This window comes from Pithys albifrons, chromosome 5, assembly GCF_047495875.1.
Source record: "Pithys albifrons albifrons isolate INPA30051 chromosome 5, PitAlb_v1, whole genome shotgun sequence".
In the NCBI taxonomy this organism is placed as follows: Eukaryota; Metazoa; Chordata; class Aves; order Passeriformes; family Thamnophilidae; genus Pithys; species Pithys albifrons.
This window is the reverse complement of record NC_092462.1, coordinates 50,207,197-50,351,375: the sequence shown is the minus strand read 5'-3', so window position 1 is coordinate 50,351,375 and position 144,179 is coordinate 50,207,197. Positions and strand designations below refer to the sequence as shown.

At 37.7% G+C, this 144,179-nt stretch overlaps 3 protein-coding genes across 6 annotated transcripts; 1 reads left to right on the top strand and 2 right to left on the bottom strand.

The window, feature by feature from the left end:
* Window positions 1-30,197: 30,197 nt before the first annotated feature.
* YIPF7 (Yip1 domain family member 7) lies at window positions 30,198-60,043 on the bottom strand. Its single transcript, XM_071555201.1, has 6 exons — window positions 59,993-60,043; window positions 41,994-42,110; window positions 41,127-41,293; window positions 39,281-39,426; window positions 34,654-34,835; window positions 30,198-30,607 (listed from the first exon to the last, which is right to left on the bottom strand). The coding sequence occupies exons 2-6, from the start codon at window positions 42,107-42,109 to the stop codon at window positions 30,445-30,447; spliced, it is 774 nt and encodes a 257-aa protein (XP_071411302.1). The 5' UTR covers window position 42,110; window positions 59,993-60,043; the 3' UTR covers window positions 30,198-30,444.
* A 1,924-nt stretch (window positions 60,044-61,967) lies between these two features.
* Window positions 61,968-86,462, top strand: GUF1 (GTP binding elongation factor GUF1). 4 transcript variants are annotated; one of them, XM_071556555.1, is made up of 18 exons: window positions 62,132-62,204; window positions 62,531-62,700; window positions 63,802-63,913; window positions 65,446-65,594; window positions 65,800-65,880; window positions 67,554-67,631; window positions 68,497-68,580; window positions 69,065-69,129; window positions 71,984-72,187; window positions 73,756-73,895; window positions 75,138-75,261; window positions 75,630-75,762; window positions 76,515-76,658; window positions 77,510-77,643; window positions 79,272-79,373; window positions 81,391-81,510; window positions 82,369-82,405; window positions 83,400-86,462. In XM_071556555.1, the coding sequence occupies exons 2-18, from the start codon at window positions 62,644-62,646 to the stop codon at window positions 83,535-83,537; spliced, it is 1,902 nt and encodes a 633-aa protein (XP_071412656.1). In that variant the 5' UTR covers window positions 62,132-62,204; window positions 62,531-62,643; the 3' UTR covers window positions 83,538-86,462. The 4 variants fall into 4 exon arrangements, with proteins under 4 accessions (XP_071412658.1, XP_071412656.1, XP_071412657.1 ...); XM_071556556.1 differs by having other exon boundaries at window positions 62,133-62,204; window positions 62,531-62,592; XM_071556557.1 differs by lacking the exon at window positions 62,531-62,700 and having other exon boundaries at window positions 61,968-62,204.
* GNPDA2 (glucosamine-6-phosphate deaminase 2) lies at window positions 84,789-92,472 on the bottom strand. Its single transcript, XM_071556559.1, has 7 exons — window positions 92,298-92,472; window positions 90,755-90,922; window positions 90,354-90,451; window positions 89,724-89,906; window positions 89,224-89,408; window positions 88,956-89,130; window positions 84,789-85,823 (listed from the first exon to the last, which is right to left on the bottom strand). Exons 2-7 carry the CDS (start codon window positions 90,880-90,882, stop codon window positions 85,765-85,767), a joined length of 828 nt encoding a protein of 275 aa, XP_071412660.1. The 5' UTR covers window positions 90,883-90,922; window positions 92,298-92,472; the 3' UTR covers window positions 84,789-85,764.
* Between the last annotated feature and the right edge of the window lie 51,707 nt (window positions 92,473-144,179).

Genomic DNA, 144,179 nt, shown 5'->3' with positions numbered 1-144,179 from the left:
AATCAGCTGCAGAATTCTCATTTACTCTGATACAATTTTGCCTGACAAACCTAGAGTTTATCTAAACTAGAACACTGATTAAAAAAACCCAAACACCTAAGTAGATGAATTTATTGTTATTATAATGTGGAACACTAATCTAAAGTCTTTAACCCTGACATAAAATAATTTGTTTTCCCATCATCAGCCTTTTCTAGACCAATGCTGGCTTGAGGGGATTTGTTACACTTGGATGAAATATGCGAGACAAAAACTCAATGAATCATGCAAAAAAGCAGTGAAAGTGCTAGGAAGTGCAGAGGGAAAGATTGCCTGTTAGAGAATTAAATAGAAGGGAGAGTGGAAAGGAATAATTTTTTGAACACATAAACATATCACCTGAACCATAAACCTACAGCTCTACAAAAATATACTCTAGAGACTTTAGGAAAAACTACTTTTAAATGCTGTTTTTTCATGTGTTGTAGTTTGGGATTATTATGTAAATTCTCTCCCCTGCCACTAACTGCCCATGCCAGCAGTTAACAAAAGAAGTAGTTAACTGCTGATCACTTGGATGGGGGCAGGTTTGTCTCTCTGTTTTTGGGGACATTTTCCCTTTCTTAGCTTGGCGAAACGTGGGAGCAGTGGCTGCCGAGGAGGGAAGCTGCTCTGCTGGCTACGGCTAGGGCTTCTAGCTGAGACGCTGTTTTTCTCCTTGCCGTGGCTGTTTCTCCTGGTTCCTGCATCTGGGATCCCGGCCTCGGTTCCAGTCTGACCACCGCCTGCACTGACCACCGCCTGCACCGTCATGGCCTGCCTGCCCCAGCTGGGGCAGTGACCCAGGAGAGAGAGGTGTGCAGCTGCTTTTGCAGGACACGTGGTGGTTCCCGACTTTCAGCTTTCTTTTTCCTTCATCTGGGAAAAGAGACACAGAGTTCATCTGAGAGCTAACCACTCATCTGTCTTGCTGGAGAGGGACTGGGAACTACTGGGAACTCACTCCGCAGCCAGCCGGACTGTGACATTTGACACTGCTTAAGTATAACTTTCCTCCCGGAGGAAAAACCTGCTGGGTTTTGTCGTTGTTTGGTTTTTGGGTTTTTTTTCTCTCTCTTGTGGTGTTGGGGAAGCGGTTTGCACTAGTCTGTTTACATATATATATATTTATATATATATCAGTTTAGAACAGTTATCCTTCTTATATTAAAATTCCTTTTTTCTTAAATTTGATAAAGAGTGGCGTGATTATTGTGGAGGAGGCCCCCTCCCCCGCTTGTGGGTAAACATTTTGGTTTTTTCCCTCAAACCAAGACATCATGATGTTTTTAATAGACGTTTATGTTTGATCTATACCTATTAATGATGAAATCCTGCCATGTTAAGAGCCAGTATTGGGCCCACGTACTCCTTGAATCTCACTTAAGTCTTCCATATTAGGTATGACACAATAAGCTGCTCTGCTTTTTTTGTGAATAATGCCATACAATATATTTCCAGGTTTTTTAATGAGATTGAAATAGAAGTATTTTTTTTCTTCCAATGAGTAGTAGAATGCTTTCTCTGTGGGTCAACAATGTCCCATTGTTTTGTTATCACCTAGATGCTTTAGGCAAATATTTCATTTAATATTCAGTTGCTACACTGCGTAGGCTCATTATACAGAGAGTTTTCTGAGTTAGGTTACATTTATATTCAAATGACAAGTCATGATTCATTTTTTAAAACATCCTTTGATAACACTAAATAGCCTGATTAGAAATATATCATTATGGTACATTATGTCACCCAAATCTTTATGAGGCAAGATTGAAACTGCATTTAATGTTTATCTTCAGTGATGTCCGGAAACAAAGACTGAAGCCAAGCACAGCCATGCCAAGAATGGAAATTTGAGTTGTTCTGATTTACAATAAACACCCCCAGCTGGGTGCACAGCTGCTAACTAAGGAGCCAAAGCTCTGTGTGTTACCTGGGAGGATCTAACCACAAACCTCAACTAGACTGTCTTACAAAACTACAAATATAGGGTCAGGATTAATTTAGGCATGGTCCAGAATACTATCAAGGTAAGGCATCAGAAACAACATCATATCACTAAGCAGTGGGGATATTTTGTATAGATCCAATGGGCTATTAAATGAAAATAAAATACTGTGCTTCTAGGGGTATCTACCTTCAAAATTCTAACTGACCCTGTTTGTCTGATCTCCTTTTACAACACTATTTTGGGGGAAAAAAAATGGAAAAAAAGCATACCAAGCCAATCCACGGGCTCTTCATAAAAGTGGAAGTTTAGACTGTGTTAAACAGAAAAAATTTTTCAGTCCAACTAATGTAACAGATCTCATTAAATGAAGAACTAGAAAATAAGGTAGAAAAATACCATATGTGTGTCTATCTTTCTTGTTATAAAAACTGATGTTATGATGAACTAGGAAGCAAAACTGTCTTCACTATATTTAGATGTAATTGCACCACAATTTCCTGCATTTTGACAATTTTAAGATAGCACAGGAAAAAGATTTAATAAAAACTTAATTTAATTAGTATCTAGTGAGTTGCCAACATTCATGAACCAGTCATTCCAACAGGAGGACCCTTACTACAAAAGTCTGTAAAAGGTTTCTTTTGCTTTGTGTAGATAATAGAATTTTGCCAAGGGGTGTAATATCTGGCTATTAAATCTCTATTTTAGATGAAATTTATCTTCCAAGATTGGTGATTAAATCACTTCATTTTATCTTTCCTTTTTCTGTACATTTCTTCCTAATTTTTTCACTTTTCCTAGTGTAAGATACTGTTTTCCATAAATACTTAAAAATTAAAAGTTTTATTGTTGAACATACATTGTACTGTACAAAAGAGGGGGGGTGAACCAATTAAAATCCAAACATGGCACTTGAAGATAATAACACAAACTGAATATGTTTTGTCCAAAGAGCAGATCTTGCATGCATTCTAAACATGTGTGTAAAGTAAATTTCAATTTATCAATCAAGTTCAAATCAAATTGATCAATCAAATGATTGAATAAATGGTATAATACAGTCAGAAACAGGAGGATGCATAAAATAATGCACAAGATCCTTTCTGCATTTTCTCTGGTTCCTGCCTTACCTATTCTTCCATTCTGCATCTTTGTCTACTGTCACTCCCGCCTCTGCCCTTACTATCTTCTCCGGTTCTTTAACTTTCAGAGACCTCCCACTTTTCTATGGAAGTGTCAGGAGACATTCTTTAGAAGCAACCGGTAAAAATGCCTTTTTTTTTTTCTTCTTTGCTTGATAAATGGGATTAAATTGATGTAAGAAGGCCAAATCCTTCCTTTGTCTTCCCACCTCCTTTTGCATCTGCTTTAGAGGGAGGAACCAAGAAAGGACAGTTGTCCCACAGGAAAATAGTAAATTTCTCTTTTCTTAGCACAAAATGATGCTTCATGACATATACACAGGAAGTCTGAGGAGACAAAAATCTTCACAGATACCTTTGATGTTCTTACTTGGGTATTTTTTTTGTCTGATATTTCACCAAACAGTGAAGCATGCAAAATTTCATGAAAGGAGTGGGGAGTTCTCCTTTCTTTATCCCTTGAGGTATTTTGATCTCTTCTAAGTTCTTTGACTTTAACGGTCAGATGGTTCACCAGTATAAGACAGAAGTCTTGCAAGAATTCATGAAGTGCCATTGCCCAAACTGTCAAACTTTCACATGACATGTTGTAATATGTTTTTTGTGCACTCTGCTCTTAAGCATCTGCGGAAGAACACCACATTCCGACAAACTAGGGCAATGTTTGCATGCCAGAGCTCTGTTTAAATGAGATTCATGTGCCTCTGATAACTCAAATCACATCCAAAGGATAGCTTGATCCACACTGATTTTTGCTATGGGTATTTATAGTCACTATGGTTTTGAAAAATGGACAGCACTAAGACAGTATGTCTAAAGTGCTTATGTCCTTTTCCTTCATGTTATATCATAAGATCATGGCAGACAGGTCAGGCATCTGTCTTTCAGACAATTTAAAACCTTCACTACAACTGTTACTCTTACACTCTCTAATCACAGTTTCATTTCCACTGCAAGTCAGAGTTGAAGTCCAGATAATTTTTTTAATTCATGCAACTACCATTAGAAGATAGAATTCTTTCTTGTAGTCTGATCCCCAGTGCATTTTTCCTTTATTACAGTTACTAAGAAAATAATTTCCTCAAACACTGTATTAACTTCAGTTTTGCCTCCCATTCTTGCAGACACCCCCAGCATGTTCTGGAGGGCGTTCATGCAGCTGCCTCCACTGCTTGTCATGGGACTCCTTGAGGCTGAACGTTGCTCTGAAGAATGTGTGGGAAAGCACCTGCAGACTTGAAAAGGTCTGATGAACAGCCCTGAAGTGGAAGGGAAACAATTAAAAGGACAACATTATTTGCCCTTTTTCCTAGTTTTCTGCACTTATGTTACAAGAGGATTCAGGACTCAGGAATAAATGCTGACCTATGAGAATGCAAGGCATAGACTGTATATGCATTTGTAAGTGTGTTGGGGAGGATCAGAAGATAAAAGCAAGTTTAATCTTTTTTATTAATTAACCAGCTGCAAATCTGCTTCTTGTAAGTGTGTAGGGGCTCTATTATCTGCTTTCTAGGGATCAGCTTCCTATTGATATTAATGAGAATTATGTGAGCTTAGATATGACAACGTTAACGTAGTTATAGAAAAATATTCTGTTCTAAGTAATCTAACAGTAGTTTTCTAGATCATGCACTGCTTTTTCAACTGTAGATGTGTCTGTGATTTGAAGGAACACTTGCTAAATACAGTATGGTATTCATTTCCACATCCAACATGGCCAATCCTTTCTTCTTTTAATATTTTTGTCACTTGGAACAGCTTAATTCTGGTTGTGTGATACACCTCTACCTCACTGAAATGTTCTCACATTGAAAATTTCCCCATGTGCAAAACAGAACTGCAGATGCAAAGTGAGTTTTTTTCAATGACTCATCTATTTCTATTGTTTTCTAAAAGAAATTGTTATTACCTAGAGTAAATCCATAACCACACCTTATACCTATGTTGTCCTAAAAGTTCTGCTAATGTGGAATCTTGATTTCTGGTGTAGGTGGATGGGGGGGATAACTGTGTTAATTGTTCAACAGGCTCAGATAAATTTCTACCTGTTATTACCAGTGTAGTAATGGTAAAGGAAAAAAGAAGACAGGATTGCACCAAAACCTAACCATCCAAGTGTTTCTTGCTTGTTTAACGTGTGAAATAATATGCCTATGAAATATGTTTTATACTTGAAGCTGGATGGTATCTCCCTGCTCCACAGAGGAAAGTATGGCTTTTACATTCCTTGCTTTATGCAGGCACATGTATGGCAATCTTCAATCTTGTTCTTACTCAGAGAAAAGTTCAGGCAAAAAAGATTTGCAAGACTAAAATCTATCTTAATCTACTGCAGTAATTAAAAGAAGTTATAGTTAATGGTACTTTGTTTTGAGGAAGGTTGTTACAGCAGCCAAAAGACACTCACACCTCTATATCAGAGAACTGCCACATCTAGCAAAAAAAGCTCAATGCTGCCAGCTTCCTGGTAAAAAATCCCTCTTAAATCACAATAAAAGACTAAATCCCTAGCATAATACTTTCTGAAAAGAAAAATACAGCCTGCCAGTATCCTGCCTTTGCTGGGAGATAGGGAAGATTTCATTCACTCTTTATCAGTGTTTATGTCCATGGCCTTTCTGTACAGAAGGAAAAGTAGTGAAGCAGAAGCTATTTGGGAAATAGAAGCAGGCTGGCAAAGACTTACAGCAAGATACGAACATATAAGGTTCAGTCTTATGTGTTAGAAATAGAAATGCAAACTAGCTCCAAATCTGGAATTAATCCTTCACTTTTTCAAGGGCTGTTAGTTTGTTGGTTGGTTATGAGGTTGTTTCCCCACCCAGTTTCTAATATTGAATACTTATTAATAAAAGTTCTTAATCAAATGGCTGTCTTATATTTCAATTACATAGGGATGGATAGCTGACCAGGGAGGAAGAAAACTAAGATGTCAAATTATTGTTTCTGAAGGTTTGTTGAACTTTTATAAGGCTGTTTAATGTGCCAGTGTTAGTGTTGACTTCTATCATGTATTCTTCTGGCTCCTGTAGTAGTTAATGAGCTTGATGGCTCCTGAGAGACACAGTAAGACCTTGGATAAGATAGGATATTTTGTTTTCCATTAAATATGGCATATCTCTGCAGTCTTTCAGAAGTGTGTATATAAAAATATTGGAAACAATAATTAAAATAGTTAGATACTCGTACCCAAACATACATAGGTATTTCTTCTTGACGGCTAAACAAACCATGGTTCCATGAAACAAAGGCAAGAAGAAAACTCTTAGACCCCTCTGCACAGGTCTCCAGTCCTAAGTCAGTACTTAGAAAATGCAGCTAAGCAGGAAAGCAAGAAAGGTAAGAAAATATGCAGACATGCTGTAGTCCCCAAGGTATTAACTTCTGTGAGCTCTACGTTAATCTTTGGCTCTGCCCTTCCTCCACCTTACATGTGCTGCCAGAAGGCTTACCTTGTACCCTGCACTGTAGTCCTGATCCAGGACTCACACTGCTCTTTTCCAGAGGAAAGCCTACTTAAGAGTGTCTGCCTCTGCCCTGGCACAGAAACTCTTCTCATCTACTTTGAAAAAGTGAGAGATTGAGTTGAAGTAGTTAAAGTCAGCATCTTATTATTATTTAATGCAAAACAAGGTGAAATGCAAAATGAACACCGAGAATAAAATGTGTGGTTTAGAACAGAGTATCCTCCATAGTCTCTTAAGCCTTTCACAATTAAAACATCATGACAGATTTTAGTATTTTGGAATCTCTCTCTTTCCTGTACAACTTCCAGAAAAACCTTGAATTTCAATATATGGAAAAGTTTATAGGTCATCTAGTCTGTCCCATGCCAGGATTATGTTCACTGGTATGATGCCAGTTTTCTAACCACCTCCAGAGCAGCAGCTTATTTTTTCTCTTTGTCAAGGATAGTATTTTACTGGCAAGAATAGTATGAAAAAAAATACTGCAGTACTTTCTATGGAGGCCAGCCAAAAAGGAAAAAAAATGGAGTAAGGGAAAGAAATGGAGAAGAGAGACAATGAAGAAAATATTGAAACAGAAAAAAAGAATAGGAATAAAAGAAATATGACAACAGCACAGGAGAAGAAATAAGACATTAAGAAGCAAAGAGAAAATTAGCAGGGAAAATAACAAACATCTAAAAGAAAAAATTCTTAACTGGAAATTATTGGTTAAAAAAAATTCTTTTTAAATCAAAAAATAATGTTATGTTGCACATAATTGCCAGAAAGACAAAAAGATAAAAAAATTTAGTAGTTATTTTTATTTTTTTCCATTTCTTGGTATTTTCTTGCCCTTCACCATTTAAATTCTTTGTCACATTTTTTTTCTTTTTTCTTTTTTTTTTCTTTTATTTCTCCCCCCCATGAATAACTCCTTTTTTAGCTTTTAGACAGGTATCTTAAGCAGTATTTTCCTAGATCACTGGGACATCCCCTCTCTATTACTTTCTTGCTGTGGTGCATCAACCTTCCTTATGCATCGCTGCAGTGCTTTATTCATAACATAATAGTCACAGTCTCTGGCTATCTGCTATGATCATGAGTTTTGATAGATCTCTTTTCAGTGATTTTTTTTCCTGTTCAACAAGACGGAAAATAATAACAGGGACTCAAAGGGTGCACAGGACAAAAATAGTAGCAATCTGTATTTCAAATGAAATGAGGATTGCTAGCAACTTGCTTGGATATCTGAAACAATACCACAGTTTTCATTAGTTATCTGGGAATATAAAGACAGAATGAGCAATAATTCCGAATCAAACCTTTTCTATTAAAGTATTAATTAGTACAGAATTGAATAGCTATAATTCAACTTTGTCAATATATACAAAGACATTTTTTTTAACAGTAAAACTGTGGAACTTTGAAAAGATATTCAACCTTAAATTTCCAAGTCTTATTTCTCTTAACTGTCCTTAAGTATTCTCTGCTTTGTAGAAATATATTTTTTGTAATCCTATGCACAAGGGTGACATCGTGGCCATGAAAATTTTGGTCATCCTTTTTCTTGCAGAAAATTTTGAAAAAGCTATGTTGTATACATTGAATTCAGAAGTTTATGTGTACATCTGTACTGCTCTGTCACCACAAAACTACAAAATAATTCACAGTACGTATAGACAAAGGAATTGTATCTTAAAGGCTAAAACAGAGTCCAAAGAATCCCCAGTGTCCTAGAGCCATATAGTGACTTGGAATTTATCAGGTGAAAATTCTCAGGATAACAATTATAATTGTTTGCTAATACAGACAAACACATCACATCAAGTCTTTTAGAACCCTCTCATAGATAAGTCTTCCATTTCTCCTACACAGCAATAATACATTGGGATCTTATGTAGTGGCATGCAATGAGTTATTTAACAGAAAAGCAAGTATTATTACTACTCTTTCATTTCCAAGAGAAGAGCCCACTGTTTGTAGAAGAAATTCTTGCTTTAAGCCCCTAAGTTCATGCCCTCACCTTTAATATTATAAAATTTCAGCTTTGCTTTAGCCTAGGGCTGGGTTTTAGATATGATATTCCAGGCCTTCTTTAAACTGAAAATATTTCACTTCTGATGTCCCCACATTTTGTTGCAAAAATTGTGGAAGCACTATCAAAGTCGCAACACAGTCAGTATGACTTTTCTAATACACATAAGACCTACAAATAGGGAATTTTTATTGCTCTTTGGTTAATTGTTGCAGGTTTTTTCTTTTCAAAAACAGTGGCAACTGAATTCAACAACAGAAAACTCAGCCACACACAACAGTACTGGTAGTTCTTTTCAAGATATTTTAAAAAAAAATTTCTTCTATTTTGTAGAACAATTGGTAAAAATTCAAGATGGGTGTTCCAAACAACTTTGTTGCTAAAAGTGCTCATTTTTCATACATTTTCATACATTTTTCACCTTCTAGGTGAGAGAACAAAATCTCCCATGGTACTGAGGACCACAACGTTTCAGGTTTTGGTGTGGAATGGACATGAGTGAAAAGAAATTCTGAGAAACCTTCCAAGAAACACACTGACCTACAGGTGAAAAATTACAGCAGGTCCTTGAAAGATATAAAATAATTCAAATAACATATCCTAAGCTCTCAAAACTTATTAGCCTGCTTTGAATATCTGAAAAGTAAATCCTGCTAAATCCCACATATGTCTGCAACCAGATGCAGAGACTGTAACAAAGTAAAGAATCGATTTTTCGATTTTTTTTTTCATGTTATTTTGCTTCCAGTATTATCTTTCTCCTAACATTTCTTTTAGGTTAGCACCTCTAGGGTAGTTTCTTTAGTGGTAACAACAATGAGAGTGCTCCCTCAAGCAGGAAGTAGTAACCATTTAAATAGCACACTGCTTACAGCTGCCTAGCATAAACCCAGGTAAGAGAGTGGTTAAACTCCCCACAGACATTACAACTTGCCTATATTCATGTTCCATTCTAAATGCTGAATAGAGTCCTCAGGACAAAGCTGAAATATTTGGTATGTTGCTTAGATACTACTTTCACAGGCTTCATATGAAAAATCTATGTATACAGGCAAATAAACAGATAAGTTAATAGGCTTAACCCACAATGGACAAACATAAATCATTTCTTTTGTACTATCTTTTGTACTGCATTTGGGGATGGGATAAACAAACGTGGAATACACAGAACACTAACACAATGCAAAATAATCTGGTTTTTTTTTGCTGGTATGCCTCCTCCATGCATAGATATTTGGGACCAGTCTACCTTAACGAAACAAGTTGACGTGAATCTGTATCCATTTGAGTCACTTGTTCAGCTGTGTATGTTCTTGCTATACAGGACACATAAATTAATATCCTGCTTATTTACTTACACAGGAGTCACTTGTAATTTGTAACTTTGCAACAACACATCAAAATCAAGATCTTTGCCTAAAGTTAGAAAATCACCTTAGTCAAGTACAGTGTGGGCTTTATTTCCTGACCTGGAGGAGTTAAATTTGCAATGGTTCACATATTCTATCCAGAATGCCCAAATTATATCTAGTACAAACTGCTTTACTAAAAACAGAGGCTGTTCTGCATAAGTACTAGATTAGTTCCTGCAATGCCATTTCCTCAGTAGTACAAAAATTTAAAAAAGGGGAAAAAAAGAAAAGAAAAAGCAATTTTTGTATGTGTCCTGCTCTGCTAATACCCTAAAATTAATTTGTTAATTTTTTAGCACCAGTAATTCATGACTTGGAGCAACATGCTCATCAGCTGGCAGCTACAACATCGCAATACCAAAACATTACTTCTTGTGTAGTTATGGTGACACATGCTCTTGTGATACACACCACAAATTATATAGGATTTTGAAGCAAGACCATTATGCTCTACTCAGCAAAAGAAAATGGCTACAGAAACTGCTGCTTTTCCCCTTTTGTTATCTTTTTTTTGTTAATCCCCTGCAAGACAAGTGTGTAATTTCATAGCCTTTGCATTAAGAAACAATTGTGAAAGCAACAAAACCAGAGCAGAATTCAATACTCAAATTCAATACCCAATGCTTCTTTGCTGAAGGAAAGAATAGATAGCAAAATAATTCTGAACTAAAAAACAGTTACGTTTTGTAAACAAATTTTCTCTCTGAACTAGCTTTTAATTGTTTATTTTGTCCTGCCTTAAGCATTATGTTTGTATCAGCTTGTCATACTTACTGCAAAGATTAAAAAAACCTGTGAAGATATTTAAAATGACAAATCAATCTAACTATCCACATTAAATGTACTTTTCATCAATTTCCACTACAAAAGACCATAAAATAGCTGCTCTGTAGCACTTAGGTAGCAACTTCAAGATGAATAGTTATGTATATATGCCACATTTTATATTTCTGAACCTGACATTTTTTATCTGGAAGGGACATAGTAACTAATGACAGAATTACTGGTCTTTAAATTTTTTCTATAAAGTGTTCTTGTAACAATAATGACATTTTTTACAATATATACTGTCTGCAAAATTATGCTACAGATTATAATTTTCCAGACATCGGTTTTGGTGAGAGAAGCTGAATTTTAATAATTTATTTCTCTATTTGCTTTTATGCAATGACCCATGCTCAAATATTATCAGTATAAATATGCCTATTTTTAAAAAAAATCTTCTTGGCAGGAATCACATATTAGCAGAGGTGATCAGTACTTTGGGTTTCTTTTTCTCTAAGAGCATATTAATAAATATTGTATTTTTATTAAATCTCATGTTTGATTTTTTCTCAACTTTCCACTACAATAATGAAGTGTTAACAAGTTTTTTTGTCTACAGAAATAGGTAGTTATTTAACATTTATATTCTACTAAAAAACAAGCGACAAATTGTTTAAATTAAGAAAAAGAGACCCAAGCATTTAATCAACTCTTTTGACAAATTATAATCAAACCAATCAAAATTATGTCATAAATTTCCTATAATGAACTCTTAGTTCCTCTACTCTGCATGGCACAATATCTTCCTTCCCTTTGAGTCCCAGCTGTGCCTTACATTGTGCCAGCTGACAAGGGGATGGGGGATATTTATACAGAAAACTAGTTCAGCTATTTGGTGCTTATAGGGTTTCCAGAGTAGAGAAAAGGCATTCATGTACCTAAATTCTTTGCTGGAAAGGAAAAGTTTATTCAGCCTTCAGGTCAGATGACTCTGATGTGCCATTAGATTCCTGATGGTTCGGGTCAGGTACCCAGCAGGGCATGTGGCAGCTCCCTCCTGGCCAGCCCCTGCAGAAATCAAGGTGTACAAAGGCAGGGTATATGTACTCAGGCCTCATCCTGGCATGGAGTCACAAATCCTGGGCATAGTCTCTCACAACAGAAAGGCTGGGGAATGTTCCCATACTCCACAATGCTGCTACAGCCTGAGATACCTACCCTTGAGTCTTCCTTCTTCTAAACTTCTCTTTTGAACAAAGGGCTGGACTCTTTTATACTATGAAAGTATATATCCCATTATAAAAAGTGATGAGACGTGAAAAAATTCCCATGGAAATTAATCTGAGAGGCTACAAGTGAGAGCTAACAAGTTCATTATCCCATGCCATCCCATTGCAGGAAGAACCAGCAAGGAAAAGAGGTCATTGCAGAGGCATGCATCATGATTTATGCTCCTTGATATTCTATTTTAGCAATGGTGTAGAGGTACAGTTGGATAGACCTTTTGAGTAGCTGAAAGAATTATATCATATATAACTGTGGTTCTATTTACTGTTAATTAAAGTAATTTGATATCTCAGGGTTAGATGGTTTCTTTCTGTTTTTAGTGAAGTGATGCAATATATAATACTGGAAGTATCATAAATGGAGGTGCTTCGATTCATAGTTTATAAACAGTAATACTATTATGCATACATTATTTACTGAATTGTATTTATATAGCTAATTAATGTTAAAATACACTGCATAACAATTTCAGATTCTTAGACTGGTATATGTTACATCCATTGTCCCTCTAGTCACTCAGTGGAATCCCTTCACTTCCCTTCCTTTTCCTATCAAACATTATGGTTCAGCAACTAAAGTAATGTCTGGATCAGTCCAGCTAATGTCCATAGTCATACAGGAAATGGCAGCAATTGCTCATTTAATTGACTATTTTAATTATAAATTTTCTAACTGACATGTTTATTAATTAACTACTGGTTTAAATGACAATTTTAATTATAAGATTTCTAACTGACATTTTTGCTAATAAATACTGAATACAGAATTTGAAAATCTGAGATTAAAAGATAATGTGGGGGTTTTAGTTAATTTTATTATAGGTCAGCAGGTCTCAGGCAAGTTGTCTGGTTTCAGTGACTGAGTTTCTCAAGATGATGTAGATCCTGAGGAATAAATGTAAATCTGCTAGACTGCTGGTTTTGGCTGGGGTTGATTTAATTTCCTCCACAGTAGCTGGTATGGGGCTTTGATTTGTATTTTTAATGAAAACAGGATTGATAAAATAGAGATGTTATTGTTATTGCTAAGCAGCACTTGTACAGCATTAAGGCCTTTTCTGCTCCTCATACAACCAGTGAAGGGGCTGGGGGTACACACGGAAACTGAGAGAGGACACAGCCAGGGCAGCTGACGCGCACTGACCAAAAGAATATTCCATACCATATGGCACAATGCTCAGCATATGGAGCTGGAGCAGGAAGGAGGGGACATTTGAAGTGATGGCATTTGTCTTCCCAAGTCATTGTCACATGTGGTGAACCCTGCTTTTCTGGGGATGGCTGAACACCCACCTACCAATTGGAAGGGGTGAATGAGTTCTTTGTTTTGCTTTCCTTGCATGTGCGACTTTTTCTTTAACTATTAAACTCATGAGTTTTCTCACTCGTAGCCTGTTGATTCTTTCCCCCATTCCACTGGTGGGGGAGTGAGCAAGAGTTTCATGGTGCTGGATTGCTGACTGGGGTTAAACCACTACACAAACCCACCTCAAAAAAAGTAGATATAGTTCATCAGGGCATTTAGGCTTCTTTTCTGCTACAGTAGATCTTTGGACATAAGTCCATCTTCAGAGGAAAGTTCATCTTCCTTTTGTTTCAGTCAAGAGATCTATCACACCTATCTATCTATTAAAAATCAGCAGATTTTTCTATTGGAGCCAGTCAGATACAATAAAGTGCATTCTCAGTTTTTACCCCTGACTGGTTTATTCTCTTTGGCTAAGTCTGTGCTTAAATTTTTATTCATAAAAGCAGCTGTCCTTCAAGAGCACATGAAATGGGCATATAGACATAATGAGAGGCACTGTAGATTTTTCATTTACGAATGATCCGTGTAATTTAGGTGGACTCCTCATTGCGGAGGTAGGCATCAAAACTGACTTCTGAAGGGTATTCTATCATTCAGGGAAGATGTTTTAGGGTGGCACAGTCTCAAGGGTTGAATGAATACAAGGAAACAAGGATGAGGAGCCAAAGCAAGCAGCAGCAATTTCCCAAGAAGAAAGAGTTCAATGAGGATAGAGACAGCTGCTAATCTTTTTCTATTATTATTAATTTATGTTTTTTAAGGAAACAAGAAACTGATTATTTGCAACCAAACACAGGTCTTGGTTAATTTTTATTTTTTCTTTGTACTTCCCAAATTAGCTTAAGAGCTTTCTTGTCAATCTGGGCAAATCTGGAAGAGTTTCAGAAATAATATCAATGAGTCTTTGAATATGATCATCTACATATGATTTAGTACTCTGCTTTCATGTGTAAAAATCAACTTAATTTCAATGTATCACAGAATCTTGGGATGATATATACTTGTGTTCATCAGAAACTTCCTGATGTGAGCAGCAACATCTCATGTCTGCAACTCGGTATGAAGGAGGCAATATACCTGGTGTGCTAACCAACAGTGAGAGATTATAACTGTTCATGTAATAGAGATTAATCTTCCACTGCAGTCAGGAACATATCTAAAATGTACGAGACTCACCACACAGACCAGTGTAGCACTTCTTGGGAGTATACACACAGGTGGCCAGCCCTGCCATGTAGCTACACTAACAAAACAGCAACAGAAGAAATAAGATACTACAAAGAGTTAAAAGGGGGGAACAAATCTAATTCTGACAAGGCTACATTAACAAGATAGCAACAGAAGAAGTTGTAGAAATGAGAACTGATTGATAACAAAAGGGGGGTCTCTAACTGAAGCGAATTGCTAATGGAGGTAGAAATTACCAGAGCAACCACATCACAAACACTAAAGAGGTATAAAATTAGAGATAACAGGAAAAAGTAACCAGGAATAGCCTCTTTGGGAGTGAATGGGGATGGTAAAAGGAAAAAAATGAGAAGTTAAAAAGGGAGAAAAAGGAAATATAAGCAGAAGTGAATCATTTAATTAGCTGTTTAGGTGTATCTGTTAGGCAATCTTCTACTGATCCCATTCAGAAAAGGAAAATAAATCCATTATTGATCTGATCATCTGTGTGTCTGATTTTTTCTGTGGTAAGTGAGGGTACTAGAGGTGTTTGTTCTAAAACTGGTGAAGGAATAAAAGGAGATAGACCAATCCTAATGGCTACGGTATTGAACTTTTAGCAGGATCCATATTCAGTTAGGCATCTAAGCTCACAATAAATAGGCTCACAAAGGCCAGCAAGATAAACAAGCCATTTCTAAATTCTGAGAAACACTCAGTCCCTTATGCTAAGCCAAATTCAGTATTCAGTATGGTTGTTAGCTGCCAAAACTGCTTGCTAGTTACCCATATTAGCATGGAAGTTGTGATGCCACATATTGACTTAACCCTGTAATGCTTACATGTGAGGGGGAAACCCAGGGGAGACTCACATTCAGTTCTGTTCCATTCCTGAATTAAACCCACATCTCCCTCAGCATAATAAGAAATTATATCATGTGGAAGTCTCCTGATCTCTTCCAGTATGTTTTGTGTAATATACTTCTATAATTACTGGATCAGAATTAATGTTTCAAGTCATCTATTTATGCTTAGGGTTGCTTAGATAGCCTCACCAGGATATGGTAATTTGTAGCACATACGATTTGAATGTGCAGGCTTCACAGTCAAAACTGAAACACCTATGCAATTTTTATATATGCTAAAGTTCTAGTTCTAATGTCAAAGACCCCAGACATCTTGTCCTCAGTACAGGTAATTTTTGGGTTGGGTTCATAATTTTATGCAGGAATTTTATGTCTTGCTGATTACAGCTGAATGTCTTACAGCCGTTTTCTGAAACAGAAGACAATATACAACACAGAATTTTCTTTACAATACAGAAGCTTCCCATATGCTGCTTACAGTTTACAGTTTTACATTACCTTCAGTATCATAAGGCCTCAGTGACTGGTGTGTGCTTTAGAAACTCTGAGAATTTCTACACTTCAGGGCTTTAAATGGTCTATGATTGTCCTGCTGTGAAATTACAGAAACAGCATACTTTGCAGAAAGCTTCATTTTAAGTTTTCCCCCTTCCCCTTGTAAAGGGAGCCAAATAACACTTCATTTATGGTCTCCTGAATTAAACATTTGTAGGATTACTATAATGTTCCTAGGGGCTTCCATGTTGTTATCTACAAGCTGATAAAAGTGAAATCTTCTCATAATATCCTGCTGGGACAGAGGCTTGGGTTTTGTGTTGATCTGAGAATTTTCTATATCTGCCATAGTTTCTCTCTTTTTGTTCAACCAACAGTCTTTCATGCTGCATGACCATTTCCCATAAGAAGAGCAGACAATCTAATGTTAAGTGTTCACTAAAATGTGGGAATGCTAGACTCATTAAAACAGACCTATTCAGATATTTCAGTGTACTGTACAGGCCACAATGCTAAACCCTTTTGTCTCATCTCAGACATTTACTTTAGTCAAGTTATTGGCAGTTTTGTCAATAAAATTTTTCGTAACAAAATGTTGAGAATTATCTTGACATTAGAAAACAGATGTGTTTGCCAGCCTACAGCACATGTCCCATGTTGAGACAGCGTAGTCTGACAAACAGAAGGTTAAGGAGCAACCTAATAGTAGCCTACAACTTTCTGAAGCACAGATACAAAGCTGCAGAGACAAACTCTGCTCAGCTGTGGTAAATGGCACAAGAGGCAATAGTCACGTTGGACATCAGAAGAAACTTCACCAGGAGTATGGTAAAAAAAATGGAACAGGTTGCCCAGAGATAATGTGGATAGACTAGGATGTTTTCAAGACCTGGCTAGACAAGCCCATGGCTGACATAACTCTCAGTGCTGGGGATAATAAGGCTTTGTTAGGGAGTCTGGACAACGTGTCCCTCTGATGTTCCTTCCAAACAACATTTCTCTAACCATGATGTGATTCTGTCCTACTCCCTTTGTAAGTCAGTGGAAATGCATGTGCAAAGGTTTTGAGACTTTTTTCTAAAAATGGATGATTACGCTAATTGTTAAAATAGTTTAGCAGAACTGTATATTTTTTCTACATAAAATAAGGGTGTAGATGAAGAGCAACAAGGACTCATTGTACAGTAAAGATTCAATCCATTTTTCCATTTTGTATGTGAAAAACATGGTGATGATGGAAAGGCAGAGACTGTAGATTACCTACATGGAGCCTTAAGTCCTAAAGAGGATATGGACTGAAACCCTAAAGGTCTGGACATTTGTCAAAGATGTTTTATTCTCTATATGAAAACCTCTTTTGCCTCCTAGCCTTCCATTATTCAAGAAGCATGACTGAATTATTAGCCACTGATTATAATTACTTTAACTAAAACTGAAATCTTTATGCTCTCTATTAAAAGGTGTAGAGAGACAATATCAGTAAAGCAGCATTCAATTAAATCCTTTCATCCACATTCACACCTAGTAAAAGCTACTGCAGCAGACAGACAGAACACTGCAATGAAAATGAGAACTCTCTCTCCTTTCTTGCATTCACTTCCCTCAACCATATAAAGTAATATTTTATTATTAGCATAGAGGAGCTACTTGCAACTATGCAGCCAGGGGTAGCCCAGTGCTAAATGGCCAGTCTCTGAGCCCACACTGCTGGGAGCACCCTGTGGGCTGCACAGAGAAGGTGTGCATATGGCACAGTGTTTTTACAATTCATTTGAAGAATGAAATAAAACTACAGGAATAAAAGAAGTCTGGAATTCACCAAGACAGCAAAAATCATCAGGTTAAATAATTTCTTTTTCCTTGGACTAACTGTAGCATTAATCCAATGTAGTTTGTGCATGAAACATCACTTGGGATAGTGATTTTACAGGCATGATTTATGGGATCAGTAAGCAAACACTACCTGCTATGCTTGTAAATCTTTGCATTGCACTGATAGTTTACAAAAATAGCTTTACAAGTAAATAAGGGCATACTTCATGACTCCCTTAAGGATATGTATGGACTTGCTGTAGACTAGATACCTCCAAAAGACCTTTCTGAGCTTTTGCAAGGAAAAGCTTTTGGATCCACATAGAGTTCTCTAGTACATAAATATATATCTGCTGCACTAAATATGCATCTCCTGAGGAGAAATTTGGGTGCTGAATAATGAATTCTGCCCAAGCCTCAAGCTTTGTTGGACTTTTCCCTAAATATTTCTGATGAACTGGTAATGCTGCAGTAAAGAAATAGATTAGAAACTGACTGATCCCCTTCACAATAGTGACCTCAATTTTGTAGATGCTAAGAATCACAAACCAATCAAACAGTCTCCTTCTTTTCATTAGAGATAAGCATTTATTTTACTTCTGATTTGTATTTATTTCTTCCCAAGGGTATTTTTAGATTCTAACACCAAATAAGACTATTTTCCCTAAGGTATATTGTGATTTCTTGGCTTCTGAAGTGAAAGGGGTGTAGAGGAGGCTGTGGCATGAGTTAATTTATTTACAAGAACCTGCTTCTACTGATTAATGTTTGTCTGAACCAGAAGGAGCCTGCTTTCAAGTTTTGTCATTAAAAATGTGAAAGCAATTTTGCTAACACAAACTTTTCTTTCTCAGGCATGTCACAGCTATTTAACACTGTGGGGGAAAAAAAAAGTAGAAAAGCAGAATTTAGAAAACTGTCTATTTTTCTATCCTTAAACGTAACCCCTGCTGTTGACCAGCTATGTGGCATTGGCCAGAAATCTCAAGTTTTGATATTCATACAATCCACCCACTGATATTTATTTGATCCAAGTTTACTGTAGTGCCACTCAGAGTAAAATCCAATTTTTTTTTTTGCACTAGTTTCCAATCCTGAGCATTAGAATGCTTTTTAGTATCATTCTTGTACTTTGAGGGAAGAGCAATTCCCCTTACTGCAGGAACTTGTACATGAAATTGTACATTCTGCACCAGCTTGGAGTACAGCTTACTTGATCAAGGCCCCCCACTACTTTAAAATTATGAGCTGGATTGACAGACAGTATAGACGGTATGCTTTGACCAGTTACCAGAATACAGTGATTTGTGTATAATAAGGATAGAGCTCGAAGAACGTATGATGAAGTTGGTATTGCTACCATACATTTCTGTGGTAAATGCATATTGAACAATAAAGTGTAAATGTATAATGAGCAATACCAAATGATCTGGTATCTAGGGTCCCAGCCTAGCCATGTTTGATATTGCCAAGACTCCCTAAACTGACACTGTTTCCACTCCTGTAAATACCATCCATTTGACAATAGCTGGGGTTGTGCTGCCTAAACGGCTTCCCAAAGCCACCCACTCAAGGTGTGGAGAAGAAGAGATGAGTGGTGTCCATAATGCTTCCTTGCTTCTTGCTCTACTATTGGCACATCACTCCCCAGTGTAATGCAGGACCCCATGAAGAGCTTTTTGGGTGAAATTGAGATCCAGGGAAGGGGATCAATGAACCTAGGAAGGACAGTGGTTGGGAGCAGAGTAGGGACAGAGTGTGGAGAAAAAGGTCTGCAGGAGAAGTGAGGGAATGGCAAAAAAAAAATTGTTCAATTTCTTTTGCATGCAGCAGCACTTGGTGTGCAAACACTTGGTGTACAGCCGCAACTCTAGTGTGCCCATGTCCATTGCTCAACCAGCCAAGGTACAAAACCTTGGCTTAGATGGTTGTGGAAATTCAATGTTGTGAGAAAGAGCTGTGAAGAAGCCTGTAGCAGAATGATAAGGAAAAACATAGAAACATATAACATTCTAAGGCCAAAACAAGAAGTTGGAGGACAGCAACTGGAGACTGAGAAAGACCATCCAGCAGAAATTCTTTGGGTGTCTCCATGGCATAGCCTAGTGGCTTACTGAGGCCCTTAGACATCCCTTACATCTATTATACAGTGAAGTGATTGCTTTATATATTGAACCAGACATACTTTAATCACAGCATCTCTTTTTGCATGCCTAATTGTGCCCAAAGGGTATGACAGGGTTAACAGAGCATCATGAGTCATCATTAGCATAAAAATCCTATGGACAGGTCTCAGCCAGACTGATTAGCAAGTGAGAGACAAAAAGAGAGACAAACCTCCCTTTGTTCCTTATGCATTTTCCCAAAAATATCAATAATATTGGGATATGTGCGGATATCTATTATACTGCTTTTGATATACAGTTTATGAACAGTTGAAATGGTATCCACCATCACTATCAGGAACTTGTGTGTTGTCAGTTTTAATAGCAAACAATAAAAGATCTATTCTAACACCAGTGAATCTAGTGAAAGGATTCCTGTTGACTTGGACGGAGGATGGAGCAGTATCCAAATGAGAAAGAAAATTGTTTTCTCTATTTATTGTTTATTAGAAATTAATCTGAAGAACAGCTGACTTTAAAAGAAAATAGTGAAAATAGTTCATTCAGTGTAGTTGTTCTAATGATATAGAAATATTTGTCTAGGATGAGACTAATTATTATGAAAGAAACATTTTGGACCAACTGCAAATCTTGTCTTTCCTTTTCCTTGCTATTTGATTTCCATTCAAATTCCTTAATAATGGAATGCAACTTTATAAAATGCCTGCTGCACAAGAAAAGGGATAAGTAAAATAATACAAACATTTCTGTGATTGAGGCATTGACCCAGATCTTTGCATTTGTATAAAGAATAGCACAATTTACTCTCCTCCATACTTCTAAGTGATACAAAGCTATAAAATGCTCTTTCAGGGATCCAAATTAACTGAATTCTGAGATGCAGCAGCTTAAGTTAGCTTTGTATTCCCAAAACTGGAAATAGTGCACCCTTGTCATATGATTCTTTCTGGACATCTCATCTACTTGTGCCCACACCTGCATCAAATTTGCTATCCACCAGTGATTTATTTGTAAATGTAGTCCACTTAAGCATATCCTAGGACATACTGAGGTAAAATAGCAAAAGATTTTCTATTTCATCAACAGTTTTATTACTGTTGAGACCTAATTCTACCATGCTCAGGTTGTGTTGCTGTTCATTCAGATGGACTGGGAATTTGTATTTCTGTTTTGAATAAATACCACCAGATCCATTAAAAAAAAATCACTTGTGCATCTATTTGCTAAAATGGAGTATACCCTATCAAGAACAAAGAATTTCTATAAAGAACTACTATAAATAGTCAGTAATAAACAGAATACCAAGAGCATGTGATGGATTAACCATTGTATAGAGTTACTGCTGACCATGCATATTGTCTTCTCACACTGGACGGCAGAATACATGCATTAGTGAGGTTTACTGGAAAATTATTTCTGGAACTCATTGGACTGATTATTACTTACAGGAACAGATTGACCAACAGAGTTACAGATATCTGATTACTTAAAACATTACAGACTATTTATAAAATAAAGCTCTTCATTGAGTTAGCTCACGACTACTGAACTAATACCTTATTGAGGTTACACGACCAATTTACCAAGCTCCATCTAAGAGGGAGCAGTGTGCTGGATCCAGTCCTGCCAGCCAGGCTGTTGCTGTATAGGTGGCACCCATAGTTGTGGACAGTGACTAAGAATCAGTAAGTCAGAAGATGTGCAGGGCATATCAAAGGTTTGCAAGAAAAGAGGACCCATCATACGTTGGAGATACCAAATGTCTGGGTAAGAGTCACTCAGTAGTCCCTACTTAGAGTCTGGATTTTAGCAGTATTGATTGTTGGTAGAGTCCATTTCCTAACAGTTGTGGGACAGAGGAGCTAAGTCATACTGCAGTTCATCCTACCTGACAGTACACTAGACAATATACACAGATGTGGGTGGTGGGTTTAGATTCTAGCAGAAATAGCTCTAGTGCTCTCAGCTGCCTCACATAGGAGGCATCTGTGTCAATAAACTGTGCAACTACTTCCCAATCCTGCTGTATTTTATGTCTCTCGTATTTTAAAACCAAGCAAGACTCCTAAGCAAGGAATGAGAGGTGTCACATTTGCTCATACTCTGGCCTTGGGACATCTGTGTTTTCCACTCTTCTAGTTGCTCCCTGGATGTTTAATGAGGATCATCAAAGGGAGAGAGACGGAAACTCTGGCTGACATCTTATTTTTTCCCCGCTCCACAGTAGGGAGATGTGCTCATTGGGAACAAGTGAGGTGTACAGTGAAAGAGAGAAAGCAGGGAAAAGGCGGAGGAGGAGGAGAACATGGCAAGCAGGACAGCATCTTGCTGGCTGGAGGCTGCCCACCTGACTCCACCAGATTTTGTCATTCGTGTATTCCATCATTTGTCATTAGGGCCATCCCATCTGATATGAAGTCCACTGGTTTAAAGACTGGGGACATGCATGTGGGGAGCTTGTGTCTCAGTGAAAAGAAAACTTGCTAATTTGGGGAAAGACCATTTTGTGAATTGATTTAGTCTCCATCATCTCAGTGCCTGGTAACTTCTAAGGAACTAAGCTCTCCTCACAGCATCTTTCTGAAGTGTGAAAGTATTATTATCTTTGCTGAGAAGTTTCATGGCCAGATGCTAAGACATGTCTGTATCTAAAGGAAATCACTGGGATATTTCACTAATCACCTCTATGATTCAAAGACCAAATTACTGCCCAGGGTGTCTGATAGGAAAACCAGAAAAATGCCCAAGTTGAACCTATGTGGACCAAGTCTCAATCCAGTGTATTAGCCATAATTCCTTTTTTTAGCAGACAAAACCTTATCTCCTTAACTCCTTGAGCTGCTTGAAAAATTTTGGTAAAACACATGTAAACAATTTATGTACCAACTGCTGCCTGTAACTTCACATTATCTGGTTCATTCATATCTGAATGCATGACATTGCATGCATAGGGATTTGTAGGCACAAAGGATACTATTATTGTTGCCATTCATTTTATTTGCATTGCAACTTTCCTTAAATGTGTAGCATTGTTTTTGTTAAGCAATCAGAATGCAAATACCACTGGCACAGCTAGAAGACATTCCAGCGCCCAAGTACACAAAGTATGCTGCAATAAAGCACACAAAGCCCAACAAGATCATTAGTACCCTACTGCAGTGATTACCGAGCAAAGTGCTTTCTGTGGTACGCTAGTCAGGCTATACAGAGGGAAGGCTTTGCAGTGTTTTAGTGCAATGATATTTTTAATGCAATTGTGTGAGCTACAGCAGTCATATTTCACCAGCATAAGCTGCTTTGGGAAAGAGGCACTATTCTCTGTTTGCATGTTGACTAGGTATCATACTTGATTAGCCATTAGGCACTGCATAACAATCATGAGGATGAGAATAATAATTATAATCGTAAGAACCACAGTCTTTTGTCAGACCAAAGCCCCATCTAGCTCTGTGTCCCTTTTCTGATAGACAGAAGTGTATTTTTAATCAAAAACCATGAGGAACCAGGCATGTATAGAGTGACTCTTTCTCTGCTATGGCCTTTGAGTTTCCAGCAACCATCACTAAGGATGTGAAATCTGAAACTAGACTCTGTGGGGATCCTCCAGCAGATATTTTTGCACCATGGTCTTTCTTGTAACTTAATGCCTCAAACCAGATAATCAGCAGTCTATTGTTAGTGTACTTACCTTCAGCATCTCTGTCAGTACATGCACACACTCATGCATATATACATATATTTTTACACTCACACACAGAGAAAGAACAACCATATGCTGTCCATATATGCCTCCTGCCATTAAAGGAAGGTGCAGATCTTCAGTATAGTTATTTGAAAGATCTACCGAGAGAAAGGTTAAAGTTTTAAAGGAAAGTCACTCTGCCATATCATGGTGTCAGAAGCTATGTCAAATCTTCTTTGAGACAGAGGATGGACCAAATGGTCTCCCAATATTCTTTCCTGCACTGTTTTCTTTATGAATCTATGATTATTCAGCTGTTAGAAAGTCTTAGTTAGTCTGAAATAAGAAAACGTCTTTCATTCTGTTTGATCATGTAACACAGTCCTGTTTAACATCTTTATTGATGATTTAGACGAGGCGATTGACCATAATCAGCAAATTTGCTGATGACACCAAGCTGGGAGGGAGTGTCAACCTGCTGGAAGGCAGGAGGGCTCTGCAGAGGGATCTGGATAGACTTGAGAGATGGCCTGATTCCAATGAGATGAAGTTCAATATGGCCAAGTGCCGGGTCCTGCACTTTGGCCACGACAACCCCATGCAGCGCTATAGGCTGGGGACAGAGTGTCTAGAGAGCAGCCAGGCAGAAAGGGACCTTGGAGTACTAATTGACAGGAAGCTCAACATGAGCCAACGGTGTGCCCAGGTGGCCAAGAAGACCAATGGGATCCTGTCCTGTATCAAAAATAGTGTGGCCAACAGGACCAGGGAAATGATCCTTCCCCTGTACTCTGCGTCGGTGAGGCCACATCTTGAGTATTGTGTTCAGTTCTGGGCCCCTTAGTTCAAGAAAGATATTGAGGTGTTGGAGCAGGTCTAGAGAAGAGCAGCAAGGCTGGTGAAGGGACTGGAGCATAAGTCCTATGGGGAGAGGCTGAGGGAGCTGGGGTTGTTTAGCCTGGAGAAGAGGAGGCTCAGGGGAGACTTCATCACTGTCTAGAACTACCTGAAGGGAAGTTCTAGCCAGGTGCGGGTTGGTCTCTTCTCTCAGGCAGTCAGCAAGAGGACAAGGGGACACGGGCTTAAGCTCTGCCAGGGGAAATTTAAGTTGGAGATTGGAAAAAATTTCTTTACAGAGAGAGTAATCAGGCATTGGAATGGCCTGCCCAGAAAGATGGTGGATTCACCATCCCTGGAGGTTTTTAAACTGAGATTGGCCGTGGCACTGAGTGCCATGATCTAGTAAATTGACTGGAGTTGGACCAAGGGTTGGACTTGATGATCTTGGAGATCTTTTCCAACCCAATCGATTCTGTGATTCTATGATACATGTAATATTTCATCTGGTGGACAGACAAAGGACCTGTAAGAACTCTGGTCATATGGGGACCATAGCTCTTCAGTAAGCCACAGCCACAGCCCTGGAGCTGAACATCCATACTTACATCTTCTGATCAAGAGCAGCAGAGAGAGAGAGACATGATTTATCTTAGCAAAAACATCTCTACGTTATTCACCCAATAAAGGTTGTGAGTATAGTGGACACTTATGTGGAGATTCTTGCTGCACTTCAGGGTGTTCTTAGCAACTGACCTTAGCAACTGAACTTCTTTGCAGCAGAACCCAAGCAATAATCAGACTGGTGTGCTGGAAAGACAGAATGTAAGTATATAGACAGGGACAACGGTGAAGCAAAGTGCTCCATTAAACATACCACCTCAATGTCTGCCCTCAGAAATTCGTGTCTCCAGGGTGAATTTCTCTTTTGAGAAGTGGCCCTTTTTATAAAGCAGGAAGCATTAGGTATGCATATATCTCAGTCAAAGGGTTTCTTACACAGTGCCAACAGTTATTCAGCAGTACTCATTATGCAGGTGAGATATATCGCAGTGCTGCTACTCTGCAACACTCTGCAGATCTCTATGCACCTTGTGCACTATGTCTGAAATATAAGCAAATTTATGCTGCACTCATCCTTTTTGTGGTTATTAGTGTCACTTAGCATCATCTTCCTCCAGCAAATTGACTCACCAAGCAAAATGCACAAGTGCACTTTAAAGTAGATCACATTATCACGCCTACTTCTTCTGAAGAGCCAAGTGTCACTACTACTTTTCACAAGGCATAACTGCCTAAACTGTTTCACATTCTGCAGTGCATCAACAGTGCTCTTCCTCCATTCAGTTTGCAATTCAGAAGAGTAATGGAACAGTAATGCATGACTCTCTCATTGTTCTACAGTGGAGAGATAAAATCTAGTGCTCCCTTTATGCCTCTTTAAATGTTAGCCTATTCGTTCCTGTAGTCTTTTCATCAAGATATGCAGTTGTATCACCTCTAAGGCCGTGATCATATTTCAGGTGTCAACAAGGTATTTACATTAAAACTACTACCTTTTACTCACAAAACATACTAGAAGTTTCTCTCTCAACACTACTGGTTAGATGACATAGAGTCCTAAGTGCACAGTCGGGCGTAGACTGTATGATTTTATTTCCAAAATATTTTCACCTTGTTGACTAACACAGTTCCTTCCTCTGTGTGCTGTGTTTTCTAGAAGGTAGGTGGAACATGAAAGGAATACATCAATTGTGCAGACTGTTAAATGGTAAGATTATGACTAAACTCAAAAACTTAGAACCCAAAACCAGGAAATCAAATAGAAGGAACAATAATAATTTTGGCTAAGAAGCAGAGTGAGAAGAGGTGCTAAGGGTCAGAACTGAAAGCAACCAATAATCTACTAAAGTGGAGAGCAAAGTGAGAGCCCAGTAAAACTCTGGATCATACATCTAGAGCTGAGATTAGAAGCTGTTAGTGCTTGAGCTAGACAAACTGTGGGCACTCAATGTCCAGGGATGAGGGTTAAACAAACTGGAAAAACACAAAGGAATAAAGTTGTACATTTTGAAAGAGTTTCTTATGCTGTGTCTACTCAGAATTATATGTGGGTCACTACGCTTCTGGGAGACTGTCTGTCGTAGCCTGGTGGCTTTTTGCACTTTGATTGCTCTGGAGTGCTTGTCAAAAGGCTGTCAGGAAATCCACCAAAGTACACACTTGAGCTCAGGTCTTAGTGACTTTTGATAGGACTGACCTTTGTGCTTTTGAAAATCTACCCATTGTTCTCTGCAAAGCAGTGGCTTCCCACATGGTCTCTTGTGTTTACAACTATGAGTGTCTGGTGTTTCTGTGACCTCTTTTCACTCATTATCACTTCACTTAATGGCCTGGCAAAAGAAGAGTAATGATTTTTTTTTCTTTTTTTGCAGTTGTAATTAAAATGCTACCATAGCAGAGGGTACATGTTGGCCAAGGTCTTTATTATGCAACTGTATGCAGATTGCTGTGAATTGCATCGTTCATCTAGTTCAGTGATGCAGCACCAAGGTCACTGGGCAGTTTTAAGCTAAAGAAGGGACCATAACTCTAATAAATGTGCTTGGTAATCATGGCAAACATATTGTCATTGTCACAGATGTTATTCTTTTGAAATTACTTGGCAAACAACTAAAACACAGCTGTTGTGCGTGCTTTGACCTCTCCTAAGAATGCACCATCAGGAATATTGAGGACTTAAGATTGTTTGAGTGGACAAGTCATGACCTACAGCTACTAAATCAGTACTTCTCATAGCACTATTGCAGTTTGCTTTGAATAAACAGGTAAGAGGCTAACTGAACTGGAATCAGTGAGAGGCAAATTTTGTCAGAGAGCAGGATTTAAGAAGGAACATATCCATTCATAATGCCATCACAGGTAGAGATCAAATTCTTATTACAATGATCTGGGCAGGTTGACACTAATTATGCAGGTTGACTTTTGTAGTCATTAAGCTGCAGTAACCCATTACTCGCTGATCCAGTAGCCTTTTGTTATCTGTCAGAAAATATATCAACCAGTAAATGCATCATGCCACTGTGAGCTATGTAATTATGCGCAGTGATTTTCCATAGTTCTTATCAGATGCCGCAATTACTAATTTCTTTGAAAGGTACACATCATCTCCCACATTGGGTCAACAGATTGCTGATAACACGCTGTTACGATGCCCTCAAGAAGTGGGATAAATTCTTGTAGCTCCAGTATCTTGCAACCTATCATATATATGCATACTTTTATTTTCATATATGTATATGTATATATGTATATACCAGGCATGAAAAAGCCCAAAACAGTATGACCAGTAAATATGCTCATGACAATAAGGGAGAAAAAAGATGTTTTAAATACATACAATTTCTTGAATTATTGGCTTCATTTATACTCATTATTGATAGAAATAAAGACGAGTAATTCAATATTACTGTAAAATTCCCTTAGGATCATTCAGTCAACAGAAAATGCCAACATGTGAAAATAGCTGTTTAGTAGGGAGCTGAAAAAAACATGGTGTCAAGAGAGATCTAAGGCAAGACACAGAGCTGTCATGTCTCAAATGACATAAACAATGCAGTCATGAAATGAGGTCATTGTTTTGTATATAAAATTTCTGTGGCTTCTAAGCTAAGAAAACCAGAAAAATATTACCCTGTGTTAATGGAGCTTTTTCACCAGGAAGCACAGCATGTGTCCAATTCAATGTGTCAGCAGCTTTCAGTCCTCAATTCAGCTTACCAACAGTCAAACCATTCAAAGTCTGTATTATAACCCATTAGAGATGACATGTAACAAGATGATTTTTGAAAAATAGTAGAACCTTGGTACTACAGAAGTGGCCCTGCGCTTGCCAAGGAGACCAGGCCTCCAAAAGTAATCTGACATTTTTGTCAGCTGCTGCTAGTCAGATATAACAATTTTATTGTCCTTGCATACTCAGCCACATGCTATATAGTCTCCCCTCGCTCAGAGTATGTTCACTTTCATACCCACCTGCATTTAATTGCAATATAATAGCAAAATGTTTATCTTATCATGACACTGCAAGCTTGTTTCTGAGGATGACCTTGAGTATGCCTGTCACACAAGAACTGCAGTGGAAGACAGGTGAACACTCTGTCTCCTACACCTCTGCTACACTGCCCCCATGCAACACTGGTATCACCATGAATCTCTTCCCATTCAGACATTAGAATGCTATCAGTTTATGGGAAATCTAATGATCTGATTTTTATATCCATACCCTGGAGTCAGTTGATATGTTTACCTGTGCCTCATTACTGACAAATTTACTCCTTGATATAGCAGGGCCAAATCTGTCATGCTCACAATTGGTGATCTTCCAAATTCATGCACTTCCCACTTACATGTAACTAGATCCTGCCTAGTTATAGCCACAATTTGTTCCAGCCAGGGTCATACCTCCAACTTTGCCTCTCTGGGCCTGTTTTTGTAGCTTTGCAGCAAAGAAAGGGATAAATGCAGCACTTTTTGCATAAAGTACTTGTGTTTTTATAAGGAATTGTTTGTACATTACCTTTTATTTGTTTCTCATGACCTCTAGTCTGAACTAGTTCCACCAGAGTTGGGTAAAATGACTTCCAGAATGGTTTACATAAGTTCTTAAAAAACCCAAATATGACAGCAATGAGAAATATTTTTACCAAAGGCTCTTTCAATTCAGAAAGTCACTAGCTTGAGGACAAACTGATCATTTAATTTACCTCTGACCTGAAAAGGATTAGGAACACAATTATTTTATGCATTGTTGAGCAGTTTTACCATACTAAGCTTCTGCATAAGTGCTTGCAGTACCAGAACCCTCTGTCCCAGACTCGCTGGCCCTCTGTCTAAAAAGAGAAATATTTTGCAAGTAATTCACCAAAGACTTCAAAATAATCAATACATTTGAGGATAATCAAGATCATAGAAATGTACATCAAGAAGAAAGTCACCCTAAAATACTGATTAAATAATCTGCTGCAGTTTATTTCCTTCACATTTTCCTTTGTTACATCTATTTTTTTCCTAGCTCTGTCTACACCTACCTTCATTTTCTCTACCACTGCACATTTGATTTAGTTCTCGTTGTGACTGTACATAGATCTCCAAGTCCTCTTGATGTCTTGATACTTCTAATATCATATTTTGAAGCATCATCTTGTTCATTCTGTGCTTCATTGCCATTATAAAAATGTTTGGTTTCTGTAAAACTAAAAGCAGCAAAGAGATTTTGCAGGGGGAGATAGAATTATAGAGGTTTGTATTTTTCTTCCTCAAATAAAATTCTGCCTTTCAGGAGACATTTTTAGGAGTGGTCTTTACTTTGTGTGGTGCTTTTCTGCAGTTACAGAAGGCAGTGGTATAGTGGTAATTTTAAAATATAACATTACAAACAGTCCAATGATGTTCTGTACAGCAACACCTCTTTAAAAAAAAAAACAAAAAGAAAGAAAAAAGACAACATTCCTAGTTTTCTCCCTCTGTTGTATCAACCTGTTCTTTGGTAATTTTTCAATATCACAAAGCAAGGCTAATCAGTCTTCTGTTATAACAAAATCCCCAAACCGCACATGTACATTCTGGATATTAATTAGCAATTATATAAGATGGCAAGCTGCTTTTTTTTTTAAACAAATAAATATGCATTTTGCTTGATTTACTATGACCATTAAATATTTACATAATTGCATTCCAGTTACTCTCTAGCATATATATTGTATAATAAACACTCAGAACAGAATTTCTCTTTTAATTATAATTTATTTAATATTATTTTCATTTTTATTACCTACCCCGTACATGTTTTTTAAGCTGTAAGACTATCAGACTATCAAAATGCTATTATTGGGGCCATCTACCTTTTAGCTTGATTTTTTTATTTCATTATCAGCCATTTGGAAAAAACAGTAAGTCATAGAATATAATTTTTTAATGGAACTTAATGCAACTCTAGGCAAACTAAAAATAATCTAAATCTAATAAATAACTCCTTGCTCCTCCAACAACCATGAACAGACTGTAATAAGACTAAGAGAAATTACATCTCAAAAAACTGTTAAAAGTGCAAAAAGTCCATAAAGTAAAGCACATGGGTACGCAATCAGGAGCTGCTGTCCTTCCATAGCCAGTGCAGAGGTAAAAATTTTGGAGGCTGAAAAACTGCACCATCCAATAATAAACAGAGCCAACAAAGTTCCTGGGATCCCCCTATGAGAAATAACACAAAAACAAAAAACACAAAAGAAATATGACAGAATCCACACATTATTAAATGTAGCATCAAATCTTACCAAACTCAAGTTCATGTCTGGCATCTTGTTGTTGGTAAGGTAACAGTCACTGGAAGAACCAAGGACTGACTATTGTAATGAAAGTCAAGTACAAGAACAAATTAAAATTGTAACCATAAACAAAAAACTAGTTTCTTCAGCAAATAAATCTTCTGGGACTCCAGAAGATAAAGTTTAATATTAAAGTTAGCAAAGATTGTTATTTCAGCCAAAATCATTCTGTAGAAGTTGTTAGGTTCTAAAACGACACTACAGACCTAATCTTCCATCAGGGATCCTGATGACCTGGAGGGTTTGCATTTTTGTAAAGTGCAGCACAGATTTAACGTGTGTCTTGAACCCTCAGAAGAGTCTCTTAAAGACTCATAGGTCAGCTGGATGGGCAAAAAGTTGGTTATTGTCTCCCAGGAAAAAGCTCGACTGGCCTTTTAAAAAAGGGAGCACACAGAGTATAAAGTAAGCAATGAAAATAGAACCACTGAGGAAAAATATTTTGCTCATCCTGGCATCCTTCTCTGCACACTGAATAATGGTGATTTTCCACCCTGCCCTGTGGTGACAGCTGGGCCCTGCTGCAGTTATGTTCTGTCCCCTCTCAGGACCAGGGTGGCCTGGAGAACTGATGATTAAGGGACTATGGTTGAAAGCTTGCTGAAATACTCCTGTAGATTACAAAAGGCTTGCTATTAAACACTGTAGGGACAAAATCTTGCCAATAAATAATGTTTCACATATGCTTTATTTGCACTCTATTTACAGCCTGCTTCTGTAAAATGCATGAGATCATGTGCGTAATATACTGCTGAAGTACATAATGAGATCAGCTGTGTTACACACTTTTGCTATGTCAGTATCAAGGACTTTGAGAAAGAATGAACCTCTGCCAGTTCCTAAAGGCCTTCCTGGTGCCCCACTCTTCCAAAGCATCACTGTTAACAGAACCAGAAGAGAGAAACAAACTGCATATACTTAGCTTGGTCTTTTTATCAGATATCATCTCCGCTAATATTATTGCAACTAAACCATGATGAGGAAAGCTCTCCTTATGCAATTGACTTACTTTACTTAATGCAAACACATCACACAAAATAGTTCATTTCTTAGCAATCTAGTCTCCAGGCCAATAAGGTACTCAGTGTTGTCAGCTGTTGGGACTTTGAGGGAGGAAGGAGAGAATTGATTTTATGGTGACTCAGCACCTCACTGCAACTTCAACACGTTAAAAATAAAACATTAAAGACCATGTGATTTAATATCCTCAGTTTAAGTGTTCTTTAAACCTGTACAGTGACATTCAGGGAAATTACACTGAGCTTTGTAAAGCAAGTTTCAGGCCTCTGCTCCAAGAGGAGATGCTAAGTTGCTCACCTAAACAGTGAGCCAGAAATTCAGAGCTAGTATGGATAGCTCTTTGAGCAGGTATCCATGCTGGCAGAGCGATGGGATGCAACAGCAACAGCAATGACAGTTTTCAACTAGTGTAATAACTCCTTAGGGGACTATCACGGGGTAGCACAATTTAGAGCTGTGTCTGCTCTGCCTTGAACTGAAGTCCAATGGACTGGCAGAGAACAGGATGGAAAGGTGACATAAAATCATTTTGGAACCAAGAGATACATCTGTGCACTTACAAATTCAGTCCTCAATCTAACAACCTGTTCTTGCCAAAAGGAACGGTTTGACAGAGAGTTTTTTTCTGGCCTATCCATGAGGGTCAAATCCTCTAGCATAGAGGAAGGGCAAAAGGCAGATGTCATGCTCACAGTGATCAAGAGGTTGTACTGGCATGAGATTGAGATGGGGGGACAGACATGAGTGGACCTTTTCCACTACTCTTTCTCTCATTATCCTGCAGATGCTGTCACTAAATAGGTACTTTGCCTTGGCTGGGTCTAAGAATTTCTTTCTCCACCCTTACATTCATCTCCTTCACTGTTTAGTTAAAGAAATAGCTAGGCCATTCTGTTTGGGGATTCTATAGTAAAGAATTAGGGGGGGTGTCCAGAAAAAAAGTCTGTTGATTAGGCCAGAAAGATGGCTTAATCAACTTGGGCTCAGAGATGATAACAGGATTGATGGGCACAAACATATCTAGTTCCATGCAAGTTTTCTCTTTGTTATTCAGCACCCAAAATGTACCATATATTGCTTTATTTAGTTCCAGTGAAATTAATCATGAAAATTGAGAATTATTTTATTATTTTACATATGTCATTTTATTATTTTATATATGTTTGCAATAGATGAGTGCATTATTATTATATCTAATTATTATTAGGTATATTTTCTGTGGAAAATAACATTGAGATTAGTTCTTTACCCTTTGAAATAGAAATAATACTTTTTATGAATATTACCACCACCACTCCCCCATAAATGTATTGCTGTCTTTCCTTTGCCATTTTAAAAAAGTTATTAGATTAAAAATAATAAAGCATATGTTGGATTTAGAAGTTGCCACTTAATTTTAATAGCATGTGTGCAGCAGTTAACCTGGTACTTGCTGTGCCCAGGCAGTTTCATATATAGCAAATGAGAATGGACTGCAGAATCCTGTCAAGAGGTACTTAACATTATCAATTCATTTTAGAAATAACAGTTTAATTTTTTAAAGGCTATCACAATATAATATTTATATATTTTCAAAATATGTACTTCCTGTAAATTCACAGCATTATAAAAATGTGTGGTGTGTGACTGGGGATTCCTTGTACAGACAAGAACACCCTGCACAGTCGTAACAGCTGGTTTGGAGTTCACCCCATCTGTCTTAGCATTATGTATCTGCACATTTTATTAGGCTGGATTATTAAACAGGTTAATCAAGAAAATATGGGAATTGTAGGAGAACAGAGAATAGATGGCTTCTTCAGTGTCACTACTATCCATCTAATCAAGGACAGCTCAGAAACACATTAATATATGGAATACGGTCAGGGTAAGCTATCATAGCTTCACAGAAACATGTGACAAGAATTGTGCCAAAATCTTCATTCCACTACATCATTTCCTTAAAATATATATATGTATATGAAAGAATACTGCTTTTCTAAAGGAAACAAACAGGGGCACTTTCTTACCCATCAGCTGCCAAGTTCCATATGTTGCAGATTAGAGAGTTAAAAATGTGAGAGAACAACAAAGACTAAGGAGAGAAACCACCACTAATAAGATGTTAACAACAGGTAAAAGTACTCAAGGCCATCAGGCAGGACCTGAAACTTTCTTGTACTTTGTTGTATGTGAACAAGGAGGTAAACACAGTCTGTATGTGAAAGGACTGACCAAAGTGGGAGGAAGGAGAAGCTTGCCAAAAGGTTTCCTATCCACAGACATATGACTGAACAATTCCCCACACAGGCACAGATACATACACCACTGCACATGGCATATTTCAATGTATTTGGTTGGTTTCAGGTTTGCAATTACACCACCAAGTTCAACTTCAGAATACACAACTCTACTACATCTTAAACACTTGTTCTAATTCTCCAAATCACTAAGGGTTACTTGATTATTTCATTCTCTCTCCAGAAGTCGCTATACAGAAGGAAAGAAAACATAAAGATGAGACTCCTATACTATGAATAAAAAAGAAATAGCAGAACCAGCTACATAAGCCCAAAGTTCAGCAGTTGCTATCAAAATTGCTACCCGACTGGTTGCTGTTGGCTTTGCAAAACAAAAATCAAATCCGAGGCTGCTCCAAAAATCAACAGAACTCTCAGTTCAAGCAAGAAGCAGTAGAAATAAAGACTCATGTTAAAATGAGTATCTATCATCCCTCTCAAACAGTCCAGTTCTATCTGTTTCCACCCACACACACAAAGAAAATGGTGTTTTGCTTTACAGTTTCAGAAGTTAAAATTTACTGCCTAACCTATTAGAAAATGTTTTGCACAACACCAGCCTTCTGACTTACTACTTTCCACAGGATTCCTGTTGCAATAGACTAGTACTTACTGTAATGAGAAGACAACTGCAAAAGAGGACAGGATCACCATGGGCAGCAGACAATAGCCCAAAACACTTGCAACACAGCCATGTGAGACTCCTGAGACGCTCATCAGGTTCAGCAGGGCATGCATAGCAAGGCATCCAATGGCACTCATGCCATAGACATAGCCAAAATGAACTTTTCCTGCCTGGAATAAATATGAGTAAGCATGAGGTGCTGGAAATGAGCAAGTGATTGCAAAATAATGGGAGAAGACAGAATTAGGTTTAGGTTTGTTACTTCTTCTTGTTTACATTCTCTCTCCACTTTGCCTACATCAGTTCAGTTGTAAACCACAGCTGATGCTTCTGGGTGATTTTTGCATAAAAATAGTTCCATGGTAAAACTGAGAGGACATGGTTGTTGCTAACTTAAAGATACGAGGCTGATTCTCAATCTTACTGTCATTGGGCTCTAAAGAGGACAGGAATTGGTTGGGAGACTTGAGAAAGTATAACTGGGGAGGTAAGTATTGAAGGAACAAACTGAGAAGAAATTATGGAAAGCACATTTTGTAATTTAATTTCATTTTAGTCTCAGGAAACATCTTTTTGATAGCTGTATATGGGGCTGTGAAAAAATGTCCTAAGTAAAATAATGACCCAGGTTACTTGATATGCTTCACATTTTACTATAAACCTCCAACTATAAGGAGGTCAGCAGAAAATTAGTCAAACTTTGCTAAAACTATGTTAGTTTTGAGGGTGAACGTGACCATTCTTTCCTTTGACTACCAGAAGAAAGACACATCTTGGGGCTTAGATAAATACAATGTGTTCATTTCAACACAAACCTGAGTATTAACTGTCAGCTTGCGTTCTTCTTTTTGTTCTAACAAATTAATAACTCCCAGAGTTTTTTTTTCTTCCAGATTTTATTCCTTTGTTTGAATGTAATGCCTGTGAAAGGTACCAGACTGGAAGACCAGAGCTAGATGTTTTCTAATTTATCCACAAAGCGAGTAAAACAGGCAACTGTTGCCACAACACTACCAATTCCTTCCACTCCTGCCGTCAGTTTGAATGATCACCTCCAGGCAAAAGCGCATTGTTCACTCCCCAAAATAAAGTCACAAAAGACTGTTGAATATTTTTTTCTCTCTCTTCAAGCTTCTAATAAATTAAATACTGAATGTTGGCTATACGATACTGTCATTTTCACATCTATACATCAGAAAATCATTCATAAATCAGATATAAACAATTTGTTTTGTCTTGGAACTTTGTATCCTAATGGTAGCATGCATCCATGAAGGAGAAAGCTCCAACCTGGAACCCAACCACTAACTCAGGACTATGGAATAAACTTCTCAAATGAAGGGCCACTATACATCACCTTTCTGACACATAGCAACACATCTTTACATACTTGCACACACCATATATTATATACATATATTATATATATATTATATATTGCATGGGCTAAATCACATGAGAATCAAAACCAATAGATAGTCCCGGTTTTCTAAAAGTTTTGTAGCTTGTGATTGGATTCTCTTGTGATGGATTAGGTGGAAACACTGTTGAAGATTTTTTCGTGTTTTGTGATATTTGCTAGTATACCTTCTGATGGTTAAGGATAAATAAGAAGACCTCCAAATCTATTTATTCATACATCTTAATAAAATCCGGGGGAATTCAATTTTGAGGACCCTTCTTCTTTGTCTTTTCTTCCCGTATCTATGCATGTGGAAGTTGACCACTGGATGTCAGCAATATTTGAGCTGGACAGACATAAAGCAATGCAGGTGAGAGGGCCTGGCCTAGTGATGACACAACTTAAAAGTCCTGATGTTGCAGGTTGGTGACAGTTCACCAGCTCTGGTTGGAGAGCAGTGCACACTTACATGAAAAGCAACCTGAATCAATAAGACCTGACTTTACAGCAGCTATTTTATCCTGTTGGCAAACTGACCTGGCTCACTGCTGAGTTCTCCTCTGGTTCCAGTCCTCAAGGTTGAGACAGGCACAGCCATCCTTGCACATCCTGAGTGCCGGCCTTTCCCCTATCACTATTTTCCACCATTAGAAAAAATCTATTCCTGAACTAACAGTGTAAGAAATCATCCTATTTAGGTACTGCGTCCTCTGCTGGCATTTGCATACTAGTGCTATAATATAATCAGGAAAACGCTTCAACAAATAAAATTAATGATAGCTAGAGATACTTTGGAAGAGCAATACTAGCTCAGATTATTATTATTTAGAATTTCAGTCATTAGTGATTTGTAGTAAGTTTAACATCCACAATGGTTTCGGGCAGCCTTTGCTATAGACCAACTAAGAGAAGTTCTGTCTGAAATAAATTAAACAACTACAAGCTATATTTTAGACTGTTTCAGTGTATTTAATTATTCTACACAGCACTATTTAGCAGTTTAGTTTAAGACTAAGAAATCTCTGAGCCAGATATGAAGGGAGCACCACCAGCTAGCTGAAATCTCCACTTGGTGAAATTTTTGGTTTGTGGTGCAAGGGTATGAGAAAAAAACAAAAGCAGCTGAACATGGTTCCAATTTTAGTCGTCTTTCTTAACATATGTAAATATATTGAATCACATACGCAGGAGTACTCCCAGTTCACAGGGATGCAAGCAAAGCCAGAATCAGGCTTGATTAGTCTGACAGGCTTTGATGAATGGAAAGAGCTAAATTTGTCCTGCGGAAAGAACAAGGTTAGAAGAAAGTCAGACTATGTGTGCTTGCTTGCATCTGCCTAGAGTGGGTACTACTATCCTTAGCTGAAGTGGATGGGAAAGTCTGATATCATACAAATGACTATGTAAAATGCAAAGCAGCTGAGACTCAGCCTTCCACTAACTTTTGTGCTGCCTCTGTGTCTCCTCCTACAACTGGGCTGCACAGTTATACTAATATGAGGAAGATCCCGCTGCCGTGCTAAAAGCCCTTTTTCTCTCTGTAAGAGCTACTACCATTTGAAGAATATCTTTGCATAATTTTCCATAGTTAAAAAGCTGAAACTAAACATAATATATATAATGTATAAATTATTTCTGGAAACAAGCTCTCAATCAAATTATGTTCCTGGTGTTATTAGAAAAGATTTAAAATTTAAGTACAGAAGGATATCATTGTTTACACAGCTTAAGAACCACTTCAGTATTCAAATGCATCTGAGATAAAATAAGCAGCTTGAATTTGTAAGATGGCCCATGGAAAACCCATAGACTTACTGATGTGCAGTTGCAGCATAAAAACACTGGATTGTATCAGATGAGTTCTGCTGGCCTAAAACTGGGGCATAGAAGTTTGTTTTCTAATGACACTTAAAATGCTTAATATCCCAGAATAAATATGATAATTAAAGTACTTATTTCAATAAAAATAGTTTAATATTCATCAGAATTGTTGGTTATTCAGGGCCAAAAATCAACAGAAAACATTTGTTTCCATTCTTTCATTCTCTTAGCTTTCCTTCCATTTTTTTGATTATAATTAATTCAGCTTTCTGTTTTTACTACCATCATATCTTTATTTCTCCATGTGGAAAATAGCCTGTCTTCTCTAGCTTCCTGCCTTCTTTTCCTTTTATTCCCATTCCTTCCACTTCTTCCACCCTCTTAAAAGATTTTTATTTTTATAGAGGCATAAATAATAGTAATACTTGCCATTTTTATTGTGGTTTGCACATTCAAGCTACTGCACTGACATTACAAATGGAGTAAGAACCTTCTGATTCAGCACTATTTATCATAGAGGAAATGGAGAATTAGAGAACCATTTCTCTCTCCTCAGTTGCAGAACAGTAAAGCCCTTCCCAGAGTGGTCCCACCTTATCCCTGTCTGATGAATGGCTGCTGGCAATCAGAGTTGTATTTCAGCAACAATGGAGACCCCTGTTGTCAGTGATAAATAGAGAAATTTGGGAAAGTGTACAATCCCTGTTAAACTTTTCTCCTGTAGGAAAGCTGTATTCATAAAGTGGAAGAAGGTCAAATACAGGCTACCATATTTTGTTAAGAAGACAATGTAGAAAAAAAGAATATAAATTATGAAAGTACTACCAGAATTTATAGGAAAGTATTGCAAATTTGAGGTGAGAAGAAAAAGACTCTTTCCTTTTCCACCCCCACAATTATTCTAGCTATATGAATTTTTTTTAATAGCTCTGCACTCCCTAAAATAATATAAAGAAGATAATTGCAAAACGGTGGCAAGAGTGTTGGAAAAACTGTGCTGGTCTGCTATGTCTTTTTATTACCTCATTTAAACCTCCTTGGTAGGTCCTTACCTAGCACATAGTGATATGCTTTGGCTGTTCAGAGCTTCTCCAGGTTGTACATGGCACAGATCTGTCCTTTGTTCACATTAAATCCTACCCAAAAAAATGGTGTAAGCTTTTTATTCCACTGGAAGTAATACATCACTTCACCTGTGTTACTTTTACATTATGTTTAAACTTCATGCAGGTACTATCAAAGCAGGGAGAGTTTTTAACATATACTCTCAGAACAAATGGCAGAAAATGACTCATCTTACGCCAGTACTATATCTTCTGCAACTTCACGTGCATTATCAACTTAGCATTAGCTTGTTAGAAAAGAAATCTGTAAAGATTTCTGACATCCTACCAGCAGCAGTGTTGCTCCAAGGGCCAAACAGAAAACCATAGGTCCGGTGAGGTCTGTCTCGTTCATAATGCTGCCATCTGCAGGCTTCATTGGATTTAGAACTGTTAAAGTTTTTTGCCATATATGCTCAAAATTTATCCCAAGTTCTGCAACAAGAAATTTCAGGATTGTTAATTGCTCACAAGAAAACAACACTTTTACAGAAACCCTTTACATACCACAAAACCACACAAAAAAAATTGCTTCAATGAAGATAATATTGTAGGATGACATATTCAGTAGTAGGAGTATGATGCCCCTGCTGTATACTCAGTATATTTGAGAGTCAGCTCTGATTACAAATTGGAATATTGCTTTATTAATTCAAACTTTAGGCAGTGAACCAAAAAATGCACTCAGAATTTTTAAGTAATATTTGTTTTTCCTATATTTAAAACATATATATCTAGGGCCACACTAACTTAGATGTTGAAAAATATGTTAATTAACAGTAACTGCAGATTTTAAGATACTCTAAAACACCGAGGACAGAGATATATATTTTAATTTTGGAAAATCTGACAAGAAATGTGCCTTAACTCTGAACTGTCAGAGGCACTTAAAAATGACATTTGTCTCTTCAAGGCAAGTTAATAATATTTTGTACAGTGTTTGAGAAGCTTTTTTTAACAAAATAATTTATTTAAAAAGTAATTACTGATAACCCTGGAAACAGAACAAAATTCTTTTCCAATAAAATTGATGGGAATTCTGCCATTAACTTTACTGGGGCAAAGATTTGTCTCATAACTTCTGGAGAAACACTTCAGCTTGCAAGAGTAATCATCTTCTTTGAGATTCTCCAGTAAGGGAAAAGTAAGGCTCAGAACTTGGTGCCAGAGTGATTGAGACTGACAATGTGTTAGTTCTTTTTGGAAAGTCAAGTCTTTGTTCCACCTCTCCATCATCTTGAGCTCAGCCCAAACAATATATAAATAAAACTATTCTGTATTAATATGTGTGTCTTTGGTCATATCTATGTGGTGCATAGGAACAGCTCTGAAGCTTTGTGGATCACAAACTGTTGTATTCCAACATCCTTTTCACAGGGTGAGCTGCATGGGGAGGTCTTAGAGGTAGAGATCTAGCAGTTATCTGTATCAGATTGATCTTGCTGGATTTAAGGCAGTAGTAGTACCTTTTAAGTAGTAAAAATTCCACTTGCCTTCCAGGCATGCAAAAGCAGCAGGCTGAATATTCTCCTTTTACAATAAGCTGAAATAATCACAGACAAATTCTCTCTCTTCTTTTTTTTTTTTTTCGTTTTTGGTTAGTGTAGCACAAGTCTTTTGCAAAATACAAAATCAGCCACTAGCATTAGAATGGTTCAGTTATCTTAAAGAATGATGTTTTTCATATAGTTAAATGATCAACTAATTGAAGCTGAAAGCAGCTTTCTCAATTTCTTTGCTGCTGGAACAAGCTACTTAGCATCATCAAACTATTAAATGTATCACCAGATATGCAAAAAGTATGATTATCAGTATTTATTAAGTATAGATTTTCCAACATGCATGCATGATAAACACAGAGGGAAAAAAAAAGATTTGGAAATGTGAATGCAAAACTTATTGTTATGCTGTCATCTAGTGGTAGTAAAGTACATGCTCTAAATGCCATAAGACTGACTGAATCCATGGTTAATTTGAAGAAGGAAAAGGTTTGGGTGCCAGGAGCTGTTGGGTGAAGCTCACACAGCCAGGCTTGGCAACTCTGCTGCAGTTTCTCTAGTGATTGCCAGTAGCCGGCAAAGAAAAGTAGATGCACCCCCAGAAATCATGCATGTCAACTGTGGGTTTATTTCTACCTTCTAGCAAAGGAGGTTCCTCATCAAATCCATTAGCATAACCAAGATGAGAGAGAGTGTTGGGACTGGATGTTGGCTGCAAAATCAGACCTGTGTAACTCTTAGAGGACAGAAGCATGTCCGATGGGGCAAAAGCTCCAGCTGGAGGTTGCTCTCCTGTTTGGCTCCTAGGACAAGAAGCAAACCACAGCAAAACACATAATTGGAATGATAAATATCTTAGAGCAACTCACCATGTAACATCAATTTTTCATGTATTTTCAATTTGGGGAACCTGGAAACTTTCTGGGCACGATACCTGCTGTGCTTAGTGAGAGCTGAGCCGCTGACCATTACTTGCTTTCCTTCACTGCAACTCTCTGCATATTCAGCCCATTGCACCAACTTTGTGCCCACACAATTCAGGCAATGGCACAGTCTAGGCATGCCCAGGCTGGGTGTGAAGGGAAAGGGAATTTAGGAGCTATGACAGCAACCACAAATTCAGGCACTCCTGACTTTCCACCCAGCAGCCCGGTGTCACTCCTTAGATACGTCCATACTGCTAATTAAAGAGACATATTATTTAGACACTTTTTCTGGAATCTGAGAAGGATCCTAAAGAATTTCTTGCAGAATGTCCCCTAAATTTCACATTAATAACATGAAGGTCAGTTACTTCCATTAGGTAAACAACCTGTAACATGTATACTTCTAAAAGTTGCATGAAACCAAATGCTTTAAAAAGAAAAGTTCCATTATAAGTATTCTGCCTTTGTGAAAGTCTAGATAATCACTTGAAGTCCTTTCCTGCTCCTGCAAACGCCAAAGCCAGCCCCGGAACCATCAGATGCTGAAGAGGGAAGTTGCAACAACACCCATACTTACTTTGTGCTTCCAGAGAAGTTTTCATTAGAGCCATAGCTGTCACAGCCTTCTTCCTGATCATCTATGGTGTAATTCGACTGGTAGAAGTCAAACTGAAACTGTTCAAAATTTGACATTCTGGATTGGAAAATGATTGTAAATATCAGTGAACAGCCTTTGCAATAAGCCAAAAATCTATGTGAACTGTCCTAAACTTAAATTAAAACAGCAAATCTTAAAGCCACAAAGTCAAGGTAATCTTTCTGCAGAAGCTCATGATAACTTGAAAGAGACAAGAAAAGACCCTTTACATTTTTTAGCTGGAACACATGGAATTAATCTCCAGTTCCTGTAAATTTTGTTATATTAATTGAAAAATTGTATAAAAGACTTCCTCTCTTCTTACTGTTACCAGAAATAATGTAAGTAATTTTGAAATAATATATACATATGTATCAAGTAAACCATTGTTTTAAACCAAGTTCATTGTCTTACTTTCAATTAAAAAAAAAAAAAGTTTGGTCATATCTGAATCCTTAGAATTTAATGTTTTGAAGAAGTAAAAAAATTTCAAAACCAACCCCTATTTGCAGCTATTATGTTTTGCAGTATTATATGTTAATCTTATAAAACAGTACAAAAGAACAAGTATGTTCACAGAATTTGTGATTTCTGTTCAGGACACTGTAGTGGTGCATAAATACTACTAGGGGAACATTCTCACTGGCTAGAGACATGCCTTGTAAAGGACTGCATAGTGGATGATTAAATCGGATTGATGATTGGATGATTTCTTGAGGAAAGAAAACATGTTAAAACCTGTCTTTCTTTCCTACTGATCCGTAGTTCAGTTCTGTAGCTATGGACTGATTAGACTAAGAAAGGAACAACTTATCCATTTCCCTCTCTGCATTCTGACTAACTTGTTATAACTATTTGAATTTTCCACACACAGGGCCCATTTCATGTCTCCTGTGTGTAGGCAAGACTGGTTGTCTGGACCATATATAAGCAATGTAAGAAATGAAACACATTGGTTCTGTAGCACATAGTGTACCTTTTGACATTATTTTTTCAAATTGCAAGATATTGTATTAATTCTTACATTTGGTCTAGGTGCTTCACGGTATTAACATGGGTGGCTATAAATTCACAAAAGAGCTTCAAAATTGGCAGGTTTACCTCCAGAGACACAAAAATTAAACATCAACCCTGTTTCACCTCAGTGTTACCTTTATGCTGAGCCACAGGTGACAAAGATGCTATACCTGCACATAGAGCAGCAAATCCTCCCAGGGAGTTTCCCAGCCCCTGAGGGGTTGATGCTGGAGTGCACCTCTGGGCATTGCCTTGTCTAAGCCCCTTCCCAAGGCAGGGTCACCAACAGTAGGCTGTTTAGGGACATTTCCAATCAGGTTTTGGAAAGTCTGGCTTCGTGATTTTTATTGCCTCTCATCAGGTGGTTATATTCATTGGTGAGATCCCCCTGAGCCTTCTCGCCTCCCAAATGAATTTTTTTAGTAATTTAGGGAATAGTCTGAATGGGATTTGCCTGTAAAATGCAGAGATGTATGCATGTGTTTCACTACTTGGCTAGCATTTAGGTGGTTAAACCCTTAAAACACACAAAAAAGTTAAATAACGTGGCTGATAACCATATCCATATACGGTTTACTTAGATTTTCAGGTGAGACATTCATTTCTCCTAACATTTCCTGTTTTCTTATTTTTCCCCTCATTTCCAGCTTTCCAAATGCCATTGGTAAAATACGCTTTTGACCTCACAGTTATTCTCACAGTTATTTCAATATTTATCCAGCACACACTGCTTATGTGAAAGATCTTTGCCAATCTCTGTAGATAAAAATTAGTATTTAATCAGGGACCTTGAAATGCTATATTTGGAGTTTCTGATTTTTTCCAATTATCAGACTAATCTGTGGGGACCCTATTCCTTCTTTTACCTAGAGTGCAAACTCGAAATTATTCTTATATTATTAAGTGTTGATCAATCATGCAGGTTTTCCAAATTTAGAAGAGAACTAATTTTTACATTTTAAATATGAATTAATAGAAATTACTTGTAGCAGGCTACAAGTAATTTACTGTGGCTTTATTTGGAATTGCACACCATTCATGCATTTTTTCAATGAAGATTTCACATGGAGTATGTTTTAAGAAACTTTAGTTGGTAGCTCTACCTCAATAGTTCAGTTCCAGTAAGCCTTTAATGTTCTTTGCTGTCACTATAAGGAATGAAATAATTCCTTGACCAGACACACTACTATCTGTATAACAGTTCAGAAAAGATAAATCTATTTTCAAAAAGAATTTGGAGTTAAGGTTACTTACTTTTTAAGATATTTGATGAAAACTCCAGTCTCTTGAATTTACATGTTGGAGAAGACCTAAAATATCCTCTTGCTTCAACAGAGATGAGCTTAGTGCTATTTATAACATTCTAAATTTGATCTTTGAACAGATGCACATGAAGGAAAAAACCCCACAACCTGTCAATATCAGGGTTAGCCTTTACCAAGAGGTAACAACAATGAGCAGAAAAGGGTAGGAACCTCTAAGGAAAGAGTCAAAAAATTAACAAATACTTTTTCATATATTTCAGCTCAATAATCTATATTCCTTAAGCAGATACCTATGAAGATCTTGGTGGAACCCTCATAAGCTGAGCTGTTAGGTATTAAAAGGTTTTAATGATGTGTAATAATACCTGTTGAATTGCTGGGGTGAATACATATATGTATGTGAGGCTGTGTTTCCAGCACTTAGAGATTTTGCTTGTGGTTGGCAGAGGGAGCTTTCAACTGTGTGTCTCCTGGGGAGAGCATGATGCTCCAGGGGACCAGAGGGGCAGAGGCAAGGAGGGTGAAGGCACTGCCAGGCCAGGGGCATCTGCTAATCCAATGCCAGCACCCCATTCTCCATGCACACCTCCATATTCCTTTCCTTCAGGAGCTTTTGTCCATTTGCAAAACATTGCAGCACCCACGAGGCCAGGATCAGGGCAAGGAACCTCTGTTCTATAGTTCTGGCTACTAAAAAAATTGTAGAATAGTATGGATTTTTAAATAGCATTTAAACTTCAAAGAGGGCTTTTCTATTTACACATACTTTTGTATGAGATCCTTAACTAGTCATAAGAAAGAATGCCTTTTACACTTTTTTATTGGATAGCTTCCCAAATGAGCATTTGAGCTGTTTAATAAAAGGAATAGGACATTAAAGATATACATTATCGGGTAATTAATCTATGCCTCAGGTACCCATTCAAACCTGTGATGTTGAAGGCCAAAGGATTCCATTTCATTAGAAAAATAACCAAGCCCTCTTAGAACAGGACTCACAATGCTATAGAAGAAATATGATATAGGTATGTTTGTGAAAAAGTGAAAAGTGAAAAGGAAGCTTACCAAGGTTTTGCTCAGTATGTATGTCCAAGAAAGAATGCAGAAGTAGAGGACAGTGAGAAGCAGAAAAATATAACATTTGTTTCTGCAAATTAAGGGTACTCTAACTATGGTATTTATCACAGCTCCCCCTCATGCTCTTAAACTTCTCTCGTGCTATTTCTAGAATAACAGTTCATGCTGTTACACACACCAAGGTGAATTTTTCAGCTTCAATTCTTTGCAAACTGCTAATCTCTATAATGTCTAATTATTTCAGTTTAGGTAATGTGGTTTGGTCTTGTTCAAACCAAATCAGTGGAGGGAATAATACAGGACTACCTTCTGTCCCTCAGGAAGTTAGTTAAAAAATTATTTTTGGAACAGAAAAATCCTAATTTGCTAGGGTTATGCCTGTTCATTTTAGTTATAAAAGTGATTTGGTTAGTTCTGCTACTTTCTGATGGAAAAAGTTTTAAATATATTCACTGCATACAAATGTATATACATGTGCATGTGTGTGTGTGTATATACATATATAAACATATATGCATAATGGCTGCCAGTTAAGAACTAGTAATAATTATCAGATGAAACACTTCAGAGAAGAAATTTAAATAGAAAAAATACGATTAGTAGTGGATCACAAAAGAAAGCTACCTGTAAATTAAAAAAAAAACCCAAAACAAACAGAAAAAATCAAAACCCCAAACTATACTTAAAATTGAACTATATATATATTTCTCACAATAAAATTAAAATATTGTGTAGCTTATGATACCTGTTATACAGGAATTACACATTACATTAATTTCTCGGGGTATATATACATATAAATGGACATATAAAATAAAAAAATGGAAAATAATATTAGTTGGAAATGATGATGCAGACAATTAAAAATAAAGTTTAAGTACTTGATAGGAAAATGACTGATAGAAACAAATGTATTAAAAGCAGACAGAATCATACCACTACTACCATGCTCCTATCAAATGAAAAAGTAAAGGGATGAATAAAACAAAAAGGCAGAAGCATTTAATTAGAAATGCTAAAATCACTATTCAAAATTCTGCATCTAAAAGATTTAGAAGTTGTTAGAAAGTTTCTCTGTCATTGAGTTACAAAACAACAAGAAAGTTTGGGAAGATGAAAACTAAGTAAATATGCCATCTTGTAAAAGGCTAAATAAGATGCCTGAGTAATTACTGGCCTGTCCTCATGAGATTGATCCTAGCAAATGATGGGCTCAAATAATAAATAACTGAATCAATGAATCCAAACAACATGGGCTTTTGGAAACTAGCTCATTTCAAACTAATTTATTTCCTAACAAGATTTGTAGTTGGGAAAGGTAACCACTCATGACCTGTATTTATACAAGGCCTTTTACTTGATTTTGCTTCAACAGACATATAACCATCACTGCTTAATGGGACAACCATTTTACTGATTAAATAAGTGCTATCTGCTGTGTCTCGAATGTAATTGTAAAAGAAAGGAGATTTTCTAATGATGCCTTACAGGACAGAAGCTTTGCAAAGCTCAACTAGCAGACACTGAAACAAAATCTCCCAATCAGGGCCAGTCACAAGGTATGTTGACCAGAATCTGTTAGGATAAACTAGAAAACAAACAGTAAAAAGACCATTGCAGCTATTAGTAAATGGTAAACCAAAATTCAAAACAGAAGAGCCTGAAAATTTTTGCAGTGACTGCAACAGAATGTGAATATAGCGTTACTTTGACTGACAGGTACACAGGATGTTAATAATCTACAAGGAAAATAGTTTGGATGAGGTCTAATCCTCAAAAACTAAAATGAGAATTGAAGCTGGTGCAAACAAAAAAGATGAAGAGAGTTGATGAAAAAATGTGAGAATTTCTGCAAAAAGTTCAAAACTTTTGCCTAAAGTAGACTCCTAGGCTTTTGTTTACCTACCTTTTCCCCTACCTTTCCTGAAAAGGAAAATAGATGCAGGGAAAAGTGGCCAGTCACGAGTGGTGTTCTCCAGGGGTCTGTATTGGGTCCAGTCCTGTTTAACATCTTTATTGATGACTTAGATGAGGGGATTGAGTCCATCATCAGCAAATTTGCTGATGACACCAAACTGGGAGGGAGTGTCGACCTGCTGGAAGGCAGGAGGGCTCTGCAGAGGGATCTGGATAGACTTGAGAGATGGGCTGATTCCAAAGGGATGAAGTTCAATAAGGCCAAGTGCCGGGTCCTGCACTTTGGCCACAACAACCCCCTGCAGCGCTACAGGCTGGGCACAGAGTGGCTGGAGAGCAGCCAGGCAGAAAGGGACCTTGGAGTACTAATTGACAGGAAGCTCAACATGAGCCAACAGTGTGCCCAGGTGGCCAAGAAGGCCAATGGGATCCTGGCCTGTATCAAAAATAGCGTGACCAGCAGGACCAGGGAAGTGATCCTTCCCCTGTACTCTGCGTTGGTGAGGCCACACCTTGAGTACTGTGTTCAGTTCTGGGCCCCTCAGTTCAGAAAGGATATTGAGGTGCTGGAGCGAGTCCAGAGAAGAGCAACAAGGCTGGTGAAGGGACTGGAGCACAAGCCCTATGGGGAGAGGCTGAGGGAGCTGGGGGTGTTTAGCCTGGAGAAGAGGAGGCTCAGAGGTGACCTCAGCACTGTCTATAACTACCTGAAGGGAAGTTCTAGCCAGGTGGGGGCTGGTCTCTTCTCCCAGGCACTCAGCAATAGGACAAGGGGGCACAGGCTTAAGCTCTGCCAGGGGAAATTTAAGCTGGATATCAGAAAAAAATTCTTTACAGAGAGAGTAATCAGGCATTGGAATGGGCTGCCCAGAGAGGTGGTGGATTCACCATCCCTAGAGATTTTTAAACTGAGATTGGACATGGCACTGAGTGCCATGATCTAGTAAATGGACTAGAGTTGGACCAAGGGTTGGACTTGATGATCTTGGAGGTCTTTTCCAACCAAATCGATTCTATGATTCTATGATTCTATGAAGACGGAAAATACTATATAACTCTGGCTATAGAATCAGCCATGTGACCCTACATTACTCAAATAAACTGATGAGTATGGAAAATCCATTATAATAATTAGTCAATTATTCTATAGGTTTTTCAAATGTAAAAATTGATCACGTTAAGGATCAATTTAGTAAGACTTAGGCTTAATTACTTACATTTACAGGCCCCATTAATAATTTTGTAAGTGGGATGCTACTAAAATATGCTCCTAAAGAAGAGAGGAAAATTAAATTGTAATGATACCATTTACTACTTCTATGAAATGGGACATTTTACCAAATTAGTTATTTACATTACATAAAGTGGCTGCTAAATTAATTTTATACATACAGGCTTCAGACACATCTAAGACCTCAGTTCTTTCCTCTGACAGGTCTTCAGAGTATGGATAAGAGGCAAAAAGGAAAAAAAGAGAGTGAAATCCTAAGCTATTAGTGTTTTCTTTTTTCCACACTGAACAAGTCTGTTAGACTTGAACAAACAAGGGTTCCTGTATGAGTGGTTGTACTTACCGATACCGATTAACAGTCAAACACAAATCTACCAGAACCACAGAATAGTTCCAAGTTGGAAGGGAACCCAGAACCACAGAATATTCTGAGTTGGAGGGGACCCAGAACCACAGAATATTCTGAGTTGGAAGGGACCCACAAGGATCATTGAGTCCAACTCCTAAGTGAATGGCCCACACAGGGGATTGAACCTATGACCTTGGTGTTATTAGCACCAAGTTTTAACCAACTTGAGCTACCATTATTAGGAAAAGACAGTAAAATAGACAACACCATTATATCACTGTATGTATCTGTGATTCACTGGCAACTTGAATACTGTGAGCAGGTCTAGCTTCGCTACCTCAAAAAGTGTTTAGTGGAACGGTGACATGCTGAGAGAAGGGCTGGGGAGATGTGTGTCAAACACACTCCTTGTGTGAACAACCAGGTCAGTGAGTTGTCCTGGGGCTGGAAAAGCAACGACAAATAGTGGGTTATGAAATTAGGTGACATGAACTGGTGGATAGGGATAAACTGTTGACTCTTCTGCAAGTAGAATAAAAGCCACAAAGTGTGGGGTTTAGGTTAAAAACAAGGAAACAAAATGTTTATGGGGACATGAACATGTAAAAGGAAGTTATTATCTGGGACAAGCCTATGAAAGTTAAATCCAACAAGAATTACTAAATGCATAGGAAGAGTATGCAACTCAAGAAGTCCATAAACTAGTATTAGTAGAAGACTAGAAAACTATTCATGGGAAGCACTCATATTCTTCCCCATGCATTCAATCAATGTCACTGCTTAACAGAGACTTTCTGTTTTGACTTATATGACCATTCATATTGTATCTGTGAAGCAGCAAAGCAACACAAAAGATTATACATTCGAATTTAAGAAAAGGGCAGAAACCCATGAGACTTATCCTTAATTCTATGGGGGATGGATTTTTTGACATCCAGCAGTTACGGAAATACAGCTTTGTATGACTTCAGTTATACTTTTCCTTCCACTCAGCTTTTATTTCTGATTGGAGTCTTTGTTCTCCTGCCTCTGTTGTGAGAGAAACCTTTCAGTTTCTGACTCATAATATGTATCTGCACTATGCAAAATTTTTCCAATGGAAGCAGTAAAATAAATGCAAACCTAAAACTTCAGCTGAAGATTTTTATATCTGAATCACACAAAATATCTTGTTCTCAGGTTGATTATTTGATGTGTAACAAGAAGAGGTGTTTTCATTTTTGTCTTAATGTAGGTACTTAGATTTCTTACCTCGTAGTAGTTACTTGTTCTCATGAAATTTGTAGAAACTTAAGAGTTTTTACAATCTACTAAGAGATCTGCCTCTGTTCAACATATTTAAAATTAGCCAACAGGTTCAAGAGTTGTGGAGAATGCCAAAGCAGGTAGATAAGGAGTATGGTGCAGCACTATTTTATCTTTGGCAAATGAAGTTTAGTATGTAACAGAAAAGACAGCAATAAATAAATCAATAAATCTTGATTTATCTATTTTTGTTATTATTTTTGGTTTTTTGTTTGGAGGTCACAGAGCTCTTAAGGATAACCTCTAATTATTTCTTTAGAATAAGCACTTTGTGTCAATAATCTATGGCTTATAAGTTGCATAAAGGGAATGCTAACTCCAGAAAGTGAGTTTTACTTTTTTGGAAAAACACATAAATTAATTTGGCATCCCTAAAGGGCTTTTCAAGCAAAATTTCAGCTTCCTTTCTGTGTCCTGAGTAATTAAGTACACAGCAGTGTAACCAAGCTTGAAACCAGATAAAGAGCAGAAAAATGGTGTTTGTAATTTGTAAAACATGCCATAGAACTCTAGAAATTTTTGTTGATTTACTTGTATTATTTTACGTATATGGTGGTCTCATAGGACAGAAATGTTAAACTAAGAGAAAAGTATACAGTAAAAGTCTGTGTTGGTTGTTGCTATTTTGCCCCGATAGAAGGGAAGGAAAGAGAGGAGCAAATAAATTCAAATCTTGGAAATAAATCACCAGAGAAAACCTTAACTAATAAATAAACTGTGCCTCTTCAAGAATGTCTTTTTAGCTGAATATGTCTTGACTGTCAAATGTCAGACAGATGCCACACAAAACCCACACGTTACTGACAGGAAGGAAGGGGACAGAGGCACAAGGGCTATTCCCTTGAGGAGCAAAGTCTGCTCTCCCAGGTGAGCCCTTCCTGGGCCCAGCCTGATTGGAATAGGAAAGAGATATATGAGCCATATTTGTCTAGAAGCATATTCCACACACTATTGAAATGTTGGATGCCAAAATGGAGTGACAGGGATCTGTGAAGCCAGGACTCATCCCAGCCAAGGTCATCCAGGGTGCAGGCTTGTTGTGACACAGAGTGTACGCTCAGTTGTAATCCAAGCAACGGATTAGTGCCATAGTCCACGCTGTGATTAAGGGCCTTATACAAAGACCTTGTTGCTTATAAATTTCAGTCTTAAGTATTTAGACATAGTGAAGAAAATTCAGTGAAAAAAATTCTTGCTGTTTTCTAAGAATCATTTCAGAAAAAAAAATAGTTTATAAAGGAAAAAGTATTTGATCAAGAAAAAAATTAATGAGTAGTATAATTCAAATCATATCTGTAAATAGGATTTCCCAAAGTTTTCAGGCTTTTCAGACTTCCTAGTTAGCATTTTCATAGCCAAGGTTTTATGTGTTGTTACTTCATACGAGATGGATACAGAAACATGAAGAAATTTACTGAATAAAAGCCAAGAAATAAGTAGCCAAGGTGTATTTTTTTTCCTCACAACACAGAAAAGATTGTCAATAGAATAAACTAAAGAATGTAAATACTACAACTATAGGAGTAGAAATATCAGAGTCAAAATTCTAATAGGTGAATTGGTTTTGGAAATGCTTATTAAAATTATCAATGTTCACTGTTAAGTTTATTTTAGCATAAACCTAAGTAAAGAGAAAAAAATTTAAAACACTTTTGCTGGGACAATTAAGAAGGGAAAAAAATGTAAAAGTCGTCTGATAAGTTTTACAAGAATGCCTGCAGTATACCAGTTTACTCCTTTTAAAACTTCTTTCTGAAAGTTAAACCAAGAAAAGTCTGTCATGCAATGTACTGTTAAACAGTTTTTATTTATTAATACAAAATGAAGAAGTACTCAGAAATATATAATGTAATTTTCAAACAGAGACATTAATTTATCTGGCTGGACAAGTTATACAACATAGATATTACTAGCTCATAGGAAACTTACATAGACCAAAAAGTTAAGCATAAAGGTACAGAAGGTGTGCAACCTTCTATTGTAATTGAAAATAAAAAGCAGGGATACAATGATTTTTCAGAAAATATTCTGTTTTCAAAATCAAATCCTCAAAGCTATCTTTTTGAACACCTTTAATACATATGTCCAATATGAACAATCCTTCCTCTTCTGCCCAGAAACATTTTCTTTACTTGCAACTCTTTTCAGGCAATAACCATCAAAAAGATTTTAATTGTCCTTTTTCCACAGCTGGATGAATCTGTTTCTAACACAGTCAACTTAATGAGAGAGAAAAGCAATTAAACTTGGGATTAATGACATTGGCCTAATCTATGTCTGGAGGGAATTGAATAATAGCAAGGAATGTTGATTCTGTTCCTCCAGACATGGTTCACATGCTCAGATGAATACTTTTGTCCCATACATTGGGACCTCATCTTTAAACAATAAAGTGTTATCTTTTCTGCTTCCAAAGATGAGATGATGAGCCGATGGAGTTAAAGAGGATATAATGAACCACAACGGCAGGCTATGTAACTCAACTATTAATAGTTTTTTAAAAACAAACCAAAGTGTAGAGATACTACTTTCAGTAGGCATTTTAAGACATTCTTGGTAAGTACTTTGATGTCCTCCATTTATTTACAGGAACAGAAGACAGAACTACAAAGTTAATCAAACTGAACTTTCTTCAGCATAACCCAATTACTAGTGGTCCACACAGTGAATCTGGGTTCATTAATTCTGTCAGTAACATTTAGTTTTCCCAGGAGAAAAAAAGGAAATGGGTTTTTGGGAAACAAACAGTCTTTTATACCTCTTTAGAAAGAACAGGGAAGTGAACAAATGCAGAGTACCATCCTATGGCTGGGATTCCTTGGAAAGTGGCTAAGGCTGGGCTGCCCTCATACAGCAATTCCATAAACTTCATTTGGTTTTGAGAGAATAAGACTACCCTTTAAATTTTAAAACACAGCAATCTGTAGAGAACTATGCCTCTAACACCTCTTAAAAATAAAAAGACAAAAATATGGGCCTAGGATACAAAGCTCTGACTGCAATCCAGACCATTGGCACTAGCAAGTGCCCAAAGAACCACAGGACAATCAGCTGAGGTCACACTAGTTCAAGAAACCATTACTCTCAGGAATGAAGAAAAGGTATAAGAAAAAAAAATCCAGGAATGGAAGAAAGTGTAAGGTAGCAATAATTACTGTAAATAAGAAGATGGTAACTACAGATACTGGGTAAGAGAACTCTTTAGCAAATTTAAAGATGGGTCAGTGCTGACTCTTTAATATTTTTAGGGAATAAAATCTGTTCCTCAGGACAAAATACTCTTATCATATTTATCCATCAGGTGATTCACTTCTTAGATAATATTTGTTACAGACAACAGTTAATTTCTGTCAAAATCCAACCAGCAATTTTTATATGTATGTCACACAATAATGAGGGTTAAATTCTTTACACTCTAATAGCAATACCAGAAAACATTGCAGAGTTCAATTTTAAAATAACTGGATCCAGATAATTTGCATACAAACCTTTTTATAGTGCTGCCTGACAAGCTCTGTGCACCATTAACATGGCTTTCCAGCAACTCTTGAAACACTGTCAGTTCCAGAACAGTGACAGAGAGGAAACATGTTTCAGCTTTTAAAGAGGGCAATTATAGACCTGTCACCTGGATGTCAATCATATTCACAATAATGGAATGGATGCTACAGGACTATAATTAAGAATTACAGGAGGATAACATAATTAATGCCATTCAACCTGTATTTGTGAAAAATATAAAGCATCAAAGTAATTTGATTTCTTGTTTAAAATAAGGTTACAAGGTAAGTTGACAGAGTTGGCAGATAAGACTCAAAATAAAATATGGAGATTACTGTATGATATGTGACTTAAATAGCATGCTATTTTTTATTGCACAAAAGTAACTTTTATGCTACACATCAGATGTATTAGTGTACTCATTAGTTTTCTAAGGTATGGTGAAAGGAAATGAACATCAAGTACTTGGGTTTCTAGTGGAAGTCTAACAGAACTTTTCCTTGCTTGTACATATTTTAAAAATTCTATTATCTCTGGGAAAGTAATTTCTAATAGAATTAAAAATTATGTAAAGATTGAGAATTATTTAGATATTGAGAAGGACAAGTCACTGATGCAAAGCAATCTGAATTGTATTGTAAGTTGAGTGTAATCAAACCTGGTATTTGTGATGAGGCAAATGGCTACCCATCTAGGAATAAAGAAAGGGGTTTCTGCTTTTATACGGCAGCATTAGCTTCAGAAATTTTGTGGCAACATAATTACCCTTGAACACGTAAATAAGTCAATAATGATAAAGGGAAGGCTATGCTACTAGCCTTTTCTCATTAAAAAATCATTAGTAAAGAATGATGCAAATATGATAGGAAAATCAATTAACTGATAAAAAAGGAAAACAATAAAAAATGTAATTCCTTCAATTAAAACCTTGGGGAACTTAGTCTACCTTACAAAGAAGAGCTTAAAGGGACACTGACGATCAGGTAAGAACTTATAGAGGAGAGAAGCTTTTCTGGTGGTCTTTTCAGTCCTGGTACCAGGCAGCTGAAAATAGAGTAATTCAGATATAATTCCACTTTTTAAAAGATTTAAACTAGGTAGCTGTTAGAGTAATCATCCCACATGATAAAAGATTCTGCATCACTGACAGCCTTCTAAATCAAGACTTCTTGGTTTTTATTAATAACTGTACTCTAGTGTAAAGAAGAATTAAATACAGAAAATCTTAGAAAGTTCATTATGTCAGGTGAAACATAAAGGAATTTTTTTGCCTTCTATTCAGATATATATGAAATTTTTTCAGTATTTTGAAATGCCTACACTGAACTTTAGATGAATTCAATTTACTTCATTAAATTCATGCTTTATCTGTTTAGAATGCTATAATATATTCTTTACAAAGTATCCCCTAAGATCTAGAACATTCCCTATAAAACTAACTGGATAATACAAGGGTGAAAACACATTTTCAAATGCGTCATTTCCATGAACAAGCAATTTAATTAGAAATAAAAAGCATTTTTCTCAATATGCAGTTTGTCAAAATAATGGAATCATAGAATAGTTTGAGTTGGAAGGGACCTTGAAAAGTCATCTACTCCAGCCCTCCTGCAATAAGCAGGGACATCTTTAACCAGATCGAGTTGCTCAGAGCCCTGTCCAAACTGACCTTGAATGTTTCCAGGGATTGGGCATCTACCACCTCTCTGTGCAACCCGTTCCAGTATTTCACCATTCTCATTGTAATAAACTTATCCTTTATGTCTAAGATAAATCAGCCCTCCTTCAATTTAATACCAATACCTTGCTAAAAAGTTAGTCCCCGTCTTTGTTGTAGATCCCATTCAAGTATTGAAAGGCTACATTCTCTTCTCCAGCCCCAGCTTTCTCAGCCTTTCCTCACAGGACAGATGCTTGAGCCCAGTGATCATCTTCATGGCTTTTTGCTGGACCTGGTCCAACAAGTCCATGTCCTTCCAGAGCTGGGGACCCCAGAGCTGGACACAGCACTCCAGGTGGGGTCTCACAAGAGCAGAGCAGAGGGGCAGAATCACCTTCCTTGACCTGTCAGCAACACTGCTTTGGATGAAGCCCAGGACACAGTTGGCTTTCTGGGCTGCAAGTGCACATTGCTGGCTCATGTCCAGCCTCTCATCCATCAGCACCTCAAGTCCTTCTTGGCAGGTTGCTCTCAAACTGTTCCTTCCCCATGTTGTATCAACACCAGGGATGAACTTATTGAACATACTCAAACTATTTTGTAAACACCAATCAAGCTAATAAGAACCATCTAATATTCATTAAGCCTGCTTGAGAAAATATTAAAATAGGCAATTTTCCATTAGACTGGTAAATTCACGCAAAGCTACTCTATATACTTAGAACATAATAGGCAATAGGAAGAGAAAGAAACATTCTTAATCACTGTTTATTAAAATATGTTGGAATTATGAGCTCAAAGACGTAAACAGTATATAATTCTGAAATACTGCTTTTCTGGTAAGTAGAATGCAAAAGAAGAATATCTTAACTGAAAAAGGGTTCCATTATAAAGAAAAATAGAAATTATTCTATTCTGTTAAGTAACGTATTTCACTATATACTCTTTTCCCTCTGTAGGCTATGGCCTAGAAACATAGAGTTTGGCATTATTTATAGAAAGAAGGAAAATTTTTTTCTTTTTATTAAACAGACTTCAATAATACCAAAGGTTATCTTTCACAGTCATTGGCTTATTATATCAATTATTGGCTTGGCCCAACCAAGTGTATGTGTGGAGGGAGAAGGGACAGGTTGAATTCCATGAAGGTGAGGTGATGTACTGTTCCATACTCTAGCCTCTTGGAGCCTCCTTGGGCAGGCCTGTAGCAGCTGTCAGTCACTGGACACCAGGAGCACTGCCCCACACCACATCCCAGAGCCCCTACCCCAGTCCCAGAATGGCTGGCACAATGGAAGTCAAGCCTGGGTATGGTGCGGTGTGGCCACAGGGGGGCCAAAGCAAATAAAAGCAGCAACATGTGGTCTCCATATGTTCGGATCCTGCTAATAGGACATGACGAAGCTGGACTTGAATGGGACTCTGGGTGGCAGCTATAATTCTCTATGTTTTTTTCTTAATGTTTTGAGTAATTTAAAGCTCGATGGGTTGGATTTGCTAAATTGTATGGGTTAGCGTAGGCCAAGTCAATACTTTGTGGAATGCTTTATTTTGGTTGAATGTTGTCCTTTTAACTTTTGCCAAGCTGCCTTATTTTCTAAAGTTTTCCAGTAAAAGTACCTACTGAGAAAACATGTGCAGTGTCCTTTTCTTTGTACTTGCTCTTACTCTGCCACACAGATATGTATTTAGAAGAAAAGTATTAGTGACCTGTCCTGTAATTGTTTAGTTTAGGACTTCCAAGACTGAAATTCACTAGCCTTGGGCTTTTTGTTTTGTTTTGGGTTTTTTGTTTGTTTGTTTTGTTCTTTTGTGTTGGTCTAGTGTTGGGTTTTTTTCTGGGTAAACTTTGTCCTTTTCATTCAGCTCATTACTGTGCAATATAAAGTCTCTTAATTTGGCTTAGGAGAATGTATTTTACAGACAGGAGAAATTTCTGCCAACGTTAGCTTTAAGGAAGTAATCCCCTTTTAACACCTGCTGGCAGCAGCACTTGCCAGTGACAAGAAAGGCTTTTGTCATGGCTATTTCATGTACTATGCAACTACTTGTGGAAAACAGAAATCTGTGATTTCTTTTCCCTGGATTCTGTTACAGAAATCCTCACCAATGACATGAAAAATTCTGTACACTCCCTCCTTTGTTTTTTAATCTTTTTTCCCCTTCCCTACTGCCACAGAATATTGTTCTGTTTTTATTTCTACATTTCCAAAGTCTCGTGGTACTACCAAAGATTGCACCAATTGAGGTGCACAGCTGATTGAGTAGCAAGTGGTGCTTTCATAGACACCACTGATTACAGATCTGCTTGGCCTTCTCCATGCATATATATATTTATTACACTAAGAAATCTTAGTTGCATTTTATCAGCTTATATTTTGCTATCATGGAAATGCTTCTTTACCTTTTATATTATTCACTGTATTACAGTATGCTATTTCATCCTGTGTGACTGTCACACTTATGGAAGTTTAGCAGATGACTCTGATCCCTGACAAAGGTAAATGGTTAATTTTGCAATTTTGTCACTTCATGGGAAAACATGGAACTTCCGTTAAAACACCATGTCAGTTAGGGAACATACTTGTTTCTGTTGAACACAACTTCAGGAAATAACACATAACATTGACTGATTTGCAATTATGACAACCACATTTTGCCTTGAACTTAAATAATAATTGATAGGACATTCAACACTGCATTCACGTGTAGCTGTAATAAGATACTTGGGAATCAGATGAGAAATTCATGCTTATATTTTGTTTTTGCCTCATCAGTCATTAATTGCTAATATTTGATTTTTCCGTTTATACAGTTGGCTTCAATATTAGTCAATATCGCTAGAGACAGTACATTTACTTTATCCTCATTAAAACTAATGGCTTTTGAAGTCCAGGAAATGTTAAGTGTGTACATCCATTCATCACATTTTGACATGTAAATGAATCACTTGAAAATTCATGTTTCTGCTACTGGCTCGCTGTCCCATAAATACCTTCATGTTTATTATTCTGCTGAACTGTACATCTTTCCATCATAGTAGTGTGTTCCACTGCATACAGGGCTTAAAGGAAATTGATCAAATATCTTAATAGTTGCTTCATATATTTATCCAAGCCGAAAAGTAAAGGTAAAGACAGATGACTGTAATTTTTACTGTGCTCCAGCCTGGCTCAGAAAGAACTACCAGCCTGAACTTCTAGTTAATAATTCATGTAATAATTTTGTTCTTATGAGTAAGAGTCATTCTCGAAATGCAGTTCCTTTCCTGATTTTCTTCATTTATCTCAGAACTCTAAAATATATGAAGCTGCAAATAGATTTACATAAGGATTGCTGTCTCTTTGTGTGGACCAGCACTCACTCCACAGGTGTAAACTCCATGCCAACAGGACAAGAACAAGTTCTGGCATGAAGACACAGCTCATGAACTCATTCAGTAACTACTCCAGCATAGCTCCTTGAATCCTGGTTGTATTCAGCTGTCTTAATATGCATGGGGTGCACATAAAAGTCTTGATTCTCTAAGGAGTAGGTATGAAATGCAAATGCAATCTTTAGTCATGCTATTTGGTTTGAAGCACCAAGCAACACAAAGCTGGACAAGAATACTAAAATTATAAACTGAAGAACTTTATAGAAGAGTAACGTTAGTTTAAAGAAAAATAATTTTTATTTTAACAACTGTTATATGAAGTTGAACAACTTTTGTAAGTATGAAAAATATAAAAAGTATTATTAGTAGTTTAAAATATTTTGTGAAAGAAAAGTTTTAATAAGTTTGTTAAAAATTTTAAGCTGCATTTTATGTTAAGCAAATTTATGGTGATTGTAGTAATTGTGGTAAAAATTTTAAGAAGTAAAAATTTGTAATAAAAAGCTTATTAACCCCTCATTAAGAAGGACCTTTTTATTTTTATAAGTATAACACCATAATTTAAAGTGACATTGTGGTAAACAAATAAAGCAAACAGTTATTATTGGCAGGGCATTAGTGACGAAGAGTGGAATAGAAAAATTTTGAAAACAAAAGAATAAAACACTGTAATAACACAACAAAAGTAACAAACAAAAAGTAATTGATTTTGTTAATTAATTTTGTTATTTTAACTTCTTATAGGCCAAGCCAAGAGTTCCATAGAAGGCTGCATGTTGGATTATCCCAATCACCCCAACCACTAGAATACCTTTGAGACCATTAAGAAAATAAAGAGACCCCAATCTCCTGAAAATACCAGCTGCTGTCGAGAAGAAACCTATACCCTGTTGCTTCCTGCAAAGAAGCAGACAGAGCGAATGACAGAGTGGTAAGAAAGTGGAGAAATAATGTGGGTATCCCCTAAGAAAACCTTTGGATAGGTCTCAGCGTAGGAGTGAAGTGTGGTGTTTGTGTATGGAAATCCACATCAGCCTTTCCAATAGACTCTTGCCAGGTGGAAAAATTAAGATTGGGTGATAATTAATGTTACAAAAAAACCTCCCAGTTTTTCAATTCCACTTTGTCAGCTAATTCCCAAATCAGTATGTTCTTTTGAATTTTAAAAAGCTCATTTTTTTTGTCCTAACTTTTAAAAGCATAACAAAAATAATAATAAGTAACATTATTAAAGAACGTACTGAAAGCAAATGGTGTTCTGTTTCTCAAAGAGTCTTTTGACAATGTTGTCAGTTGTGTTACCTTTAAGTGTGTAACCTTTGTCAAAAATAGACTTAATGGTTACTGTGCTTGGAATGAAGTTTTACTTCCCCTTTAAGTGTTTCCTCCCAAAAGGGGAGGGGGTGAAGCTTTGTTTTAAGTTAAAGAAATAATGATTGAATTTAACAAGTAAATTTTTGATAAAGAGAGAAAATGGGGGATTGTAATAGATAAATGATCAATATAAAATTTCCTTGTTAAATTGAGTTAATGATTTGATATAAAGTTTTTGTATTAGTTTTAATAAAGCAAAGTTTGTCATGTCATTGGGACTGTGCTCATCGCTTTGAGGAACTTGCAAGGCTTAAACCACAGAATGGACTGTTTCTAGCATATTGTGTAATGCTTGGTATAGGCATATAATACATATGATCCATGCATGAGAAGAAGAGCCTGAAGACCACCCTAAGACCACTGTATGTCCAATCAAAAGAAAGCAACCCCCAGCAACAGAGCCAAACCTACGCAGAGGTGAATATCACAAGCTATCACGAGCCTGATGAGATGAAGATCAGAAGCCATCACAAGCCAAGGCTGGGAGGGACTAATTAAAAATAGAGACTAAGACATTATCACTAATAGAAAAACTTAAGCTAAAAAGAGGAACCATCATAGTCTATAAAAACCAAGCCTATAACCTGTATCCTTTGCGAGCTAGCTGGGAGCACTAGGCTCTCCAGCTAGTTGCCCAGGGCATTTCCTAGGATGTCCTGTTTGCTTATTTGTCTAATAGTTGCTGCGGTGAATTATTTGTCTATTGTTGCTGCAATAAATTACTAAAAATTAAGTTTTGAGTATTGGCCTCAATAATTTGGTCATTTTTACCTATAACACTTTTACCCTCAAAATATACACTCTATTTGTAATAACCGTATTTACATCTCTAGATAGTGAATATGATAAAAGTACTTGCAGTTTTCTTAGTTAAGTGGTCTTCAAACTTTTCTGAAGTATTTGATGTAGCTACAGCTGAAATCCTAATTAGATTGAGCAAACGAAAAAGGAGGAGCCAATCTATGTCAATGGAGCAGTGCCCCTAGGCCTGCATATTTTACCAGGTTTGTGAAACTTTAATGCCAAATTTTCAAGAAAAACAGAGGAACATGCAGGCAGCAATAAAAGCTAAAACAGGGGGAAAAAAAGTTGGAAAAGTATCTGGAAAAGACAATATCAACCCTCAAAGACTTCAATGAAGAGTTATACACAGAAAATGTATCTGAGAATATGACAACATTCTTCTGCTTCCAGAATTTTACAAAGCACAGCTTTGATGGCCACAACAGCCATATGCAGACATGCAAGGCAATGCATCCCTCTGTAATGCCAGAAAGAAGTATCTGGGAACAGGACTCTGTGCTTTGCAGCAGCATTGAGATGCTGCAACTGGAAACTGTGCTGTGCCCTTATTCCATTAAAAAAAAAGGTTATGAGAATTTGTAAACCCTGAAAAAGTACAATTTGTGCTTTCTGTAAATAGTTTACAGGACATAGAAAGGCAAGATTCTATAACACATTTTACGTATATACACGTAATATTTATATAACATCAGGTAACAGCAACTGGAACGAACTGCAGTGGTTTGGGTTCCATTTTTTTTAATAGGCAGTCGAAAGGAAAGTCCTGGCCGGGCACGGGAAGCGGGCGGGGACCGCGCTGGGACCGGGCCGGGACAGCACAGCGACAGCGCAGGGACAGCACAGGGACACGGTAGGGACACAGCAAGGACACACAGGGCCCGCGCAGGGATAGCACAGGGACATGGCCGGGACACGGCAGAGACACACAGGGACACACACAGGCACCGCGAAAGGCCAGCACACGAACAGCGCAGGGCTAGCACAGGGACACACGGGGACTGCGCAGGAGCAGCGCCACCCCCGCCGGGCCGTGGGGCGGTGCCAGAGCCCAGACCGCCGTGCCGGGAGCGCTTCCGGCCGTGCGCGGACTGTGCTGCCGCCGCCGTGGGGCTGCGGCGGGGAGAGCCGGCCCGGAGCGCCATGGGCCTCTCCGGCAGGGCGGCCGCGGCGGCGTGGTGGGCCCGGCTGCGGAGCCCCTGCCCTGCCGCCGCCCCGCTCTGCCCTCCGCCCTGGCTGCCCGCGGCGTGCGAGCGGCCCTACAGCTCCCGCGGCAAGGTGCGTCCGCAGGGCCGCCCGGACGGACGGACGGACGGACGGAGGGAGGGACGGAGGGAAGAGAGAGATGGGGCGCGGGGCGCGGTTTCTCCCGAAGTTTTCCTGCGGCGGCCCTGCATGTGGTGCGCGGCCTTTCCAAGGCAGCCCCTGTTGATAACGAGGTGTTGGAAAGATAAAGTACTTGGTTAGAATTGCCTTGTTAAGGTTTAGGCCTTGATATGTTTCAATGATCTCAGATCTACGGGGAGGTTAAGAGTTTGGGGAGAAGGTTGAACCACTGATGATACAGCACAAACAATGTTGAATTTATGCGGCCCATTCTGCAGAACTCCCAAGATGAGGAAGAAACCGTTCATAGAGCCAGCACGGCACCTGTGCTGGGTGGAAGGTAATTCTGGCAGGGGAGAGATCACGATCGGCAACTCGTGACCACCCATGCATGAAAGCCACCGACGCAAGTGAAAGACTGAGCTTGGGCACTGACTATCATAAAGAAGTGAGACAATCATTTAACCAATAGAAGATAGAATACTAATAAGACAACTGTGAAACTTGTTGTCAGTTGAACATTAATGCCTTTGTTTGCCAAAATGTATAGATAGTATTAAGTTTTGATAGTTGGTGTGCTGGCTTTGTGGATTTGCCACCCAGTGCCCTTTTCTGTGCAGAACTGTAAATAAATACCTGGACTCTGCGTGTGCATCGGCCTCTTGCACACGGAGTGAAAGAACCTGTTTTGGGACAGCAGTGTCATCCTGAAGTCGGTATTTCCTGCTGCAGAGGCTTTGTGTCCTCGTGGCTGGAGCAGTACTTGCCATTCCACCAGCGAGGGACACGGCGGCCAACGCTGCCGAGTGCTTTGTACTGATGCTGGCAAAGAATGCTGGGCTCCCTTCTTCCCTGCATGGCCCAGAGCTGTGTGCCGAGCCTGCACTGGAGAGATGAGCTTTGCTTGTTCCTAAAAGTGGTGACCAGGGTTTTTCAGTAAAGTTACTGATGCTGAAAGCTTTGAAAGGTAAAGGATCCCCTTCAAACTGTCTTGTTACTAGGAATGAGCAGGAATAACATGAAAGTTTTAGTTGGTGTTGGACTTTCCTACGTGTGAACCAAAAAAGTCACGCTGTTTTTCTGCAATTTTAAATTTAGCCAAGGTAAGTGTTAAATAGCTTCATTTTCCACAGTTTGCTTGTTCCTTACAATAAGGTTACCTGCTTCCTGAACCGCTGCTAGGTAATGGTGCTGTATTTGTATCATGCTTGTGAGGAACAATGTCCGTAATGTTCCAGATTCCTTAATCCTTAGGTTTAGTAGTTTAACAAGTGTGAAACTTTAAAACAAATTTTTCTAGATCCCTGTGTACATAAGAACATACTACATTTCACATACTTCCTGATTATTCAGAGTGATAAATAAATATGTATGTCTATATGACTTAAGTGAAATGCTGACATTTTAAACAATGGTGACAAATTTTTGTATCTGTATTCAACCTGTGCCTCTTCTAGAGAAGAGTTAATTCTTTTTTTAAAGGCCAGATCATACTGTACACAAAAACTGTAATCATGATTTATGAAAATAAATTTCTGTTTTTTTTCAGGAAAAATTAGATATGTCAATATACCCTGTTGAAAGCATTAGAAACTTTAGTATTATAGCTCACGTAGATCATGGCAAAAGTACACTGGCAGACAGATTGTTGGAAATCACAGGTAGGTGTTCTCATATTATGCTGCCTTTTCTTGATATAGAAGGCAATGTCTAAGTTTCTGTAACTTTGATTATTACCAAAATTTCTAATGTCTTTGCTCTTCTAGTGCCAGGTTGCTTATGCTTTTAGGCTCTCAGTTGTGTAGTGTTACAGATGTGATGGAGTTTGTGGTTGAGATCTGCCTACGTGTAGGGGTAAGGAAGTGTGTAATTCACTCAGGGAAGTACATATTTTGAAAAGAGACTGAAAAGATGTGTACTTCTCTCTTCAAGGTGTTACTCCTGTCATTCCAACCAGTTGCCCATTAAATCAGTACACAGCAAGTTTATGATGATTGCTGTCAGTGATTGAAGTGGACTGGGAAGGGGTGGGACTGTCATGACCTAGGAGGTCTGGACTGTAGTTTTCAAACATACTGAAACAGCAAGGGACTTAAGCTGCTTGTACCAAGATGAAAGTAATGGTGTGTCCTGTTCTGAGCAAACCATAACTGCCTTCCATGGTCCTGGAGTTCACTGGTACTGCAGCTGATATGATGCTGCATTGTAAGTTTTAGTAAAGCACAGCCCTGTGTTGATTTAGATTCAATGTGTACAATGGCTGCCAGTAATTGGGTGTAAATTGCAGGGATTCTCAGCTGCTTCTGAGACTTGCTTTTTATTCACTGGCAGGGTTGGTGAAGTTGCATTACTTTCATCTTCAGAGTCATTTATTTTGACTTCATCAGAGTGCTTTTTAGACTTTAGTGTTTTTACTTCTCTGTTATTGTTGAGGATAAGGAAAACTCCCCTTTTAAAAGAAAAGGGAGGAATGGAAGTGCTAACGGATATTCATAATTTTAAATGACTTTGAAACTAGACTTTCCTTGGAAGAGGGAGACAAAGGTTGCCTTGGAGAGTTCTCTAAGGTAGGCTGTAAAGCAATTACTCTATCTTCTGAAAGGATACTAATTTCACAGCAGAGCTTAAATTAGCTACTCAGAAATATTCTTTGGAAGTGTCTTGCCTTTCTCATTTAAGGAGTGAACAAAACCAAAATCTAAGAGAGAAGCTTTTGATCAAAGTTCTTTTTGATGATTACCTCCCATATATCACTATGAGCATTTTACCTCATACCTGTGATAGAATGGCATTTTGAATTCAGGTCTGTCAATCTCTATGATAATCCTCTTCTTGCACTTGAGAGTGGTGCTGGTTGGAGCTGAGTGCCATGGGGCTGCTCTCCAGTGATAGGAGGTAAAGGTTCGTTAAATGCCAAAACTATTTAGCACTGAATGGAATTTTTGCTTCTTAATCTCTGATTTAGACTTAGATGTTGTTATGTATCCTGCTTTTTCAAGACAGTATGTTATATAACTTACTATGTAAAATTTATTTAGCAAATAAAAAGACCAGAATCATAGTTTTATTTTTGATTAAAATAAAGCGTGTTTAGCTAATCACTTGGAAAAGCTTCATTTGCAGCTGCAAGCCTTAAGTTATCTTGGTTAATGGCATTTTCAAGATTTAAAGCTTTTTTTTTCTTTTTTTGTAGGAACAATTTCTAAAACTGACCATAATAAACAAGTGCTGGATAAACTGCAAGTGGAACGTGAAAGAGGAATTACGGTTAAAGCACAATCTGCATCTCTCTTTTACAATCACCAAGGCGTAAACTACCTCTTGAATCTTATTGACACGCCAGTAAGTTAAATATAAACAGTGTTGAAATCACACAGAGCTAAATGTCTTAAAAGTAGGAGATTTCTGGCTTCTTCTGTTTATTCAGTTCCGTTCTTTTTTTTTGTAAGAATGTCAACGTACATAATACAGATGAAAACACAGTACAAAAATCTTCGCAAAAGACTCTAGAAATACCTATAATTGTGAACATTTGTTTCCTTCACAGGGTCACGTAGATTTCAGCTATGAAGTATCACGGTCCCTATCTGCCTGCCAAGGTGTCATACTTGTAGTGGATGCAAATGAGGTGGAGTTCTTACTTCTTGTTTTCTGTTTAGAATTTCAGTATTTCCTTAAGCAAGCTAGAGAGAAGATTAGGTGGTGGGTTTTTTTAGTTTTTCCACCATTGTTTTTGCCACTCATCTATCTTCGTGAAAGTATTATGTTGCTGAAGAAGAGTAATGGGAGTTTAGAGACGAACACTTGTATTGACAGATACCACAGTTCCATGACATAGCAATAACAGCACAGGATTAGTGAAGAATGAGATCCTGTTTTCTGGAGAGTGTGAACCTTGGAAATAGTAGTGTGGAGAACTTCTAGCTATTGTAGTAACACCCATTTGAGTACCTTCATTTAACAGACTAGAATATGAGGATTATGGAATCATGATTTTAAATATGGGCACATTTATCATCAAGGTACTTGGTGAAAATTTTCTCTGTGGCATATTATGATTATATTGTACAAGGATCAACTGAATGCTACTGTTTCCTCTGTTAAATGAAAAAATGCAAGTCCAACTAACTTTCAATGATTATGAACACGCTCCTTCCTAGCTTGATAGGCAACTGGACTTTTTAAGTAAGCTTCAGTAATAAATACATTCCCTAAATGTATTGATGTTTTTATACTTTATTTATTTTTTTATGTCGCATTTAAATATTATGTGATTATTTGGTATTCTATATTTGTCTTTCAGTCAGAATGCTTACAAACTCAGAATGCAGTCAGAATGCTTACAAACTCAACTTTTTAATTACATTTTTTAATAAGTATTCTTTGTTGCTTCTTTATGTTGCCTAAAAAGTTAGGCCCATATATCCATAGTGATTATCTCCATATAAGTAATTGTCCATTTGATTTGTTCTGAATAAAGAAAAGACAGCAAGTGGTTTCTTTTTTCCTCCTTTTCTTCCCCCACATCCCTGCTGCTTGCTCTGGTCCAGTTGTGATCTTACTTTCATTAGCATCTTTGTCTCTTTGTTTTCCCTTGTCTGGTACTTGGGTCTGGAAAGGAATCTTCCTTTTCTTCTAATCAGAACTGTTGTTTTGCCATCCTTTTGAAAGAAATGTGAAATACACACTTCATAATTTTTTTGTTTAATGAAAGTAAGTGTAAGGTAAATTGAAGGTATGTTCCTGCCCTGTGGAGTAACTAGTCTTATCACCATGATAAACATCCCTTTTGCTTTGTCAAAGTCCCTTTGTAAATAGTTTATTGAGAAAAAAGAAATCTATTCTTTGAGGTACCTGTAAATAGTTTATTGAGAAAAAAGAAATCTATTCTTTGAGGTACCTGTAAATAGTTTATTGAGAAAAAAGAAATCTATTCTTTGAGGTACCTGTTACTTATTTCTAAATAGCCAAGATCATAACATACACAAAAATATGTACTTGTTGCATAATGTATGCACAGTACTGTGTGATCTATAAAGAATTCCACAAAAGTGGTCACACATCCAGTATTGCTAGTTTGTCTATTTACATTGAGATTATGAGAAGTTAGAAAAGTTGTTTTTTTCCTCAGCAATTGTGTATAATCAGTCACCTTTTACTTTTTTTCCATCACCCAAATGAAAGAGGGGATAGAATAGCAACATAATTCTTAATTGTGTAGTATGCCTAAAAACCCCAAACATTCACACTCCAAAACTTGGAAATTTTCTGTGTTCAACTTTTATATTTCTTATTTTCTAGGGTATTCAGGCTCAGACGGTGGCAAACTTCTATCTTGCTTTTGAAGCACAGCTTTCAATAATTCCTGTCATAAATAAGGTAATAAAAGTTTTAGACTTTCCTATTAAATAGTTGAGTTGTTTAAATGTGTAGAAGACTGATAAGAAATGCATCCTCAAATAGAAGTATATAATTAAAAAAATGTTATTTATTATATTTTATCTCTTTGTATATTGTATTAATAGAATATAATAAGAATTTTCTGTATTTGCTATTTGTTTAAAATTCCATAGTAATTGCTGGGATGTTAAGTTTTAATTTGATAAAATACTTAAAGGTATTTAAAAAATTTAGCACTTAAGGATATGGCTTTTGGTGGGCTTTGCAGTGCCAGGTTTTTGGTTGGAATTGATGATGTTAAAAGTCCATTTATACTCAGGAGGCTACATGAGTAGCAGCTCAATATTTAAAAAGTGTAGTCTTCAAAGTGTAGTTTTAAATGAAATCCAAGTGTTATATTTTATATAATTTTGAGGACTGTATTATTGAAATCACAGCTTGTGTTACTTGCTCAGCTTATGCTAATTGCTTTTTGTACATGTATATTGTACACTTAATGTATATTGTATACTTAATGTATAATGTATATTGTATACTTAATGTTTGATCTTATAAGTAGTGTAAGTAGCACTTTGCAATTTCAACAGTTTGTAAACGAAAGATTTTTACCAACTCTTGGACAATGATGTAGGCAAAAGCCTAAAATAACCAGAAGTAGACTAGTTACAGGGAGAACCCTTCCTGAAGTTTAGGAAGAAAGACTTTCTAAAATTAATCTTGACAGTTTCCTGAAGACAGCCAGTATTTACTCATGAATACATAAAGGTTGTACTTTTGGAAACTACAGTGCTGGATCATGTGATAGAGTAGTTTCTTGTGTATTTAGCAGTTTGTTGTTTTTCAGATTGACTTAAAGCATGCAGACCCTGAAAGAGTTGAAAAACAAATTGAGAAGCTGTTTGATATCCCTACAGATGAATGCATAAGGGTAAGATCTCTTAAATTTTACAACATGGCTGATAGTATAACAGTATCTACTTTGTAGCTAATGAATGACATGTACATGTAGTAAATCAAGAGTGTGCCATCTGTCTGCATGTCCTCGTCTGACAGATGAATTTTTTTAAAGTTTGTCTCCTGTAAAAGAAGAGTGGAGAAAATACTTTTCAGTTAAAAATTCTAGTATGTTTTGATGAATGGCATCAGAGATTTTACATTATTTCTTTGTCAATCCATAAATGGTTTTCATTTCTATCATAACAATAATTGCCAGTCACAAGAGAGAACATTTAACAGCGTAATTTATAATAAAAGAAGCATTTCATAGTAATAGCATTCTAAAGTGTCTTTCTGAGTACTTTTATGGATTGTATTATCTGTGGCCGCCAAAACTGTCCGAGTAAACATGACACTATTTAGTAGTTATTGAGTGTAGACCATGTCTTACAAAATTGTTGTTCAATTTGTTTTAGATTTCAGCTAAAAAAGGAACAAATGTTGAAAAAGTTCTTCAAAAGGTCATTGAGAAGATCCCACCGTAAGTCTGTATTTAATTATCTATCTAATCTTGTAGGGTTAATTAGGAAACCATGAGTTGGATTTATTTGGTACTGGTATTAGTTTTATGCTTCATATGATTCTGATTTAAGGAAAATACTTTATAGAAACATGTGAGAGAAATCTACTGTTTGAGCTGGCTAAGTCAGTTTTAAACGTCAAATGAGAAAAAATGGCATTTCAGATTTGAGATGCCTTTTCAAAAATGAATGTGAATATCACCAGAGAAGACTTCTTTATTCTGAAGAAGTGGGAAAGGAAAATTAATTTAGTCTGAAGTGAAAGATGAGAGATGAGCCACTAAAGGTGATACTGGCATTTTATAGATTCCATGAAACTCAGTGTTAGTGGATATATGCTGTTACACTTTTGAATATTGCATTGTTAAAAGGATAAAGGTAATTTAAATCTGGTGTGTTTAGAGTTTCATATCTTGAACCCAACCTTTAAACTAGACTTATGCAAACTTGATGATGAAGCTGCTAAAATACAGTTCCGTTTCAGTCATTCTTTTTTTCTGCAATTAATAATTTTAATCTTCATGCTACTTAATTATTGTAGTTAAACCGCAATGAAAATCCAGCATTAGGTTTCAATGAAAGGTGGCCAAATCAGTGTTTCATCATGTACTCTCTGGTACATGTTTACTGAAATATTCTTGGTAGTTTTATCAAAATTAATATGAATATGGCCAACTCAAGGCAGGGTTTAAACTGAAGGACTTCGGGTGCAAGGATCCAAAGTAGCAACGCTTACATCATTGCAACCACCTGGGAATAAGCCAAGCCAACCAGAGCAGTGACAAATGTTGCTTACTTCCTTACCTGCCTCCCAAGATAGAAACAGAAGACCAGCTACCTTGAGTGTACATATACCAATATGTGCAGCCATATGAATGCATTATTTAGGTTATTTAAGCAAGCTTCTGGTCAGCAGAAGCCAGTTCTTATGTGTGACTTTAACTACTCAGACATTTGTTGGAAGAACAGTGCAGCAGCTCATACGTCATCCATCAAGTTCTGGAGTGTGTAAAGGACTGCTTCCTCATACAAATGTCAGATTTTCCAGCCAGGAATGAGGCTTGCTACTCACAAACCAAGAAAACTTGCTTTCTAATACCTCATTTAGGGATAGCCTCGATCACAATGATAGCAGTGATCACAGTATTTTGGAGTTCAGGATTCTGCCAAGTATGCTAAAGATTAGTCCTGAGACAACTGTTTTGGATTTTAAAAAAGCATACTTCAACTCACAGCTCAGTTGGGAGCAATTCTTAGGGAATCTTCCATGGAGGATAAAGGAGTTAGTGAACGTCAAGGTTTTTTGGGAATGATCTGCTGGAGCACAAAAGCAGTAAGGGAAGGCAAGGGAAGTAGGCAGAGGAAGAGACCCCTTTGCCTGAATGTCAGGCTTCTGAGTCTGCTCAAAACCAAAAAAGAAGTGTACCAGGGATGGAAGAGTACAAGGGCATTGCCAGAGTATGCAGAGATGCAGTTAGAAAAGCAAAAGCTCATCGTGTACTGAAATTGGCCAGTGTCAAAAAATGCAAGAAAGGGTTCCTAAGGTATGTAAAGAACAAGCACAAACTGGCTTGCAGTTAAACAGGAGAGGTGAATTGGTCACAAGCAAGGCTGAAAAGCAGAGGTACTGAATATTTGCTTCGCCTTGGTCTTTACCAGTACTGTTGAGCTTCAGGCCTTGGGAGAAAAAATTCAGGTTGATGCACAAAAGCTGTCTGTGTGATGGGTGGGGAACTGGCTGACCTGCACTCCCAGAGGGTGATGGTAAATAGCTCTTTTTCAAACTGGCAGCCTTTCACGAGTAGGGTCTCCTGGGGCCCAATGCTGTTTCCTTTTGTCATAAGTGATCTGGAAATGGGATATGCACCCTGGTGAAGTTTGCTGATGATACCAAAGCAAGTGGGGAAGCGGACACTTCAGAAAGGGAGAGCAATTCTGCAAGAAGACCTGGATAGGTTGGAAAAGGGGGCTAACAAGAACCTTATGAAATTCAGTGAAGACAAATGTAAGGCCTTGCATCTGGGAAAATGTAATTCAGGGGTGCAGCATGGGCTGGGATCTGACTGGCTGGGGAGCAGCTCTGTGGAAAGGGGCCTAGGGGTCCTTGTGGATAACAAGATCAATATTAGTGATATACAAAGATGGATAAAGAAATTACTATCCCACTCTACCCAGCACTGGTCATGCCAAACCTGGAATAATGTGTTCAGCTTTGGCCTCCGCTGTCCTAAAAAAATGTGGACAGGCTAGTGGAGAGGGTCCACAGAAGAGCTACAAAGATGATCAAAGGACTGGGCAGCATGCCCAGTAAGAAAGCGCTAGGCTTGTTTGGCCTTGAGAAAAAAAGCCTTAAGGGAGACCTTATTGCCATATTCTGATATTTAAACAGTAGCTACAAAGAGGATGGAGGTTCCATTTTTACAAGGAAGTCACATGGAGAAGATGAGAGATAATGGGTGTTAAGTTAGTCCTGGGGAGATTTCAGTTGGACATAGAAGGAAAATTTTTCACAGTAAGAACTGGGCCACTGGAATAACATCCCCAGAAAAGTGGGGAGAATTCCCCAGTGTTGGAAATTCTTCAGATTAGTCTGGACAGGGAGCTGAGCCGTTGCATCTAGACCATGCTTTTGCCAAGAAAGGTTGGACCATGTCATCCTTGAGATTTCTTAAAACCTGGTATACTATGATTCTGTGAAAGTTTTTGGGGTGGGCGTGCTTGCTCAATTAGTCTTGAATGAAAACACAATGCATTGGGGGTTTTTTAATTGTTTTGTTGGTGGTGGTTTTTTTGTTTGTTTTTTTTTTGTGACAGACCCCAATGTAATACTGCTGATCCATTGAAAGCCTTAGTATTTGACTCCACCTTTGACCACTACCGAGGTGTCATAGCTAACGTTGCGCTTTTTGGTGGGGAGATTGCAAAAGGGAATAAAATTGTGTCTGCACACACAAAGAAAAGATACGAAGTTAATGAAGTTGGAATTCTGACTCCAGATGAACAGCCAATACATAAGCTGTAAGTAAAGATTTCTTAAAATGGAACAAATCATAAATTAGTGTAAGCTACAAAATCTGCATATCTGTTTGATTTTTGCTTTGAGTGGTAATAACTAGGAGATGTCTAGGTTTTTTGTTCTTGTTTTTTGTGGTGGTTTTTTATCATTATTATTTGTCATTTAATGCTGTCAATCTTTTTCATTTTGGACATGCTGAGGCAGAAGGGTTTGGGGACTGCTTTTTGGGCATTACATTGGGGGAGGAAGGTATTCAATCACCTGTAGTATGTGGAACATCTGGACAGCTACTTTTTTTAAGACTAGCATTTGATATTCTTATTCAGCTGTCCAATTTATTTCTAGGAGCTGCCTTGTTTGAGAGTGGAAGGGAATGGGGCTTCATCTTAGTTATTGCTGCAGCATATTTTGAGGGTGGAAAACTTAAAATCCATGAACACAACAGCTTCCAGAAACTGGCTTCTCATGGCAGGAGTGGGAAGAAAATCAGGTACTTAGAATTAGTGAAGACGTTTTACCAGTTTGCATCCAAATATGTGTTAATTACTACTGGGGGGTTCTCAGTGAGACGGCATTGCTGTGTCTGGCAGGTTGAACTCAGCCAGCACCAAAGCACCCAACCACCCATCTGCTTACTCCCGCAACCCAAGTGGGATGGGGCACAGAACTGGAGGAACAAAAGTGAGGACAAACTCATGGATTGAGATAAAGACAGTTTAATAAGTAAAGGAAAAAGGAAAGAAATAAAAACAAGTGATGGAAAGGCAATCAGTTACACACCACCTCCCACAAGCAGACCAATGCCCTGCTAGTCTGCAATCAATGGCCATCTCAGAAAGACTACACTTCTTTTTTATTGCAAGCATCATGTTACATGGCATGGAATATAACCTACGCCTTTGGCCAGTTTGGGTCTGCTGTCCTGGCTCTGTCATCTCCCAGTCTCTTTCCTGCTCACAGCCTATTTGCTTGGGGAGGGACATAGTGAAAAACAGAGGGGGCCTTCCTGCTGTGCAAGCATTATTGGGCAATAGCTAAAACATTGGTATGTTGTCAACACTGTTTAGTCACAAATCCCAAACACAGCATCATACAGGGCTGCTCTAAAGATAGTTAACTCCATCCTACCCAAAACCAGTACACTGTGTTTTACTTGTTACCTACTATGGGTTCCCCTCCGATTAGCATTATATGCTGATGGAAGATGTTTATCTCCTTTCTTCCTCTTAGTGTGAGAAACTTGCTGTGGTGGCAGCTGGGAACTATTCTGGCTTCTCTTATCTTAGAACGAGCTTCTCAAGGGTCTAGCCCTCTTTTAAACTGAGAGTAATACAGAATTCAAAATCCAGGGCCATAAATATACTGTTCATCTGTAACAGAAATAGAACTACGTGAGAAAGTTAACAACTCAGAGGTAAAACAACTGAAATCTGGCTTCTTCTGGACTATGGATATGGGCTTTTAGGGGGGTGATTTATTTGGATTTCTGACTGTGCTAAATCAAGTTAGAAAATAGTGGAAATACTACTAATGCCAAGAAGCATGTCCATGTAACAACAATTTTATTTAGATATGCAGGACAGGTGGGCTACCTGATTGCTGGAATGAAAGAAGTAACGGAAGCCCAAATAGGAGACACACTGTTTTTGTATAAACAGCCAGTGGAGCCTTTGCCTGGCTTTAAGTCAGCGAAACCAATGGTTTTTGCAGGTGAGAAGTAAACCAATATAAAGGGGAACTACTTTTTTCCTAATAACAAGAGTAAGAGAGCTGTTAGAGCTTTTAAAGGAATAGACGTGTATATTAAGAGTTGTGAGGGTTAGAATTTTAGCAAAGAGGGGTGTCATTTATGTAGCTTTGTGTAATTTTCCCTGTGACTTAACAGATAGGATTAATCATAGTTGCTGACTGGTTTTATATGAATACAAGGCTAACATGTATTTTGGCCATGATTATTGTTTCTAATGCCAGTAAACTCTTAATAACTGAAAAAGAAGAGTTGAGACTTACAGAAATAAAAACAAAAACTGATTTTTGGGGATTTCTTCATATCGATAATCAGGTTTCCATAATTACTGTGGTGTGGGGTTTTTTTTCTTTTAAAACTTTGCACCTGTTTCATTTTTATTAAACATGGCGAACTGCCAGAGCTAATACTCAGAATGGTTCTGTAAAATATTTTGACTTTTTAAGCTTGAATGCTTACGTTGAGCTGTTGACCCAGTTTCAGTAACTACTACAAATGCTATAGAAGGTAGCTTTAGAAAGAAAATATTCTGTAATAATTTTCCAGACTTGTGAAGCAACATTTAAAACCTCAATTGAACTGTCTCATTGAGATAAGGCAGACTGTCAGTGAATGTAGAAAAGTGTAGTCTTTAAAATGTGTTTTTAATGTGCACATATGTTGCTTCTTGGTCTAATCTACATTTTCTGAAGATACAGTGATGTGAAAAGTGGTACAGTACAACCTGTTTTGGGCAGTAATTGTACAAACATTTTTATTAATTTCAAAAAATACAGAAATGTTTGCAACTTTTAAATGGCTTTTTTATTTTCCATTCAGTCTTATCTTTGAAGAAACATCTCATTGAAATCTGTCCACTTTTTCATGTATGCTTAAGCTATGTGTTTACACTGCAGCCTTGCAAAATAGTGGTTATACTCTATTGTGAATGTTCTACTGCTATGAAGAATTAGATGAGTACAGTGATCCTTCCAGTATGATTTAAATTTAATTCTGTGGTGATCTAAAACTTGATTATATTTTGGCTAATTCTTTGGAGGAAAAAGAATCCTTATATTGTTTTTCACCTTGAAAAGCAATTGGAACAGAAACTAAGCTATTTCTGATTTTTATTACTGTGTTTACTTAAGAGTCACATTTGAAAGCTAAGTATGCTCTAGATAAAGCTCTCTATCACATCACTTCTATCTAATACATTTTGACAGGAATGTATCCTGTAGATCAAACAGAATATAATAATCTGAAAAGTGCTTTGGAAAGGCTGACATTGAATGACTCCAGTGTAACTGTTCATCGTGACAGCAGTCTTGCCTTAGGAGCTGGATGGAGGTGAGGCTTTAAACTGCTTTCATTTTTGGAATTATTCATAAATCGAGAATGTATGTTAAGTCAACTGAAGGCAGAATTAAAATTAATTCAAACTTAGGAGCTTTAATTCAAATCAGTGATAGCTAAAGATCAAAAGCATTCGATTTTCTTATATTCTCTGTTTGCACAGAGTGTGAAATTTGTTGTGATAGAGTTTATGTTCTCCAAGACTCATATTCAACTGTAGGCTTATTTGGTTGTTTGGAGGCCATTTGCTATGCTTACAGTTGCCTGACTAGCAGTGTAAACATCCTGGAGAGTGAAAAAGACCACTCTGAAATTCTATGGGATATACAAATACTTTTACCAACAGTATGTTTATTTTCCAGATTAGGTTTCCTTGGTCTTCTCCATATGGAAGTTTTTAATCAACGTTTGGAACAAGAGTATAATATGTCTGTTATTTTGACTGCACCAACAGTTCCATATAAAGCTGTTCTTTCCTCAGCAAAGTTGATAAAGGTATGTTAAATTAATTACAAATTTATGTAAAGAGCAGCTTAAAAGCCTCCTATAATAAACATCTACAGTCTCTTTTTATATGTAGGCTAGTGCTGTATTTCATAGGAAATATTAGAACACCGGTATTTAACTCAGCTTTTTAAATTTTTTTTTAAGAATGTTAACTGTTTTTCCCCCTTACACTTCAAGCACTCTCTTTTTATGTCTTACACTTGTCCTTGAAAATGGGAACATAGGACACGTATCTTGGTGTATTCTTTTAAGTGCATACTGAGTGGACTGTGTTAACATCAGGTGAAATAATTTCCAGGCATTATCAGTCAGAAAATGTGAATGTTTTTAGGAATAGCTTGTAATCCTACTGTGGAATGGCTGGGTCTTGGCAACTTAGTAACTCAGAGGATAAGGATGCAGTAAGAAGGAAGACCCCCACTTTACAGGTGAAAGACAGACCTGCAAAGATGGATTGAAAGGCTTTCTGTATTTCTGTCATTTCCCAAGAAAAAAGCAAATCCTGTAATATTTTTGTATAATAATAGTTAAGGATATGCTGAGAAGAGACTTGTATATGTTATGTAGAAATGTCTTCTAAAATCAGCCTTGTTCTAAACTTGAGTTGCACAACACACAAATGTTTTCACTCAATTGAAACATTTTTATCTCATTTTTTTGAGTGCTGTATTTATCTCCTTTGCTATTCAGTCTGTTTACTTGTAAAATTACACCTAGCTGGTTTGTTCGTTTGCTTCCAGGAGCATGGAAAAGATGAGATTACTATTATTAATCCTGCTCAGTTTCCTGATAAATTTTCAGTAGCAGAGTATTTGGAGCCAACTGTTCTTGGTACTATTGTAACCCCTCATGAATATATTGGAAAAATAATTGCTTTGTGTCAGGTTAGTACATAGTTTGTTTTGTCTTTTGCATTTTTAAGCTCTTCACATCATACTTAAAGTGAAAATACTAGATAGTATGATAGTAGATACTAGTCCTTAAATAGTGTCTTTGAGAGTAACTATAAAATACTTTCGAAAATAAAAAAAACCCTTTTTATTTGTAAAATTCTGAACTATAAAATTAATATATTGAAAGTTAGTCATGAAGCTCAGTGACAATAAAGTACTTGGTCTGTACCAAACTAATTCTGTTCTCTGGAAAGAATGGAATCTGCAGCAGGGGAATAAGATATGTTGGTTTTTTAGAAGTATGTTCATGAAAATACAGCTTCTGTCAACACTTTACTGTGTGTTCATGGATTTTTTCGGTATTTCCCTGACATAAATTTATGATAGGGATCACCAAACACATTTCCCCAAGCGTATTTGGAATACTTGGAATTGAAAATGTTCTAAGAACACCCTCCTGGGAGGAAAGAAGATGAGCCTGCAAGTCCTACCATGTAATACTCCAATGTGTGTGAAAAATCTAATTTCAGTGAGACTTTATGGACAAATAATTGGATCTTTAAAAGGCATCAGGAAGCAGAAGTCGTTAAGGATTTCAGAAATTCTGCAATTAGAGAGGATAGGCTTGAATTGTATATCCAGTTAAGTTACAACCACTTATTTTATTATAGTGCTGCAATTTGTCTTGGGAGTTCAGTGAACTAGAAGTAAGAAGGTTCCTCTGAGGCTTGACATACAGGAGTTCTCTTGTGTAGCTGGATAGCTGTTCATTTTAATTTGCTTTGTATTTTTTTGTAGAAAATTTCTGTCAGGGGGAACTGAAACAATTTTTATTTGTCTAGGATCGTAGGGCAGTCCAGAAGGATATGTTGTACATTGATGAAAACAGGGTTATGCTAAAATACCTCTTTCCACTGAATGAAATTGTGTTGGATTTTTATGATGCTCTTAAGACTCTGTCTTCTGGCTATGCAAGGTAACTACCTCTCCTCCCACTTCCTCCCTGAAGGTGGGTGTGGTGAAGAGAGATCTGAGGAACAGCTATGAAAGGGCACAAGTGAGGAATATTCCTTTATGATGGTGCTGCAAATCTAGTCTCTCTTCACCTTTAATGGATTAGATTCACTGTGAAAATGGATGGAAATAAGTCAGCAAAACATTAAAAGGGCACCACTAATTAATAGCCATTGTCTTTGGCAGTGTGTGTATTTTTCAAGTGTACCCTTTGGAGTGGAACTGGCTCATCTATGTGAGTGAGGTCGGGGTGGTCCTTACTTGTCTGAAGTATGTAGGCCTAATTACATTATTCATTTTATAAACATGAAAACAAGTTTTATTGAAGAACTGAATTTACTTTGAGTTTGTGTTTTCTTAAATTTGCCTTATAAATGTAAGTAAGACATGTTTTGCCCAGGTTTGTAATATTTGCAGTAGAAGCATAAGCAAAAGTGGAGAGGCAAGGCAGAATAAACAGGGTTGGAGACTTTTGACTTTTTTCTCTGGATCTAGCTTCCCAACTACCTAACACTCAAACTGTTTATCAAGAAGCCATCTCATTAACAGAATTATGCTAGGTTTTCTTTGATTCAGGTGTGATTGCAAACAATGTTGCATTATCTTATTATTTTTATTTCCTAATTGACACCTTAATATAGCTTGTGTATTTAATGCTCTCAATAATTACACTTCTGTTTTGTAATCTGTTCACATGGCTATTGTTTATTAAGCCAACTAAGACAGAAGTGCTTTGAAATAATCTCAAAGGATTTTCCCCTCTTTGAGATTTGACCAAATTATAATGGTATTGTTGATCCTCCACATTTATATTTACACACAAGATCTATCTATCTATCTATCTATCTATCTATCTATCTATCTATCTATCTATCTATCTATCTATCTATCTATCTATCTATCCATCCATCCATCTATCCAGTCTATCTAATATATCTATCTGTCATCTATCCGTCCATCCATCCATCCCTCCCTCCATCCATCCCTCTCTATCCTGCCTACATTACCTCTATATCTCTTGTATTTTCAGAATTTTTGCAAACTGACAGCAAGTCCCATGCCTACTAAAGGAGGAATATGGTGGAAATTAAGTGGAAAACTTACTTGTCAGAGAATAATAGGGATCATATAAATGAGAAGATAAAAGAAAGTAATCAAGGATTAGTGTTTGATTCCTGTGACACTCAGAACATTTACTGTTCAAAAATTGGGTTGGAGGGTTCTATTTCCTAGGGCTTAAAGGCACTTCCAGCTGATAGAAAATAATGTTTCAATAGACTTTTGAAGAGACTGGATTAAGCATGTAGATTTCTGATTGACTTACCTTGCTCAGTAGATTGGAAAGACATGTAGAAGTCAGAATGACATGTGCTGCTGCATTGGAGGGCACATTACGTGGAGTGCATTTCTAGTCTGGTCTTGGATTAGGCAGATGTACTGAGAGACTATCAAAAGCCATACTCCCATTTGGTTAAAAAGTACAAGTGTTTTATTAAGAATTGTGTCTGTAATTTAAATTTAATGGAACAAAGAATGCCAAATACAATTTTTACAATATCATTACTAACTTCTGAACTGCTTTCTTTTTAGTTTTGATTATGAAGATGCAGGATACCAAGCAGCAGACTTGATCAAAATGGATATTCTTCTAAATGGAAATCCAGTTGAAGAACTGTCTACTATCATACACAAGTAGGTTGACTGGATTCTTTATTCCAAAGAAATAAGACTTCCTATTAATTTCATTGAAAACATTGACTGATAAAAGGACTTGATGATCTTAAGGGACTTTTCTGACCTAACCAAATGTGTTACTCTAAATGATTCTAGGTATAGGTATTAGTCTTATATATATGACAAATGTGTATGACCATTGAGGATTTTGCCACATCACCACTTTTATCACCAATGAAAAGGAGAGGCATTTTGTAATAGGAAAATTAGGGAATACATACCATAATTAACAATTTTCTGTTTCTTTCTCAATTTAAGTGCTGGATATCATATTTTTGTGGTTAATGCAGGGCAAAGAGATAAAGGAAATGCAAAATGCAAATCTTCTAAGGGGGTGGAAAAATTTTAAGTACAGATCAGTCAAGGACATGTCAGGTGAATCATTTATGGTACTTAGTACTGAAAAAATTGGTTTTATTCTCCCAGTAATTCCTGTTCTGTAGAAGTTTGTTGTTACCTTGTCTCCAGGCATAGTACCAGAAGAATGTAAGTATTTACTGGATGCAATTACCTCAGAATTTTTTTGCTAAAATGATTCAATTTCCATGAGTATCTCAGGAATGTCTTTCCCATTTCCAGCCTCTCCCCTTTCTTCTTACCAAGTTTTTTTACAAGGTTCCCTTCTGTAACTTCAGCATCCCTTTCCAGTCATCCCAAGAGGAACTTTTGTGGTTGTTTTTGCTTCTTAAAATACTAATTTGTAGTTGCTAAATATCGAAGTATTTTCATATGTTTTTACATAACTGCAATGTTTAACTCCTTCAAATTTTGTAACTCCAGAAGGTTGACATAGCAAAATAAAACCGTTGCCTTGTTCAGAAGGGTCATGGGGCTGGAGTGGTGTAACTCTCTTGCCTACAATTGCTACTTAATGCGTTTTTCATAAATATGCATAAATATTAGTGATCTACCTGCATCTCTTACTCTGAGAAGATGCAAAATGAAGTGGTCCACTTGCGAAAGTTATTACTTTAACATGTATTTCTCGATCAATTAAGCTTCCACCCCTGAACTGTTTCACTCAGTAAAACTGATAGTTTTTCTTTCAGCTTTAGATTACAAATGATTTTTATAAAACTTGTATTCAACATTCATCTGCTCCTGCTGCAGGTGTTTTTAGTCTTCCCACTGTAAAACTTTCATCTGTCTATATATGAAGGATTATACTGAAATACTTTCATAGATTACTGTAAACTCAGTATTAAGCCAGTCATTATTTCTTCTAATTATAAAATTAAGTATCTGTACCTCCTAAAACTGTAATGTGTAATGAAAATTACTTGTGTACTTCATGCTTAAACTGTTTGCTCTGCACAGGTAGCAGGGAGTCACATTGTTGCTACCTGAAAACATGCAAAACTGTGTTTTGTTCTGCTGTATGTTGGTAAACAATGTCTGCTCAATATGGATGCTTCTAAGGGACAACAGAGATCCATTTATTTCCAGTGGTTTATGAAAGTATGTTAGTAGCTTTTTTAGACCTTTTGTTTTTTTCTCTTTCCAAAGTCTGAAGCATATGCATATGCTGAGTGTAGTTGGATAATTTTTATTAGCAGACGATAAGAGTACATTAATTTTTTTCGTGTTATATAAAGCCAGACTTTCTAAGTATTTCTGTAATACGTAGATATTTTGACATTTTGGGGCTACAATCAATGAAAATTCCTGACCTAGTTTACAATTTCATTTGAAGCTATAACAGTATTGAAAATGGCTTCACTGTGATGGATAGTCAGGTGTTTCATTATAAATACTTTAAGACCTGCTGTTACACAATCTTACTACCTGTTAGTATGAAACAGGTGACATACAGAGACCACTCATGAAATGTAAAATGATTATCTGATCACCTTATCTTTTGAGTGACAAAAAGGAAAACTTCTACTGAAATCCTCTCATCAAGCAGTTTGGTCTATGGATGTATTTTTGGTGTTGCATTACTGTGTCTGAAAACACTGGTGGCTTTCTTTTTCAGTGACAGGGCATATGCTACTGGTAAACTCCTGTGTGAACGTTTAAAAGAAGCTATACCTAGACAGTTGTTTGAAATAGCCATCCAGGCTGCTATTGGCAAGAAAATCATTGCAAGAGAAACGTAAGTGAAGCCCATCTGTTCCTTTTTTTTTGTCTTCCATAATTTAAGGACTTTGATTTTACTGTGAAGTTTTATTATTATTTTATATACTACCAGACATACTGAAAGAAAGAAAAAAACCCCACATTTGAGCTGTGACTATGACTAAAGATTTTGAATTAAATTTATACCAAGAAAATGTATTTTTATTTTAAATTGCTTGTGGTCAGCATTGCACTTAGTGGATAAAGCATAACTTGCAACACCCGTGTGTCCATTTCCTCTTTGGCAGTGGAAAAAGTTTTTCCTACTGAAAAAAATTAGCTAGTTGTGGAATAGTTTAATGTCTGGGAGAGTCAGCAACAAAAGAACTGATACGTGCTGTTCCAAAGGAAGTATGTTGCAAGCTGAACACACAACTTTTACTTAAGCAGCATGTGCTTCTTTAGAGCACACAGTTTCCTTGATGCTGTGTTTCTCATCACATTTTTTGTTGCCGTTTAAATAGAACTTAAATTGTGATAAAATCATTATAGGTAGGAATTCAAACCAAGGTTCTGTAAGAATCTTTATGTCCATCTATATATACATAGATGTAACACTTCCTGTGAGTCATAGCAGAAATCCTAGATAAAAAGGCAAGCTTGTGATTTTTTTATGTACACATTATACACCCTAAGGGGTGTTTCTAGATTTGGGAACTGTGAATTAAATCTCCTGTTTAAAACTTCATGTTTTGTATACATGAAAATGTTATGATGCCAACACATCTTACAAAACTAGTAGAAAAACAACAATTAGCATTTTGATAACTCAGTATTTAGCTTCACATATAGATGTTCTAATATGTTAAGGTATATGTGTTATTTTATTTTACAGGCTGAAAGCTTACAGAAAAAATGTTGTGGCAAAATGTGTAGGTATTTTTTTTAATCTTTCTGCCATTTGTAAACCTAAGAGTCCTGCTAAGATGATAGGCCCATCTTTTCCTAGAAGCCCAGCGCAGACTTATTCTGCCTGTGCTCTGAAGTGTCAGTTGAATTTTAACAGCTTCAAGCTTTTAAAATTCAGCTCTTAAAATGTTTAGCTGCAACTTGCAGTAAGAGTGGATCAGAAAAAGTAATGGCTTTTTCAAAGTTACACAGTTGAATGAACTCAACTGTGTGTTATGTGTATTCAGTCCTCTCTCCTCACCATTTTCTAATAAACATAAGAGTAAATGTGTATGTGTGTACACAGGCATATGTGTAACTTCGTATTTTCTAAACTGTTTTTCAGATGATAGAAGAAACTAAATATGCTTCTTTAGACTTTTTATTTTACTTAGGTTTGCAGTAATATATAGTAATGAAGCTTTAAATATGCAATAGTTGACTATCAAGAAGACTCACCTAAGCTATAGGAAAAACATGATGCCTCTTAGCTTATATTTAACTCTCTGAGGCAAACATGTTGGAAAATGTTAACCAAGTGTCCCTTTCTTAGAATTGTAACAGAATTCTTCTCCTAGCCACAGATGTGGGATGGTGTTGGTTCAATGTTTAGTTTAGGGGTTTGTTCATTTTGCTAGATATAAGCACCTAGTGCTAGTCAGGGTTCCTCAGTCTATCTGAGCTGGTGTCCTACTGCTGTTCCAAATACCTTCTGTTACCTGGTATCAGCCAGGCTTAGGTGAATGTGTGTATTTAGGTAACAGAATTCAGCCTTCAGGTGTCCAAATGAATATGCTCCCTTGTTCTTTTTAACAAGTGACCTTTAGGCATAACTATTTGGAGTATAAAGTAATCCTCTGTCATTATATAACCAACCTTGCTGTTTTTTTTTAAGCCCTTGAGTTTAGTATTGCTGAAATGTACTGTAGTTGCATTTGTTGTAGTTTAAGCTTACTAAAATATTTTTGCTTTTCACAGTATGGTGGAGACATAACAAGAAGAATGAAGCTTTTAAAGAGGCAGGCAGAAAGCAAGAAGTTGATGAGAAAAATTGGCAATGTGGAAGTACCAAGAGATGCCTTTATACGTGTTCTAAAGAGAGAAACTGACAAATAGAGATTAGTAACATGCAGCTGATCATTCTCTCAACGTTTTGCAGATAGGAGCATAGTAAGCTATGGGAACATACTTGACTTTTAATGGTGTAAATTAAGTATATGTGGGAAAATGAATTGAAAGGACTGTGTACTTAAAATGTACAGAAACTAGTACATTATTATGAAATTAAAGTTCCTTGATTGAATCTAAAAATTATCATTGTATTGTTTTCATTGTATTTCACTGTTTTCATGCTTTTCACACTTAAAAAATAACATGTTTTATTTTTGCATTGCAAGTCTTTGTATGAGAAAACAGGAACCATATGCAAAAAGGTTATAAAAATAATTGAAAGATAAGTATAGACAAACAGTTCTGTGTTGGTTTGGTTTTTTTCCTGTAAAGTTTCAACTGTTGCCATAACAATATCAAGCTGCTTCCTGTTTTACTTTTTCTAAAGTTGCTGTTGTCAAGAAATCATCATGATGCTGGGAAATCACACCAGGAAAAAAAATCAAAACTTTTTTAACGTTCCAAGTGTATTTTAAACTTGTTGAAGTGTGTAAATTTACCATTAGTACAGCCTAGCTAAGCTCATCTCCAGAGAAATCGTAAGTTTTAATATATTAAAACACAGGATATGTAACTCCTCCACCTAAAGACCAATTCAGGCCTTAAAGAATTCCTTTGGCATGAAGGTTTGGTTAGAACCTGCCTTTTTGTACTTGATGAAGTTTTATTTCTATTGTCCAGATACGAAGTTTCTCAGGAAGTCCTCAGTTGAAAGCTGCACTGTAGTGTGCTTAACAAAAGGTGTTACTTTCAGAAGTGTACACAAAGCAATCACAAATGCAAGTTAGTGACCCTTCTATACTGTGTTTACAACTGCTTGCTCACCTCCAAAAGCTTTTAAGATAGACTCTTCCTTGCTTTTGTAATTTCACAGAACAGTCCAGGTTTGAAGGGATCTTCAAAAGATGTTCTGCTCCAACCGTTTATGAGAACGGTGAGCCTAGAAGAGACTCTACCACATCCCTGAGGAAATAATGTGATTTGTAATTAAGGCTGCCTGCCTCCCATCTGGGTGAAAAGTTAAATTATTGAAGTTATGCTTTGTTGCACTTTGTCTCGGGTATTTTACACAAGGACATGATCCCACTGTTCCCCAAGAAAAGTCTAAATCAGTAAACTCTTCCACATTTGGTGCTTAATTGCTCCCTGAAATCCTGAAGTATTTATTCATGACAATTTATATTAGAAATGAAACAATTTTGAAATTAGAGATTTATATTTAAGTTTTAGTTATATTCAGAGTAGGAAATAACATTCCTTGTAACAGTTCAATGTTTATAATGATACAATGAGAAAGTGACTAACAGCTGGCTTTAAATTATCATAAATTTGCAGACATTACGTTCCTGTAAATGAACCTCTTTTCAGGCATTTCATAGTAACATCAATTATATAATTGAACAGGTACCTTGAGAAAGGAACATTTAGATTTTTCCTTATGTATAAAGCTTGATTACCAAAAATATAAAAATCCTAAAGGAACTTGAAAATCATGAGAGAAAAAAGTGCTATGGCAGAAGTTTAATATTTTTATCTGTGGAATAAGTTATAACTTCCAAGAATTTGGTGCATTTTTAGGCACTGTTCTTGTATTTTCATTTGCCTGAACTATACAGCAGGTCTTGAGATGCCCAAAAAATGTTTAAGATAAATTTAAGGCAACCAAGTGCAAAAGCTCAGTGTATATTAGATAAATGTAAACAAAACATTTCATAGTAGAAATTGTACAACTATTACAAGTCCATAGTATTGACAAAGGCCAAAACCATTCTGCCTAGAGGCATAATGCAAAATATAGTTACACTAATCAAGCCAGAAATTACAAATTCTGGGAACTAAAGTATCATCTTTAACACAAGGCAGATGCATTACACTGCTGTGCTAGAGTAAGTGCTCTGCTTTTCCCATCTCTATATAACATGCAGTCTCTCAAAGGTCTGTCTATTCCATTTAATGATGTACCAGCCAACAGCAGAGCTCCAAATGTTAAAGCAAAATGTATAACACAGCAAACAGATGGAATGTGAATGTAACAGATATTGGACCTTTTAAAAATACAGTACATAAGATTCCCCATTTTAAACGGTTTTCAGCATATTGCATAGCAGTCAACTCATCTGCTACCTAAAACAGTTGCTGTTGACCCACATGGAGCTCCTCTTCAATTCTTCTTTCAGTTTTCTTTCATACTGTACAGTGGGTCCACAAGCTTATTGTGCACATGCATTAAACCTTGGGGGGAAAGCAACAATGCCAGCTTTACATTAGTTATTTCAACATGTCCTTCTACCCACATTTTTATTTGGAGTTTGCTTCAAAGTATACATTTTAAATAGTTCACTGAAGAGAACAATGGCTATAAGAGACAGCATATATATGTTCCTGTATCACTTGCATACTAATGACATCTGCTGTACGAACTGAGCAAGGATCAGACAGTTCTCTGGTAACAGACCCAAAAAGCAGAACTGGAATGCTTCCAAATTCACTGAATACATCTTTTTTCTGTATGAGAAACTGCATGACAGCAACGTAATTCCCTCACATCATAAAACCCATATATACACAAAGTGATACTTTAACAGCTTGAATTCTGGAATTGTAATGTTCTAGCATTGTGGTATTACTATCTTTGTAATTGATAGTGTACTTTTGGTCCTACACAGGCAAAAGCAAACTAAAACTATCCAGACTGTTAATGCAGATTCACAATTTCAGTCGCTCAACTCTTTTCTGTTCTAGCTGAGCTTTTCTTTTGTCACACACAAGTCATTCATAGCTGTGATTAAGGTGTTATTTTCTTTCCTACTCAACTATTTCAATTCTGGAAAATGCTGAAGAACAACTAACAATAAAAAATATGTTTCTGTCTTTCTTTTGTTATTACTTAGTAAAAATGTTACCTGTATCTACCTATGTATGACACTGGGTCACTGGCAGGTTTTTAACCTCATTTCACCTTAAGAACTAAACCAGTAACTGATCAGCATTCACAAACTGCAAAGTAAAAGTCCATTTTAGCATCAAACTAAAGACTAACTTTTTAAATGAAAATATGCAACATTAATAGTAATGAAAGAAATGTGCAGTAATGCATATTTTAGTGAGTATCTATGGCAAAGAATACTCAAAATACCTTTGCTACATGATGCACCTTGTGGTAAACCTTCGTGTCTGCAGCAACATGCAGTAACTATACAATTAGAGCTCAGTACTGCTGTGACCTCAACAAAAGGCATTTTATGCAGCATCTATTACTAATCACTGTCATCATTTAATATAAAATGCAGATGTTAGATCAAGTATAATTTTTATCAGTTTAACAGTGAGAAAAATTAAGTATACATTTGATATAAAAGTCATTTTTACTGAAAGAGTAACAGCTGCATACACTACTCAAACTAGAAGCATGTTTTGAGCTTTAAAGCATTTAGCTTCCTACCAGTGTTTTTCTCTTCTAGAAAGGGGAAGTGAAAAGGAGATAATTACCCACTTCCTAGATTCATGAAAAATGCTTACAAAGTATTGCCTCTGCCATACTTTATGAAGAATATTGAAATCCTGTTAGTGAAATTGTTACAGGAAAATCGGTTAGAAAAAGAAAGTTTTTTTAAAGTTATGCACCAGACTTGACAGATGCCAAAACAATTAACTTCAAAGAAAAGTCCCACTGTATATTCAAGTATGCGTTGAATAAACAGATTTCTGCATACAGTTTTAAGAGAAGCATGCACAACTATGGAAAAAACTATCCTGAACTACCTTATCTGCAGACAAATCCATAAATTCAAAATTCATTTTCTGTTTCATTCTTCAAGAAAATTATTTTTCCTTTTACTGTAAGAACATTTAAGTACACTTGATAATTTTAGTCTACAATAGGTTTTCAGAAACTTAGAAAAAAGTGGAGTAAGTTACTCTATTTACCAGCCAGTGTGGTACTTGATTATAACAAAAAAAAATTTGCAGTTTCATGTATCTTGAGAATTTTTAAGCGGTGAAAATTCCCAGTAAACCACCACCATAAATAGCAGTATTAAGAACTACCTAGCTTCCCCAGGAAGTCTAATGAAGATCAAGATTCAGAAATAATTTCAAATTTGACCCACACTGATTTGTCCTCCACCTTAAAAAGAGAAAATCTCACAGACGTGAGAGAAGGTAAATTTAAGCAAGTTTAAAATAAACAGCCTTTTTTAAGAATTCTATTGCTGTGTATTGCAGGGTAATTCATTACAGTGTGACAAAATGGTGCACATTCATACATTGTAGCCCTTGATGTTTTTAAAGCCATGTTCAGTGTCATTCATACCTAAGTAATTCTATATTATGTTTATCTTTCCCAAGCAAAGCCTCTGTTTATATGAAATACAGGAAAATGTTTAAAATTTATGGAAGCAGTTAGAAGCCTACTTTTCAAAGCAACAATATCTAGCAGTGTGATACAGGTAGAGACTAACCCTCCCCCCTACCCTGCAAATACACAGCAGAGAACAGCATTATGGAAAAAATCCAAAATTAACAAGTTGGCCACAAGTGATAAAAATCACAGTAATGTCCAATTTGCAATCTAATATATATATGTGAGCACTGGTTATATAATGCTCTAAAAAATAATAAATTACAATCTTGATCTCTAATACCTCAACTACTACAGGTATCCATGCTACTGAGAAAGACAACCAATTCACACAATTCCATGTGCTGTGCTATAGTCAGGAGAAAACTACTTCTCTCAGCTTCTACAGTCTCAGTGAAACAGAATTCAGATTAGGAAGTCTCAAAGACTATCAAATAGCCTGACTTACTTTAATTTTTCCCCCATATACCTACTACAAATATGAAATGCACAGTAAAAGTATGCAACGTATTCAAAGTCAGTACAGATTGTTATGCAAATCGCACTGTAAGAAAAAAATCCTCACAGGGCTTCAAAGTCTGTATCATGCATTACCAATTTATAGACAGCATGTTACAGCACATAGCAAAGGCAGCACGAAAATATATCAAGATTAATAAAGGTATTGAGTCTTTTTAAGTGAAACTTTCCAGTGTATTTAAGACCTGTATTCTGTAACATTAGACTGCTGCTGTTCGAAGTTAAAGATTACTGAACTATTGTTTCAAGCTAGAAGCAAAGAAAGTATTTCTCCCACGTAGATTTGTCAGGAATGTAAGCAGCATAAGTTATGCCTCCTAGCAATTCTCCATATACAAGAAATAAGTTAACATTTAGTATTTTGAATATATATTGGACATTAGGTACTGTAAAGTATTGGAAGGCTCAGACTGAAATCAATATAATTTTAAATCTGTTGGTTTTGCATTTTTTTAAACACATGTAACCTCTGATTCAGTGCTCACCTTTAAAGTACTTCACAGTTTTAACTCTTAGTTCTAAAGTAGCATCTTCATCACACACAAAGATAGTGCGAGGGTGTTGCTGGAAAGCAGAAACTGTCCACATATGATTTACTCCTTCTTCAATTGCTTTGTACAGGGCAAAAGCCTTATGCGCACCTGTTATAAGAATCATCACCTGCAAAACAAAGGTCTCTTTACTTTCAATCCCAGTATCAATACCAACTAGTCTTGAAAACTCACATGCAATTAGAACCAAATGAGTTCTTACTTCTCTAGCATCCATCACTGTACCCACACCAACTGTTAGCGCCATAGTTGGTACTTTAGATAAGTCTCCATCAAAGTATTTAGCATTTGCCAAAATGGTGTCCATTGCTAAAGTCTTTAATCTTGTTCTTGAAGACAAACTTGATCCGGGTTCATTGAATGCAATGTGGCCATCTGGACCAATGCCTTTTCAAAGTTAAAAAAAGTAAATCATTCCATACCTGAGAGTCAACAAATATTCTCAAACAAATACACAATTTTTAGGACTCATTCTTTCTTTCCCCATTTTCAGTTAAAAACATTTGAAACTTACTGAAATTAAGTCATTAAAACTTGGACACCAACCATTCTGTTTTGGTATTCATACTGATTCTTTGTTAGTCACGTAACTTTCTTACACCATAGATGAAAAATATAGGTTTAGCCAAGTTATGAAAATAGTGATTAAAAAATCAGTGTACATCTTTGAATTGAAACTAACCATAGAGCATTTCCTCATACCTCCAACAAATAGATCAATCCCCCCTGCTTCTTCAATTTTCTTTTCAAATGCATCACATTCCGCCTGTAAGTCTGGAGCATTCCCATCAAGGATGTGAGCATTATTTGGATCTATGTCAATATGCTTAAAGAAGTTATTCCACATATAGGAATGATAGCTCTCTGGATGATTCCTGGGAAGCCCTGAAATCATTTAGAGTAAAATTAACATGTGACAAGACTTAATCACACAACTTTAATTCTAGTCTATGTGTAACCGATGCAGGGCATGCGGGGCAAACCTAACTTAGATAAAGCAAGATTTGAAACTACATGGAGAAGAAACCTTTCCTGTTGGCATACACAAGGTAATTGGTTTACATTACACAAGGGGTGTAAAGTCTTCAACAGAAATGCATTCACAGTATTACGTGACAACGTAATTCTGCACTGAATTTAACCTGGGATCCACCTGCTTCTTTTTGAAGATAAATGAATAGAGAAAAATGCTTAAGCTGACCCCATAAACAGAAGTCCAACATAGGAGGACAAACATATTAGACTGACAGCATTCTCTGACAAAGTATTGTCATTCTCATAAGGAGGAAAAAGTAACAGTACAATGTGTTCTCAGATAATAATGCATCTTACCTACATACTCATCCATGTTGAAAGTCTTTACATACTTGAAAGACAGATCTCCATTTTTGTGATATTCTATCAGCTTTTTGTAGCATCCCAATGGTGTACTACCTGAAATAAAGTTTTGCTACTGTTCTATGTATCTGCACAACATTTTCAGTGTATTTAAATCTCTTCATAGTCAAATTTTGCTACAATACTTTTCAACATAAAAGCAATCTGTTATTTCTCATTTAGTATTTCTCATCTTCTCAAACTATCACAATTTTTTACACAAACCAAATCCATATTTTAAAAGAAATCTGTTGGACTATTACAAAAAATAATACTTATGTTCTTTTAAATACTGTATCTGTTAGCAATGATACAAACATTGTTCTAAGTTTACTTACGCAGACTTTGAATAAAACTTGCCTGTTGGTAGACCAAGCGTGAAATATCTTCCTTGACTTGGCTTGAACTGGATAATACGATTACAGATGTATTTTGCTGCCCATTCACTAGCCTGATCATAATCTTCAAGAATTACTAGCCTCATTATGGCAGTGAGGAACTTGTATAATAAAACAAACTTAAACCTGGAGGAAATGTCAAAGTTTTAAAAATAAGCACCCTATGAATAGTTGTAAAACTCTTACAGTGGAGATAAAAAATAACCTTTTGTACCGATGACTTGCATAAGGATACCACCTTCTTGCAATCCTAGTTCAAGCTGGACAATCGAAAGCAAAACTACAGAATCAAAATGATACATTCCAATAAAAATATTTATTAAAATTCACAGACTAATTTAAAGTAACTTAAGGAAGAAGTTAAAATAAGAAAAAGCCATTTTGAACTTCAATATTTTAGTCAAGTGTTATTGTTAGAAAAAAGGAAATATTCAAACATTAACTCCTGCTTCTTATAACCAGCTGAATGCCTAAAGTTTCCATAGAATACCCAGAATAACCTCATGTTTCTATATTTAAAGTACCTAATTGGAAGTAAATAATTAAAACTCCTTTCACTGCCATTCTAGCTCCATAACAATGCTTCAGTACATCTATTAATCTGCAAAAAAAAAAAAAAGCATTAGAGATACTTGAAATGTGACTTCATAGGTATTTTTCCCCATGAATTGCAAACATTTTTTGTTTTCAACATAACTTTAAACTGAAGTTTAGAAGGCTTTGAGTGCAGTTGTACCAACTTTTGAGATGAATATCCAGAAAATAAGCTTGGTTGCTAGAAGTATACAAGCATCTCCTGCATTTAAGAGAAACTCACTTTTCCACGAGTTTCTGCTTAACATAGTCAGGCAAATACCAGAAAGACAGAGGTTCTTCATCCAGATTGTGATCTATTATTCTTCTCTTCCCATGTTTGAGTGTGCTCAGCATTAGCCAAAAAACAACACAGCAGCCAGAAGCCCCAGAGGCCAACTAACTGACAAACCACCTGCAGCACACACTACTCTACTCTTAGCTGACCCAAAATGACAGACTGGCTTAAAAACAAATACGAATTAAAGTACACTTGTGCTTAACAGGGTGACATCTGTTTGTCCCACTAAACCAGGCATAATGTGAGCTCCGCCGTGTTCTGCTTTCCTCTGCACGGGCGGCTGAGCCGTGACAAGTCAAGCTCCCCTTTGCAGAAAAAACGCTATTCCACAGATTCCAACAGGCGTTCACACTTCCCCGAGGAGGGCAGAAAAGCAGGGCAGCAGGAAGAGGCGCCGCGGCTCTGGGGCGGCCTCATAAAGCTTCAGCGATTTCACCCCGGGCACACGGGGCTGCTCTCCCAGAGCAGCGACCCGCGGACGGCACCAGAACGACTGCGGATTTTCCGCTAAGGGCACCTTTTTTTTTTCCTTTATGGGGGTTGGTAAACCTACACTGTTAGAGAGCTCCAGCCGGCCCGCACCGCCCCGGGCCCCGCGGCCTCCCCCGTCCCGCCCGCGCCGCTCACCCCGCACAGCCCGCGGCGGCCTCGGGCGACACCGGGACGAAGAGGAGGACGAGGAGGACAAGGAGGACGGGGCGCAGGAAGGGGAGCGGCAGCAGGACGCTGACCGGCGCCCGCTCCGGCGCCTCCAGCAGAGCCCGGCGCGCGACCCGGAAGCGCCTGGCGCGGACGGGAAATGGGATGCTGTTCCACTTCCATCTCCGGGCGCTGGGGCCGGGCCGGGGCGGGAGCGGGTCCGTCTGCGCCGGGGTCGGGCGGGCACCGCCTGGTGCCGAAACATTGGAGTGCCTCCAGGTTGCAAAATGCAGAATATGGAAAATTTTCTTAATAAAGGGTGTTTGATCTTCATATACTTTCGATCCTAAACAACAAGAAAAGAGATTTAATCCGTGAAACAGCAGCTAACAAAGTCTAAGTGATGTCCAGGTGGCAGAAAGACAAAATAATTGTTGGTAGAATTGCCTTGTTAAGGTTTAGAGCTGGACATGCCTCAATGATCTCAGACCTGGGGGCAGGTTAACAAAGCTTGGGGAGCAGGATGAGCCACTGGCAGCAGACCCGATGCAGAATGGACGGGCCACAAGGACATATGGCAGAACTCCCAAGTTAAGGAAGAAACCAATAAAGACAATTCAGCACTTGTGCTGAAATCAGCTCCAACTGGGTAAAAGGTTCATTCTGACAAGGGGAGATCATGACCACCAAGTCAGGGACCACTAACCCAAGAAACCCACAGACTCATGTGAAGGAGCATGCGGACTAAACAGGATGAGAAGCGAGGGAATCATTTACCAGTAGAAGATAGAATACCAATTAATAAAGAGAACTATGTAACTTGTAGTCAAGGGACTCTAATTCCATTGTTTGCTAAAACGTATTAATAAGCTTTGGTAGTTGATGTGCTGGCTTTGTGGGTTTACCACCCAGTGCCACTTTCTGTGCAGAAATATAAATAAATCACCTTGACTTTGTGTGTACATTGGCCCCTTGCACACTGAGTGAAAGAACCTGTTTTGGGACAACACAAGCTGGAGGAGGGCCTGTGCATGAACACTTCTCTTGGAGCCTCTTTTTTGGGGGAAGTAGATGGCACTCTAAGATCCTAATGGGAAAAGTTCCCCTCTAACTTAAATGTTTACATGAAGGAGCAACAAAACCACTGTTTGTAGTTACTGAAAAAAAAAACTTTTTGGTGGATGACAAGTTGACCATGAGCTGGCAGTGTCCCCTTGCAGCTGAGAGGGCCAGTGGCATCTGGGGTGCAGTGGGAAGAGTGTAGCCAGCAGGTCAAGGGAGGTGATCCAATCCCTCCACCCTAGTGAGGCCACATTGGTGGCCAGTTCTGGGCTCAGTACAAGAAAGACAAGGAGCTTCTGGAGAGGGTCCAGAGAAGGGCCACAAAGATGATTAGGGGTGTGGAGCATCTCTTATGAAGAAAGGCTGTGTGAGCTCAGCTTGTTTAGTCTAGAGAAGACCAAAAGGGGTTCTCATTAATCTCTATATAAATATATCAAAGGTGGATGCCAAGGGGATGGTGCCAGACTCTTTTTGGTGGTGCCCAGCAACAGGACAAGAAGAAATGGCCATAGACTGAAACACAAGTTCCACCCCAACATGAGTTAAAACTTAGTCACCCTGAGGTGGCAAAGCACTGGAATGGACTGCCCAGGGGCGGTCATGGAGCTTCCCTCTCTGGAGACATTCTAAACCGCCCTGGACACATTCCTGCATTACCTGCTCTAAGTGACCCTGCCTTGGTGGCGGGGTTGGACAGGATAGTCTCCAGAGGTCCCATCCAACCCTAATGATTCTGTAGTTCCGTGATTCTTCTCTTTTTACTTTAAAAGCAGTCAAGTAATTTCATAACCATAGCTAAGCTATAACTAAATAGCTTGTGTGTGATAGGTCTTGGTGGGAGGGAAAGTGCTAATAGTCTGAAAGGGTGGTACTTGAGAAAGGGATGAGCAGGCTGGAGCAGAGGGATGAGGAAGTAATGTAATTTTGAATATATGTGTATGCACATACTGTAGGCTTCACTGGGGGCTTACCCTATTAGAAGCCCTGTATAAATCTGTTTACTGGGCAGGAACATAACTGGCTAAGGTAAACCATCATGAAAGAAGGGTAAAGGAAGGAAAGCTAAAAAGGGAGTATGTATTTACAAAAAAAAAAAAAAAAGAGAGAGAGAAGTCTGGGGTCATACATGAGTACAATGATACATTGTCTGATAACCTGTCTAGCCATATTTATCAAGATTGAGAAATATTTTCCCAAGGGCATGAAAGGTATGTTTGCAAGCTTGTGAGGAAAAATACATCTTGCTGAAGTCTTTGGCTTAGCATGCAACCAATAAAAATACCCTTTGCTTCAAAGTCTACCTTTTATTTGAATTTAACTTTCTGATATAAGCAACTTGAATTTAGGTCATGCATGTTCTTCTGATAAAGTCTTCATTTCAGAAGTTTACCAAGTCCTAAAGAATATTTTCTCTTGCACCTTTTCTTTAGTCATGCTCTGAGCCTCTGTTGCTCTCATTGTTTCAGAGTAAACTTGCAAAGGAAGTTTTTTTCAAACCCTATGTAATAAATTAAGACTAGTTAACACATTTCTTTGGTATTCCTACACACCTAGGTATCTGAAACCATATCCCTCCCTTGAATTCTAGGAGTGCTTTTCCCCATCCCTTGGTGAACCATATTCTCTGATACGTAAGCTTAATGTAAGAGATTACAGAATTATTTTGCATTGTCAGGTATGCAGTTGTGCTTCTCTTTCCAGCAGCTCCCTACTAACCTGCTTGGATTGTTTATTCACTTTCTTTGCATCCTTAGTGTTGCCAGCTTCTAAATAACATGGCATTACAGTGCCCCTGAAGGTAGTAAATCTTTGCTAGCTACCCCAATCTCAAGATGGTCAATCGTTTCTGAGGACTTTAGTGTACACTTGCAACCTTCTAACTTGGCAAGGTAGGAATGAAGTATGCCTGAATGGATGATAAAGCAAGAATTGCTAGTTTGTGTTACCCCCATTTCTCTTGGCAGAAAGGCATCCTTCAGCTTTCAGGCTTCCCATCTGGAATCCCAGTCCTTGATGTACCACATAGATATGACCCTACTGTATATTCCTTATCCTACTATAGTCCATTGGCTTTGCTCATCACTTGCCTTGTGGAGTTGTTATGGGAAACTTCAGATCTTTCACACAAGTTCTGTTGGTTTCCACAACTTGAAAATTCTTTTCATTTTTTCAGCACTACAGAAAAACTATTAAAATTCAGTTAATAGGCTCCTCCATGTTGCATATTCTCCAGAGGGTCAGAGAATACAATATGTACTTTTCTATGCTCAGTGGAACTTACACTTTTTCCTGTTGCCTCTGAATTCAGAACAACTTGTCTGTTGCCTTTTTAGCAAACTTGGCAATGTTATCAAGTGCTTCTTTTAGACAAATTCCCTATCTTTTGTGAGCATATCCAATGCTTACTCTCCTTGTTAATATGCTAATGTCTAGGGTGTGATTTTCCAAGTCATTCTTCAGATTTTGCTTTCTAATTAGTAGCAGATGGAAAACACACTGAATGTTGTTGCTAACAATTACTAATTAATATTTTGCTAACAACAAAAAAATCAATCTTAATTCCTTATTACATTTCATTGAATAGCATGACTCAAGATTTCCTAAAATCTCATAGTATTTAAAATCCCAGTCAGTTTCTGTTTCGTCTGGAAACAGTCTTTCTGTGATAATATTTTCCTTTTATTTTCTTAATGGCCATTTCTCTTAAGTATTATTTCATTTATTCATGGTGATCTAGTTTTTATACATCTGCTATGATCAGGTGGCTTTTGTGCTTTATTTTTTAAACCTGTTTTTAAGTGACTATGAGTTTAAACTGGGTGTTCTGCAATACCACCCCAGCTGCATTGAATGTTATTTGAGGAGGATCACCTCAACTTCAGCTGAATCCAGTCTTTTAATAAGGTAACTGTCCCTTCAGATTCACTCCTTTTTAGTTAGAAGAACAAAGGATGCTGCCCAAAGCTGGGATCTCTGAAGGAAAATTACTAAAATGGATGTTGAAATGCAGGAAAGGCTCCAAGAAGAAACCAAAAAGATTGCAATGAAGATATTTGCCAAGTCATATGTAGAGGTTAAGAAACATGTAGTTGATGAAAAGATTTGAAAAAACCCAACTCACTCTTATCATCTTGGTGAATTAAACTCCTATATTGAGTCTGGCTGAGGAGGAGTTAAACTTCCCCCTCACAGTGCTTTGCATCAATAGCTAGAAAGGTGTGGTTAACACCCCAGTGTTGTGGCTACTGCTGAGCAGCACTCCCCAGCATCAGCACTGTTTCTCAACATTCCCTGTGGCCAGGAGGCAGGCAAGATCTTGGGAGGGGATACAGCCAGGACAGCTGACCTAAACTGACCAAAGGGATCTTCCATAATATATGATATCTGCTCAGATAAAAAAGTTAAGAGAAGAGGGGAGAAAGGGGCCAGGGCACTCATTATTACAATGTTTGTCTTCCACAGCAACTGCTACGTGTTACGAAGCTCTGCTTCTCAGGAAGTGGCTGGACATCACCTGCTGATGGGAAGTAGAGAATAAATCTTGTGTTTTCCTTTGCTTCGAGGTACAAACTGCCTTTATCAAACTGCCTTTGCTTGATCTATGAGTGGGTTTTGCCTATCTTACTTTCTCTCACACTGTCCTGCTCAGGAGGGGAGTTATAGAGCAGCTTGGACAGCACCTGGCATTTAGCCAGGGTCAACCCACCACAACTCTGCTGTGTAAAAGGTATCCAAATCAAGACTAAGGATACAAAATAAGATAGCAGCTGAGACCTTTTAGAGGGTAAAAGCTGTATGGGGAGAGGGAGGATATATTCAGTGAAGATTTTTTTTTTTAGAACTCTGTGCAGACAGTGGTTGTTACCCCGGTATTCCATGTAATGCCACGGAGTCAGTAGCCTTCTGTTTCCCTGTGACTGAAGCATACTGAATTTCTGGTAACTACATTTGTCTTCTGGACACAAGCCGTAGGGGACTGAATGCACTTGGCAGCTTTGCTTACGATTCACAATGACTGAAGATAATTTCACATGCACATTGCATCCCTGTATTTGTCATAGCTTGCTTCAAAAATTCTTTTCTTAGATCTCACCACATTTCTATCAGATGGGAAGTACATGGCATGTGACATCGTTTGGGTTTATGTTTTAGGCAGCAATCTCACTGAAACCATTTTCCAGTGCAGTAGGAAACATCAGTTTCTGTGATGCCAGGAGTAGGTCAATAGAGACATAAATGAATCATCTAGCTAATGTTTAGCACCATCTACATTTTCATAGGCAAGCCTTTGAGTCAGTTTGTGAAGTTTTATGCAGTAACAGATAAGCATCATATGCTTTTGCTTTCCATTTCTGTTCTTGCCATGTGTTGCTGCTTCCTACATGGATTCCAGTAGAGACTGTACCAAAATAGTTATCCAGTACCACCTGGATATAAGAGCCGTTCACTAACAGAGTAAGCAATAAAGGTGATGAGGGGAGAGGTGTTTGACTTAAGTATTAATTGCACCATCATCCTGCTATCTTTTTGCTGGTGAACTCTTCAGTTCTTCAGAGTAAAGGTTCAGTGTGAGAGTTTCCTCCTCAATACTACTTCATTTTGCCATGTAGAAAGAGCTGATGCTGATCGTTTTCCTATGAATGCCTGAAGTGTCAGGATGTTTCTCCACAAATATCTCTGCCAGAACAAGCAGGCAGAGGTGCCTGCTACATTCCTTTCAGATCAGATCTTTCCCTTGCTACTGAGGAGTGTCAGCTGCCTTGCAGGTATGGTGCATGAATTGCTGGTTGGCTGTGCCCCTGCAGCATGGAACATTCTTGATTTATGCAGGGATATTGAGAGAAGTTTCTGACAGTGCTGTCAGCTGTTGTTAAAGCCTGCTCCTTTCAGAGGGCACAGTTTTGATGTTCAACATTTCTGTTCTTTCTTATCTCTCTCCTCTTTCCTAATCTGCTACTCCCCTGAGCTGAATGAGTGAGCCTTTTCAGCCCTTCCACAAATATGACTGGGCTGAAATGTGTACAACAGGTAGTCCATTTGATTCATCTGGTGTCTTTTGTGAAGTGAAGCTATTTTGAAATGTAGAAATAAAGAGTACAAAGCGAGAGGTCCTTTGCAGGCTTAAGACAAAATTTGTCCTTCTACTCAAGTACTGTGTGATGAAAAGTCTTTTTTTTTACCCTCTACAGGGAATCCTTTGATCCACTGCTTCATGGAAGTTTTGTCAGTGAAGAATTCGCTTTGAGGTATTTTTGCATGGGGTGCAGTGTTGGCTGTTAAGGAGCAAGAGTAAATGACAAGGGATCAGCATGCTGACTCTGCCCGCCCAGTTAGGCAATCTGATTAAAGTATGGATGTGCTGATTCACATCATCTGCAGGACTATCACCAGCGCTGAGTGCTGGGGGCAATAAGACATCTGTCTATGGTTGAATTCTAGCTAAGCTTAAGCATCTCCTTTGGAAAAAATGGAATAGCCTGAATATGGATGTTTATATAGAATGATTGAGTATGAAGTGAATATATGGAGTCAGACAAATTTCAGCCCAAGTGACAATATTTCAAAATCTAGCTAGGATAGGTCATTTCAATTCAGATTTGTACATAGATAGAATTTCAGTTTTAACTGCACAAATGATGGAAAAATAAATATTATTTTTTCTCAGGAAGTCTCAATGCAAATACACTGTATATCTCTAGCCCTGTGTCACAATATACTGTCAGACAAATAACTCCTTGCATTTCTCTGCCTCCTCTACCATCATATTTTGAGAGGACAGAGAGGCCACAGTAAAGAGCAGAGGAAGGGGAGGGGCTGACCTTTATGTTGACGGCTGCATCTAGAATGCCATATTGACATGGGCTGTTCGAAGGCAGGGAGAAAGAGGTGGAGGTAGTAGCTGTTTTTGTAGAGATATTGATGAGATCGGGGGCAGAAATATACTGGATGTGTTTAATACTCCATCCTATTCCAGCCACACAAATGGGAAGTAGGTTCTCTCATTTTGCAGCCAACAAACCATTTTACTACCTTATCCACAGGCCATTCCATGCCAGTCAGCTGAGTGCCGGTACATGTTTCTGGGTTTATGTTATTTATGAGTATCAAGAAACTTTGTGAGTCCATAGTGCTCATGAAAATATTTGCATTTAACAGTGTTTGTGGAAAACTAATCCAGAACTTCAAGTTTCATGCTAGGTATTCGAAGATGATGAGAGAGAGCCAGAAAAGTCATGCTCAGTGTTTTTATTAGTACTTGAAAAGAAAATAATGTTACACCTCATCTAATATTGCTGCTTTTTATGAAACGGAGAGTGCCCTAATTTGGGCAGTCCGGCTGCGCGGAGGAGCTGCCGCGGGGTCTGCGCCGGGCGGCCGCCAGGTGGCAGCAGGGGCCGCCGCCAACGCAGGGACACGACCGCTCCGTTACTGCTTCCCAGCCCCGATCCCAGCCAGGCACGGAGGAGCGACACCTGAAATACTTCGTGTGCCTCCAGGCTGACCGACTCCTGTCAGCTCCAACAGTTGGCGTGAAAGAAAAAGAATCAATTTTATATTCCTTGCAAAAAAATAGATTAGTGTGTGTGTATATATATATATAAAGACTCCAGTAAAATGTAATTAATATATTATTTTTACAGGTAATTTCTTTCAATTCATAGAAGCATATTTTTGGAAACTCTGCTGGTGTCTTTTGCTGTATGGGCCATTCTCTCTGGCTAGGCTGAGGTATGGTTTGAGAAGATCAGAAGGGTATTTACACGTAATTTGCAGAACATGAAGCAAACTGCTTGTGGATGCTTATCTAGACTCACCTGGTATTTTCTGTGCTGTCGTTTTAGCTAGAGGCTTTCTCAATCTACTCACTGCCTGCAGCAGCTGCTATCACGTAGAGCTTAGAAAATGGTTATTGCACAGTGGAGCTACTGAAGTGTGGGTCCTACCTGGGTCACTGTTTCATGAAAGGGAAGATAATGGTTCTTGCCCAACACGGGAATATTGCAGAAGACCCGGGAAAACAGAAAAGGCTTAAAACAATTCTTCTTCCAGGAGAATTCCATTTCTGTTATCCTTACAAAGAGCAGCTGCCTGAGGGTGGGCTGACTGTACCATATCTTGTTATATATGTACCTGTTCCCAGAGACAAAACAGCTGATCTCCATGGGAGCCCCCTTTACAAACCCTTTTTGTCTCTTAATGCATAATTGACTTTTTTTGGTAGGATTTTTGTTCTCACATGAGGGCTCACAGATGTCCTATGGGAATGCAGATGTATGGCTGGCTGTTCCCACCCATTCTACCCTATCCTGGGGCCAGTCAAAGCTTTACAGAGACTGTGGTGCTGGAAAGAACTGATCATTCTCATCAACTTGTTAGTATAATTTTGAACTTTGAGAGATATAAATTGTAACAAATATTCCCTTTAGAAGTCTATTTATATGTCTTAAAGCTACCTTAGGTTTAGGGTGGTCATGGGATGAAACATGGGATAAGAGAGTATTTGGACATGACTCCAGAAAGTGGAGTATATACTTACATATCATAGTGCATTATTTTATTCAACTTATCTGATTTGAGTTGCCACCTCTAAAGCTAAGGGGGTGGTGATCAGCTGGCAGAGTTGAAAGACCTAAGGCCAGAGTTGTCCCTTGCTCTCTTCTGCTTCATCCTTTATTTCTTTAACAAAGTCCTTGTAGAGCCAGACTTTCCAAACACATAAGCTTTTTTGAAGATATAAAAATGTACAGAATGCAACCTATTTACTTCAAAACCTATAAAATCTAGTCTTACTCTACAGATGGGATAATCATGGCTAGGCTTTGTGAACGCCGATTTGGGACGGGCTCTACCCACGTGGGTGTGTTCTTCGAGCCTGCACAGTGAAATTTTTAGGTGAGGCACAGTGTGTGCAGAACTGGCCCCACCCTTTAACTCCCAAGGTTTATCTGCCACGGCCGAGTGAGCTTGGACAGGGACAGTGAAGTCCTCAGGACTAGAACCTACAGCCCCTGATATTCCTAGGAGGTCTCTCATCCAAGTACTAACCAAGCCCAACCCTGCTTAGCTTCCAAGATCTGATGGGATTGGGCACCAGGGTGGCATTTAACTGCCTATGTGAAATATACTGGTACAGAATTTGAAAAAAAAAATGTGCATGTCTTAATTCACCTCAAGGTTAATGCTGTTTGTGAAGGGAAATACATTTGTGGTTGACATTTCCTTTGGCTTTAAGTATTTTTTTTTTAATCAGACACTCAGGGAAGCTTGAAACTATACCATGAATCTGGCTTAAGTAGGCTGAGCAGGCATAAAGAATCCACCATTCCAGAATCTCCCCCATCTTGTAAGAGCCCAGGGAGATAAATCACTGTTGTGAAGTAAGAAAAGCAGAAGAATGTGGGCAAGTGTTTAGGATGGCTACTGTTTGCTAAGCTCTTGACACTTGGATTTGCATCTGCAGATAATTTGACAAAAAGAGTAGTCTCTCTCCCTGAGGACATGGATGTAAGGATGGCACAGGCCAAATGACTCACTGAGCAAGGAGTTATGGTATGTCACTGCTCTTTGGTTAAGAGTTTGCACATGAGACTACATGAGTGTGCCTCTCCATGGTCAGTGTGCACTCTTTAAAGACCACACTCTTTTTCCACCTTCCTCTCATAGTCTTTCTCTGCCAAGGCTTTACCATGCTAGATCTTCTCTTCTGGCAGGGTCTCTTCTAATCTTGCTTTGAACGATGCAGACAGTGGGTAAAGACAGTTTTCAGTGAGTAATTTGTCTAGCTACATGTAAAAATAGTCCCAGGCTTCTAGAGCTGTCACACTGCTTGTTGTCATCAGGTTAATTTGATTCTGTTAGTCAATGTTTATGACAATGCCCCACTTGAGTTAATTTGTATGTTATCAGTTATAGGAATGGTTTGTCTTTTAGTGGAAAACATGTACTTTGTGCTGAAATCCTTTCAAAAGTTTCAGGTTGGTTGCTGTCCGAGTGTAGTGGCACAACAGACAGTAAGTAGTACATGGGGAGCTTTTTTCTTCAGGCTGCTCTAGCACTCCCCCTGGAGGTTTAGATAATACAGAAAACAGGCTTCGTGTTACCTTCTGTGACTTTTGCTGAGGGACGAGGGTACCTTGAGAGAGATTACAGGGCATGGTCTGAGAGCTGTGAGTTTTTAAAGTGTTTGAAGTGATTGTCGATCTTAGCCCTGACTTATGCTGCAGTCTAAGCTGTGGTAAAACCGCAACTCTGTGTTGATCCTGATCTCACCTTAGAGTTTTTATCTTGGAAGGACAGGGGCCTCTGCTAGTGGCAATAAGACTGAATAGAAACAAGGTGGGGCAGGCTCAGGCCAGATCTTAATAAGAGGTGTGCTGGCCCTTACTGATTATTTGGATCAGCATATTCAGCATTTTTTGAATTATTTCCTCTTTTCACCTATGCAGAGTAGAGTTGGGAATTAGAAAGGATGCACATTTGTGAGTGATAATAGCAAAAACTTCTGTAAATATTTCTTAAAATTTAATAGGTTAAAAAAATCTGTCAGTACAATTAGTCTCTAAATTTTATTAGCCTTATTTCTAGAATGACTGTCCTCCTGTCATAGCAATGACCCTGTGTTTCTAATTGCTTGTTGTCACATCTCCACCTCTCTAGTTTTCATACCTCTGGTAAGGTAATAAAGGCTTACTAGGACAGAAAAAAAGCATTGTAATACTGCAATATGTATGTGATTCCATGAGGCAGATGAAAGTAGAGGGTGCTCTGAATGTGAATGATGGTTGCAAATTGTGATTTTTGGCTGTTGGTCTGATTTGTGGCCAGAATTGTTGGACCTTACGTGGCATGTTGGACTGCTTGCACTATGAAATTCAACCTCATGCCTGTGTTGCTACAACTGACATCTGTTTTGGTAACCTGCAGCCAATGTTCCCCATGAGTTTCTGTAATTGCTGTTGGCAACTGACACAGCCAGATTATGTCTAGGAGTAGATGTTCCTGCTGATTTCAATTTAGGCAAGGCATGAATCCACAAGCAAGAAGCCACAAACAGTTGGAAGGAGTCAGCTCTTAACTGATTCATTGATGTATAGTAGGGGTGTACTGAGAACAAATCACATGGACTGTTTTTAGCATACAGATGGCCACTTGCTTAAAGAAGATCTTCTCTGTTCATTTTGAGGATATGTCAAATGCTCTTTGACTAAGAGTAAGAGACAATTGCCTTCATCCTTTCAGGTGCTGCCAATTCAAAAACAGGAAGCACCCATAATGCTAAATTTCTTTTCCCATCATAGAACCTGCTATGCTAAGTGGCCCTTTAGTTTGATCTATTACAGCTGTTCTTGTATTCTTATAAAAATAAATTAAAATTTGCTTGCTTTCAAATTTATCTACAGATGGGGAACTTTCCTGACACAGCAGCAACCAGCTGTGAACAACATGCTGTTGGTCAATGCTGTGGAAAAACAATGTAAGCTGGAAATACAAACAAAAGTTGAGAGAACCCAAGAGGAAAGTGAAGATGGGCTTGTGGGAGAGAACCACTAGAGAGAGGAGGTGATATAGAGGAGTATGGTGTGGTGTTACTGCCCCCAAAATAGAGAACACATCCTACATGGGTGGGTGTCATTTCTGTGCACACTAATAAAAAAAAATGTGTCAGGGTTTAAATTACGTAGTGGCCTCTTACAGGTTTTCAGTCATGCATATGCATGTAATTTGCTAAGCTTTTTACCTGTACGAGTTTAATTGTACTTCTTGTACTACCCCATCTCATCTAATGAGCTTCCCCAAAAGACCTCCTCATTTTTCCAGTTCACCCTTCTGTTTCCTCATCAAAGCCCACATGCAGTGGTTTCGTTTCTTTCCCGAGTTCTCAGCTTAAATGCTTCCTACCTCCACCTCTCTCCCAGTTCGTAGGGCAGCTGGTCTGCATGACCATATTGGTTTGTGGGGCAATGGGTGTACACAACAAGCTATATCTGTCCCTCTTATAAGTGAGAGGCACCATGGGCTAGGCAGGAGACCTTCTAAATGTGAAACTCCTCGCCTGAGTCCCAGCTGCTGACACCCTGGTAAAGCAATGTGCATAGGGCAAGCAGCAACTGAACAGTTACATATTTCACTGCAGCATCCCCATAGTCCCCAAGGTTGTTCTGAAAGGCATGGCACTTGCTTGAAGGGTATATCTTTCCTGCATGTCTCCTAAGTTGGGAGACACCAAACTTTTGGCTTGGAAATTCTTCTGGTGATCCTCCTGGGCATGGGGTCACAAAAAATGTTATGCTGTGCCATTTAAGTCTGGAAGTATAATTTGGACAGTAATTGTGAAGTAAAATTCTGATTCAGAGAAAGGATTGTCCAAATCATTTGTAATTTACCTTTCCTAGTTTACATTTTGAATTTATCCATGTTGTTTATATGGAAATAAACAGAAAAAAAACCACCAAGAAATTGTTGTTGCTGTGTTTTACTTTTTTCTTCTTCTTCTTTTTCCCCTTTGGCCTAATTCTAATAAATTGTTATTTGTGAAAAGTATGCTTTTTTATTGAAGAGAGAAATTGCTTGTGCATCTCATTTTTCTGATTTCCTAATTTTGACACTTCATGACCTGAAATATGTTCCAAGAAAGTCCATTTTGTCTCATCGAGTCATAGAATTGTTTAGATTGGGAAAGACCTCTAAAATCATCAAGTCCAACCACTAACCTGAAACTTTCAAGTTCATCAGTAAACCATGTCTTTAAGACCACATCTACATGTTTTTTGAACACTTTCAAGGATGGTGATTCCACTACTTTCCTGGGCAGCCTGTTCTGCTTAGCAACCCATTCAGTGAAGAAAAATTTCCTAATATCCAATTTGAATCCTCTCTGGTACATCTTGAATCTGTTTTCTCTTGTTCCATTACTTGTTACCTGGTTGTAATCTCCTTTCAAGTTGTTGTAGAAAGTAATAAAGTCACCTCTGAGCCTCGTTTTCTCCAGGCTAAGCACTCCCAGCTCCCTAAACAACTCCTTATAAGACTTGTTCTTCAGACTCTTCACCAGCTTCATTGCCCTCCTCTGGACACTCTCCAGCATCTCAATGTCTTTCTTGAAGTGAGGGGCCCAAAACTGAGCACAGGATTTGAGGTGTGGCCTCACTAGGAGGATGATCACTGTCCTGATCCTGCTGTCCACACTATTTCTGATACAAACCAGGATGCCATTGGCCTTCTTGGCCACCAGGGCACACTGCTGGCTTACGTTCAGCTTCTATTGACCAACACCCCAGGTCCTCTTCCCATGAGCAGCTTTCCAGCTACTCACACCCAAGGCTGTTGCCCTGCATGGGGTTGTGACCCAAGTGCAGGAACCAGCATTCCACCTTGATGAACCTCATACTATTGGCCTCAGCCCATTGATCCAGCCTGTTCCAGATCCATCTGCAGAGCCTTCCTAGCCTCCAGATGATCAACACTCTGACCGAACTTGTTGTCATCTGTGAACTGACAGAGGGTGCACTCAATCTCCTAGTCCACATTACCAATGAAGATATTGAACAGGAGTGGCCCTAATACAGAGCCCTGGGGAACACCATTTATGAGCAGCTGCCAGCTGGATGAAACTCCATTCCCCCCCACTCTCTGGGCGTATTATTTACTCATAATTTACTCAATGGGCAGTGCTTCCCATCCAAGCCATCAGCAGACAGTTTCTCTTGGAGAATGCTGTGGGAAATGGTATCAAGTCCTATGCTAAAGTCCAAGTAGACAGCATTCACAACCCTTCTACTATGCATGTGTGGTGGTTTTAGTTAGGCATAGATGTAGGCCTTAATTTTAGTAGGCCCTGATAATGTTTGGTAGATGAGGAAAGAAAAGTGTCACCTGACTTAAGCAACCAAAGAGATGTTTCATATCATTTCACATCAAAACAAGTATAAAAAGAGAGGGAAGTGGAGCTTCTCTCTCTTTTTGCTCTTCACTCAGCCCTGGGAGGATGTACTGCCGCCACTTGTGCTTGGGACTCATTGCCACTCCCACAGCTGTTGTATCTAGGGAAGTAGCATCTTATTATTGGTTTGTTTCCCCTCTTTTGATGGGAGTTTTCCCAGGAAGAATCTTTTTGGGAGGGGGTTGTGGGTTTGGGTAGTTGGAATCTGTATTATTTGGTTGGGTGACTCAGTGGAGTTATTATTTCTTTTCACATTTGTATATATATGTGTCTATATTGTATTCTGTTTTTATTTTCTCTCTCTTTTGTGTAAATATAAAACCTTGCCACTTTAAGTGTTAGTTCTAGGTTTTTTCCCTCTCTCCCTTTCCCTTAGTGGGGGGGAGGGTGGAGGACTCTAACAGGCAATTGGGCAGTTGGCATTTTGCCAAGCTAAACCCAAACAGCATGTCACCTTGTCATAGACGAGGATCAGGTTGATCAAACAAAACGTGCCTTTCACAAACCTATGCTGCCTGGGCTTGATCCCCTGATAGCCCTGTATGTGCTGTGTGATCTCCTCTAGCATCTTACAGCAAACTACTGTGTTCTGAAAGTTGCATGGAAGGAACTTTTTGACAGCTTCTCCTGAAAATCTGTCATTTTCTTTCTCTTTCTTTCCCTCTTCTCGTCTAGCTCTTCAGCTAGTAAGGTGCTATATTGTGTAATATATGTCATGTGAAAGAGGCTTTTTTGACTCTGAGGGTGCATGGTATTTTTTACAACTGAAACACCTTCATCATAGCTTTAGGAGTTTGAAGGCTTCAGAGAGCACATAGATTTGCATACATGAGGAAAATGTTCTCTGGCATCAGATGTGAAATGTCTAGCCTGTCAAGAACTAGGATTAAAGGGTTTGCCCTGCCATCTGTCAGGCTGTCATTTTCAATAAATGCTATGTCACTGTGATATTATTATGGCAGAGACATTGGCTAAAAGTGGGACGCACACATCGTCCTAGGATATTTCTAAATTAAAAAATCAAAAAGGTAAAAAAAGTGTGGCATTAAAAAATGTGATTGGTTGGTTCGTTGGTTTTTGTTTTGTTTTGTTTTTTTTTTTCACATTTGTGGGAGAGAAAAATCACCAGAACTTGAGAACTTCTATGAAAACCAAATTCTGGACAATGAGGAAAAAAGCTCTCTTCTTGACCCAATTACATATCATACACAATATGTCACAGTCATTTTAGACCATCAGGATATTGACACAAGCTTTGGCATTTCATCTGTGTTTACCTGTCAGGGCTCCAAGCTGTGAAGGCCACAGTCCAATGAAAACAGTCACATAATCACACACCACTGTTCCTGGTGCTTTGCAGGTAGGAGGACAAAAGTGTACTCTTTTGCTAAAGGGTTGTTTCATATGGGAGCTTACTCAGCCTTCTTAAAGTTACAGGCAAATTCATATTGGTATTTTTTGTCTGTGTGTTGAAGATATAGCAGAAATTTTAAGATAAGAGCTTTAATTGATAAAGTCACTTTTTTTTCCTTGGAAAATGTAAAAAAAAAGGAAATTACAGAGCTGGCTGTGAGCAGTTCCTCTCAAACTGGTAAGTGATCTGAGCAAGGCAGTTCAAGGTTTTCTTCAAGAGCTGACCTGCTGCACCCAAATTCCTCTGTCTCCCAGTAACACACAGGGGTAATCTGTCAGTAATATCCCATGGTCCTTTCTACAGCTGGATAAAATTATAGTATTTATCACAAATAATCACTTTGCCATGAGTGTCAAAAGTAGTCAAATGGGTTTTTCCTGTTAATGCTGGTCAAGAGTCTCTCAGCAATGCAAGGTGCAGACAGATGTGTGCCCAGCAAACTGGACACTTAGGAGATGCAGCTTCTCAATTCTGACTTGCTGGATTGCAAACAGCTCCCAGCCATAAAATGAACATCAAGACATTGGAAAGCTGTGCTTGGCAGTTCCTGAGAAACAAGGAAAGAATTTCAGGGATTTGTGTGTTGTTCTTGTGAATGTAGGGAGTTTTGTTCTAAAATGCTTTTTCTACCTACAAATTTTTATGTGAAATTTTTGTGCAAGATCAGTGTATGAAAGCTGTGCATCTCTCAGAGTGCTGTTTCAGTCCATTGTTTTCTGCTGCCAGTGCTGGCTTATGTAACTTGCAGTATGATAAGGATCCCTTCAGAAACAACAGCAACCCAACCATGAAATCAGTATCTTTTGATCATATTTCAAGCAAGATCTTGTTTTATTTCTTTTGCCCTTCTGTTGTGCTATCCTTTCTCTTCTGGTGTCATTGAAGTTAGGCAGTCATAAGTACAGTTGCATAATATACTAGATAAAACATTCTTATAGTCAATAAAATGGCTAAATTTTTAAACATTGTCAACAATTGTCTCTGAGAATTACCTCATATTCTGTGCTAGGAATAAATTTGGACCACTTTGGGCTAAATGAGACATTTTGGAAAACCTGATCTTAAGTCTGTGCCAAAAAATGCAGCACTGCAAGTGCAACAGGTGAGCAGCAAGAAGGGTATTTGCTGTAAGGCCCCAGGCTCTGAGCTATTGAATGGATTTTTCTTTAAAAATATACAAGGCTCCAAAAATTCACCCACAGAATTTATTAAAAGGACCTTCAGTTCTTTTAATACCTTGAGAGAGTGCAAGGGAGAAGACACCACACACATTTTCTCAGTAGGTACTTTTACTGCTAAACATTAGAAAATAATGGAACTTGGCAAAAGTTTAAAGGCAACATTCAACCAAAAAAAAAAGCATTTCACAAAGCATTGACTTAGTCCATGCTAACCCATACAATTTAGCAAAATCCAATCCATCCCAAATATTAAGAAAGGAATAAAGAGATGAAGTAAAGAAAGTAAAAGAAAGAATTATAACTGCTACCCCTAGATGCAGCATAGGTCCAGCTATCAGGAGTCCAGAAGATGTCAGGGTCCTAATGCATGGAGAGCACATCTTTGTTTTTATCTGCTCTTTCTCCCTGTGGCCAGCCCTCCTCCCAGGTGGGACTTCCTTGTGCCAGCTGTTCTGAGGCTGGGTTAGGGACTCCAGGGAGTGCGGCCTGGGTCAGTGCTGATGGTGTCCATTGACTAACAGCTGCTCTGGGACTGCCCAAGGAGCCTTCAAGGGGCTGAGGAGTGGAACAGGGCATCACCTCACCTTCATGAAATTCAACCTGTCCCTTCTCTCTCCTCTCCACCTCACACACACTTGAGCTAGTCTGAGTCAATAATGAATTTAATAATCCAACGTCTCACACCTGTTGGTACCTCCAAGTACAAAACATGGATCAAGGTTTCCCACTCATGGTTTTGCTCAGGAGGAAAAATTGCAGTATGTGTTATTTTATTATAAAATATAGATTAATTATTTCTGGGTGTTTAATTTTACTTCTAGGAAATAATCCAGGGCATGAATAGGCCATAAATCTACATGGAATTCCAAAGTCATTAAAAAGTATTGAACTTGAGAGAGGCTGTAAGAGACCATTAAGTCCATTACTCAGCTTCAGTTGTAGTCATGTCTTTCCAGACTGTTTCTTGTCTAGTGTGTTTTTTAAAATCTTCTCTGGTAGTTATTTCATAGTCTCCTCCAGTGCTCAGTTATCCTTGTTATTGTAATGTCTGTTCTGATGTCTAACCTAAATTTCCATTTTGTGTAATTTGATGCAATTACGTTTGCTTCTTACGAAAAGGTCATGGCATCAGTGATTCCTTTTGTCATTGCAGAAGCCTTTCTTCTCTTTGAACACCACTGTGATGTTTCCTCACAGTTCTCCCATCCCTAGACAAAACAAACTAGAGTCTTTTAGTCTTGATAAGATTTTTTTTCTCCTTGCTTCTGTGTAAGAGAAGAAAACATCTTGCTTTTCGCATTTCTTTGGCTAACTGCATGTTCAGAATATTAAGCATGTTTCACAACCATTTGGTACAGTTTTCTGAGTGGATCTGAAACCCATTTAACAAAGACAACACAGAGGCAAAAACTGCTCCAAAATCACAGTAGGACATACAAGCTTGTATGAAGGGTTTATTTAGTGTCTAAGAAGGACTAATGTGTGAAGCAAAAAGAAGTGCATGAGATATCTCAGTGCTAAAATGGTTGTCTTTCCCATCCCCATCTTGTCTTCTGTGGAAACCATTCTGGTTCTTGCAACATTTCTGCAAGAGAGTTATGGTTAAACTGCAGAAAGTTACAGTCACAAAAATTACTTGTGAATCTATTATAAAGAATAAGAGAAAAATAATTCTTGTGACCTTGTGGTGAAAAACTAAAATGTTTTTTTCTGCCTCTCAAACTTTTTAAGAGTTAATAAGCATGTGCCAGAAAGACAACAAAGACGAAGCAGGGAGAAGGAAGGTAAAGAACCCTTAGTGCCACTTCCTGACACAAAGAATGTTATATGAGTGCCCAATAGATAGGAGAGTTGTTTTTCTAAGCTTTGTACCAGTAAGCATCAGTGCAAGTGTGTCTAAGTTTGATTCTTCAAAGTATTTCAATTTCTCTTATTTTGGTGAAAGCACAGAATAGAAGGAAATGATTCAGGATAGCTACAAAGCTAGGGAAAGTAATAGGTGATGCTCAGATAAGATGAAATCACCCATTTGTACCTTTAGAAAGGAAGTGGAACCCATTTCCAGGCCTTTCCACTTCACCAGAATTGAAGATGAAGATGATCATGATTGAGTACTGAAGAGATGGGACTAATATTTTATTTCTACACAGATATATCAAAGAATGCCTTTTCATCAACTGTATTGCTCTGAAGGGGAGACAGGTGAGATTTCTAATGGAAGACTTTGCCATTTAGTTAAATCCTTTGCTAACAGAAACTGCATTGAATTGAATTTGAGATGTATTTAGAAATAAGAAAATAATATTTCTAGTATATCAATCAAAATGAAAAATCATTGAAAACTTAAAATGTGAATTACTCACATGAATTGGAGTACTGATCAAGGATTTGTTCTAAAGTACAAAATTAGTAGAACACTGACAATTGCAAAAATAAAAAGTAATATGTGCCAGTTTGTTCTACCAATCCTTTACATTTCGCTTGCATATCTAAATAAAGAAGTTGAAGAATGAACTCTTCTCTGCCCTAGAAATGATGGATGCATCCAAGCTGCACTAGATGAAATTTGTGTTCCTTCTGATGTATGTCCTTCAACTTGTAGATCTAGCAGAGTTCTTTCTGTTTAAAAAGAATCCAAAAATCCAATATTTAAAGTAAGAGTAGTGTACCAAGCAGTTGGCCATGTATCACAGAGGATGCCAGTATATTAGGCAAGGAAGTGACCTGTTCTCAATTACATAAGAGCTGTTTTGATCTGAGGACTTTATGTTCTTACACAGTTTTCATCAGTGAAGTGTGTGCCAGCAGCTGCCCTGGTGTGCACCATGTGTTTCCATGTAACAAGCAATACAAAGCAGCATCTGTATGCCTCTCTCAGAGGCAGTCAACCTCTGACTCATGTCTCTAGCCAAAGCTTTCTTTCCTTTCAGTCTGTTCTGCAGCCTGTGCAGTCTCTTTGAGAGTTAGGAAAACTCACCTTTGCTGTCTTCCCCACTTCGATCTTACTATGCAGATATTTAATTGCTCCCATGTGCTCAGGACAGTGTGATGGTTACAAAGTTCAATGATTTGATTGATCCTAATGCTTTGAGACTCATAACTCTGTTTTAGGAAGACTGGAAAAAGTTTTAAATCAAGTGTCATGAATAATACTATGACTTTATGCAAACTTGAAGCAAGGACTGCATATGGTGTGAGTATGGCAATACAGCTTGCTTAATCTCATGTGAACAGCAAAATCTGGGCCAGACCTGCCAGTCTGTACTGTGCTTAGGGCAGGAGGTCTGAAATATGACCAGAAAGAATCTACACTTCTAGGTACAGGTCCTTAAAGGGTAGCAGTATTGTGAGGGAAGACATTCAAACCAGCTTATGCTGCCTATGTCAGGCAGCTGTATTCTTGCCACTTGGGGTGTGCAGAGGGGCAATTCCACACCAATAGATATTGGTAAGACTGATCATTAGCAGTAAATAGGAGCATTTTAGTGTTTTTATGGGGTTATTCATATTAACCCCATTATGTATACAGCACAATAAGTAGACTTTTGGAAAAAGATGTCATTCTGCTACAAGAACATGTACAATTAAATCTCAAAATACCTAGTGTCAGTTTGGTTTTCTGCAGCTTTCAGCAACAGCAATCTAACATATTATCTTTGCATGTTGGGATGGGTAATATTACAGTTAAAAAGTAATGATTTCTTTAGTAATAGCTTCCTTACTTGCTTCACCTAATGCCATCTGTAAGCTGTGCTCCTGGTCCCCCTTAGAGAGCCTATTTGCACGCTCAACTGCTTTTTGAAATGTAGTTTATAGGGATCAGTGAGTGACCAACACACATCTACAGAGACATAATAAAAACTTATGAATATAAATTACTGTTTTATCCATGATTTTTGTCTGAGGCACTGTTTCTTTCCATATTGCAGAAGCATGAAAGAAACTGCAGATCCATGTTGCGACTCTTTTGGTGACCAAATTAGTTTAAGAAGTTCCAAAGCCTATTCATCATCACTTCCGAGATGCTTTCAGTTCCCTCAGTTGGGCTGATTCAATTGTTTGACTGTACCCAGATTGCTAAATAATCAATTTAGAAAGAAAAAGGAACAGAACTCCTTCCTAGCTCACCCCATCAGTTTTATTTGACTATTTTAACAGGATTCATTAACAGTACTGTCACAGAATCATTCCCATAAATATGCTAATTCTGCTGCCAAGTCAGGAATGTGTGATGGGGATGAACAGTCTTACCCTGGGTCTACTGCTGACAAAATAGTGACACGCAGTTTCAGTTTCAGTGTGCAAATTGTCCTTAAAAGGCAAGACTTTAGGCATATAGTTTTTAGGTCTCTGCTTAAGAAAACAGCTTTGGTACTCTACAGATAGGTGTTACCTCAGTAAAGACAGCAGACCTTCAGTACCTGAAAATATAATATTCCAAGAGGCTCACTGGAAAGGTAATTTCCTGTCAAGGAAAGACAAGTTGATCACACTACACCTGAAGTCTTTTAAAAGAGAGAGAAATGTGGATTTATGTGCAGGCAATGAGAGATCTTTTCCATGAGGACCCCCAGTTATAATTCAGATAACCTTAGTAAGTAGATACTATTGCACTAAAAACACATTGTAATTGCACTATTATTTTAACTTCTTAAACATGTAAGCATTGAAATAAATCATGTCTAGAGAAAATGGTTGATACAGAAAGCTTTTAAGTCTGGATCTGAAAAAGATGCATTCAGCACTTTTACACTAATCCAGCTATAAAACATTGGAGCATCCTCTTCCAAAGGAATTGGACATCCAGGAAATTCACCTTTGGGTCTTCATATGTCAAGAGACTTGAGTTGGCAGCCTCCATACACTGAAGACATCCCCCACTTCCCAGATTTATTCAAGAGAAAATTTACACTCACTTTTCCCACTTCCCAGCAATTTCTCTTTAGTACACCTGGAAGCCACACTCATGGAATAAGGTCTGTAAGGTGGTGCATATCAGTGTTCTTTCATTTTTTGCACTTTTCTCCCTTGTTCTTCCTTGGCTCTAGAGAGGTGTCAGAGACAAGGTAAAGTGACAGTTGATCTTAGCATTACTTGATCACCAAGATGGCACACAAAGACGGTAAACCAGACAAATGTGTGGATAGTTATTTTTAAGCAAATTTGTAGAAAGATTAATGAAATGAATATCATGAAGCTGTCTGACCTGATATATACAGAAGTACCTTTGAGAAACAATAGGGAAGGACTTTGGCATATAAAGAGGGGAAGTCTGTTCTTTTCTGATGTCTGAATTATTAAAAGAAATTAAAAAGAAAGCAGATGTTGGTGTAGTCATTACCATCTAGGGAAATAGTGGGTTGTGGTCAGTCTTATCTGCATCTTTTTCAAAAATCCTGAATTACTAAACTCTGCTTTAACCTTCAGTTACAACTGTCAAGTCAAATAGTCATCCTTACTCTTAGTATCTACTGTTTAAAAAAAAAGCTGTATTTCAAGTTTTAAGGCATGACTATAAGGTATGTAAAAGCAAACTGATCACTAGTACATGTATCATTGTTCTTACAACTTAATAAGTGATTTGAGTTAGTATAGCTGTCTTTCATTGCAAGCTAAACAAATTCAAAGCACCTGTCCCTTGAAATTTCCTAAGTGAGGGGAGTAGCTGTATGCTTTTATGGACATTCAGTTCCTCAGGTGATTGAGAAAGGCTGCAGAAGGGAGATACACAGCATGTTCTGGAAGCAAGAAAAACAGCTATATCGTTTTTTACATATTTTGAAATAATAATATTCTTATGGGCATTCATTCCAGAGTGCAGTCAAAGAATATGAGACATCAAATGCTTAAAATTACGCTGCATGAGATAAATGGCTTAATATTGTATTCAGTTTTACTGTTGAGTATTGAATTTTCATTTTCTCTGCCTAGACTAAATTTTAAAGTAGTTCTTAAGGTTAGTAACATTGAACATACAAGATTATATTTTTAAAAGTGCTCAATGAATGTACTGAAGCAGCATAGCAAAACCTGGACCATTAAAAAGTGATTCTTGACTTATGCAGCAGAAGTAATTTTAAAGCATTCTTTGTTTATCACAGTTAAAGATGTAAGTAAAAATAAAGTAACTGTGTTCTGGGGGATGGGTTCTTAAGGGTTTCTTGATTCAGCATAGAACTATGTCAGAAATTCCTCCCAGATAATGATATTTTCAGATGGATAGGAAGAGCCTAAGAGTCAATCCTGCAGAAAGCAAACTGACCACAAAATTCAAGTAAAATGTATCCTGATTCTACAGAAGAGATGAAGATGCTAATAAAGGCACTGAAATAGTCCAACATTCTACCACTACAACAATTGTGGATGAAAAGAGAATCTGTTCTGAGGAAATACTAATGGAAAGTTTTAAATCTCTGTAAACTAACTAGATTGATGGGAAGAAGCCCCAAGGAAAGGTTGGTGTGAAGTAGCTGGATATCCTTGTAATATTCTGTGCTGCTTTGAGGTTAGAGCCCTGAACAAACCAACCCACCAACCCACCAACCAAAACAACCTAACAAAAACACCAAAACACAACCAAGCCAACTAACCAAAACCAGACAAAGTCAAAATCTCCACTTTCTTTGTTTTTCAGTCTCCCATTCCTAATGGGAGCTTCAGCATGCTCTCCTGTTGGGCTCAGTGTGGAGATCCAATTTCCTTTTCACCATTTCCAGAATGACAGTTACTTGGTCTTGCTTCTACCACTGCTCCCATGAACATGTCAGCCTAACAACATGCAATAGTAATTTTAAGAAGTAATTTGATATGAGTTCCTTATGTTTTGTGGTCAGGGCTTAGAAAAGAACCAGTGATTTGGAAGAAAGTCACAGATACTAAGATTTTTCATGTGCTTATGGGCAAAGAAGAGTGCATGCTATTTTGCTGAGCAAGGATTAGCCTTCTGTAAAAGCTGCTGCCACAGCTACAGAAGTAGTGGAGAGATGTATATAGGTCCTTTTCTCCTGGTGTGTGTGACTGGCACAACAGATGTGGGGAAATTCTGGCATAGAGGTATGATACATGGACATAGACATGAGTCCAGGCCTGATGGGGAGCTTGGAGCAGTGAGGTGATCCTGATGCTGTCCTCTTCTCTCTACTGTTGAGCACTGAGAAAAACAGGGCTGTCATGGGACCTCCCTGCCTGTTCTCTTGGGGCCAGTTTGGGCAGCAGCTGCTTGGCCATCTTCCATCCACCTCCTGCCTGCCTGTGATAGGGACAGGAGAGGGAACTTGGTAGTGGCTGCAACTGAGGGGCACCAGCTGCTTGCACAGAGATTGGGTACACATCCCAAAAGGTTATTTACAGAATCATGGAATATGCCAAGTTAGAAGGGACCCACAAGGATCACCAAGTCCGACTCCTGGCCTTGCACAGGACCATCCCTGAGAGTCACGTCATGTTCCTCACAGTATCATCCAAACGCTTGTTGAACTCTGTCAGGCTTGGTGCTGTGACCACTGCCCTGGGGAGCCTGCTTCAGTGCCCAATAACCCTCTGAGTGAGGAATCTGTTTTTAATATCTAATCTAAACCCCTCCTGGCACAATTTCAGGCTATTACCTCGGGTCCTGTCACTGGTTACCACAAAGAAGAGATCAGTGCCTGCTACTCCTCTTCCTCTCACAAGGAAGTTGTAGCCTGCCATGAGGTTTCCTCTCAGATTCTTCTTCTTCAGGCTGAACAAACCAAGTGCCCTCAGCCACTCCTCATACAGCTTCCCCTCAAGGCCCTTCACCATCTTCATTGCCCTCCTTTGGACACTCTCTAAGAGCTTAATATTTTTCTTATACTGTGGTGCCCAAAAGTGTACACAATATTCAAGGAGAGGCCACACCAGTGTAGAGCAGCGGGGGATAATCCTGTCCCTCAGCTGGGTGGAGATGCTTTGCCTGATGCCCCCCCGGACACGGTTGGCCCTCCAGGATGCCAGGGCACTGCAGACTCATATTCAACTTGCCATCAACCAGGATGCACAGGTCCCTTTATGTGGCACTGCTTCCCAGCATCTCTCATTCACCCATCTGTACATACATCCAGGCTTGCCCATCCCAGCCACGGAATCTGGCACTTCCTCTTGTTGAACTTCATATGGTTGGTGATTGCCCAGTTGTCTATTTTCACAGAATCAACTTGGTTGGAAAGGACCTCTGAGATCATCGAGCCCAATCTGTGACCTAACACCACCTTGTCAACTAGACCATGGCACTAAGTGCCACATCCAGTCAGTCTTCTCTTAAACACTTCCAAGGATGTTGACTCCACCACCTCCTTGGGTAGCCCATTCCATTGTGCAGTCACTCTCTCTGTAGAGTGTGTCCTATTATTCTACTGCTGGTTGCCTGAGAGAAGAGACCTCCTTTCAGGTAGTTGTAGAAAGCAATAATGTTCCCCCTGAGCTTCTTCCTCTCCAGGTTAAACAACTCCAGATCTCTCAGGCTCTCCGCATAGCACTTGCACTTGAGCTTCAGTCCCTTTAACAGCCTTGTTGTCCTTCTTTGGACCCACTCCAGCACCTCAATGTTCTTCCTAAACTGAGGGGCCCAGAACTGGACACAGCACTCAAGGTCTGGCCTCACCAATGCCAAGTAAAGGGGAAGAATCACTTCCCTGGTCCTGCTGGCCACACTATTCCTGATACACACCAGGATGCCATGGCTGCCTTGGCCACCTGGGCACACTGATGACTCATGTTCAGCTTCCTGTCAATCCAGACTCACAGGTCCCTTTCTCCAGCCACTCTGTCCCCAGCCTGTAGCCCTGAATGAGGGGTTATTGTGGCCAAAGTGCAGGACCTGGCACTTGGCCTTGTTAAACATCATACCATTGAATTCAGCCCATCTATCCAGACTGTTCAGGTCCTTCTGCAGAGCCCTCCTACCCTCCAGCAGATCAACACTCCCCCACAGCTTGGTACCATCTGCAAATTTGCTAACAGTGGACTCAATCCCCTCATCCGCATCATCAGTAAGGATATTAGACAGGACTGAGCCCAACACTGATCCCTGAGGAACACCACTGGTGACCATCCACCAACTGGATGCAGTCCCGTTCACCAGCACTCTCTGGGCCTAGCAAGCTTTTCCAGGAGCATGTTATGGGAGACAGTGTCAAAGGCTTTGCTGAAGTCCAGATCGACCACATCCACAGCCTTCCCCTCATCCACCAGGCAGGTCACACGATCATAAAAGGAGATCAGGTTGGTAAGACAGGACCTGCCCTTCCTAAATCCATGTTGGCTGGTTCTGATCCCCTGTCCATCCTGTAGGTGCTGTGTGAAATTTGTCAAGGTCTCTCTGCAGGGCCTCCCTGCTGTCAAGGGAGTCAACAACTCCGGGTTTTGTGCCTGCCTATTATTGATCACCAGAGAGAAATGCTTTAGAAATCAATACGCTTTAATAATGTATTGTTTTTAATGCAAAACTAGTTCCTTTTTTTCTGTGGTCATACCAGATATACACTTCTGCATAAATTGCTTGTATATGAACAATCCAGAACATCAATTCATTGCTTAGAGAAGTTCAGACACTGTCCAGAAGAAAGCACTATGTCTTTTCTCAGTCTTTCAGTGTCAATATTTTTATTGTCATTTATAGTCCAGCAATGTGTGCTTTTAATTTAACTGATAAATCTGCTACAGCCAGTCAAATAAGAAATTACTACACCCATTAGAGGCTTTGAAAAATGAAGCATTTCATTTGGGAACCACTAAGTTTCAATGCCACTGATTCACTTCCTGGATTTCCAACTTAACAGATTTGATTTATCAAGACAGAACTCTGAATACCTTTTTTTATGTGATGGCCTAAATAAATGATGTGGTGGGACATGGTTCACCTACTAATGGCAACAGTTAAGCAAAGCTGATGCTGTCTCATATGCAGTCCTTGGAACAGATGCACATGGTATCTCTTTCTGACTGTTGACTAGACAGAACAAGACAGTAGTTGGTTGGCAGCACTTAGAATTTGTTTGACAGATAATGGATTGTAAGAATTTGGTCTCTGGAGCAAGAGGGCTTGGAGGTTATCCCTGCTATCAAATTACCGCAAGCTTTAAAAAAGCTTGCTGCAGCAGAATCATTTAGCCTTTCCACACAATAAAAAAGAGGTGAGTGAGGCAGTGGAAGGAGATTTACTTGCCTTAAATGTGATCCTATTAAGGTTTATTCAGATTACTAAATTCTCAAGATTTTTGTAAAGGACAAAACATTGCAAAAGAACTCACATTCTTCCTGTGTTTCAAAGCATTACATTTTAACTTTTGTAGGTTCTACTGCTTTTTCCTAAATCACAGATGAAAATAATGGACAGCTCTGTTCTATTTGAGTACATAAATTGAAATTTGCTTGAATGTCCTTGTTAATTTTTTAAAAAACAAACAAACAAAAACAGACCCCAAAGCTCATGTTTTGACATAAATACTTACATTGTTTGGGTTAAATTAAAAGTTAAGGCTTTCTGGGACTGTAAAGGGGCAGTTTACCCTAGACCCATGCAGAAATGGCCATGGGACGACATACAGATGTACTAGTATTTATCTGTCTTTATTTCAGCAGTTGCTAGGCACATGTGTGAGCCTGGTAGTCCTTGGCTTTTTATTGAGTCTGCCAGTGTGGAAGAACCAACAATTTGGAAAAAGGAGGGGAAAGCAGGATGTAATACTGAGATCTTGGGAAGGCAGACTATAACCTCTGCTGCAGTTCCAGTCCTGACCACCACTCTTGAGGTGAGGTGAGAAGATTTCCCTTCCCAGCCTCATTATAATATTTTGCATATTGAAAAACCGACAGAAAACATCCTTTGACATTAAGGCTGGTTTTGTGTTGCACAAATATATTTAGACTAGTATTGCAGCTTGTGAAACTGAATGCCTCAGCCTTGAATGATGGCTGCTGGAAAACTGAAAGCATGTCAGCTCAGGGTCATCCTAACCTGATTTTACTGCACGGAGGCATTCCCTTAGTTGTACTGTCAAGGGCAGATCATTTACAAGTCACTTTCACAGCTAAGGAAGCTGCAAAAGACAGTCTAGCTGTAAAGGAGAAGTGATATTTCCAGTGCTTTTGTTTGTTTTTGTTTTTTTTCCATTGTTTACCTAAACAAATTACAAGACTCTCTGGTTTCTACTGCACCCATGTATAAGATAAAAGTAACATTTCCCCTGACAACCATTATGGCATCATGTTTATCTGCATGTAGAAACTGAAAGGCTCTCATCAGAAGCTATAAGAGCTTCCTGACCTCCCCTTAAAATAGGCCAACCTTTTACCAGTAACTGGAAGAAGGCTTTAGATAGAGGTATTAGCAGAAAAATCTATTGAAGAGCACTGTAGACTTTAACAGGCAAGGAGGGAGAAAAGGTAACTCGACAAAGCTCAGTAAACCTCATGCAACCACTAGAAATTTTTGTACTTGGCTAAGATATAAAGCTAACACTGAACTCACTCCCAATCAATATGCCATCTTCTCCACCACAGACGTGCCTGCACCAAATAAATATAGCCCTTGTGCTCATCTTGGGACTGAGGGAAACCTCTCACCCCAGCTCTAAGCAGTGGCAGAACTCAGCAAGGCTGGGAAGCTATGAAACTAACTTACTGTAAGGCAACCTTCTATCCCAGCTCTGGAGTGAATGAGGAATGATGGGGAAGGGGAGAATGATGGGATTTGATAGGCAGGGTAGTCTGTCTGATCTGTTGGCCAAAGCAACTGCCCAGTTGTCAGAAGTGAGTCCTGCTCTTTTTTTGAGGCCAGTCTGTTATCATGTGCTGGAGTGCACAGCCAGCAGAAGTCATTATCGATATTCCTCTGAAAAAAATGATTTTTCAATGAGGTGACAACTGCATTTGAATAGGGAGTATCTAGATTATTTTCTCCAAACTCTAATGCTGTATAATCAGACAGAGAGAAATTAATAAGGCAGGTGTTGAAGCCAAATATATTATAGTCAGTTGGTGTCTGTTTCCACAGGGGCATACTCTAAAGTTGCTCTTTTAATAAACTTTGAAATGTCAGGAACAATTGGGTAATAATTACTATTTTAAGCTGAAATCACTATTCCCTATGCTAGAGGCACTTCAAGTCAAATTTAATTAGACATGTGAATGAGAAGATCTTAAAATGATGCAACAACCTAAGTTGGAAGAGACCTCAAAAAATCATCTGTTTCAACCTTCCCTGGGAAATGGAGCCTAGATGAGACTATTGAGCACTCTGTCCAATTGCTTCTTGAAAATCTCAATTGATGGAGACTCTACCACATTTGCAAGGAAGTTGTTATAGTGAATAATTATTCTCACTGTAAAAAATCTCTTTATTATATCAAGATGGAAATTCACCTGAGTTTGGGTGTAGATTTATGAACAATGACAAGAAAGGTTGTATATAGCTGTTGTGTATAGCAGCAGAATGTGTTCAATATTCTTTAGTTTGGTGTCTGGGGTTTTTTAAGTTAACTATGGGGCTACTGAGCTCTTCACAATGACACTGACAGCAAAGCCAGACCACTTGTGCCTGAAAAGCTGTCTGTGCAGGTGGAAATTGCTTCTTTCTCTGCATACTTTCATGAATTTTTACATACTGGTAATATGCTGGTCTATTTTCAATTTGCCTATCTTTGTTATGTATTTCTGAAGTTTATTCCATTTCTGTGCTGACTGGTTTTTATCACCTCTGCTTTATGCCTCTTTCCAGGATGTGAACAAAAAAGTCCTTCAGGACTGAGGTACAGTCTCCTCTTTGAAGGCTGTTTATTTAGCAGTTGCCTTGTGTTTGCAGATTAATTCCCTTATCATTTGGTCTGTTGTTTTCACCAGTACTAATGTCAAACTAAAAGTGACAATGTTCTTGACTTTGCCCATTTTTATTACAGATTGATGCCATATTTGTACTCTTGGTTTCTTTGTTTCTAATTAATTTTAGATAAGTATGTGCTAAAGGTATCTTTGTCTCTCTGACAGTACTAAAACAAAAAATAACAGAGGCGTGACCTTGCTGCCTTGGGCTTTATGAGAAATCACTTCATCAGCATGGGTAGAGAAAAGGCATGCAGACCTGAGGGGTAAGCATTCCCTTTCAGGAACAGCACACAACAGCTAAGATCCTTGGATGCAATTCTTACTCCATTTATTTTAGAAACATAGAGAAAAACTCCTCTCACCTCAGAATATAGTAGCCATATCCAAACTTAAATCTGGATGCTGTCAGGGAGACTATGTCCTTTGCCATATGCCATACTTCTGAAATGTTGCAAATTTTCTGTTTTCTTTTTCTTAAAATGGAGTCTACCAAATTGGCCAGTTACTTTTATGGTATTTATATGAGTTACATTGAGCAGCCCAGAGGGTACCTAGGGGCTCATTCTGGATTTTGTGTTGTCCATGCTTCTGCTTGCAGTTATATTGCCAGCAGTCAGGAACTTGTATTCATAATTGGAAAGATGTGGAAGAAACTAGCAAATGCTTTACAGGAAAATTCACTACCAGCTGGCAAAATGATGGAAGGAAAATCCATTTTATAGTTCAGCCTCTTGTATTTGTTTTTGTCTATTAACAATCTTCTGAAAGTGTTTCCTCCAACACATCAAACTCAACATAAATTACTTGCTTTGAAAACTTCAAGCTCCTCATCTGATTTGTTAAAATAATTTCTCAGAAAATACTTAGCATCTGTATTTCCCTCCTAAAAATGCGTGCATCGAACCAATATTGTGCTTTACAGTGGTGATTGTCTTTTCTCTGACAATTGAGCTGTCAGATTAAACCTCCTCTTAATTCCAAACTGACAGCATTTTCCTTCCTTCTAAATCCCACCATGAAAAATTCTTTGCTTTGTCTAACCTTAATTTTATATTTATAGCTTCATCACCTTCCTGCCCCTACAATTTTCTTTCTCATTTATCTTCTCCATTTATTTATGCCTCAGCATTATTCCCCTTCTGTGTCATAATGCTCCTTCAGTCCAGCTACGTTTTGTCAAAACATAGTGATGCCTCCCTGTAATAAACTGCATTAGGCTGAAGAGTTTGTGCTGCTTTATGATAACTCAGATAAATATCTGTAAGAATTAATGAATGTATCCAACTCAGACTGCTCTTTATCTGCCTTCTGCAGGCACAGTAAAACTGTCTTGGATAAAGATGTTGCCCACAGATTAGAATTAGGTCTGTATTTTGTAAATCTTGATTGAATTTCATCTTTTGAATACCTGGAAAAAAATTGTTCAGTTGCGTTTTCTTTTATGGGACATTCATATAATTGTGAAATAAATGTATTTCTTCACAGATGTGACTGATGGTAACAGCAAGAACCAAGTTTACTGGATTTGAGTGTTTATCACTTCTGGAATAAATACATGACTACTGTTAACCTTAGAGTCCTTCTGGTCTAGAGGAAGAAGGCAAGTGGACACTTGAATGAATACAGTTATTTATGAGCCAGAAAATACTATTCAGAGAAGAACCACAGGTTCACTAATAGAAACAAAGAAATAGCCTCCTTATTTTCTTAGTGGTACTGGATTTAGCAGTGCAGAGGAACATTGATAAAATATTGAAAAACCTGCTGTAGAATTCCTCATAATTTATTTTGTTGTTAATTACCTACTGAGTTTATATAGACTATTTAAGTCATAAAGTACCAGTGACAGATTTGTACAACCCTCCCACGCATACCATCAGATCTTTTTACCTGCTCAACAGATAAGCTCCAGCAGTATCAAAGAGATGTCTTCATAGATGTACAGTGAACTGACTATCTTTAAAATAAGTACCTGCTAGATAAGGGTATTTTGTTTGGAATGCATGTTTTTTAAACTCACTAGACCTCAAAATAGGTTAGGAAAAGCTAAAGAAACAATAATGAGTCATGGTGAAATGAAATTCTGAGTCATCTTATTAGTTGATTTTTAATTGTAAATACTTCAGGTGATTGTCCATTGTTTCTGTTTTTGAGACTGTACAGCACAACTACCAATATTTAACACCTTCACAAGAATACTATACTCTGGAAGTTGTATCTTCTGCACTAAGTGAATTTGTTTCACCATAGTGTGAAAGTCAGTGGCTTGGTGACTAAAGTCAGGGATAAAATGTCAGTCTCACAGTGCACGTGCCCTGTTCCTATCACAAGCATGTACCTGGTTTGATTTACAGTGTTCCAAATCTTGCAATTAAGGTGAAGGCAGGCAGTCAACTACACATTATGAAATGATTGCTATATGCACTGCATTTCAACACCATAGTATCAAAGTTACAATTTTTACTTTGGCTGTTGTCCAAGACTTTCCAGTATGCCCTCCATTTTCTTTGCCTCCTACCAGTTATAGAAGTCTTCTGTCTTCCCAGTGAAAACTGACGACCCAATATGTGAAAAGCAACAGCTCCTTTTAAAATAACTTTCCCACTGTTTTTTATTGATGTAATTTTATAATGATCATATTCTGTTTCTTGTTGCTCTTCCTTAGTGCAGGCGAGTTTTCTCTAGCTATTGAGGGTGTTGCTGTTAAGTAAATGTTGTTGGGGTTTTTCCTTCAAGTGCAGCTCTCTGAGGAGACATCCGTTGGAACAATCTGGTGTTCTTTCCTGAAGATTTTCTCTCTGGTTTGAAAGTGACATATGTGCAGGATTAAAATTGCATATTTCTTCAGGAGGACGTGCTATTTTTGGCTATTGTGATCTGTGCATTCTGTTTGTGTTCCATAAAATATGAATGTAAAAGGCTTTTCTTTCTTTTAAGTTCTTGGAGAAAGTCTGCACTATTCTATCTGATATTACAGAAAGAAATGATGTCCCAGAAATGTATTAAAAAGTAACGTGGAACAAATTCTGTTGTGCAAGAGAAGTAATAGGTATATTCCATCTGGGTTCTCAGATTCTCTTAATTTTCATTTACTTTCATCCCATCAATTCTCTGCGGTTCTGTCTGGTGGCTGGTATAGTACATCAGGGAAATTACATCAGATTTCTAAAACCTATTTCATGGAAAATGCTGAATGAAACTAAAGACTCAGGACAGAAGTAACTGAAAGAGATAGCTTTACTATTCCCTCGTCTGTAAGGCTGTACTGCAAATCTCTATAAACGTTTCCTTCCTTAGTTACTGAAATGTTAACAATATTGCTTAAATAATCACACTGAAAGGTGGGATTAGGAAAGAATTTTTCTCAAGGTTTTGATATAATTGTCAGAATCTTGAAAATTCCCAAACTCATTAAAAATATATGAAATACCTTTTAAGATTCTTGTATCAGATCTTGTGCCCAAAAGTACAATTAGTCTTATACAGATGATGGTAATTTCACCTTCCTTTCATATACATGTAGAAAGGCACATTTTAAGGGGTTAGCTAATCTATACAGAGATGTGTGGTGCTAATCTGTGCCAGGTGTGAGTAATTAAAGGAAATCCATCTGAAATACGTGTTCTCATTCAATCACTGACATCTGAAGTGTAAGTTAATCACTCCCCTGGGCTTTATATTTTTCAAAGACAAGAAGCACTTCATTTCAGCAAAAGAGTTGACACTGCCTATGAAAAAAATACAAAGTTCAGATAATCAGGGGACAAGATCCCTCTTCTGAGTTTTTCCTATATTTCACACCTTCACTAGTAAAACAAACCAAGAATTGGGAATAAGGTTTCTCCGGTGACAGTTAATCAGTTTCAGAAATGCAATTGTACAAAATTTGTTATTGTTGCCATTCCTTATAACAGTAGGTATTACTGTAATATCCTAAATAGCATGATTTGACCTATTATACAATACAGAGAACATGTGAATAGTTTACACCTAACTTAATGTTAGAAAAAATGTTAATAATACTACCTAATACATAAAGATTTTTTTTCATTTGGTTATGACATTCATCCAATGGGAAAAAAGAAAATACATCGACTGAAATTAACCAGTGTTGGCTGGGTTTTTCAAGTATAGCATCATAGAATGGCTTGGGATGGAAGGGACCTTAAAGATCATCTCTTTCTGACCCCTGTGCCATGGCAGGGACACCTTGCACCAGATCAGGTTGCTCAGAGCTCCTTCCAATCTGGCCTTGAATATTTCCAGGGATTCAGCAACCACAACTTCTCTGGGCAATCTGTTCCAGTGTCTCACCACCCTCACAGTAAAGAGTTTCTTCCTAATATCTAATTGAAACCTACCTCCTTTCAGTTTAAAGCCATTACCTCTTTTTCTATCACTACATACCCGTATAGAAAGTCCCTCTCCATCTTTCCTGTAGGCCACAGAGATATGATTAACTTAAAGACCTCAACATGTTAGTGAATTTGGTTTTGGCTTTAGAACAACCCTGTTGCCATGGAAAGGTGGCATATGAGTGGTCTTTCTTTCCCCTCCTGATAAACATGTGTATCATGTCACATACTGCTAGACCCCCATGGGAACCATGACCAAGCTGTAGCAGTTAGCCACCTGCAGAAGATGGCAGTTCCCCAGCCTAGCTAAAACTTTTCACTGGTTTCTTTGTACAAGACACAAGAGTCTTCAAAATACCCCTCTTTAACTCATTCATCCATGTCCTGTGGGAAGAATAGGATTATTTTAATTATAATGAGTTACCTAATTATAACGAGTTATATTTTCTCACTGAAATATTATATGAAAATGATATTATAAAGAATTGAAAGAGAACTTAGAGTTTCTTAGGCATTTTTTAGCATGGCTTCTGACTGGTTACTCCTTTAAAGATTTGCTATAGCTTTTGATAACATGAATTTAGTTTGGTTTAATCTTTACAAAGATAGAAGCACCTAGCTGAAATAAAAAGATAAGACTATTCCTCACTGTATTAACATTATGACTGAAGAACTCCAAATCCTACAGAAATTACCTTGTATCTGTCTAAATAACCCATGAACACATGAACAAGGCACTAGGAGATGCTGATTTGGTCCTGCCACAGGACGACATCCTGTGTCAGAGAGGCAGTAAGAAACAGTCTCTAATTTAGCTATCCAGTTTTAGTCTGAGGTAAACACAATAATTTTGTAGTGGACTTAATAATAAGTAAAGGTTTAACTACTTCTACAGCAATCCTTACTTTACTCCAGGGTCATGAGCCAAATGTTTCATTCTATTTCTCTCCTTTGACTCTATGGCTAGAGTGACAGCTGAAGTACTTGAAATTTCCTATAGCTAAAATAATTTACTCTAGCTAGGATCAAGTTATCTTAAACTAAAGATTTAAGTGTGTAAAACAGTGCAAGAAAGTCGGGATTTTTAAAAATGAATTTTTACAAAATTCTGTTAAGACATGGATTATACATCCTAAATTTCCATATAATGTATATCTTATTCAAAATGATAGAAACTGAGGATAGAAAGTAAGCAGTCAGTATTTAGATTCTATTCAAGAGTTGAAATGACGTTTTTGCTAATTTTTTATTTGCTTATGCCTAATGGATGAAGTGAACAAAATAAAATTGCATTCCATGGAGAGCTACAGGGCCTTCGTCAAACCTCAGGGAACAGCAGGCTGTGGTGCTGCTTCTCAATACCATCTGTTCTTTGGATTTCAAATGATTTGTGGGAATTGTTCCTGTTTTCCTGTTGACAGTTCAGCTTCAGCAATATGTTCTTAGGCAACTTATTAAAGTGTAAGCAAATACATACTACCAGTAAAGCTTACTTTCTAAAAAGATTATACAGTATATTGAATATAGAAATCCATATCAATAAAATTTTATTCACTTCAGTGTTTAAATACATTGAAAAGAAGATACTAGTCCTCCTTGCTTCCATCTCACCAAGCACTTTGGGTAGATGTTCAAGTATTGACTTAAAGTGTTTTTAAAGCCATTCTTTATGTGGTTTGAGGATTCTTTCGCATTCAGAATAACTACTGTCTTCAGACTTGGCTGTTGTTTTCTCAGCTGAGAAAATTGAAGAGAATAAATAATATGTGAATTATCAACCTAATTCATGTAGCCATTTATGAGAGAAACAAAATGATTCATAGGAAACTATTTACTGGTTTACATCAATATTCAAAGTATAGCCACTTCTCTAAGACACTAAATTTAAAACCCTTCTGTATGTAAGAACTTAGTTCATAGAAAGACTGTAGAATCAAATCCCTGGTAAACATAATTCCAATTGCTTAGAAAAAATAAAACACATTTGTAAGTATAATTAGTTTTCAAGGAGTAATGAGATCCTGGAATAGGTTGATGGGATTTTATTGGCTGTATTGGCAGAAATCCATCATTTATTGAAAATCACATATTTGAATCCTCCTTATCTTCAGTGGTAGAGATTATTTAATGTATGTTCCTATTTTACTTCACTGTTAACTGCCTACCAGTAAAAGATAATTTTTAATCATGCTAGATCTTTTTTCTTAATCTTTAAATCCTTTGTGTTTGTTCAGAGCATACAGTCTGATGAGAGAACACCTTTTCATAACAGTTTTTATAGTGACAGTTGATATTCTTATTTTCAAAGCAGCAATTGCAACAGCTCAGTTCTATTTAATCATCTGGCTTTTTTGTTTCATTTCATATTGAGTTGTAATTACAAATTGAAAAAAAATTCTAAAACTTCTAAAAATCTGTTATTTATCAGTTATTTACTGAAGAGACACAGAAGATGCTTGATAGCAGAAAAATGCATTAATTATATGAAACATCATTTTTGTTGTTCAGTGACTGCCCCATTGTCTATAGCACCAGTTCACCAAGATCTGGCTTAGTGGCTTAAAAGCTGAGCAGCAAGGTGTCTTTTCCGCCACTGCAGTACTTTGAAAAAACATCTTCCATTAATGTCTGCTGAACCTTTCTGGATGACTACATTAATCATATTTCTTCTTCTCTTGTTACAATAGCAAGAACTTGTGTGGGATGGGATAAAATAAATAGGGAAATATGAAACACAATGTGGAAAGATTCTAGTGTAAGTAATTATTCAAATATGACCTGTAACATCTTCAAATGCCTGATAACTTTATGCAGTCTAAGAATGCAGAAGGAAGTCTGCTTAAATAACCATCTAACATACAGTAAAGCTTAAATAATGAAAAATAAATATAAATTTTCAGGCATTTGATCTAATGATGATTTCTGTCTGAATTTATCATGTCTCAGCTCCTTAATTTCTCAGCACTCTTCAATGCAACATTCAGGAAACACCTGTAGCACCTTCACTTCACCTTGTTTTAGTCTAATTCAAATAGAATTCACATAATAAGTTTAGTACTCAGAACACCTGCTACCTTAAAACATTCCCTTGAGACACTTTTACACTAAGCTTTCCTACATCTTCAGCAGACTGTGTGAAAAAAGCCATGGCTTTTTCAAGAGCTTTAATATTCCCTGAGATAAAAGTGGAAAATGCATAAATTGCACTTTGTAAGAACAGGATGACAATTTCACAATTTTCCACCTGAAAAAGCTCTATTTAGGTGTAGTACTTAGATGTACATTCTGTGCAAAAACCAAATAATTTTTCTGCAGATTTTGTTAGGTGATATTTGACAAAACCAGAACTTTGGTCTTAAAAATTAGTGAATCCTTAGTTTACTGCCTTTCTTTTAAGAGTTCTAATGTCCAAAACTATCCCAAATTCAGCAAAGTATTTGCATTCCTAAATCCTGCCCTGTGGGCAAAAACAGTGACTAGTGATGGATATTTCAGTGGTGTCTTCTCATTTTTTTTCTTCTCTTGGTGACAATGGCTTAACTTTTTATAGGAGATCCACCAAGGCAGCTGTCTCCATTAATTTTCCATTTTGCTAGACTCAGCTGACTGCCTTTGACTAGGAATTTTCAAAAGAAGAGTTCTATCTCTTAGTAACATTAAGATTTTTGTCAGAATAAGACTCCAGTGACCCCTTTCAGAGATTCAGAAAATGTTGAAGTGTAAAAAAATGCTAGAGGAGAGACTTCTTAGAATTAAGGAATAACACAGGGGCAGGGAAGGGGTAGAAGAATTGAGATGCAATGCCAGCAGGTCTCATGAGTCGAGCACAAAGGGGCATAGTGAGTGGAGCAACATCAAACAGGCAGCTTGTCACAGGGCTCCATTTAGGCCCTGTGCTCTTCAACAGCTTCCTAAATGACTTGGATGCAGGACTGGAAGGGATGCTAAGCAAGTTTACAGACAACACAAAACTGGGAGAAGCTTTTGACTCCCTCAAAGGCAAGGAGGCCCTGCAGAGACATGCTGAAAGTGAGGGAAAATACTGGATTCTGCACCTGTGACGGGACAATCCTGGATGCATGTACAGACTGGGGAATGAGATGCTGGAAAGCAGCATGGCCAGCAGGACTAGGGAAATGATTCTTTCCTTTGGCACTGTTAAGGCCACATCTCAAGTACTGTCTCCAGTTTTGGGCCCCTCAGTTTAGGAAGGATATTGAGGTGCTGGAGCATGTCCAAAGGGCAGCAGGGTTGGTGAAGGGTCTGGAGCACAAGTCCTGTGAGGAGTGACTGAGGGAACTGGGGTTGTTTAGATTGGAGAGGAGGCTCAGGGGAGACCTTATTGCTCTCTACAATGACCTGAAAGGAAAAGGTGGTCTCTTCTCCCAGGCAGCCCGCAATAGGACGATAGGATACACTCTTAAGCTGTGCCAGTGGAGGTTTAGGTTTGACATTAGGAAGAACTTTTTCACAGGAGTGATTGGACACTGGAATGGGCTACCCAAGGAGGTGGTGGAGTCAACATCCTTGGAAGTGTTTAAGAGAAGACTGACTGGATGTGGCACTTAGTGCCATGGTCTAGTTGACAAGGTGGTGTTAGGTCACAGATTGGGCTCGATGATCTCAGAGGTCCTTTCCAACCAAGTTGATTCTGTGAAAATAGACAACTGGGCAATCACCAACCATATGAAGTTCAACAAGAGGAAGTGCCAGATTCCGCGGCTGGGATGGGCAAGCCTGGATGTATGCACAGATTGGGGAATGAGAGATGCTGGGAAGCAGTGCCACATAAAGGGACCTGTGGGTCCTGGTTGATGGCAAGTTGAATATGAGTCAGCAGTGCCCTGGCATCCTGGAGGGCCAGCCATGTCCTGGGGGTCATCAGGCAAAGTATCTCCAGCCAGCTGAGGGAGGGGATTATCCCCCTCTGCTCTGCACTGGTGTGGCCTCTCCTTGAATATTGTGTACAGTTTTGGGCACCATAGCATAAGAAAAATATTAAGCTCTTAGAGAGTGTCCAAAGGAGGGCAATGAAGATGGTGAAGGACCTTGAGGGGAAGTCATATGAGTGGCTGAGGGCACTTGGTCTGTTCAGCCTGGAGAGGAGGAGACTGAGGGGAGACCTATAGGCTACAACTTCCTTGTGAGAGAAAGGGGAATGGCAGGCACTGATCTCTTCTGTCTTCTGTCATCCTTTCCGGTGCATGGAACTTGTTTGCTGAATGCTGTTTTTTGGAATTTTTTAATAAATTGTCATAGGTCATGTATGTTTTTTCACAGTGTCTGTGAACATATGTTTTTCATCAGAAGATAAAGACTGAACTTGAAAGTTGTGTAAGTTCTCCCTGTTGGGCTGTTTGTTGCAGGGATAGACAGACCAAGAACTGGACAAAAAGCAGAGACATAGATATAAGGTCTACATGGCATGTGTCTGTGCAGCTGCCATGCATGCTTTCCAAGTCAAAAGGATTAGCTGAGAAGGACTTAGAAGTAGAGTTATAGGAATTTATAGATAAAATATTTTCAGATCCTTGCATAAAATAATGCCCTTTTTAGTATTTTTTTACTGTGAAAATATTAAAATCAGGTAACCAAATGTGCCATCAAAATTTGTTGTAAATGTTAGATAACACCGCATGGCCAATTATTTCTAGATATTTCTGGTGGGTTTAAATTTTTTTTTTAGTTATATTTTTATATGTTTAAGAGAATAATTGCTAAGCTGTTACATCTGAGTCTTTGCCCTAGGAAAGTGATAATGGCTATGATGGATGTGAAAAAGAAAAAATAACGCTTTGTTAATTAACAGAAGAATGGAAAAAAAAGAATTAAGCATAATCACTGTCTTCTGTTAGGAGAAAAGTAGAGTGTGTGATACAGCACAGCTTTGAAGCACTGAACCAAGTCAATCAATAACTTCATTAAGAAGAACAAGTAAGGCAGTAAACTCAGTATTTCACCATCTTCCTTTGGCTTCCCCTGCTCCTCAGAGCTCTGTAAGACAAACCTGCTTGCCTGGAGTCATAGCAGAGATAAATAATAGCACTGAGATTAGAAACCCAGAGTTCCAGTTCCCAGAATATATTTATTTGTTTTCTTAGTGTTTTGTGTAAATCTATTTTACTCTGTCCACCAGATCTGAGGGTCTGAGGAACCAGTAAATTCAGAAGCCAAGTATGAGAGCAGAGCTTCAAAGTGCTGTGAATTATGCGACTTTTTCACTGCTTCAGCTATTTCAATTTTTGTCAAAGTGCAATCTGTTACTGAAAATCATATGAAGTATACTACAAGGAAAAACTGAGAGGCTTTCTATCTGCTGTGTCAGAGTAGCTGCATTTGGAGCCTTAAAAACTGCAACAATAAAAACATGAGTTTTAGTATTGTTCCTTCCAAGATAGTGCCTTTCTAAATGTGATTTTGGAATTCCTGACTTTTGATTGAAAAACCTTGATTTTGCCCTAGTTATTTTGCCTCTAACACCTGCTAACCTATGTCAAACTGTTAAAATAAGTGTATTTTCTTTGTTAAAAGATGACACATATAAGTCTAAATTTATCCCTTAAAATATTTTTACTGGACTGAATAAAATACAATAATGAGAGGCAAAATACATAACATTGGTCACTACTTCTAAAGATACTGAATAAGAGTGAGTCACTTCACGTTATCATGATTAATTTATATAAGAATGGAAATATTATTAGAATATTAATGCAATTATGGCGTCAACTCCACTAATGTCATGGATTCAGTATTGCTTTTAGAGCCATATATCGCATACTTGGAGTCAGGAATCTAAGAGTATGTATTATTTATTTGGTTGCAACCCTTCACGGTGGTGGCTTGGTGAATGTTGCGTTTTACTCATTTACAAGTCTAACTGCTGTCATAAATCATTGGTATTAATTTTTATTTCATGTAGCCAAATGGATTTTGCTCCCCTCCCCTCATTAGTGTTATTCCTATAGGAAATTACTTGTGGCTTTAGAAAAACTAAAATTTTAGAGCTTTTAATGCACTCTGCAATCTGATGTTCCTGGTAATTTACATATTAAAAACATGATTTATCAAGAAAATATGTGCTATTCTTATCCACAGGGAGAACATGGTATAATTAATTTTTATTCCTTTTTTTTTTTTGCTTTGACAACTTAAGCCTTGATTGCTCAGTATAAATTCTAATTATTGGAGAAAGATGACAGATTCAGGATGGAGAATAGAAGGAAGAAGCCAGAAGCAAAAGGCTATTCCCAGGATAAAGAAGCCATCAAAATGCTAATAAGCCCTGTTCCAAATCAGTATTATTGTTTCTTTATTCAGCTTTATTTATAAACACAAACATCTGAAGCATTTGTTCCATCTGCACAGACTAAAAAGCTCTGTGTCCACTGCTCCAGAACCTGCAGGGAATAAAAGTCCCTGTTCAGGGAGACAGCTTTCAGAAGAAAACACTGGCCTAAAAATTAAGAAGAGTCTCTAGAAATCTAAAGTTTCAGTGGAAAGCCTAGTTTATACACAAGTTGCTCTGAATCAACTAGACAAGAGAGAACTGAATTCTTGGTCTGATCTCAGTCTGGTGGATGTTGGAGCAAGGGTAATTAGGAACCTAACATCAGCCTATGTGAGATCCCAGAAGAAAAGAGAGTTGTCTAATTTATCTGATTATTTGATGGACAGGTTGGGTTGTAGTTTGGGAGAGGAGAAGCTCTTGATGTATCATTACATCACTTGAAAATTGTAAGGGAAATGGGAAAAAGGAATGGACAGGGCAGAAATGGGCATGGGATAAGTAAAAACAACAAAACAACAAATAACCCAAACTCATAGTTAAAGGAAAATCAGAAAAGGATAACTCTGAAGTAGAATACAGGACTGAGTTGAAAGAGCACTTCTAACTCTTGCCTCAAGAACATTGCTTTAATTTCAGTTGCAGATCCAAAAAGGGAGCAAGACAATCTCACTGTTTGTCACAGTGGCAAGCTCACAGCGGTAGTAGAACTGAGTCTGATTTGTTGATTATATGGGTAAAAATGCCAACACAAATCTTTAAAATAAAGAAAAAAGAATAACTCTACAAATTAATATTCTGAGAGATGGCTTAATGAAAAATATTTTTCCACATTTGTGAAGAAAAGCAGAGGACAAATTCAACACCCTCTTTGAATATGTTTTCCTAAATGTGCCATTTGAGGGCATTTTAATTTTTATTTTTGAAACATTTAACAGAATAAATACCACTGGCACTTGAGAATAGGGAGGTGTGTGTAAGTATACATGTATGTTACTTTGATCTTAGGTAACTTAAGGAGACTTTGCGTCTTCTTGGAAAGAGATAAAGACATTTAGTTGAAATGAACCAAACATGCACTAGACATGATATACCTCAAAGAATAATTAACATAGTGATATGTATGGACAGATTATAAATAACCTGCTCATAAACAGTCCTGACTTGTACTTGAAGGAAATAATTGTCGTAGGCAGGGATGAGAGATTTCACTGCCTAAAGCAGCAATCTGAAAATGTTTCAAGAAGCCGATTGTAGTCTAGAGATAGGAAAAAGACAAAGATGACCACAGAATTTTCACTTTTTTAAAACAACGAGCCTGATTATAATGAAAAACAGTTTCTGCAATACAATTGCTCTGTAATGTATTTTTTACATAGAGTGAAAGCAAATTTCCTTTCAAGTTGTTAACATTCATGGAATTGACATAAATAAGTTTAGTTTTAGGCCAGAATTCCTTAAAAAAAATAAGAAAAGAGAAAACTAGTAACCATATCATAGTGAATTCTTCCAAAAATAAACTTTCTCTCTGATTAAACTTAGCATATCGCTTTTAAAGAAAATATTTCTTTTTATTTCCTGTAGAATTTATTGGTAGGTTAGCAGAGTAATTATTTATATAAAACATTATTTCAAAACAAACAAAACCAAACAAAAGATTAGTTGAAGTAGTATATATAAATCCATAATGAGAATTCAGAAATTTTCAATATTCAACATAAGTATTTTTAAAATAATCTAGTCCATAAAGAAGTCATAACAATTTTCTTTTTTTCCCTTTTGATCTATTTTTCATATTTATGATATATTGTTCTGTCTTAAAGAGATGGATTCTTAAGTCAGAAACTGCTTCTGTATTGCTGTGGCTACCAAACAGATTAGTTCTTAATATTTCCCTGATATTTCTGTCTCTTCCTTTAATACACAGTCAGTGGATCACAATAAGTCAAGGCATGCGTAAAAACATTGCTTTTAATTGCTTTTAGAGTCATCAGGTATTTCCCTTGACATGCACCAAGGCAAAAACAGTGAACATGATTCCTGGGCCATACTGTGTCAACATTACAGTAGTGAGGCTACATGAAAATCCAGAAATGGTGTGCTGGAAGGAACAGTACAAAGAATTTAGAAGATTTTAAGTAACTTTCTGCTGACTTCCAAAAAAGGGAGACATTTCTTTTATGCACTACAAGCTTTCACATCCATCTGGTAAGCAAGAGACAGCATTTAAAATGGAAATTCATAATCCGTAGCTTCTTCAAATTGTGATATTATTTAGTACACTGCATCCTTCTCATTGTGTAGATTTAAATTTTCCTGGCTCCTTGTGCAATGCTTCAGGTAATGGTAACTCTGGACTTTTCATATCACTTTTTCATCCAGTCTTCCTTCTGGTGGTATAAAATTTATTGGTCTATTTCTGCATAGCATCTTAGTTCTCATGAACATGTGAACTGAAATTTTCTATTTTGATGCAATTGTCAGCCCCTTATGTTGTCAAACGCTTCAAACGCTTCCTTTATTTTGTCAGAGATTATATTACACAAAAGCTTATCATTTTTTTAGTAACATAGATATTATTCCATTATTTCTTTCTCCAGTACCTAATTTGTTGGAAAGCCTTTTGATTTTGTGAGTTGTTCTATAATCATGGACTATCACTATTTTGCTTAGGATTAACCCTCATGTTTTGTAGGTTTGGACATTGTCATTGTCTTGCAACTTTTTGCCTGCAATAAAGATATTGGGATGTTTGGTGTTAGCTTCTGGTGGTACTAGTGTGTGTGTGTCTCATTTCTTCAAAGTAATCTAGTCTTTACTTTATGCTGTTACTCTGTTACCTTACTTGTCTTTAAGAGATCCTGACTGGTACAAGCTTGCCACCCACTTTTGCCACCCATTTGACTTATTTTACTATTCCCTGCTCTTAACAGGAACTTCAGCTTTGGAAGTAGCCATGCATTTTCTCTTACTTTCTTTTACCTCTGGACTTTTTGTTATACATATAGATATATGTGTGTATTTAGCTAATTATTCTGCTACCTATGTTCCCACAACTTCTGCCATTGCTGTTGCTCTCTGGTGACTGCACATCATTTCAAGCTGGGCAAGACATTGAAGCAGAAGTCCTTTGACAACATGGGGTTTATTTTGGTTTTGCATGTGTCTCTTTCCTTTTGCTTTCAAAATATCAGCCAGTGACATTTTTCATTTGTTGATTTAAAGGATGGGTTTTCAGAGTAGGAGCAAAATCACGGCATTAGTTTAAAAATATGGACTTCTTGTGTAATCCACTACTAGTCTGTAAAAACTAAATGGTTCTGCCAGAAAGCAAAATGCACAGACAATTGGCATCAGTTGAAGTAGTCCATTTACAGAAGACAACCTTACCTTGGAGTATACATTATGTCCCTCTGTCTAGAAACAAAGAAAGAAAGAACTTAGATTCTATTGGATAGATTTCTAGGGTTTCATGGTTTTCATAATTAAAAAAACCCCACATTTTATCTCATATAGTATAGATGATTACTTTCTCAATTTTAAAATGGATATAACCCTTTACTTACATCTTCTTAAAGGCCTTAGTCAAGGCACACTACACTTTAAATAAAGGCTCCATATTTGTGTTTCATTGATGAACTGACCCTAGTTTTTTATCAAGATTATATGTGATATCCTTGATATAATGTACTTTCATGACCAAAGGTTTTACATGGAAATTCAGAGTGGACACAGAAATAATATTTCTATTTCTCAGGATATAAAATGAGTATTCTTTTCTTGTGGTCCAAGGGCTAGTTCCTTGGCCACAGGGAAGTAGTGTCATTTGGACTTGAAACACAATGGTTACATCTGATAGCCAGTCATCTTAAGTATAGTTTACTTTCAGAAGTGAAGAAAGATTTGTCACGCCCCATTGGTAGGTGTGTGATGTTCGTTATAAATTCTCCTTAGGCTGAACAAAGACACCAGATACATGTTTATTATACAGTTGCCATAACTCCAGCAACCAGCCCACGGTTTACATTCAAAAGGTGTTGACTTTTGAGCCCTTAAATACTTACAACACACTTCCTCAAGAGTGAAGTCTAACAAGCCCTTAATTTTGTACAGTGCATTTCAGAATGTTCTTAACTGCCACAGCAAACTCCTTTAAACATTCTGACTAACAAGCCACAATGCACCACTTCTCAAAGGTGTTGGCTCACAAATCACAACACACAAGCTCCCCACTCCCACAAAAAACTTCAGTGCCAAGTACAGAGTAGAATATGGTAACTGTGCTTTGTACAGGAAAGGCAAGGGAAGAAAACAAAGAATAGCTAGGAGCTCTTAGATCCTGCCTTGGTCATTGTCTGGAGTCGACTTGCAAGACAACGACGAGTGAAAGAGAAAGAGAAGTAAAAAAAGGGTGAGGAGGTCCACTGCTCTTCCTTTTAGAGTTAACCTGGTTCAGCCTCTTAGGTAAGCTAGATTTTTCATGCTGTTTTTTTTTTGTGCATGCACAGGCAGCCCTTCACCTTGTGTGACTGCTTATCTCACCACCCTGTAATTTGGAAGATGTGTAGCTTTTCAAGCAGGAATCATGAGATAAAACTAAGAAGTCTGAGCCTAAGGTGTTACTGTTTCCTATACTCAGATTTTGGTACCTTTAAGTTGGATGCATATTGAATCTCTTGAGTTTAAAGTATTTGTGTTTATGATTGACCAGCAACAACTGATTTGTGTTTTCATCTATTTCTTTGTTCAGAACCCAGCTTTAAGCCAGGGACCTTCCAGTCCAGTCTCCTATTATTTCAGGTATGTTGTACGGATATGTGTAGTTCTGTTGGTTTTCTAAAGCTTCAGTGTGTCTATATAACAGACAGAGCAGATGTAAGTCACAATAAATTGTCTTATAAATGAAAATATTAATGGATAGTCATGTTCACTCATTTTGAAGAGATCAGGACAATATTTTATCTTCAAAGATTGTTTCAAAGAAGATGTGTATTGTATTGAATAAAGACAAATAATCCGACAGTTTGAGGCAGATATCAAGTAAATAATAAAATTCAGTAGAATTGTGACACTGACATATCACAGCTGAATGTGTGGTAAAGCATGTCACAAGAATAACATTGATTTTGATGTAAATCAAAATCCTATGGGGTTGATACTTCAGAAGGGAAAGTGCCAATATTTCTACAAGATATTGCACTGAGGATAGGTCAGGTTTTTTCTGCAATTATAAGTATGCTATTGCTGACATCAGTGGAAAGTGGGCTGATTTGGAAACATGTAAGACTTACAATTTGTGTGTAACATAGCTGACTGTCCTTGCATAGAACTTTTGCAGGAACTTAACACCTCCCCTTTAAAAAACCTGAGGAATAAAGTATATCTTACCTAGTCCAAAAAAACCCAAATGGTGTGGGGACTGACAGCACTCTACAGATGTTTGCCTCTCAGGAGAGCTGTCTGCCTTTTTTTATGTGGGATATGCTTAACACGTGGATGAATTCTTTTCAGATGAAAACACCTATGTTCCCTGTTTGCTTTAGAAACTCCCAAGGCAAAGTATGTTCCAGCCAGTCCATCCACTGGAACAGAGCTTTGTGTCACATAACATTCTGATAAAGTACATATTCTTTAAAATGGAATTGTTATTTTGTGCTTTGTTTTACTCATTCCTGTTTAACCAAGCGTTACTGGGAGAACCAGCAAATGAAGAAACTTCCGAACCTTCTTTTAAAGTCAAAACTGTTGTATGAAGCCTATTTAGACTTTTGAAAGCTGAAAAATTGAAATTTTATTGCAGGAAGTTTATATCCTATTCAGGCTACAGACATATAGTAGAGTTATCACCATGCTTTGGGAATTCCTTACCTCTCATGACCTTTTCTTTTTTCTGTGAAATGTCTTTAAATTTGCCATGTGTCTACATGTTCAAGTCCTGTATATCCCATTATGATCCTATGTCCTCTGTATCACCTTGTCTGTCCTGTGACTGAATTTAATGAAATTAGAGCAAGATCATCTTCAGGTACCTCATTTTCATTTATTAAACACATCTTACAAGGGAGACCATAGACCTCTTTAAATGAACTGTTTTTCATCTAAATGCATTGTTGGCACTAAGTATGTTTAAAGAGTGGTTTTACTGCAACACCCCCAAAGCACAAGGAACAAAAAATAGCACTGTGGGGTGCTTAGTTAGATATTGAGACAACACAGATCAGTATGAGACAGTTGCCTGCTGCACTCATTCCAGCTGAGAAGACCCCTTTTCTCTGAGAGGCTTCAGAGAAATTGCAGATTGCTCAGCTATCAGTGTTCCTATAGAAGTGAATTATTTACTGGTGGATATATGATAATTTTAGTGTCTTGCCATTCATTTTGGAGAGAAAGGGAGCTTTTTTTTCCCCTTAAAAACATAAAGAAAGGACTTCTTTACAACAGCAGTTGACTTACAATGAAGATTATATTGTACACCTAATAGGGTGATATAGGAATGGGCACATCTGTCAGGCCTATTCCTTCCTTCCTAGTAAGGGTGTCTACTGGGAGCATTTTTTTGCAAATGCTCCTATAGTCTTTGTAAAATTCAATGTACCAGAGAAACATTTGCAAGGTTTAGATTGCTTGGAAGTGCTTTGCAATGTCTGTATTAAGAGTAGCTTCAAGTCATTTGATGAAGCAGTGCTTGAGATCTAGACTTCAAATACAGACTTATCCCCAACAGGATTGAGTATTTTACAGACTGTAGTTCCTTGAAGTGGAATCTGAAATTTCCACATGACTATTCAGGAACCCACCTATTTGTCACTACTTCCAGGCAATGGAAAGAACTTTCTCCTCTACTACACTCTAAAGACTGAGGCATAGTTAAAATGATGAACATCACAGAATCAGAATTTTATAATGGTTAGTGTTAGAAGGGACCTTGAAGATCACCTGCTTCCAATCCCACTGCCATGGGCAGGGACACCTTTCACTAGAACAGGTCACTAAAAGCCACATCCAACCTGCCCCGAACACTTCCAGGAATGGGGCATCCACCAGTTTTTTAGGCAACCTATTCTAGTGCCTTAACACTGAAAATAGGTGACAGCCTTCCTGGCTGCTGTCCTTCATGAAAACATTTGTAGGGCAAGTTTGTTCTGAGATTGCCAGTCAGAAGCATTCCCTCTGCTAACAAGAAGAGGGATATCTTGTCTTGGTGTAGGCATAAGGCAATCATAAAACTGCTCAGCATTATGAAGACTGAAGTGCAACTGAAATAATTCTGGAGAACTAGAAGAAATGCTTACAGAAGAAACAGACCCTTGGGGCCAAACAGCAACCAAGCATGAAGATTGCAAGGTCCATGCCAGACCAATTTTAAATTCCCAACTGCAGTCCCATTTTGTGACTGGTCCTTAGAGGCTGTTCTTTTCTTGCCTTTTAAAGCACATAGATCAAGTCAGTAGAAGTTAAAATAGGTGATTTTTACTCCATGCTGTTACTTTTTGTATTTTTTTGTAATTATTTGAAATTTTAACAATGTTTTTTTAAAGTGCTGATATCAGTGACAGCTGTACTGAGATAGATCCTGGTGCTTTTATTCTTTTAGACTTATATTAAAACTTTTATGTGTTAGCTCCAAAACATTTACAAATTCTCCTTTGGCCTACTTAGTCTCATTTTAGTAACTGTACAATGCCCTACAGCTATAATAGCATACTTACACCTAAACTGAATATATATGAGCAAAAATATTATATCAGCATTAAGCCATCAGTAATCTGAACCTTAACTCAAACTTCCAATCTCTCTTAGTCTAATAGCAATGATTTTTTCATGTGTATATTTGAATGACTTCTCTGTTATTTAAGTTGTATTTTTCATTCAAAGTATTTTTTCTGATTACTATACCCTTTGGAATGTATTGTTAGCAGTAAAATCGCACACTTATCAGGATGAGTATTGGCAAAAAAAAAGGATTTGATAACTGGGTAACTACTCTTCTGTCATCATCTCTAAGACCTGAAAAATGATATTTCCCTACTTTGTAGTTAAGCGTCCAAAGAATTTGATTATTAGTAGGCATTCAGATGTCATTGTGACTATCCATAAAGAAAGCTGTACAAATGGATTTTATGACATCAGAAAAACAAAAATCTTATTGCAGAAAATGATTGCATAGACCTATAACCTGTATGTTAAAAAATGCATTTTTAGTGAACACAGTTTTAATGCAACTATACAAATTAAAACCAAATTAGGGAGGGAAGTTGGACCAAGCTTTACAGTGAGTGTTTTTCTTTGAGGTTATTTTTTGCTACTATTGATTGCTTTTGAGATATATATGTGTGTGTGTATATATGTCTTTTAATGAAGAATTATACTACTTTTAAAAAAATCCTTCACACGTTGATTTTGTGCCTGCAGAGACCTTGCTTTGTGCAAAAGTGACAAGCTCCTAGGAAGAAATTATCTGTGGTAGTCTTATATAAATTCAGCTAACCTGCTGAGACATTTTATTCTCATAAGACACCACAAAATTCCACTTTTGCTAGTACCTTTGATGGTGATTCTTTGAGCTATCTAAAGCACTCGTTTGTGACAAACTGACATAGTCAGCAGGATCCTAAATCAGGATTCACAACATGGTGTGATAAATTATATGAAAGAGTGTTAAAAATAGAATCAAGTTCTAATAACTAAAATATTTTAAATTATAGGTATCTCACACAGAAGAAGAAAACATTTTACTTTTAGGTTTAACATCTGAGTTTCTGTACTAACAAGATTATAAAAGTATTTTTATTGTGTGTGATCCCTAAGAACTGGCATATATTTATAACCCCAGCTAATGGAGTGCAAAGAAAAAGTTTTCTAACCGCTTAGTCTGATAATTTTTTTTTCTCACATCAGCCTTCAGAGCCACATCAAGTAGTTCAGAGTTTTTTCAGATGATGTGTTGTACTATGGCAATTCAGCCTAATCCAAATACGTATCAGTCATGCAGGCAGATTATTCTTTATCAGGATTCACTCTAAAGAACTTTGAGGAGGAATAAAGTGATGAACAGAAGGTCATAAGGACTGAATGTTTTCTTTCCAGAACATGACTTAGAAAACTGTTCACCACTCTGGAGGAACCCCAAGCTAAATCTTTGTTTCCCTAAATGGTAGATATTAGGATAGTTGCTCATACACAGCAGAAGAAAGAAAGGGAAGTTCCTTGATAGAAAGATGATGCCATTTCAGATTGAACATGAGAAAAAAAATGGACAAGGAAAGAATAGGCAAAAGTAAGAACCAGAGAGCAGATTAGCACTTAGCACAGGGGAGAAAATAGAGGAGGAGGACCTATCTACAGCTAGCAACAAAATTAAAAAGCAAAGAAAATTAACCAAAATTTTATCCAAGACTGTGTAGGACACATTTCCTATTTCCTACTGAAGTAGGATTCTTGTGCATTCCTTTGTTAGAATGCCAGTAAAAATGAAAACAATCTTACTGTTGTGTTTACTATTAATCTGAATCCCGATTAACTATACTCAGCTAGGAGATCCTCTCCCATCCACCTTAGGATCTCATCCAAGCCTGTAGTGACTTGTGACTTTTTCAATGCTCCAGTTTTGTTTTTTGTCATTAACTGAGTGTATTCTCATCAGTGAATCCCAATGAAACTAAACCTGCTGGCTTTCTGGTGTGGTTGGGGATGTGAATAGTGCAGAACACTCACTACTGCTTAGGTTTTATGCAGTTCCAGTTGTGTTTTTCATCCTTTGCTGCCACCATCATGAATGGCAGATAATGGCATGTTTTCTAAGCCAATCAAGCTTTGGCAGGGTTTCCTGACTCAAAGGTGTCACAGATCTCTTTTCTGCAAGAATAATCCAGTTTTCTCCTTCTCTTACAGTCATAAAATACTAATCTCTTTCTCTAGCGTTTGGTCTCCTTACCTCCCTTTTTGGTTATTTTTTTGCAGGATCTGTAGTAATAGAAGCTGAATGAACTTTCAACTCATTATTTACGGGCGCATCAGCTGCTTTTCTCTGTCAAAATATTTTTGCCCAAGTTAAGGCTGTCCAAGTGTGGAAATATTTCTGTCTTTCACAAAGAGTACTTATAGCTATTCTTCCATTGATCATTACTGTCTTTGAAACATATATTTGCAGATATATGCAAAGAAGGGAAGAATCTGATTTTAGGAAAAAATTTGATTGGCAACTGGAAATGCATAGGTATTTCCACTATTCATTTGAGTGGTCAGCATCCTCCTTTGACAGAGAGAATCAATTATTCTTAAAATCCTTATCCACTTTTCATAGTGTCAAAGCAATGAGACTAGGCCAAAAATATGGGCAACTGTAACAGCTGGCCACCCTTCTTTCTCTTGCAGCAGTGATCATGAATATAAATATAGGAGAGTACAGCAGCATCCCTTTCTGCAAGTGCAGTCTAGAGAAAAGCAGCCTTTGCTGTCTTCCATTATCAGAGTTCTGAGACCTGATGTCTGATGGTGGTACTACTCCTGATGACTTGTTTCAACTGAATATGTGCTTTGGACTGTCCTCCTTTGACAGTGTGATGGAAATTTTTCTGTCTGAAGTTAGACAAGTGTTAAAAAATGTCATGCTTTTAACAGCTCAAAATAATACTAATAATCTTTTATTATGACTAGTCTTCTCTTCCCTGATATTTGCTTACTACTAAATGAATGCCAGTGTTGTGCTCATACAGATATGCCATAAAGGTCTGATGTTTTGGCTTGTCACTCAGGGTGGGACTGAACCTCTAAGTGACATTATCCAAATG

Coding starts and splice junctions, on each gene's coding strand:
- YIPF7 (XM_071555201.1), bottom strand. CDS start 42,109: ATGTCAAATTTTGAACAGTTTCAGTTTGACTTCTACCAGTCGAATTAC. Junction 41,294..41,993: donor AACTTCTCTGGAAGCACAAA/GTAAGTATGGGT, acceptor TTCTTGTCCTAG/GAGCCAAACAGGAGAGCAAC. Junction 30,608..34,653: donor GCAGTTGTCTTCTCATTACA/GTAAGTACTAGT, acceptor TATTTCTCATAG/GGGGATCCCAGGAACTTTGT.
- GUF1 (XM_071556557.1), top strand. CDS start 62,070: ATGGGCCTCTCCGGCAGGGCGGCCGCGGCGGCGTGGTGGGCCCGGCTG. Junction 62,205..63,801: donor CCTACAGCTCCCGCGGCAAG/GTGCGTCCGCAG, acceptor GTTTTTTTTCAG/GAAAAATTAGATATGTCAAT. Junction 73,896..75,137: donor GAAACCAATGGTTTTTGCAG/GTGAGAAGTAAA, acceptor ACATTTTGACAG/GAATGTATCCTGTAGATCAA.
- GNPDA2 (XM_071556559.1), bottom strand. CDS start 90,882: ATGAGGCTAGTAATTCTTGAAGATTATGATCAGGCTAGTGAATGGGCA. Junction 89,907..90,353: donor CAACATGGATGAGTATGTAG/GTAAGATGCATT, acceptor AAATGATTTCAG/GGCTTCCCAGGAATCATCCA. Junction 89,131..89,223: donor CAGTGATGGATGCTAGAGAA/GTAAGAACTCAT, acceptor TTTGTTTTGCAG/GTGATGATTCTTATAACAGG.